We start from the raw sequence: 144,179 nt of genomic DNA, 5'->3' as shown, positions 1-144,179 counted from the left end.
GATATGGGTAAGTATCCATGCTGCTGCTGACCAGTTTGTTAATCAAGTACAAGTCCACTTCTCTGAACAAGGAATGCATGAAATTGTTGACAGGAGCTACTCTAGCATCCCCTCCTGGATTGGTGTTGTCCGTTTTGATCACTTTGACTTTCAAGTACAGGTAACTGCAATTCAGATCGATGTAATCTTCGGGCTGACCTTTGATATCAAACTCGATGAGAGCTGAATCCGTCAAAAAGGAGACGGGAAGAAATTCCACCCATTGGGATTCTTGCATCGTCATCATCGTGGGTGGCATGGCAAACAGATCCAGTTCCGACTTGGAACAGGCGCAAGACTCTCGGTGCATCATTTTTTTCTCTTTCTCAATACTTTAATAATCGAAAACGTCTGAGTCTCAAACAGTTCTTCTTTTATTTGTCTTTCCGGCTTTAGAAGTGTGAAGTCTGGTAAAAGGGTGTTTTCTTTTTCGTCTCTTTCTGCCTTGTCCTTGCTGTGTCGTCAGGGAAGTTGGAATGCCTGACTCAGTAGGGTTCAGGGCATTTATAGGAGTTTCTCGTCGACCCAAAAAGGTCTTTGCCCGTTTGCAGCAAGACATTTTTGCCTGCTCTCAAGAAAGCTTCTTTTGAGTTTTGTTTGTCGATGATGATATTTTGGAGAAATTCTTTACCGTGTGTCAATGCCGCATGCTTCAAGGCGTGCAATCCTCGTGTCGCCATCAGTTTCAACACCGGAGTCACCGAACGAAAGGCCGATTTTAACATATCTCCTAAACCGTGTCCTCTCTGTCGAGCAACCCCTTGGTACTCTGGATACATGACTTACAACTCGTTAGAGAACCGTTTTCGAAAATGGAGTTTCACAGTGACGTTTCCTTCGGTAAATGGAATATTTTGTCCCAGATCTCCTTTTATAACAATGTTGATCGTGTCCAAATACTACCTGCTGACAGGCAAATAGTGAGGATGCACAAATTCGCGGTGTACGTGATAAGTGTTTCCACCTTCCTCGTCAGTGACCGTGGCAGAATCCACTTTGAAAGGAATGACACGCAGTAACGGTGAGCAGGTGTGTCCCACCAGGTTATACTCCACCACATCGGATTACACAAAGATCAAACTCAGTCCTTGGTTCAGTACTACCGGGGAATGAAATAACTTGGTAAAAGAATCGTTGTCGGAAATGACCGGTAATTCGTTTTTCTTCATCATGGTCATTCTCATTTCTATGTCCCTGCCCAACATGTCAAACAATTCATGACAAAATAAAATAGATATGATTTTACCCCCGTCAAATTTAATCAGGAAGCGACGAGCCGCTTTGTGGTACTCCAGGGTGACACTTTTTCTGACACTTTCCAAAGCTTTAAGAAACACGACATTAAATCAGGAGGCAATGGTGCTCACTAAATATTCACCACTAAAATAATAGCCTGAGGGAACGAACAAGTGATAGGACCACTTTTGAGTTTCTGAGTTATATATTTTGTTATCATATTTGACATGTGCATTCAAGTACTTTTGCAATTGTTCGTCATGAACTTCCACTGAAAAATAATTTTGATTGTGAAGGACATTGATGACTTGGGTCGGGTGAATAATTTCTACCAAAGCCACTTCCCAATGGGCTTCGTGATCTAATTGGATGGTCTGAGGTAATTTGACCGTCTAACAGCACAAAGTGTTATTGGGAAACACCTCCATGGAACTGTCACTGTGTAAGGTTAAGTAAAATCGGTTGTTAATGTTTCTCATAATTCCAGAGTTCTGTGGGTGTTCGAGGGGTTACTGGAAGTCAGAGGAGTGTCTCCGTTCAAAATGGGATTCTTGTTGTTGGAGTGGTGACTGACACAGGCACTGGACACAAGGTTCCCGTTGTTCCCGTTCGAGGTGAATTTCAGGGAGGGATTGGGAAGCAGGTAACCAATGCAACTGCTCAATAAAATGGTACACAATTGTTTGTCTCCTTGTTGCAATCTCAAACTGGCAATGGCTGCACCGATGACACAATACACCACGAAGATTTGGCAGATAAAGACGATTTGCGTTTTAGTAACACGTTCTCCATACCACACCCACAACTGTTGTTTTTGTAAATCTTGCAGAGAAGAACTGGGTGAAGGAGTGGTCGCAGTAGCTGAGTCTGTGTGAAAGGGCATGATGGTCACTTCTTTTTATAGTCGATGACTTGCGAAGCGTCGATCCAAGAATCAAAACTGGGTGGATATCCTTTCAAACGTACTTTGACTTCTTTGACACGTCGTTTGCCCACTTTACGGGTTCTGCGTTCGAGAATGCTTTCGATGTCGTACACGTCATCTTCTTTTCTGGTGACACGTTGTAACTCGGGCAAATAAAACGTGCCTTTTAACACTTCTCCGTTCATGTCTTCCAATTTATAGACGGCAGGATGACGGCCATGCACTCGTTCAGTGACACGAAACAATTTGGTAGCCAGTTAGGTAAGTAACCTTTGTCGAAAGTGCGTTTGGTTTTGCCAATGCGCACCCAATCTCCTACAGCCAACACTCCCCTTTTCTTGGGGACAGTCCTCGTCGGGGACGTACCAAACAGACGATCAGACACCAGCACTTCGTTGTCGGGAGTCACCTCTTGGAAGGCACGTCCTATGCTTCGATGGTAAGATTGGTAGTATGCTTGCACCAGCTGCGCTAAGGTGTCGATGTACTTCAGAGTGTGGTGATGCGTGAAATATTTCCACATGCGTTCTTTCAAAGTGCGTTGAAAACGTTCCACGATGCTGGCTTTGGTGTCAGGATTCTCGGTGGTAAAAAAATGAATGTCACGTTTCTTTAATTCTTTTTGGAAAGCTTGGTTCAGAAATTCGGTACCTTTGTCCGTTTGCCATCGAAGAGGTGACGACCGCTTTGTTTCAACACCTGTTGCAGGGCTCGCACTAACTCATTGCTCGATTTGGAAGTCAATGGTACGACCCAGGCAAATTTGGAAAAGACGTCGATGACACAAAACAAATATTTGTAGCCGCGATTGTAGCTGGCCAAATGAGAGACATCAGCTAAATCGGCTTGCCATTGATGATCGATGCCTTCCACTTGGGTGCGACTTCTGGAAAAGTTGCGTCGAATGGGTTCGTGTAAAGTGTAGGTAGCTTGTTCTTGTAACGATCTTTGCACTTGAGGTAAACGGAAACTTTTCAGTCGCGTTTTGGCAGCAGGATACAATTTTTAAACTCCTCCGTAACCTGCAGGATGGGATGGATCGTAGTAAATGCTGGCTAACTCTTTTTCCATTTTTTGTTAATAAGTGACCCACTCTTCGCTGATGCTACTTTGAATCGGGCGAAAGGGTGGTTTGGAAACGGATTTACGTGTCCGATGGGCTACGGGAATAGAAATCGAAGGTAGTGGTGGAGGTGGTAGGTAATGGAATGGCTTTTGTCTTCTTTTCTTTTTTCACTTCTGGTTTCCCTTCTTTCTTTTTCACTTCTGTCGAAGGAGGAGTGGACATCATCTTTTTAACCCAAGCTTTCATGTCTTCTCGTTGGGTTGTGGGGAAGGGGTCAACAATGATGCTGCAATCTTACTAGAAATGGGAGCTGCTGACGGTGTTTGAAAAACTTCTCGCATCTCTTCTTCCTAAGGTCTTAGTGGGGTAGCTTCTCTGATTACCCCTGGGGATAGTAATAGTGGTGGTGGTGGCAGTGTGGGGATGGACTTTTCATCAAGGTCTTAAAATCTTTCAGAGTGGGAAGAGCTGTTTCGTCTAAATCATTTTGGTGAAAGAGTTGCAATCATTGCAAGAGTTGACCGTACTTTTGCGATTTTTCTGTTTCGGACAAATTTTGGCGCGATCCATCAAGGGCTGCAATTCGTGTTGTAACTGGGACATCTCGCTCAAATTGGGATTGGGAGGTAAATGCGGGGTGCGTTGTTCTTGCCAACGATGGTATTCCATCCATCGTTTGTGAGGCACTAAGGCAAGTTTTCGTCCTTCCATTGAATGTCATGGGGTTACGTATGAGATCCTGGAACTTCAGAGGTCATTTTTATCTTGCTCCCACCAGTCCTCCCAACATGGTTCCCAGGACTCCTTTCAGTAATGGGCCTAACAAGAGGGATAAAATTCCTCCACGTTGGACCAATATCTTCTTCTTTTGACGAATGGGGATTTTCTTTTGAACCATTTGGCGAAGAACGTGACGATGTTTGCCTAAGCATTGTTTCTGGTGCTTGGACAAATGTATCGTGCCTTTCAAAACGTTCAAACAACATTCGCACACATCATCAATGACCTCTTTGGAGGCTGTTTGAATGAGCATTTTTCGTAGGGGTGGAGAAACTTTGGACAGGACAGATAACATGTCCCCATGTTTGACTAAACGAGGAGGCAGTCCTTTCCTTTTCTTTCCTTGGGATTTGGAAAAGGGATGCTTTCTGGAGGGTGACATCTTTTCTTGTGGGTTCCGTAACATTCACCAAAAATGCACTAACGGCGATGTCTAAGCACACGCGTTTTATCTGTTTTTTTGGGACTATCACTTTGTCATAAAGATAACAATGTGTTTTCCAAAATCGCCAAGGAAACATCCCCTTTGGTGACTCCTCTTTTTCTTTGAACGATTGTGTCTTTTTTTTAGGGTAACGTCGATGCTTCGCTAAACGCTTTGTCGGATGACGAGCCTGTCTTTGTCTCTTTCTTTTTTGACGATAGTGACGGTGTGCACTTCTTTGAGGTGACATCTTTTGGAGTTCTCTGATACCCCTACTTTTTTCGCAGCTTTTTTATACTGGAACGTGTCGCCACTGATTGTCTTTGCGTCGTATCAACTTGAGGACAGGCATGAGACGTCGTGCAGGGGTATATAACGCACTAAATCGAGCCAGATCTTGCTTGCACAAATCCAGTAAACTCTGTAACATGCCCGATCTCTATTTGGACTTTGATTTTGGGAGAAGGCACTTTGTAAGCAGCTGCCACTGCCGCTAAAGAGGAGGGTCCTACCACTGGAGAAGTTCTTGGTGTCATCAACGGAGAAGTTCTTGGTGTTATCAACGTCTCCAAGTACTTCTCAGTTCTTGGTGTCATCAACGGAGAAGTGGATGAACCTGAGACTACCGGAGACGCGGGTCGTGGTTTGCGAGTGTAAGGCTGTGTCCTGGCCTAAGTGCCTCTCTTGTCATTAGTTTTCTGTGGGCTTTTCTTTTTCGGAGGACTTCTCTGTTTTTTTTTCTGTGAGCTTTTCTTTTTCCGGGGTGGTGACCGGAAAGAGGAGGGTCTCACCACTGGAGAAGTTCTTGGAGACATGGGTCTCCTTGGGGACCTGGTCTTGACACCGTGGCTTTCTTTCTTCTTGGAGCTTCGTTTGGCATTTTTCTTGGGTAGAACTTTGGGAGCATTAGGATCCCACCTTAAGAGAGAGCGAATGATGATACCCCCTAGAGTACAGCTCCCTCCAGGTTTCAAAATGATTTATTTTTTGGCTTGAGTGTCGATGCGGGGATCGGCCAGTTGGGTCAAAGCGACTTTGTTTCGATCAAAAAAGCGTTTGGTTTGATGAGAAATCTGAATGATGCCTTGCAGTAATTGACTTGCTGTCACCGTGAACCTTCGTAAGACTTCTTTGAGACTGGCTTCTAAGACACGAGCACGTATTTGTGGATTTTTTTCGCGACTGATGCCATGTAAGGCACGAATCAATTTGACGCGAAGATGCGACTGAAGGGACGTCATGTTGAGACTGTGTGAAACAGACAAAAAGTGTCTAAGGTTTTTATATATTTTTTGGGGTTAAGTCAAGGACGGAGATGTGTACAGGACAGGCCCTCCGTCTTGGCACCAGTGGTGAAATAATTCGGTACGAAATCGCAAATCATCAGGGGTAGTGGGTTTGAAATCGACGAGTAAATAGGCATGTGGAGTTTGAGTGGCATCGTCGTACGCCTGAGTCAGCCAAGGCGTCCCTAACTGCTTGGCTAAGACTTGCACTTGCGATTTATCTCGAGGAGTTTTAAACAAGACCACGTAATAAGCATTGAGACTGACGGTGCGATGGGCTTTACTTTGTTGAAACAAATTTTGAGTGATGTAAACGACACTGGCATTACGATGTTGCCCTTTGATCGTAAACCAAAGTTTAATTTCTTCTTCGTCTTCGCCTAACATGTCGTCGAAAATGACCAGATGGGTTTGACGGGAGTCAGACACGATTCCATCGTCTTCTTTAGGAATGCCTTCCACAAACACGATGGAATCGCCTTGACTTTCTCGCAAGAGGCTGTACGCCGATTGCCACTATTTGTAACATCACACAATTCGTTGAGTGGACGATCGATCAAATGATGTTTATGTTCGATCAAACGTTTCACAAATTCGGTTTTGCCTGAACCGCTAGGTCCAGCAATGAACATGTTAAAGGGATGGCGAAGATACAAAGCCTCCCAACTGGCACGATCTAAGTGTTCGTCGATGACTTTGACAGTGGAGGAAGAGGGACCAGAGACAGCAGAGGTAGCCATAGTGTTAGGAATGTCACTTGTGACACGAATACAGACAAGAGAAGAGTCTTTATACTTTTTTCAGGACACGTTTATTGAGGTTTTAAAAATAAACACGGAAGACTAAAATACATAAAAGGCAAAGACTTAAGTACAACGATAAAAGGCACATGAAAATGATCAACGTGGAATAGAACAAGTTTCTGTACAACATGTTTTGGGTAATGTTCTGACCAGTGCTATAGGGGGGTAAGGTCACACAAGTGTCCTTCCGAAAGGGTCTTTCAGGAATGTCCACGACAGTCCTGTCCTCGGTGAAAGGTTCTTCTGGTACTGTCACCAACACAGGTTGAAAAGTGACTTTTTCTTTGGACGTTGAATGGAAGGATCACAACTCTCGAGCATACTGGGCCACTTCTTAGGTCCAAGCCTCAAAACCCCATTTTTTCCAGGCGCGTACATCTGTCCAGTGGTGGTGTAAGTCAGAAGCTACAACACATCGTCATACACGTCTTGGGTAGCTAAAAGTTGACGAATCTTTTTTTCCTGTAGAGGTCGAGAAGTATCCAGATGAAAACGCAAGGTTTTGAGCAAAATGAGTCTTTCGTGACCATTTAAAGGCATCACTTTCATGTTGAATTGGATGTTAAGTACTGTTCGTAAAGAGTCCACAAGGAATCGGCTGGTAAACGAAATCCCAGAAAACAAGTCACCAGGACACACTATGCGTCGACCCAAATTCAATGGATACTGTTCTTGTACTAAGTGTTGGTAATCTTCCACGGTTTGAATATGGTCATTGAGTTCCTTCCACGGAATCTTTTCAATCACATGTGATATAAACAGTGGCATGGCAGCCTGTTTTATATTCTCTTTTTTCGGATGCAATAAATGTACTTTCTAGCCAGAGATCTTCGTTCTCCAGTTGGAAATTTAAATGCTGCATAATGTAACCTGCAGTTCAGAGTTCGTTTAGAAGTTTCCTCTTCCACTAAGTAGATTCCACGTAAAATATGTTGGTAATCCTTCAACTCTTCTTCCTCAATTCGTTGCTCTAGGTGAATCTCGAAGTAACCAAAATTATGAACATGTCGATCATTGGCGACCTCAAAGCGTTGAACAAGGTCTGACCACGAAAACAATATCTGACGAATCAGTTCTCTTATAGCATTCAGGTACCAGTGGTTCAAACACCGGTGACGTAACGGATGCAATTGTTCTTTACGTTTGACTTGTATTTTGACCAGTTTTCGGCAAATGCGTTCTCTCAGCTCCACAGGCAAACCACGAATGTACTCTTGTAAAGTATCCATAAACAGGTCATACTAAAAAAAAAATTTTCTCGTAGACAATAAGTGTACTGCCTGGTCAGAGATCGTTTTACTCCAGTAACAAATCTAAATGGTTTAGTCACTAACTTGTACTTTACAGTTCGTTCAGAAGTTTCCTCTTTCACAAAGGTGACATTCTGTAAAAGATGTTGGTATTCCTTTAACTCGTCTTCCTCTGAAATTTGTTGCAGTAAGTCTACCTGGTACCAAATAGAATCATCAATAATAAACGAATTGTTTGAACCAAAAGGTAGTTGATCATGGTCTGTCCAATGAAACAATTTCAAATGAATCAGTCCTTTTATGGAATTCAGGTACCAGTGATTTAAAAATCGGTGACGTAACGGATGCAGTTGTTCTTTACGTTTCACTTGTATTTTGACCAGTTCTCGGTAAATGCGTTCTCTCAAATCCACAGGCAAACCACGAATGTTCGCTTGTAAAGTATCCATGAATAGGTCAGTCAGTACGATTGAATTTACAACCTTCTCCTAGAGCAAAAGTAATCCACATAGTAAGTAATTTCTGACCACTGCTATTCAGGGTAAGGTCCAAGAATGTCACTGAAATCTTGTGATGTAAACGGTCTAAAGTGGTATAATAGGATGAACTCACCCTTGATGAAGAGAAATCTAACACATCGGTTGACTTTTTTCACGTTCCTCTTGTGAATTTCTCGGCACAAAAGCTCTACAGTTACCCATTGAGATTTCACACTGGCAAGTCCATGCCAATCTTCCTTGTAGATATTCTCTTGCAGTTATTTAGGTAATGATTCAATATCATTTTTGAAATGAAGTTTAAATACTGGTCTCGATGATGTCCAACATTTGACTCCTAGCCAATCTGGTTTCTTCAACGACATGGTAAATTACTTCAATGTCTCGGTCCCACTAAGGGTAAGTAATGACAATTCGGTGACCATCAAGCATGTTCCAGGTAGCCCGAATCTTGTGGTTCCCAGTGGTGAAGTGACACACCGCAACTGAAGCGCTTGACTTTATTCCCTTCACCCAAGTAGAAAAATCCGGCTCTGGCTAATTCTTCGGGGGGTGGTCCTCCCAGATACTTAGGCCATTTTCCTTTGAATGATTTAAGACGATTTTCAAAGTCGCAGCATTCAGACAAACGCACAGGAAACGAATATTCGTCTTTCACATGATCTCGATGAGGTGACACGGACAGGAGATTGCTCAGGGCTGGATGACATGCGTAGGGTGGTAGACGTGAAGGCTGACATCTACATTTAAAATGAAACCCAGTAAAGTGTCCAAGAGGACGAGTGGCATCGCTTTCGCATCCATCAGTTTTGACACGCACAGCATCACTTTCCATGATAGGAGTAGTGAGAACAAAGTTCCCATGATGATTTACGACATCGCTAAGGTCACAACGTACAGTATCGCTCACATCGCAAGACTCACAATCGCACTCGTCTCCAAATTCCGTTATGCAATTACAATGGCAACCACATGGACACTTGCACTTTCCTTCCGGACATTTTTCCGTCGCAATGCATGGGTCTTATCCATCCAATATTAGTCACACTAGGGGAAGGGAAAACTTTTTTACAATCCCCAAAGTGGAACGATGTCTCTTTCAAAGGATTCATCTAGTTCGCTTGGTCTTGGTAGTTACAATGAACTATGGATCTTGCCTATGGTTCCTTTTTATACTAGTCGCAATGAAGTCTCAAGCTTGTACATCGTTCCTTTTTTATGTCTTGTTTTGGAAGGTACCATCTCTAAGGTGCCGTCATAACTGTACCGTAGTGTAATGGGTGGAAGGCCATAGAAAGATAAGGACAGTGCGGAGACCATCGAGTATGTTCCAAAATAGCTCAATCTTTATAGATACATAGATCCATTCGTAACTTCAGGCCACAACTGAAACACTGTACTTCGTATCCCAATCCAGTCTCTGGTCCCAAGTAGACAAATCCTGTTCTAGCTAAAACATTCGAAGTACATAATCCTTCCCTATCAGTGGCCCATTTTTGAAACGTTTCCAATCGACGGGCACAATCACAATAGTCAGGAAAGAAGACCGGAAAATGGTAGGGTTTGAACTTGGAGTTCTCACTGGGTTTCTCACTCGATTCTTGCTGTGGCGAAGTCATTCTTCTGGTGAGTGGCTATCCTCTTACAACCAATGTTTTATACCAACATGTCCATAAGGCAAGTAAAGTGATTGGGAAGGCGCACTCGCTTCTGGTACACGATTTGTTAGACTTGTTCCAAGGTTCGACTGACGATGTGGTGAGTGGGTAAACGTACAATCTTGTTTGGCTGGTAGATAGTCACCTTAAAGTTGTCATCTTCTCTAGACTGCAAGGCTTCTTTCAATACATCAAAGTTCACCAATCGACTGGTGCGATAATTCAGAGTCAATCCTTTCACTTTACACTCCATGTGCACTTCTCCTTGTTTGTCCCGGTATTCGTAGCCGTAATTTATAGGACCACCACTCGCGAAACTTAAAATTTTCTCGTCGGGGTGCTCGTCTGTCCAGGCTCCTAAACGGTCTCCTTCGATGTCAGGGTGATGTTGACCCGTGCGCTCGATGTAGATGCAACTATCCGTGTCAAAGAACAGGACACGTTCCCCTAACAGTTCTAAAGCTTCGTGCAGTTTTAAACGAGCATGAGCTGTCACGTAAGCCGCAATGATGACATTTCCAAATTCGTCGCCTTCTACAAAGTCCAGATCTTCTTCGCAATTAACTAAGATCAAATCCTCGCGAACGACGTCCACGTGTTTCATGTATTTGATTTTGTCGTGAATCATCTGAAAGTAGCGGGAAGGTTCTGTCAAATATTCCGTCTTGGGTAAACACGGGCGTTGTGCCATTTTACCCTACAAGCAATTTAACATCACTTTGGCAAACGATCGCCTGCCTTCGTTTTTCTCGATGTGATCTAAAGGGATGACTTCTTGTGCCCAGTATTTCTCTTTGAATGTCTTTTGGTCTTCGGGAGTGTGACACCAGGAAGGATAGCCACTGGCTTCTTGTTTCAGTTTCAAAAAGCATCCACGTAGTCGGCGAAAATGCCTTTCTGAGTTTGGTCACCCTTGTGGTATTGTTGAGTCTTGGGAAAGTGAAAAATTTCGTACACTTGTAACAGATGGTATCCCATGTCCAGAGTTTTGAACAATTTCACACTCACTTTGCACTTTGCACTTGTTCAAACCTTCGTATTGTCGAATGTGATCCAAGTCAATGTGTTCCGTCAACAATTGCGAGTGCCCTGCAGGAAAGCGACACTATTTGCACACGTAGGGATACAGCGAACACAAGTCCAAGTATTTGATTTCTTCTCCTTTCTCTTCGTCGGCTTGATACAGCAAACAGGTGGCATTAGTTTGTCCTCCGAACAAATTATCCCTCGGATTCAGGGGGTCTATGGATTGGTAACTTTCCACGATGCGTTTAAACTCATGATCGATTTTCAAACGGAGATCGTACTCGTGTTCCCACATTTCCTCCACTTGGTATCCTTGCTGTTCTAACTTTAGGCGTCGCTGACAAGTGGCCTGGTACAAGTCTTCCATGGTTCGATGTAAAATCTGATTTTTAGTGCCACGGTCAGGGCAACAGACGGGACATCCGTGAAATAAGCAACCGTTAAACTCGTACACGATCTTGGGGTTTTCTAAGTCCCAGCCATCGACCGAATGCGTTCCGATGGTCTTTTTGCCTCCTTCGTTGCGGACATGCTGAATCCATTTGTCTTCCTTGTCGCACAAGTAATGTAACCAGCGTAGGGCTTTGACCGAGTATTGACGTTTGACATAGTTGGTCGTTTGAGGACTGATGACAGCCACGGTGTTTTCAGGCATGAATCGTTGGCGGTACACTAAGGAACACGCTTTGGCAATGGTGCAAGCTTCTTTCAAAGGATCGACCCCTCCGTGTTCCATGAACAGTTCTCGAAATTTTCCACAGCAACGCCGTAAAATGGCCACGTCGGAACGACAATACTTTAGCATTTCTTCCTGAAAATCAAAAGGGTCTCAGGTGTAAGTCTGTAACCAAGCGTAGAAAGCTTCTCGTTGTTCGGTACGCATGTTGTCGGAGTAGTTATAGTGAGCCTCAAGCAAATGGGGTAGAGCGGCATGTTGATTGGCTTCGGTATTGAAAAAGTGTGGAAAGTACCCTTTAGCCATTTCTGTCATTCCAAACGTTTTAGGCATTCGACTCAAAGGCATGGCCAAATAACTCATCGAATCTTTAAACTGTACTTGTCCCACTTGCATGAAAATGATTTTGGCTCCGTTCAAAGTGACTTTAGGACTTTCGGTGCCATGTTCCGTATAGTATCTCAGAAGAAACTGTCCATCGTATCGGGAGAAATTGTGAGCAATCACCGTGGCATGACGATGACAATCTCCGTAACGTTCGATGTCCTCTTGGCTCCATGTCTTGTCGATGGGGTCTAAGACCCATCGGGTAAAATCGGGTAGCGTGTTTGGTCCTCGAAAGATTTGTTCACGCCCTTCAGGAATCTTACTGCAGTGAGGGCAATGACTAAAGATAGGTTCTTGAATGCACTTCTCACACGCTCGATCAGCCACACAGAAATTAGGAATGTGAATGCCAGTCTCTTTCTGCATTCGAAATCGAAAAAGATGAAATGGACTTTATTCTTCTTGTGACCATCATCTTTCTCTTGTTGGGGTTAGTATTCTTGCATGTAGCATTGGTGTTCCAAGTCCACGATTTGGTGACAAATGTGACATTTTTTCTTTCCTCGACATACGTGTGTTTTGGTACTATTGGTACGTATGCCTTGTCCACACGTAGGGCACAATCTCAGGAGCTGACAAGTACATTTCTGCTGTGAACCGTGTGTCTTCAGATGTTGTTGGTAACAGGTAGGGCTGACAATCGTGCGCAGACAAGTAGGACAATACACTCGTTCTTGTCCTTCGTCCTGACAGGGTTGAGAGGTCAAACATCCTGAGCATTTCGATCCACAATGTTTGTGTTGCTCTCGATTGTTGTAACCATAGTCACATTTCTCACAGTAATAACCGTATCCCAGAAATGAAGTGATACTGGTAATGGTATCAAAATGGTCATCGTGATGATAGAGATGAATGTATTTTACGTCCTTAAAGTCTTGACCACGAAACAACAGAGGTCCGCGCATTTCTTGAGGGTGTACTTTCAAAGTGTAGCGTGGAACTAGGGCATCTTGTAATTTTCGCATCCCAGGAATGCCGCAGGGTGTGTCTTTGGGCAGACCGCTTGTTGTAACAGGAGTTCTGCTTCATTTCGTTGTTTGGCTCGGTCGGATCGTTGAATAGTTTTCCAGGATCTTTTCCATTCTGCCGTGTCGTTCTTGTTGGCATAGATTCCTCCCACCACCATAGCCCTGGCTAAACATATCTGGTCTTGAAGATTGTGAAATTTGAACGCGGCTACGCTTAAGGCTGCGAAGGATGTTCACCAATAACAGCTTTTTGCGGCCAGTCCCTTGAGGAGGAGATACGTGGGTCATGGACAGTGTCGCTTTTCCATCGGTGATGTCAAACTGGTCATTGGATTGTTGCACATGTTGAATCTTGTCCATGACTTTGGAAGGGGTCAATTCTGCAGGACTGCTAAACTCCATACAAACAGGGGATTTCCAACCGTCGTGTTCTATGGAAAGTCTCAAGCGACCGTATTCTTTGGGTTGACATTGTCGCTTCAGTGTGGTGAGCAAAGAATCCCACATCTCGGTGATGAATCCTTCTGCTTTCTCCAACGGTACTCGGCCTTGAAATCTTTAAGCTTCACCCTGTAAGTGTAAGCCGTGATTCTAAATTTTCTAGAGGAGCGCTTTTCCGTCTCTAGAATGTGATAGTACTTTTCAGGGTTGGCTGGTGAACTTGGGCTAGGTGCAGACTCTCTGGGTTTGGATTCTGGTTCACTCATGTCCTCTTGTGCCAAGACTTCAGATATGGTACGAGGTGATAGATCACGTTTCTGCCTCTTACTTTCTTCTTCTTTCTTCACGAATGAATTGGATCGTTTCATCTTGACTGCAAAAAGTCAAATGACTAAAGTTTAAACACCATAGGTCACTTTATAGCTACGACAGACCAGCGTATATAAAGGGTGTGTGTTTTGTCCTTCCACTATTCATTTCAATCTCAAACCGAGCAGAAAGATGGACGAGACTACACAGATCGAACTTTCATCAGAGCTTTGCGAGGGGTCATCCGAAAATTTTCTTCAGACCAGCCGACGGACTACTCACTCTCCTTTCGAGATAAAAGTCAAGATACTTGCTATATCTGTCAGAAGAAAGGACATTGATCTTCAGAGTGTCCAGACCGTCAAAAAAAACAGTGGTTAGAAGAGACAAAAGTCAAGATACCTGTTATCATTGTCAAGAAAAAGGACATTGGTCTCCAGATTGCCCTAAGAAACAACAGGAGCTAGAAGAAGAAGAACGGAGTCATGGAGAGGAAGAAAAGGAAGAAAGCAGACAGGTGAAGAAACAGAAACAGGAGAAAAAAGGAAGAAGGGAAGAAAGTGAGGATGAAGAGGAGGAAAAAGCTGTGAAAGTGAAGACATTTTAAAAAAAGAGAGAGTGAAGACAGAAAAGGAAGAAGCCTATGAACTTTTTAAAGTGCCATGTGGTGTTGTGAATTGAATTGTAAAATTTGTACCAGAACAGACAGTCTATAAAACGTAAGTGTCTCTTGGTTTTGATTTTTAGAATAAGAATCTACACTCACGCACTCAATCATTCACACGTACTATAGGGGTAAAAAAAGGGGATTTTTTTGAGTTTTAATTGATGTTGACAATTGAAATATTATCTCTTTTCGAGAAACATGGGTGGCCCTAAAAAGGACCATTGAGTATTTGTTGGTTTTAAATAACAAACTTAGGAAGCAATCAACTTTGCTGGGAAATTGAACATGGTGGGACTGTATAGCGTCAAGGGAAATTTAACATGGGAGATGAATATAACACAAACAATAGACAATAGATGTTTTTAAAAAAAAGAAATGTAGGCATGAAAATCAATGTCTATTCGAGGCATTGGAGTGGCCCTGTAAAGGGCCTTTGGGTTTATGTTAACATACCATACCGTTAACACAGAAGGCACCGCTTAGGGTTCCTTCTTTTCCTTAAACTCTGTCTTACTTCTGGTCCGTAGATCATCACTCTCTTTAAATAACCTTGTCTTTCTACGTATATTATTCTTTTCCACACATAGGTATCCGTCAACTTGACAACGACCCACGAGGATCTGACGTACATGGGTAAGTCCGTTCTAAACAGCATTGAAGAGACGAGAGTAGAGGATTCTACGTCGGTCCACATCTTGGTGACGAGAACAGGTGAAGTAATGCAGCAAACTGCGATTATTTATAGGGAGAGGGAGGATTGAAACGGATTGAGTTGATTGACCAATCCAAACACGCGTTACAAAATTCAGTCACCATTCGTCCAATCGAAAAAGAGCAGTCCGTGACGTCACATTCCCTATATAGAGACACTAAAAGAAAAAGACCTTCCCGAGCTAAACAACCCAACCCTGTGACAACACCTACCATGCCACCCTTAATAATTTCTACCAAATCATCATCATCGACAGTACGCAGTCCAGAAGTAGGCCTCGGTCGTGGCAAAGGCTTAAGGCAGTTAAAGTTGATTGCTTAAACTTACCCCCACACCAAAAACCAAAGGCCCTTTTCAGGGCCACCCACGTCTCTCGAAAAGAGATAGACTTTCAATTGCCAATAACTCAAAAATAAAAAAGCCATTTTACTCCTATAGTACGTGTTTGTGTATGATTGTATGAGTCTACGTTCTTATTTTAAAATCAAAACCCAAAGACACTTACCTTTATATCTAATTGATTCTTTTATCAATATTTACAATCCCAATCCAATTCACAATTCACAACAAATCACTTAAAAAGTTCATATACTTCTTCTGTCTCTTTGTTCGCTCTCTCTGTTTTTTTGAATTTCTTCACCGTCACAGTCTTTTCCTCCTCTTCCTCCTCACTTTCTTCCCTTCTTCTTTTCTTCTCCTGTTTCTTTTTCTTTGCCTCTTGTTAATAGAATTGTCTTCTTTCTTCCACTTCTTTCTCTGAAGAATCCCTCTCTTCTTCCTCTGAAGAATCCCTCTCTTCTTCTGACTCCTTTTGTTTATTTTTTGGGCAATCTGGAGACCAATGTCCTTTTTCTTGACAATAATAACAGGTATCTTGACTTTTGTCTTTTCTAGCCCCTTTTCTTCTTTTTTGACGGTCTGGACACTCTGAAGACCAATGCCCTTTCTTCTGACAGATATAGCAAGTATCTTGACTTTTATCTCGCAAGGAAGGAGAGTAGTCAGTCGGCTTTTCTGAAGAGAATTTTTTAATGACCCCTCGCAAAGCTCTGATGAAATGTTCGATTTGGGTAGTCTCTTCCATCGTTGTGTTTGGTTTGAGAGTGAAATGAATAGTGAAAGGACAAGACACACACCCTTTTATATACGCTGGTCTGCCAGGACTATAAATTAGTCTATGGTGTTTAAACTTTAGACATTTGACGTTTTTCTATCAAGATGAAACGATCCAATTCATTTGAGATGAAAGAAGAAGAAAGCAAAAGGCAGAAACGTGATCTATCGCCTCGTACCAGGGATGAAGTCTTGGCACATATTCATGCCAGTGATTTTAAAGAGGACATGAGTGAACCAGAATTCAAGCCCAGAGAGTCTTCCTCTAAACAAAGTTCACCACCCTTAGTCAACCCTGAAACGTACTATGACATTCGAGAGACAGAAAAGCGCTCCACTAGAAAATTTCGAACCACGGCTTACACGTACAGGGTGAAGTTTAAAAATGTCAAGTCCGACGTACCGTTAGAGAAAGCAGAAGGGTTCATCACCGAGATGTGGGATTCTTTACTTACCACACTCAAACGACAATGTCAACCCAAAGAAGACGATCGCTTGAGACTTTCCATACAACACGACGGTTTGAAATCCCCTGTTTGGATCGAGTTTAGCACCCCTGCAGAATTGATTGCTTCCAAAGTCATGGACAAGATTCAACACGTACAACAATCCAATGACCAGTTTGACATCACCGATGGAAAAGCCACACTGGACATGACCCACGTCTCTCTTCCTCAAGGGACTGGACGCAAAATGATATTATTGGTGGACGAGCTTCGCAGCACCATAAAGAGTCTCGTCCGAATTAACAACCCTCAAGACCAGATATGTTTAGCCAGGGCTATGGTGGTGGGACGATTGTATCCCAACAAAAACGACACGGTAGAATGGAAAAGATCCTGGAAAACTATTCAACGATCCGACCGAGCCAAACAACGAAATGAAGCAGAACTCCTGTTGCAACAAACCGACTTACCCAAAGACACACCTTGCGGCATTCCTGAGATGCAAAAATTGCAAGATATCCTAGCTCCACGCTACACCTTGAAAGTGCACCCTCAAGAAGTGTGCGGACCTCTGCTGTTTCGAGGCCAAGATTTTAAGGATGGAAAATACATTCACCTTTATCATCACGATGAACATTTCGATACCATTAACAGTATCACTGGATTCCTGGGATATGTTTATTATTGTGAGAAATGTGACTGGTTATAACAATCGAGAACAACACAAGCATTGTAGATTGAAATGCTCAGGATGTTTGGCCTCTCCACCCTGTCTGAGCGAAGGACAAGAACCAGTGCATTGTTCAACTTGTCTGCGTACGTTTGTCAGCCCTGCCTGTTACCAACAACATTTGAAGACGCAAGGTTCACAGCAGAAATGTGCATGTCAACTCCTGAGATTGTGCCCGACGTGTGGTCAAGGCATACGTACCAACAGTACCAAAGCACATATATGTTCAGGAAAGAAAAAATGTCACATTTGTCACCAAATCGTGCACTTGGAACACCAATGCTACGTGCAAAAATACGAATCTCCACCAGAGAAAGAAGACGGTCACAAGAAGAAAGGAAATTTCGTCTTTTTCGATTTCGAATGTATGCCAGAGACCGGCATTCACATTCCTAATTTCTGCGTGGCTCATCGAGCGTGTGAAAAGTGCATTCAAGAACCTATCTTCAGTCATTGCCCTCACTGCAGTAAGATTCCTGGAGGGCGTGAACAAATCTTTCGAGGACCGAAAACGCTACCCGATTTTGCCCAATGGGTCTTAGACGTGGAGCCAAGAGGACATCGAACGTTACGGAGATTGTCATCGTCATGCCACGGTGATGGCTCACAATTTCTCCGGATATTTATGGACAGTTTCTTTTCAGGTACTATATGGAACATGGCACAGAGCGTCCTAAAGTGACTTTGAACGGAGCCAAAATCATTTTCATGCAAGTGGCACAAGTGCAGTTTAAAGATTCGATGAGTTACTTAGCCATGCCTTTGAATCCAATGCCTAAAACGTTTGGAATGACAGAAATGGCTAAAGGGTACTTTCCACACTTTTTCAATACGGAAGCCAATCAACATGCCGTTCTACCCCATTTGCCTGAGGCTCACTATTACGACCCCGACAACATATGTACCGAACAACGAGAAGGTTTCTACGCTTGGTACCAGGCTCTCGCCTCCGACCCTTTCGACTTTCAGGAAGAAATATAAAAGTATTGTCGTTCCGACGTGGCCATTTTACGGCGTTGCTGTGGAAAATTTCGAGAACTGTTCATGAAACACGGAGGGGTCGATCCTTTGAAAGAAGCTTGCACCATTGCCAAAGCGTGTTCCTTAGTGTACTGCCAACGATTCATGCCTGAAAACACCGTGGCTGTCATCAGTCCTCAAACGACCAACTATGTCAAACGTCAATACTCGGTCAAAGCCATACGCTGGTTACATTACTTGTGCGACAAGGAAGACAAATGGATTCAGCATGCCCGCAACGAAGGAGGCAAAAAGACTATCGGAACGCATTCGGTTGATGGCTGGGACTTAGAAAACCCCAAGATCGTGTACGGGTTTAACGGTTGCTTATTTCACGGATGTCCCGTCTGTTACCCTGATCGTGGCACTAAAAATCAGTTTTTACAACGAACCATGGAAGACCTGTACCAGGACACTTGTCAGCGACGCCTAAAGTTAGAACAGGAAGTGTACCAACTGGTGGAAATGTGGGAACACGAATGCGATCACCGTTTGAAAACCGATCCCGAGTTTAAGCGCCTCGTGGAAAGTTACCAGTTCATGGACTCCCTGAACCCGAGGGATAGTTTGTACGGAGGAAGGACCAATGCCACCTGTTTGCTGTACCAAGACGACGAAGAGAAAGGAGAAGAAATCAAATACTTGGATGTGTGTTCGCTGTATCCTTACGTGTGCAAATATTGTCGCTTTCCTGCAGGGCACCCGCAATTTTTCACCGAACACATCGACCTGAAAAACATTCGACAATATGAAGGTCTGATCAAGTGCAAAGTCTTACCTCCCACAGACTTGTACCATCCCGTGTTACCTCACCATTGTCAAGGCAAACTGATGTTTCCTTTGTGCCGTACTTGTGTCGAAACGTGCAACCAAGATCAACCTTGTCATCACACCCAGGAAGAACGTGCCTTGACAGGGGCGTGGGTCAGCGTAGAATTGTTCAAAGCTCTGGACGTGGGATACCATCTGTTAATAGCGTACGAAATTTGTCACTTTCCCAAGACACAACAATACCATAAGGGTGACCCCACGCAGAAAGGCATTTTCTCAGACTACATGGATGCTTTTTTGAAACTGAAGCAAGAAGCCAGTGGCTATCCGTCCTGGTGTCACACTCCCGAAGACCAAAAGACATTCAAAGAGAAATACTGGGCACAAGAAAGCATCACTTTAGACCACATCGAGAAAAACGAAGGCAGGCGATCGTTTGCCAAAGTGATGTTAAATTGCTTGTGGGGTAAAATGGCACAACGCCCGTGTTTACCCAAGACGAAATATTTGACAGAACCTTCCCGCTACTTCCAGATGATTCACGACAAACCCAAATTCATGAAACACGTGGACGTCGTTCGCGAGAATTTGATCCTAGTGAATTACGAAGAAGATCTGGACTTTGTACAAGACGACCCTTTTGGAAATGTCATCATTGCGGCTTACGTGACAGCTCATGCTCGCTTAAAATTGTACGAAGCTTTAGAACTGTTAGGGGAACGGGTCCACTACTTTGACACGGACAGTTGCATTTACATCGATCACCCGAGTCAACAGCACCCTGACATCGAAGGTGATCGTTTTGGAGCCTGAACAGACGAGCACCCCGACGACAAGATTCTAAGTTTCGCCAGTGGCGGTCCAAAAAATTACGGCTACGAATACCGGGACAAACAAGCAGAAGTGCACACGAAGTGTAAAGTGAAAGGATTGACTCTGAATTATCGTACCAGTCGAGTGGTGAACTTTGGCGTATTGAAAGAAGCTTTGCAGTCTAGAGAAGATGAACACTTTAAAGTGACCACCTATCAACCCAACAAGATTGTACGTTTACCCACTCACCACATCGTCAGTCGACCCTTGGAAAAAGTCTATCAAATCGTGTACCAGAAGCGGGTGCGACTGCCCAACCACTTTACTTTGCCGTATGGACATGTTGGTATAAAACATTCGTTGTAAGAGGATAGCCACCCACCTCAAGGATGACTTCGCCACAGCAAGATTCGAGTGAGAAACCCGATGAGAACTCCAAGTTCAAACCCTACCATTTTCCGGTTTTCTTTCCTGACTATTGTGATTATGCCCGTCGATTGGACACATTTCAAGCATGACCTACGGATAGGAAAGGATTACCTTCTTCGCATGTTTTAGCTAGAACATGATTTGTCTACTTGGGACCTGAGTCAAGATTGGGATACTAAGTACAGTGTTTCGCTTGCGGACTGAAGTTACGAATGGATCTATGTATATATAAAGATTCAGCTATTCTGGAACCTACTCGATGGTCTCCGCACTGCCCTTACCTTTCGATAGCCTTTCCACCCATGACATTACGGTACAATGATGACGGTACCTTAGAAAAGGTACCTTCCAAAACAAGATATAAAAAAGTTACGATGTACAAGCTTGAGACTGCATTGCGACTAGTATAAAAAGGGGCTATGGTCAAGATCGATAGTTCATTGTGACTAGCAAGACCAAGCGAACAAGATGAATACTTTCAGAGAAACACAAAACAAGTTCAGACAGGTACACTTCAAGTGTGGGACTTCTGAAGTGGAATGCGATTGTTAGCCTTGCGATGGGAACGATGCTGTACGCTGTGACCTTGGCGATGCCGTAAAGCATCATGGGAACTTTGTTCTCACTACCCCTATCATGGAAAGTGATGGTGTGCGTGCCAAACCTGAGGGATGCGAAAGCGATGGGGCTCGTCCTCTTAGACACTTTACTGGATTTCATTTTAAAGGTGGGTGTTCACCTCCACGTCTAACCCCCTACGGATGTCATCCAGCCCTGAGCAAACTCCTGTCCATGTTACCCAACCCTCATCGAAACGAACCTGTGAAAGACGAATATTCGTTTCCTGTGCGTTTGTCTGAATACTGCGACTTTGAAAATCGTCTTCAATCGTTCAAAGGAAAATGGCCTAAGTATCTGGGAGGACCAACCCCCGAAGAATTAGCCAGAGCCGGATTGTTCTACTTGGGCGAAGGGGATAAAGTCAAGTGCTTCAGTTGCGGTGTGTCACTTCACCACTGGGAACCACAAGATTCGGCCTACGTAGAACATGCTCGATGGTCACCGAATTGTCATTACTTACCCTTAGTGGGACTGAGACATTGAAGTAACTTACAATAACCTGTTTATGGATACTTTACAAGAGAACATTCGTGCTTTGCCTGTGGAATTAAGAGAAAGGATTTACCGAGAGCTGGTCAAAATACAAGTCAAACGTAAAGAACAGCTGCATCCGTTACGTCACCACATCTTTAACCACTGGTACCTGAATGGTATAAGAGAACTGATTCGTCAGAAATTGTTTCAGTGGTCAGACCTTGTTCAATACTTCCAGGCCCCCGATGATCCACGTGTTGATCATTTTGGTTACTTCGAGATTCACCTAGTGCAAAGCATTGAGGAAGACAAGTTAAAGGATTACCAACATATTTTACGTGGAATCTACTTAGCGGAAGAGGAAACTTCTAAACAAACTCTGACGTTTAGGTTACAGTATGCAACATTTAGATTCCCACTGAAGAACGAAGATATCTGGCTAGAAAGTATGTGTATTGTTTCCGAAACAAAGAGACTATAAAAACAGGCTGCCATGCCACGACTTTTATCACATGTAATTGAACAGATTCCGTGGCAGGAACTCAATGACCATATTCAAACCGTGGATCATTACCATCAATTATTACAAGAACTGTATCCAATCAATTCAACGCATAGTGTGTGTCTTAGTGACTTGTTTTCTGGGATTTCGTTTACCAGCCGATTCTTTGTGGACTCTTGTCGAACAGTATTTACCATCCCATTCAACATGAAAGTGGTGCCTTTAAATGTTCACGAGAGACTCCTTTTGCTCAAAGCCTTGCGTTTTCATCTGGATACTTCTCGACCTCTACGGGAAAAAAGATTCGTCAACTTTTAGCTACTCAAGACGTGTATGACGATGTGTGTGTAGCTTGTGACTTACACCCCCACTGGACAGATGTCCGTGCCTGGAAAAAATGGGATTTTGAGGCTTGGACCTAAGAAGTGGCCCAGTATTCTCGAGAGTTGTGATCCTTCCTTTCAACGTCCAAAGAAAAAAGTCACTGTTCAACCTGTGTTAATGACTGTGCCAGAGGAATCCGTTACCTAGGACAGGACTGTCGTGGACATGCCTGAAAGACCCTTTCGGGAGGACACTTGTGTGACCTTACCCCTTATAGAACTGGTCAGAACATTACCCAAAACATGTTGTACACACACTTGTGTTTATTCCACGTTGATGGTTATCATGTGCCTTTTATCGTTCTGCTTAAGCCTTTGGCTTTTATGTATTTTTGTCTTTCGTATTCATGTTTTAAACATTCAATAAACGTGTCCTGAAAAAAGTATATAAACTCTTGTCTGGTCTGTTTTCGTGTCACAAGTGACATTCCTCACACTATGGCTACCTCTGCTGTCTCTGGTCCCTCTTCCTCTACTGTCAAAGTCATCGACGAACACTTAGATCGTGCCAGCTGGGAGGCTTTGTATCTTCGCCATCCCTTTAACATGCTCATTGCTGGACCTAGTGGTTCAGGCAAAACCGAATTCGTCAAACGTTTGATCGAACATAAACATCATTTGATCGATCGGCCACCTCAACGCATCGTGTGGTGTTACAAAGAGTGGCAATCGGCGTACAGCCTCTTGCGAGAAAGTCAAGGCGATTCCATCGTGTTTGTGGAAGGCATTCCTAAAGAAGATGACGGCATCGTCTCTGACTCCCGTCAAACCCATTTGGTCATTTTCGACGACATGTTAGGAGAAGACGAAGAAGAAATTAAACTGTGGTTCACGCGTAAAGGGCATCATCGTAATGCCAGTGTCGTTTACATCATCCAAAATTTGTTTCAACAAAGTAAAGCCCATCGCACCATCAGTCTCAATGCGCATTACGATGTCTTCTTTAAAAGTCCTCGAGATAAATCGCAAATGCAAGTCTTAGCCAAACAGATAGGGACGCCTTGGCTGACTCAGGAGTACGACGATGCCACTCAAACTCCACACGCCTATTTACTCGTGATTTGAAAACTACGAACCCCGAGGATTTGCGATTTCGTACAGAATTATTTCACCACTGGTGCCAAGGGCCTCTCCTGTAAACGTCTCCGCCCTCGACTAAATTTCACTCCACAAAAAAATCTATAAAAACCTCAGATACTTTTCGTCTGTTTCACACAGTTTGAACATGACGTCCCTTCAGTCGCATCTTCCCGTCAAATTGATTCGTGCCTTACATGGCATCAGTCGAGAAAAAATTCCACAAACACGAGCTCGTGTCTTAGAAGCTAGTCTCAAAGAAGTCTTACGATGGTTCACGGTGACAGCACGTCAATTGCTACAAGGGATCATTCAGATTCCTCATCAAACCAAACGCTTTTTTGATCGAAACAAAGTCGCTTTGACCCAACTGGCCGATCCCCGCATCGACACTCAAACCAAAAAACAAATCCTTTTGAAACCTGGAGGGAGCGGTACTCTAAGAGGGGTCATCATTCGCTCTCTCTTAAGATGGGATCCTAATGCCCCCAAGTTCTCCCCAAGAAGAAAGTCAAACGAAGTTCCAAGAAGAAGAAGAAAAAGACCAGGTCCCCAAGGAGAACTTCTCCAGTGGCGGGACCCTCCTCTTACCAGACACCACCCCGGAAAAAGAAATGAAGCCCCCAGAAAAAGAAACAGAGAAAAAGTCCCCAGAAAAAGAAAAGTCCACAGAAGAAAACTAGTCGCAAGAGAGGCACTTCGGCCAGGACGCAACCTTACAGTCGCAAACCACGACCTGCCACGGCGGTGACTGCGTCTCCGGCAGCCTCAAGTTCATCCACTTCTCCGTTGATGACACCAAGAATTGAAGAGTACTTGGAGACGTTGATCACACTAAGAACTTCTCCGTTGATGACCCCAAGAACTTCTCCAGTGGCAGGACCCTCCAATTTAGTGGCAGTGGCTGCTGCTCACAAAGTACCTTCTCCCAAAATCAAAGTCCAAGAAAGATCGGGCATGTTACAAAGTTTACTGGATTTGCCCAAGCAAGAACTGGCTCGATTTAGTCCGTTGCGTACCCCTGCACGACGTGTCATGCCTGTCCTGAAGTTGATACGACGTAAAAACAATCAGTGGCGACGCGTTCCAGTATAAAAAGGTGTGTGACTAAGTAGGGGTATCAGTGTTTTTGGTGCTGAAGACTCAAAGATGTCACCCTCCAGAAAACATCCCTCTTCTAAACAACCCCAAGGAAAGAAAAGGAAAGGACTGCCTCCTCGTTTAGTCAAACATGGGGACATGTTATCTGTCCTGTCCAAAGCTTCTCCACCCCTACGAAAAAAACTCATTCAATCAGCTTCCAAAGAGGTCATCGATACCGTGTACGAATGTTGTTTGAAAGTCTTAAAAGGCATGATCCCTTTGTCCAAACACCAGAAACAATGCTTAGGCAAACATCGTCACGTTCTTCGCCAAATGGTTCAAAAGAAAATTGACATTCGTCAAAAGAAGAAGATGTTGGTCCAACGTGGAGGCATTTTACCCCTCTTGTTAGGTCCATTGCTGAAAGGAGTCTTGGGAACCATGTTGGGAGGACTGGTGGGAGCAAGATTAAAAGGCCCTCTGAAGTCCCAAGATCTCAGAATCGACCCCTGACAACCCCATGGAAGGACGAAAACTAGCTTTAGTGCCTTACAAACAATGGATGGAATACCATCGTTGGCAAGAACAACGCACCCCGCATTTACCTCTCAATCCCAATTTGAGCGAGATGTCCCAGTTACAACACAAATTGCAGTCCTTGATGGATCGCCAAGATTTGTCCGAAACAAAAAAATCGCAAAAGTACGGTCAACTCTTGCAACAACTGCAACTCTTTCACCAGAAAGCTTTAGACGAAACAGCTCTACCCACTCTGAAAGATTTTAAGACCTTGATGAAAATTCCAAAACCATCACCAGTACCACCACCACTACTACCATCCCCAGAGGTCACCAGAGATGCTACCCCACGAAGACCTGAGGAAGAAGAGATGCGAGAAGTGTTTCAAACACCGTCAGCAGCTCCCATTTCAAGTAAGATTTCAGCATCCTTGTTGACCACGTCCCCCACACCCCAACGAGAAGAAATGAAAGCTTGGGTTAAAAAGATGATGTCCACTCCTCCTTCGACAGAAGTGAAAAAGAAAGAAGGGAAACCAGAAGTGAAAAAAGAAAAGAAGAGCAAAACCATTCCATTACCACCTCCACCACTACCATCGACTTCTACTCCCGTAGCCCATCGGACACGTAAATCCGTTTCTAAACCACCCTTGCGTCCCACTCAAAGTAGCATCACCGAGGAGTGGGTGACTTATTAGCACAAAAAATGGAGAAGGTGTTAGCCAGCATTTACTACTATCACCCCCCCCCCCATTCTGCAGGTAACGCAGGAGTTCAAAAATTGTATTGTGCTGCCAAAATTCGACTGAAAAGTCTCCGTTTACCTCAAGTGCAACGATGGTTACAAGAACAAGCTACCTACACTTTGCACAAACCCATTCGACGCAAGTTTTCCAGAAGTCGCACCCAAGTGGAAGGCATCGATCATCAATGGCAAGCCGACTTAGCCGTTGTCTCTCATTTGGCCAGCTACAATCACGGCTACAAATATTTGTTTTGTGTCATCGACGTCTTTTCCAAATTTGCCTGGGTCGTAACCTTGACTTCCAAATCGAGCGGCGAGTTAGTGCGAGCCCTGCAACGGGTGTTGAAACAAACCGGTCGTCACCCTCTTCGATGGCAAACGGACAAAGGTACCGAATTTCTGAACCAAGCTTTCCAAAACGAATTAAAGAAACGTGACATTCATTTTTTTACCACCGAGAATCCCGAAACCAAAGCCAGCATCGTGGAACGTTTTCAACGCACTTTGAAAGAACGCATGTGGAAATATTTCACGCATCACCACACTTTGAAGTACATCGACATCTTACCGCACCTGGTGCAAGCGTACAACCAATCTTACCATCGAAGCATTGGACGTGCCCCGCAAGAAGTGACTCCCGACAACGAAGTGCTTTTGTTTGAGCGCCTGTTTGGTACGTCCCCGACGAGGGCTGTCCCCAAGAAAAGTGGAGAGTTGGCCGTAGGAGATTGGGTGCGCATTGGCAAAACCAAACGCACTTTCGGCAAAGGTTACTTACCTAACTGGACGACCGAATTGTTTCGTGTCACTGGACAAGTGCATGGTCGTCATCCTTCCGTCTATAAATTGGAAGACATGAACGGAGAAGTGCTCAAAGGAACGTTTTATTTGCCCGAGTTACAACGTGTCACCAAAAAAGAAGACGACGTGTATGACAGCGACAGTCAAAGAAGTCAAAGTACGTTGGAAAGGATATCCACCCAGTTTTGATTCTTGGATCGACGCTTCGCAAGTCATCGACCATAAAAAGAAGTGACCATCATGCCCTTTCACACAGGCGCAGCTACGTCGACCACTCCTTCACCCAGTTCTTCTCTGCAAGATTTAGAAAAACAACCCTTGTGGGTGTGGTGTGGAGAACGTGTGCCTAAAACGCAAATCGTCTTTTTCTACCAAATCTTCGTGGTGTATTGTGTCATCGGGGCAGCCATTGCCAATTTGAGTTTGCAACAAGGAGACAAACAATTGTGGACCATTTTATTGAGCAGTTGCATCGGTTACCTGCTTCCCAATCCCTCCCTGAAATTCTCTTCCAACGGGAACAACGGGAACCTTGTGTCCAGTGCCAGTGTCAGTCACCACTCCAATAACGACAACAACAACCCTATTTTGAGCGGAGACACGCCTCTGACGTCCAGTAACCCATCAGACAGCCACAGAACTCTGGAATTATGAGTCACCAAAACCAATTTTACTTAACCTTACCCACTGACAATTCCATAGAGGTGTTTCCCCACAACACGTTGTGCTGTTACGCGGCCAAATTACCTCAGGCCATCCAATTAGATCATGAAGCCCATTGGGAAGTGGCTTTGGTGGAAATGATTCACCCAACACAAATCAAAAACATCACTGAAACTCAAAACACTTTTGAGGTCGAAATCATGAAACAACAATTCCATGAAGCCATGATTGACATCGGGTTTTCAGGGGACACAAGACCATCCAACAATCCACCCTTCAATATCTACACCTTGAAAATTCCGTCAGGGTTTTATTTTAGTGGCCAACATTTGGTGGATACCATTGCTTCCAGGTTCGAGTTAGCCTTTGGCAAAGCCCTGAACAGAATCAAAAAAGTGTCACCCTGGAGTACCATAAAGTGGCTCGTCGCTTCCTGATGAAATTTCAGGATACCCAAACGTTGTCCATCAGTTTTAACCGTGACTTGTTTGATATTTTAGGTGGAGACACAAAAATGGCTCCAAATTTTAAACCGAAGATAAACAGCAATACGGAATTTTACAAGTTTTTTCGATTCCCTGTAGAACTGGACCAAGGACTGAATTTGATGTTTGTGTATTCCGATGTGGTGGAGTATAACGTGGTGGGACACACCTCCGTGCCGTTACTGCGTGTCATTCCTTTCAAAGTGGATAGTACCACAACCAGTGACCAGGAAGGTAGAAACACCTATCACGTCCACCGCGAATTTGTACATCCTCACTATTTGCCTGTCAGTAAGTCGTATTTGGACAGTGTCAGCATTGCTATAAAAGGAGATCTGGGACAAAATATTCCATTCACCGAAGGGAAAGTCACGGTGAAACTCTATTTTAGGAAACGGTTCTCTCACGATTTATAAGTCATGTATCCAGTATACCGAGGGGTTGCTCGACAGCGAGGACACGGTTTAGGAGATATGCTAAAATCGGCCTTTCGTTCGGTGGCCGCAGTCTTGAAACCGATGGTGACACGCGGATTGCACGCCTTGAAAGATGCCGCACTGACGCAAGGCAAAAAATTTCTCCAAAATGTCATCATCGACAAACAAAATCCCAAAGAAGCCTTCATGAGGGCAGGCAAGAATGTCTTGCTGCAAACGGGCAAAGAACTTTTGGGCCGACGAGAAACACCTATAAATGGCCTGCACGCTACAGAGTCAGGCATTCAGCAAGGACAAGGCAGAGAGACGACGAAGAAAACACCCTTTCACCAGACTTCACACGTCTAAAGTTAGAAAGACAAAGAAAAGAAGAACCGTTCGAGACTTAGACGTTTTCGATTTTTGAGAAAGAGAAAGAGAAACAAATGATGCACCGAGAGTTTTGCGCCTGTTCCAAGTCGAAACTGGATCTGTTTGCCATGCCACCCACCATGATGACGATGCAAGAATCCCAGTGGGTGGAATTTCATCCCGTCTCCTCGTTGACCGATTCCTATCGAGTTTGAAATCAAAGGACAGCCCGAAGATTACATCGATCTGAATACCAGTTACTTGTACCTGAAAGTCAAAGTTCTAGATAAGACAGGAGGTGATATAGACACTGAAGCAGTAGCTCCCGTCAACAATTTCATGCATTCCTTGTTTAGTGGAGTGGACTTGTACTTGAATAACAAACTAGTCAGTAGCAGCATGGATATTTACCCTTATCGTGCGTACCTGGAAAATCTCTTGACGTACGGAACAGACGCCAGGAACACTCATCTCAATGACTGTGTGGTATGGGAAGCTGACGAAGCTAATGAGTTTGAAACATTCGAAACTGATACAAAGGATAAGAATAAATCAACAAATGAGGGATTTCTAGAACGAAGAAACATAATCATGGGAGTCGACACAAGTTTAGAACTGATGGATCGTTTGCATTTGGACATGTGGTTGCAAGAAAAGTATTTGCTGAACGGGGTGGATGTCCGCCTGAGACTGAATCGTAGCAGTGCCACTTTCCATTTAATCGCTGGTACTGACAATTACAAAACCAAAATCCAAGAAGCCAGACTCTGCGTACGCCGCGTGGAAGTGTTACCTAAAGTGGGAAACGACATCAGTCAGACGTTGAGCAGAACGACCGCCAAGTATCCGATACGACGCGTGGAAGTGAAAACCTTCACTATTCCCAAGGGGCAAAGATCCATGATCGAAGATCATCTGTTCCAAGGACAGTTACCCAAACGTTTGATCCTTGGTATCGTCGAGAATGAAGCCTTCAACGGAGCTATCGTTAAAAATCCTTTCTACTTTCGACACTTTGGCGTGTCCAAGATCGAAGTCAGTCGCGATGGCAAGACCTTGTGTACCCGACCTTTTGAACCTGACTTTGAGAAGAAGAATTACTTGAGGTCATACTTGTCCTTGTACGAAGCTACCGGACAGTTAGGAACCAACACCAGTCATGGCATATCGTACGAAGATTATGCAGGAGTCTATGCCTTGTGGGCTTTCGATTTCACTCCTGACCAAGGCAGCGACGAGGGACATTTCCAGCCTATAAAATCCGGCCAGATTCGTGTGGAAATTCAGTTTGCAAAACGAGACCCTGATGAAACGGTGAACGTCATCCTATATGCAGAATTTGATAATACGATAGAAATCAACAGTTTGATAGAAGTCATTCTAGATTATTAGAAACCATGGAAGACTGTTATCCCTCTTTACCTAGTGTAAAAACTTTGGACATGGAATGTGAGGAGACTGTGAAAGAAGAAGTTATCATAATGAAGTCAAGATGGCCAGAACAAGAAGCCCATTTAGTCTCCTGTTTTGCCAAACACTTGGTCGAAAAAATGACGGAATTGATCAAGAAAGATTGCTATGGATGTCAAAACGATCATCCCAGTCAAATTCAACACGATAAATGCCTTATGCTGAGTCAAGAAGAAAAATTGGACGAGTATCTGGATGAAGATTGGAGTCTCATCTCGGACGAAGTCGTGTTGCATCAGTGGTATAAAGACTTGCGTGAACACTCTTGTTCACCATTAACTACTCAAGAGATCCATCGTATCGAAGCTCTCCTGAATCAGAGTGGGGAGACGAAGCGAAGAAACGGTTATTTGTCAGACATTTTCAAGCAAAAGTCAGGATTGAATTGATGACTTATTATTACCTGTGAAGAAGAAAAAAACCACACAAAACATGGATACCTGGGAACTTTATTACCTTTTGAACCACAGTTCGTATACTGCTTCTTGGAATCCTGTCGTCTGTGCTAAAGTTGAACTCCCTCATTACAAACCTCAAGACCATCAAGCTTATGTGATTAACACGGACGACAGTCATCTCCCAGGAACCCACAGGGTAGCCGTCTACTTTCCTCAAGAAGGATGTGTGGAATATTTCGATTCCTATGGATTGCCTCCTTTGGAAGACGATATCATTGACTTTATGAGAAGAAATGCTCAGACCACCCGATTCAATAATGTGAAATTACAAGGCACAGATTCCTTGGTGTGTGGACAATATTGTGTGTATTTTCTGCATCATCGCAGCCTGGGCTATTCCTTGGAACATTTAGTGACTCATTTTGATCCTCGTTCTTCTTCTAGAAATGATGTGAAAGTAGATCAATGGTTTTGTGACCATTATGCTTATCTTTTGTCTCAAGTTAGGAAACGTAGTGTCCATCAATGGCCTAATGACTTCCAACAGTGGAAATCATAATTTCATTGACAATGTTGTCAGCCCTGTCCAAAATAAAGTGTTAGTTAAAAAATGTTTGTAATTTGAAAAAAATGTTTGATGTTATATTGTTGGATTATTGTAAAAAATGTTATAGTTGTTTGTTAGTGGTAAGTGATTTTGAATAAAAAAAATGTGTTTTGAAAAAAAATGCCTTTGTCTTTTGTTTGGCTATAGGAATCTTGATTCATGCTCTTTGACTTCTTACTATCCCTCTCATGACACTCATTGAACGTTGCGGCTCGAAAGCCGTGGAGGGATGTTTTCCTTCACGTCCGCGCTTTGACTTTAAAGCCGGGGGTAGCCTCCAGTCTAACCATCCATTGTCGACTCATCCTGCTACGAAGATGTGCTCCAAACTAGCTAAGCTAAACGAAGCCTACGTGAATTTGCTTAGGGTTAGACACAGTCTGATACCGAAGCCAGAAGAGATAGAGAATGTGAGAATGTTAAAAGTCACTGAAGACCTGATAGAAGAGCTCTTCAGAGAAGAAATGAACAGGGAGAAAGAAAATGGACAGAGAAGTACAGACTTCAGAAACAGCGGAGAGAGCAGCAACAGCAGCAGCAGCAGCAACCTGAACCTGACAGAGGCTTTGTCCATTGTCGTATCGACACCAAAGAATTGTTCTTCTCTTTCCGAAGAAGCAGACCTATTGCCAGAAAGTCTATCGTCAGAGTACATCGCATTCTTAGAAACTAAATGATTGCCATAGCAAACAAAAAAAACCCGCCCTTTTCAGGGCTACCCAATACTCTAGAAAAGAAATAACAATCCATTTGCCAATGTGTGTATGTAGAGTAGTGTGAATATAAACACTGACTCTTTTGTGGTGAGTGTATGTGTTTATGTATATGATTGTGTGTTTGTAAGCACTCACGTACGTTTCTGTTGATAGCAGATTATGATCATGTTTTTTTTTTTGCTGTTTAACGTGAGTGGAGAGTAGATTTGGGATTTGATTTGATTGCTTTGCGTATGTGGATAGTATATTGAAGTGATTAATGAAAATTTTTAAATTAGAAATGGGTAATATTAAAAAAAAGTGAGTGAGTGTTTCTTTTAGGTCCGCGCGTTTCTTTGGTCATGATCTAGGTAAGATCAATTTTGTTTTAGGGGGATGTTTTCCTTCACATCCGCGCTTTTAGTATAAATTGAAACTTGCTCGGCAGTCTAGCTACCCTTGTTGATTGATCAACACTTGAGAATGAGCAGAAGGCTAGCAAAACTGTTGGAACTTCATGTGCACCTGGAATATGCCAGGCACATACTAAATGAACTGGCCGCGGAAGCCATTGTAGAAGAGGGAAGGATGAAAGAGGAGGAGAGAAGAAACAAAGAAGAGGAGGAGAGAAGAAAAAAAGAAGAGGAGGAAAAGGAGAGAGGAATGGTTGTACCACAACCACAAGAAGAAAATTTCAGAATCCCCGAGACAGAAAATTGGGATTCTGAAGCCACTTATCCCGCCTCTGCTCTCCCCCAAAAAAGAGTGAAAAGAGACTGGAGAAGAAGATGTGTGTGTGGTGCCAGGCATGGAAGGTGCCATCATTAACCAGGTGCCATGGAGTTAAAAAAGCAGCCCTTTTCAGGGCTACCCAAACCTTTAGAAAAGAAATAGTAATCGATTTGCCAATGTGTGTAGGTAGAGTAGTGTGAATATAAACACTGACTCTTTTATCCTTGTGTGTGTGTGTGTGTGTGTGTGTGTGTGTGTGTGTGTGTTTGTAAGCGCTCACGTACGCTTGTGTGGATAGTAGATTTGGGGTTTCATTTTAATGCTTTGCGTGTGTGGATAGTAGATTTAGGGTTTGTTTATTGCTGCTTCACGTATGTGAATAGTAGATCATATGAAATGAGAAAAGTAGGGCATGTTTTCCTTCACGTCCGAGCGTTTTAAGTGATAATCGAGGTAATATCAATTTTATGTTTTAGGGGGATGTTTTCCATCACGTCCGCGCTTTCACTATAAGAACCCACAGCATTCGTCGTTCAAACCATTCTACAAAGAATAAAAAAGAAGATGGCTTCAAACCAACTTGATAAAATGAAAACATTGCAAGACGTCCTGGACAATTCGGGTATGATGGAGCAAATGTTAGTTAGGTTAAACGAGGATCACTATTCTTATAGTCCCCATCGAGTGAAGATGGAGATCAACAATTTAAGAAAAGTAAAGGAAATCATCAGTGATCTGATGAAAGAAATAAAGGAGAAGAAGGAGGATGAAGAGGAAATGATAAGGATGAGAGTATGGAACGAAAAAATTGAAAAGGAAGAAGAAAATGAGAAGAGGAAGAAAGAAGAGGAGGAGAAGAAGAAAGAAGAGAAAAAGAAGGAAGAAAAGAAAGAAAAGAAGAGAAAGAGTGTAGGACAGAAAATAAGAAGCTGGTGGAGAAATAGAAGAAATTAAAAGAAGAAGAAACCCAAAGGCCCTTTTAAGGGCCACTCCAATCTCTCGAAAAGAGATATAATTTCAATTGCCTGACCCATTTTTTTATTTTTTAATTTTTTAAAAAAAATAGAGACCCCTCCCTGTTTCAATTTTCATATGTTCCCTTTCCATAGACCCATCAGGTTGGGACCCTATTAAAATAGGGTCCCGACCCTGTTCCATTTCCCCTAGTCCCTAAACAGTCCCACGATCAATTCCCCATGTTTAATTTCCCTTGTCGCTAGAGTGACCCAACAATTTTCCCCATCTTAATTTCCCTTGTCGCTAAACAGACCCACGATTTATTCCCATGTTAATTTCCCTTGTCGCTAGAGTGACCCATGATTTTTCCCCATGTTAAATTTCCATTGTCGCTAGAGTGACCCAGGGGGGTCTGTAATGCTAATTCCCATTGTCGCTAGGGTGACCCCATTCACTACTCTAGCTTATTTTTAAGTTTGTCGATTTTGTTGATATAAGCCCATATTTAAAGTTGGATCAAGACTGAATCCAAAATGTGGTTTCCAGTGTGGTAACAAAATCAGCGAAAACGAGGAAAGATCAACACTTTCATATGTGTCAATCTTATTCATATTCAAAACTCATTTGAGATCTGAATATAAACCTACAGCTGAACATTTAATAAGTGGGTTATCGATGGGTTTTTTCGTTTACTGGTGATGGCGCGAGATACTTCATTATTGTACAAAGATATCATTTGACGCGTATACGACGTGTCCATTTCCTTATATGGATTGGCATTGCCTAATATGGAATTGAGAGTTGACTACTCCGGAAAAGACGGTCACTACCTCATCAAGCGGGTATAAAAGACAACCAAGTATCATGGTCTTGGCCACCGTACTCGGGCGTTTTACTGAACTTGACCAGATCTCACGCGGACATTGGTGAGATGTGTGAGTGACTTGTAAAGGTGACCTCCTTAGATCACTTGGCCACCCTTTGCCCCGTATGATATACTTAACATTTGTGCACTCAGTGCATAAATTCGACAGAAATATTATATACCCAGTGACAGGATCGGTTTTAGGCCGATTGAACCGGTTAAGTCCAATCGGGCCCATCGCTCACAGGGGCCCCGCCCTTTAGAAAGATTATTTAAAAGATTATTTCCAAATGCCGTGCTAATAGGGGGCCTCGCGTGCAAATCCTTTTAAAGCGATGGAAAAAAATTAAGTTCAATATCATATAAAACTTATTTAAAAGATTATTTCCAAATGCCGTGCTAATAGGGGGCCTCGCGTGCAAATCCTTTTAAAGCGATGGAAAAAAATTAAGTTCAATATCATATAAAACTTATTTAAAAGATTATTTCCAAATGCCGTGCTAATAGGGGGCCTCGCGTGCAAATCCAGGGGACCCTGCCAAAATGATCCAAATCGGGTCACACGTTTGCTAAGTCCGTTCCTGCCCATTGAACATCATGCGCGTTTAATGCATATAAAGACACATTTAATAAGGTGGCTATCTTTGAGTTATTTCCTCCACCGATGGTGGCGCGATATACCACATTTCAGTTCATAGGTATATCACTGGACGCGGATACAATGTATCAATTTCCTTATATGGATAGGGATTGCCTAATATGGAATCGAGTTTAGTACTACCGTCACAATCTAGTCAAACATCAAGTGTGCATACAAGATAGTTGATCATCACAGTCCCAACCACTCCAGACTAGGGCGTTCTACTGAATCGTGCGTTCCGAAAAGAACTAACAAAATCCACAATGGGTGACGGAGACGTAGCTGCTTTAGTTGTGGACAATGGGTCTGGTATGTGCAAGGCTGGTTTTGCTGGCGATGACGCTCCAAGAGCCGTATTCCCCTCCATTGTGGGAAGACCCAGGCATCAGGTAAGATTTTTTAAATGAATATATCTCTGTAGAGTTTCAAGAAAAGATCTCGATACAACTCTGCTTCTTAACCTTCCAAATAGTTTTTAACGACATAGATTAAGGAGAAAAAGAAAGAAATATCTGTGTTTAAACAGAAATAGCTGTCGTCTTATGCATAAAATCCGTCGAAAATGCGTGACAACACGAAATAACCTTATCTCATATATATATATATATATATATATATATATATATATATATATATATATTGCTGTGCTGGTTTTTTGCGACTTATCTTTAAAAAAAATTTGAAATCCATGCTAAACTTGACAGTTTAGAAACGCTTTTGTAGATCTGAAGAAAATTTAAAACCTGAGAGAGAGAGAGAGAGAGATTATCATCATTGTCGATAAAGAGTGAACAAATAATGATCAATAATGTGTAATGATCCAGCAAGAAGAAATTGACATTAATCGAAGCTTGTTAAAAGAAAACTTTTTAACCTCAATATATGAAGACTTTTGGCAGGCAAAGGGGGTGGTGCGTATCCCGGAAATGTTTTCTTCCGCATGTGTCACGTGGTCCACAGGGTCTCGCATCTACGTCATTCTGCTATTGAGGAATGACAGGGCTACTTAAACATCTTTATATTAAGTGTCAGTGTTGAGATGATAAAAGAAAATGGATGTTATTTTTCAATGAGTTGTTATTGATTTTGCTTCTTCGAACTGATTTGTTTACAAATATGTTGCTTTGCAAGAATATTTCCCCCGAAAAAGCCAGGGAATAACCACCGATACACGGAAAGCAACTGGCAAGCTTTCTCACATACGCACGTTGACCTAACAAGTAGCAAACCCACGCGAACAGCTGTGAGATGTTAGTGATCTGTTTAGGCGAGCACCTTAGACCACTCGGGCACCCAGGACCACTTTCTAATTGGACCATCTTTCTCAACATGTTACTTTATTCTTGTGTACAGAATACTATGACCGTTTTGAACCACGTACGCCCTTGTCCATACAGGATGGAGATAATATTATGTACATTCCGCTATTACTGTATAAACTCGATTACCATACTCAAATTCTTTATTAAAAGAATAAAACAAAGACCGCTTTCCGGAAATTATTGGCTTCGCATACGATTGTTTGCAAACAACCTGCTAGTCGTATCAGTTACTTCCTCTTAGTAAAAAATAAAGCATTGTTTATATAAAACCTAGGCTTCTTCTGGTTCATATTTTCCATGAATGAATAGATCAAACGGTAACTCATTTATTCATGTTTTGCCGTGGCGATGGATTATTGTCATTTTCATCGCAATGTAGACAGGCCCGGCCCTAGGGCAAGGTGAACGAAGCAACCGCCTTGGGTACCGCGCTTTCAGGAATCAGTTCCGAAATGCAATTGTTTTGTTTGGGGCCCAGTGCTAATCGCTTGCTGCCTTGGGCCCTGCATGCTGCCCTGGGTCCAACACATCATAGGGCCGGGCCTTAATATAGACTATACAAGGCGGCCACTCATTTATTTGGCGTTCGCCATTGTCGCCTCTCCCGCACCCTATGTGACCAGCATGCGTTCCCTCACTTCTTAGTTGCGTTCACTTACTTCTTTATTTAGCACTGCTGCACCATATATATATATATATATATATATATATATATATATATATATATATATATATATATATATATATATATATATATATTGTAACGGATTGGGGGGGGGGAGTATAGGCTAACTTGTGTACACGTAATAATAAATTGCAAGAATGCTCAGAGTCAGGACCTTTTTATTTTTTGACTATGAAATTGTGATAAAATGCTTAGTATAAGGAATATGATTAAAACATGAATGTATGTGTTTGATTACGTGTAACGTATGCAATACACAAATGCTATAATATGCTGGCCTTCATAACCTTAATATAATCATTCAGCGAGAAATGGACGACCCACGGAGTATTTTGAAAGTTAACTGAGGGTTAATATACAATTTAACTATCATCACTTGTCCGTTCACACTCTGTCATTAGCAAATATATAAACATTACGTATTTTTCGTGTCCGTCAAACGTCAACATACTTGAAATCGTAACCAAGACAGTTAAGCTTAGGTGAAGAGTACACAACTACCGATGAACGCTGATAACATTAAAAATATATTGACCAGCATAAAAACGAAGAATACACCATAAAATATTCAAAACATACTTATTCTAGTATAAAAGAAGGCCAGCATTTACAATCAACAAGTGAAATTTAATGAAAAATGTGCACTTGACAAATTTACTGTGTGGAACTGGTCATGTGATCTAGTGTCAGCCATCTTGCCTGCAGACGTATTTTCGTGATGTCAGCTGTTGGAGTCATAGAGCTTAGTGCTATTCAAATGATGAGTTGTCATGGGAATTTAAGGGTGATAAACATATTTCTTGGTGTGACAAATTGATATGAAATAAGATTCCAGAAGATTTTGTGAGTATTTAACGATGTGAGAGGTTGAATTTCATGACGCATGTTACCACATGACCGGCAATCACAGTTGACATAAACATGAACGGTTTAATACAGATATCAAGGTAAGTCGCGATTTATACACTTCAGATACATTACAATGTTTAAATTCATTCTTTCAGCAGTTTATATGTTCATTGACATGAACAACATGTTAAATTTATGACATAGAAAACCACCCTTCCCATCCATCCTATTACAGCTTTAGAGCCCCAGGTCTATTACAATATATATATATATATATATATATATATATATATATATATATATATATATATATATATATATATATATATATATATATATATAATAAGAGATATATATAGATGGCTGGGAAATAGAATTTCATTATAGAACAAAAGAAAAGCAAGTATATTTATGTTTTATTGTTTTAGGGTGTGATGGTAGGTATGGGGCAGAAGGACAGCTATGTTGGAGACGAAGCCCAGAGCAAGAGAGGTATCCTCACCCTCAAGTACCCCATTGAACACGGAATTGTCACCAACTGGGACGATATGGAGAAGATCTGGCATCACACCTTCTACAATGAACTCCGTGTGGCCCCAGAAGAGCACCCCGTACTGTTGACAGAAGCTCCCCTCAACCCAAAAGCCAACAGAGAAAAGATGACACAGATCATGTTTGAGACCTTCAACACACCAGCAATGTATGTTGCCATCCAGGCTGTATTATCTCTGTATGCATCTGGTCGTACCACAGGAATTGTGTTGGATTCAGGTGATGGTGTGACCCACACTGTCCCCATCTATGAAGGTTACGCCCTTCCCCACGCCATCATGCGTCTTGATTTGGCAGGAAGAGATCTGACAGACTATCTGATGAAAATCCTAACAGAACGTGGTTATTCTTTCACCACAACTGCCGAGAGAGAAATTGTCAGAGACATCAAGGAGAAACTGTGTTATGTAGCTCTAGACTTTGAACAGGAAATGGCTACTGCTGCTTCATCTAGTTCTCTGGAGAAGAGCTATGAACTTCCTGATGGACAGGTCATTACCATTGGTAACGAGAGGTTCCGCTGTCCAGAGGCTCTCTTCCAGCCATCTTTCCTAGGTATGGAGTCTGCTGGTATCCACGAGACAACCTACAACTGCATCATGAAGTGTGACGTAGACATACGTAAAGACCTTTATTGCAACACCGTATTATCTGGAGGTTCCACTATGTTCCCGGGCATTGCTGACCGTATGCAGAAAGAAATAATCGCCTTGGCGCCACAGACGATGAAGATCAAAGTCATCGCTCCACCAGAAAGGAAGTACTCCGTATGGATAGGTGGTTCCATTTTGGCTTCTCTCTCCACCTTCCAGCAGATGTGGATCAGCAAACAGGAATACGACGAATCAGGACCCAGCATTGTTCACAGAAAGTGCTTCTAACTTCTCTCCGGCAAATACCTTTTGGACATGTTTTTATGTTTTCATGCGCCTGTATTTTAACGATTGTTACACTTGTTTCGTTCATATTGCGTTCCTGAAACAGAAATTTGGATTTGTCTTCATCAAGATTAATTTTAGTGAACAAGAAGACGTGAAAAGACCCACGAATAAATTCAATCCTGACATTTTTTAAATACGTCATAGCATATCCACTTATGTAGTCAAATATCCAATTACTATATACGTGCAGTATTAACCGTTCTTTTATAGTTTTCTTACTTCTTATAATCGGGCTCAAACCATGGAACTCTTATGGTTGCTTGTTAAATGTTTGCAGTTTGTGTTGTAAAGATGAGACTTGAACTATTGTAAAAGTGTATAGCATTTTTATTTCTAGAAATAAAATATTAAACATCAAAGTTTCGTTTGCGCACACCATTTGCTTTCATAATCTTTTTCTCCCGTAAAATATTCTTAAAAGCAGCAGCAGTAGTTCTATGAGGCGATCGGGGTCAAATCTTAATTGAATAGGAGTCCATAGATGTTTCAATTGGGTCTCATATCGTATTATATAGGTTTAACATGGGAATGGTATAAGATCAAAAGTAATTTTGGGGTCAGAAGTGTGTATGGCATGAATCGGGAATGATAATGGTAAGGGCTTTGAGGTTTTAGCTTGTTCTTATTAACAACGACATAGACAACAAACAAACCCATACAGACAAAATAGACAAACACAAATAGCAAACGGTTAAAGATAATTCAATAAACTGACAACGAACAGTGCAAAACTAGTATCTAACTAGCATGAGCGCTTGCGACTCTGAATGAGCCTTTTTCAAAGGAAATACAAAACAGACAAGACAAACTGTTCGTTGTCAGTTTATTGCATATATATATATATATATATATATATATATATATATATATATATATATATATATATATATCAGATACAATTAAAATAACATGGCATTTAAAGTGTTGTTATAAAGCAAACAGATATAGCGATGCTATTGGTATTTCAAATTGCGATCTGCCAGTGCAGCAATAATACGATTATATAAACATTCTTTCAACTGCAGACCTATAGATCAATGATGAACTTTCGCTCATTAATCATTAATGACGTCTGAAAATAACTATGCAAAGTATTAATAGTCCCCTTTTATTTAATGACATTTACAAAGTACACAATTTCATTGCAATCCTATTAATCCTCTACCCTATTATGCATAAGGGCAACGTATGCAGAAACAATGAGTGAGAGAAAAAATCAATTGGAGTTGCATGAAAACCTAAAAGTAAACTAGCACCACAAGAATATGGTTCCTGATAACGGTATGTTTACACTTTCCTTGGGATTTATCTACAGTGTTCATAATATTAATGATACAAAGTTGCAATAGCATATTAAATTTGTCAGTTACGAGGCACACACACTGTAGCCCAATTAATGCTATATCGTTGTTGTTTCTTAAACCTATTATAATGTTCTAAAATTCGATTATTATTAATTAAATATGAAAATTTACAAACGGCAGCTCGCCCCTCTATCTCTCTGGAACATCGTAGCAACAAAAAAAAAAAGGGGGGGGGGAGAAAATCCATGAAAATACGAGCTTTGGGGAATTTCGCTTTTGTCATACGACGATATTTTTGGACCTATGAATGATGGTTAAATCAAACCGTCCAAAGGAAAAGGAGAGAGAGAGAGGTTTATAGTCAGCAGTAATGTTAATTAAAGCAGAATAATGACTTAGATCAAATGTAAATATATTAAAATATTTTAATTACGTCTTGCTGGTTCGTCGTTTCGCTTAGTTTCTATTCAACGCCAATTTCCATACGCAGTTAATTGAATGCAAAGCGTTCAGTGTGTACGAGAATCTAATGTGTTTGTAGGGCTCTACTTTCTTCATATAAACAATCTTTCATGTTTAAAACATATGTATGTCTTATGTTGATTTAATCAATGTGAATAAAAATAGAAACTTAAAAAGAAAACAACGAGCTTATCAATTTGCAAATGTGATTATGAACAACAAGAAAAGGCGTAGAACTACATTTTGTAGCGGACACACTCGTAGGGATGTGAGGAGTTCATTCACTCGGTCAATATACAGTTTCTCATAGCATATCTTAACTCCGTTCAAAGGGCAAATATGTGTATTTGTATGTGCTATAAATAAAATACATGTATAGTATGTACGCTGTCGTTTCCTTTTAATGAAAGATGTATTCATCTCGTGGTATATCATTGATACAGTCTACCTACTCTTCACACACACACACACACACACACACACATATATATATATATATATATATATATATATATATATATATATATATATATATATATATATATATATATATATATAAAATCTGACCGGATAGAATACGGATTGAAATATTCTTCCAATCCAAATTCACGTTACCTAATTCAGTTAGAGAGGAGAATCTCTCCTCCAATCAGCAATCAGAGGAAGCATACGCGTGACATCGCATTCTATATATAGACGTGTCAGCGTTTGTACGCACTTGATCAATTATTTATAGGTTAATGCATTTGTATGGGAAAATATCAACGAGTATTTTTGGATGGAATACTTCACGACCTTGGAAGTGAAGTATATCCATCCGACAAAACTAGTTCATATTTTCCCATACAAATACAGTAAGCTTTTTATTATATGCTGATTTTTAAAAAATTCTACCTAAGGTTTAATTATATAAACAAAATACACTACAAGAAACAACGTAAAGAATGCATGCCGTCTTCCAAACTAAATATACAAGCGCATATTCATCATTATACTATAACAACATTATCACAGCGCACATAACTCCGCCCGGATAAATATGAACTTAGTCGCGCGCTCGACATAACTTTCGAAAGAAAATGGCGCGTCTAGTTAAAATTGAAATTTGGAGTCATATTGTGAATCAATGCGCATTGCATCAACTTTGTCATTTGATCTGGAATGAATAGATTTTGGCATTTTTTTTTCGATTCTACGAAACTTCGTGATTATGGACTGGATTTATATGTGACAATTCCACATGAAATACATCGGTTTGAAGACGCGAGGGAGAAGCGTGATGACATCTGCAAATGTGTTTCTGTTTCTGGCATTGAATGTTTGATATCATAATGTGGGGAAAATATGAAATCTTTCAATTGCAGTTATCAAGAAGACGCTATAGAATTTAATGCTTATTTCATTTTGAGTGCAGTAAGGAGGAAGTAATTGCACTTATATTCGAATTTACAGTTCAATTTTGAAATGTGTAATCAAGACTGAGTACCTATGCCATAGCTAATGTAATTCGGATTTGCAGAACTAAGAAAGCACATTTTGAGGAAATTCAGGATGTAAAACTGTAAGTGTATTTTTTGCCATTCTTATCACCAGCTAAACAATACAGTTTATGTCTTTAAACTTTTATGTTATTTGTAAGGATCTTTTCTTGTGTCTATTGTATAGCTAGCCTAAATCCGAAATATTGTATCAAAAAGATAACGCGTAATGTGACAAAACAACTGGTACGTGGCAGTCCACGAAACAATTGCTTTACTTCATTCAGAAATAAATTTAAACAACCACAATGTAAAACGCCTACTACGCAAATGTGTACATGATCTGTTTACAAATCAAAAGTGCTGACATTTGTTTACAATAGAACGTAGTTCCTTTATGCACGTGAATGGAATATGAAGGTGTGCAATATCCTAAAATACTGAACGATTCTAACAATGTGAAGTTAACAGAGAAAAAAAATGTGCATATAATAATCTCTGAGTATGGCTGAAACCATAGGACCATGCATTGTGGTGCGCCTGCTGTTTATACGGGGAGTGATTCTATTACGGCTACGAATGCAACTGTAATGCTTTCGAAAAAGGATGACGTTAATTTGGAATTAGCTGATACGGGGACATCCATTTAGTACGTACGTAAAAATCTGGCAAAGCTTGACTCCTCCCCCTCAAGCGTAATTTTTTACACACACACACACGCACCCTGCGTACGTACGCTTGACGCACCCCCCCCCCCCCAGTTCAAAAGAACGGCCTATATTTAATCAAAGCAGAAACCATAAAGGATTAATAATATTAACGTGTTTAATAAAACAAACAGTCCACCGACGTTGAATGTCTGGCTGCATCAAAGAAATAAGCTGCGTAATTTTAAACAGTTTGTCCAGTGTCCGCAAAAATTCAAACACCGACTGAACCCAGTCGAACAGGTTACGTATTAGACAAATTATTATCGAGGTCTCACCCCCACCCACCCACCCCGTTTCCTATGCGTAAGTAATTATCAGTAGACCCCCATACGCAAGCGTATGCATTTGGGTTACCCACCTTCCTCCCCCTCCATGCGTACGTACTAAATGAACGGCCTCTACTCTGTCTACTTCGGAAGAACTTTCTCCATCATTTCCCTTGGTGGAGGTTTTAGAAAAAGACCGAAGGAAGATTTGGGGAGTTTCTATTCGACAACAGCAAGAAGAGGAATGAAAAATAAAACGAGAAGGAGTTAAGATAAATGTTTGATGTGTGAAGAAGGGCAAAATAAAGACAATGAAAACGAAATGCTATGCGTGCTACAAGGGATTTTGACAAAGTTAAGGTTTTAGACAAGTGTATCAGACTTCTTTAACTCAACCTAAGAGAAATAAACCTTCATGTGCCAAGCTTTCCAAGCCTCTCATCGCCACTGAGATGTCAGCAGAAGCAGCAGCAACAGTTACTATGTACCAACAAAGCAGTATGTATGACTTGGTCATGGAAAGAGCTTGAGACAGTTCAAGCTATTGATGAGTTCCAAGAGTTTGTAAAAAAACGAACACCCAACGGTCCTTTTTCTCTGCCATCCACTATTCTTCATGTTTTGGAATCACAATTAGAATTACACACCACATCACACAAATCCGTTTTCTTCTTTCTTTCTTTCACTGCCTTTCCTTTTATGGAACTTTTCACTGGCATGGGTTGTTCTTATGTTTCTTCTAGTGGTCTTGATTTCTCAGATTTCCAGAATGGGTTCTTCTGTATCTGAAAACCTCTCCTTCTCCCCATCTTGCTTCTTCTTTTGTTTTCCTTTTTGTTTTGAAACTGAAGAAAACTGTCCCTTTTCCTGTCAATGACAACTTGCATATTTGCCTTTGTCTCTCCTTTAATTTTAAGCTGTGGGCATTCTGGAATGCAATGCCCTTTTTCATGACAGATATAACAAGTAGTCCGTCGTCTTATCTAAATTATATCTTCGAATGATTGTATGCAAATATCTGACCAGAAGTGCGATCTGCTTTGACTGCTCCATTTTCATAGTTTGAAAACTGAATTAATATTTACTCTTAAGGAATGAAACTTGCCATTTATATAGGGACCCAGCGTGTGTAAAATTTAGTCAAACTAAAGTTTGAAATCAAGACAAAGCAGAGTATTCCAGTGAGAAACCAGACGACGATTAAACTAAGAAGCGATTACGACTTTCCCTCTCGCTAGCTGAAGTGTAAGCTCATGTACATGCATGTGATTTCGATGAGGACATCAGTGATCCCGATCCAACATCCTCAACGTCTACCACAACACTAAGAGAATCCAGATCCACCAAAAAAGGCGCTAGGTACCTCACGAAAATTATTATCACATTCGAAAGATGAAAAACAAGACCTCAGAAAATTTAGAACTCCGGCTAACATTGTAAAATTTTACGAGTTCAAGTCCGAAGTGTCACCTAGCAAAATAGGTTTCATTACAGATTTTTGGGATTCCTTGTTAGACACACATAAACTGCAATGCCAAGCTAAACATGACGATCGTTTAAGACTCTCCATTCATTATGACAGTTTGACAGTTTGAAGCGTTCAGTCTGGATCGAGTTTAGTACACCGGCAGAAATAATACCGTGTAAAGTCATCGAGAAAAATCAAGACGTCCAAACAAATCAATGACGAGTTTAGCATGACCGATGGAAAATCTACAATTCACATGAGCGACTTTTCACCTCCTAAAGGTAATGGAACATGCAGACAAATGTTATTGGTGGACGACATTCGCAGTACCAAACTCAGTCTCGTCCAAATTGACAACTCCCAAGACCAGATGTTCTTAGTCCGAAATTATGCCGAGAAGAACCAAATCGCTGAATGGAAAATAGCATGGGGAAGCAGTCGACAATCGGACAAAGCCAAATAACGAAGAGGAGCAGAACTCTTGTTACAACAGGCAAACATATATAAAGAGAGTGGATGGATATGCTACAGTGATGGCTCACGATTTATCGGGAATACGACGGACAATGTCTTCTGAAATATTATTCAGAAAAAAGCATTAAATGTCCCACGGTTACCACGATTGGAGCCAAACTCATATACATGAATAGGACAAGTACAGTTTAAATATTCCATGAGTTAATTGGTCATGTCTTTGTGAATAATTTTAATACGTTTGAAGAGACAGAAATAGCCAAAGGTTATTTTCTGCATTTTTTCAGTAACGAAGCTACTCAATTCGATGTGCTCCTGCATTTGGCTGGCGTTCACTATCACGACACGACGGCAAGCACACAAAATAACGAGAAACATTCTAGGCTTGGTACCAAACTCACTCTTCAAACCCGTTTGACTTTTAGGAAGAAATGTTAAAATAAAATTGCCTATCCGATGTGGACATTTTATGCCGTTGCTTTCGAAAACCTCAGATACTAGGTCAAAGACTTGCGTTGGTTGCATGACTTTTGTGAAAGTGATGTCAAATGTATCCAACATGCTAGAACGGGGAAGAAATGAAAACAGGAAGTTTTCTGCGGATGTCTCGGATTTAGAAAACCGGAAAATCTTCCACGAATTACAGGGATGCTTTTTTCACAGATTCCCACCGTGTTTACCTCAACGAAGCTTGAAAAGTATTTTATCACCATGGAAAAGTTGTACGATCAAACATACCAACGACACCTAAGGTTAGAAAAACAAGGATACCAAGTGGTAAAATTGTGGGAGCATGATTACGATCGACGTTGCAAAACCGATCTCGAACATATTGCCGAAAGTTATGAACCATTTAACCCACGCGACAGTTTTTTTTGGAGAACGAAGCAATGATACCCACTTACTGTGCGGCGTGGACGAATCTCGGGAGAAGAAACCAAATACATCGATGTGTGTGCATTGAATCCTAGGGTGTAAAAATGTGCTCGATTCCCTTAAGGATATCATGCGTTTCTAACAAAACACATCGACGTGGAACACATTCTTCAATACGAAGGAGTGATCAAATGCAAAGTCTTACTTCCAATTCACTGTACTACCAAGTCAAGCCATATCATTTTCAAGGAAAACCGATGCTTTTTTATGCCGTACCTGTGCTGTAACATGTAATCAAAACCAATTTTGTTGCCAGATAGAGGAAATACACGCTTTGACAGGAATGTGGGTGATCGTCGAGTTGCTTCGAGCTCTGGATCAAGAATACCGTTTGTTAGAAGTCTTCGAAAGTTGACACTTTCCTACCACAAAACAATACCAAAAGGACGACGACTCCAATTAAAGAATTTGCTCAAGCTACGGCAATGCATATCTCAAACTGAAGCCAGAAACCAGTGTTTATCCCTGTTGGTGTCAGACCCCAGAAGACAAAGAGAAATTCAAAGAACGGTAACGTTGCACAGAAGGAATCGCAATGGAACACGTGGAAAAGAACGAAGAAAGACGTTCGTTTGCCAAAGTCATATTAAATCATTTACGTGAAAACTTGGGGCAATGTCCAATATTACCCAAGTTGGAATGCATTTCAGATCCGAGCCGCGGCTTTCAATTTGTGAACGACAAAGGGAAACTCGTGAAACAAATGGAAATTATCCGTAGAGTTTAGGTTCTGCTCAATTATGAAGAAACCTCCCGACACGCTTGGAAATGTCATCATTACAGTAAGTGACAGCAAATGTCAGTTTAAAATTGTGCAAAGCATTAGAACTTTTAGGAGATCGAGTTTTTTTACTATGACACGGACAGTTGTATGTACATTCATCGCCCTCAGACCCATCACCCAACAATCCAAAGGGATCGTTTAGATGCTTGGACAGACGAGTACCCAGTAGACACTGTCATCAGCTTTGCTAGCGGCGGCCCACCAAATTTGGCGGGTACACACAAAATTCGATGCAACGAAATGCTGGAAAATGTTAAACACTTAGGGGAATACAAAATAAGTTTACAAGAAGTATCTCATCAAGATGACACTCCTTTGTGACGTATTGTGTAATGCGGTATGGACTGAAATGTTCCCTTCGATATCCTTTACCACTGGATTCCGTTTGGCAAGTGTGTGAATATTTTATCAGTACCAACACATTGCTAGTTTAGAACAATACATTCTCTGCATTTGAAGTTTCGGGAACCCTTTTACAGAAAGTTTCTCAAGATGCAAGTGAAACGCAAACCAAAATCATCTCTCTATTTTGATTTTTTTACCATCGTTATTTCTAAAGTATACGGAGACTGGTTCTTTGGAAAATGTATAACAAGGAACAAAATGCGACATAGATATCAAAGTTTACCATGATACAACTTTTGTCTTTGGTGGCGCTCACCAATTAATTTGAACTTTTGAGAGAGTGACGTAGGTAAGGTGAAGTTGTTTGCATTTGTAAGATGCACAATGGAGATAATGTTGGTATACCTCTATGTTACTTTTATGTAATGTGGCTGACATTTCTTTGGATACTGTACTTGTGGAAATTGTACATGATCTAAGCACACGGTAGAGCAAAAGGGATGCTCCCCTGTGCTTGACAAATTAACCTGAATTAATCAAAAGTACACTAACTTTAGCAATTATTAAAATAGGGAAAACGAATTTTGCTGAAGTAGACAATAGCATTTACTGAAAGTGCAATGAACCAAGTACAAAATATCTGAAAAGTAAAAAAAGTTATCGGCTCTTTTTTCTACAATTTACCTCTGAAATCCAGGAAGTGAAAATGACCATGCGGAGCTAGCAGCTTTTTTAAACGAGCACATCTTAAGTGAGCCCAAGCTGTATATTCTAGAACCCATAGTACACCCATCAATCATATATCAAAATAAAGGGAATTAAAAGTTCTTTTAACAGCACCTAAGATATACAAAGTCTTTATTATATAGCCTGTATAACCAGTGAAGAAATCATGGGAAATTCTTTTTCCTTAAAATTCTAACCATATGCAAAATACGAAACTGTAGAGCGCCACCTTTAGCATAAAACACTTCGTGGAAGGAAGTCAATGACAATGTCCATAACATAGAGCATTACCAAGACCTTTTGCAACAATCGTTTCCACCATGTCACTTAACTGTAGTGTGCTTGTTAGTGACTAATTTTCTCGAATTTCATTCCTTGCAGTTTCGTTGTGGACAATTTATAAACAGTACATGCAAAGACATTATGACCACTCAAAATTTATTTGTACACGAGACACTCATTCTGTTAAAGGTGTTGCGATTTATGATCCATACTTCTCTACCTCTGCGTCAAGAAATGATTTCTTGTGCTTCATCGACTCTTCATGCTTACCAATAAGAGTACGTAATTCATGTACACGAATAGATTCACGGTGATGAACATTAAAGACATGAAAGATGTACATTACTGGAAAAGGTTTGGCTTTGATGTTCTGACATAAGTTGCTGATGTAGGGTTTGACGCCATTTTTCAGCAAAAGATAGGCTATAAATGGCGGCTAGTATAAATGGTTGAGGAAGAACACGGGAAAACCCATGAAAGAACCACCAACCCACGAGAAACTATAAATTTGATCAAAGAAAACAGGAAGAGGGAGAAACAATGGACAGTTTTGTTACAGCTTTCTATCTATGTGTTAGCAGATAATTGTAATTTCGGGCCACTACATGATGAAATGATCAGAGATCGACTTGTAGTTCCACCGCAAGATTCAAAACTGTCAGAAAAATTACAGTTATATGCAAATCTAACTCTAGAGTCTGCCCTTAGTCAAGCTCGACAAAATGAGGCTGTGAAAAAGCAACAATCAACTATACGAGCAACGGGAGAACGAAAGACTGCAATGGATACATGTAAATCGTCTTCACTGAAATATGGGAAACAGAAACATAAAATCCCAAATGTTCAACAGAACAATGTCAGCAGAAAAGGATGCATGAGAAGTAGAAAGTTAATCATTTTCGAGACCAATATCCAGCAAAAGAAGCAGAATGTCACACGTGTAAGAAAAGAGGACACTATGCAAAATGCTGTCTGTCAAAAGCCGCAGTTCGAACAACAGAACCGAGAACAGAACCTGGATTTATATGGACTATTAGCACAAGGAAGGGTCAGCTGTGAATAACGCGTGTGCAATTGAACAACGCTCCATGTATATTCAAGATCGATACTGGAGCTGATGTGACGGTAATTCCTGAGAGGGATTTACGACAAATCGGAGACCAAACACTACCAAAGTCTGATCGAAAATTGTATGGACCTGGAAACTCTGAACTTAAAGTGCTGAGAAAATTTACATGTGGACTGGAATCAAACAATGCGTTCAGTGTACAAGACATATTTTTTGTAAAGGGACTGAATCAGGCACTCTTGGGAAGATTATTGACAGGTAAATATATCCTCAGTAAATGCCTCAGATAAAAATTCACAAAATACAAGCAATATTCACGATAAATCAAGAAATTTAGGTAGGGATTATCGCGAGAAATTCAACAAATTTGTTTAAAGGTCTAAGGAAAACAAAATGATTCTATAACATACCTCTCGACAAAAAATGCCAAACCTTATGCCTTATCTAAGAAAGGTTCCTATCCCTTTATTGAATCAAGTTCAAGAGGAGCTGGATAGAATGGAAAAGATTGGTGTTATTTCAAAAGTAGAAAAGCCTACCGAGTGTTGCGCGGCAATGGTTGTCGTTCCGAAACCAAACGGTACGACAAGCCTTTGCGTGGATCTAACTAATCTGAATGAATCAGTTAAAAGGGAGAACTACCCACTACCATCAGTTGAAGAATCCCTTTCAAAATAGCAGGTGCAAAGGTTTTCACTAAACTTCATGCAAACTCAGGCTTTTGGCAGATAAACTTGTCAGAAGAGTCAAGCTGTCTTACAACTTTCATTACTCCTTTTGGTAGGTTTTATTTTAATCGCCTTCCATTCGGAATCAGTTTCATGCCTGCATTTTTTCAGAAAAGAATGTCAGAAACTCTGGAACGACATGGAGAACACTGTCACATGGACGATGTTCTTGTTTTTGGGGAAACGCAGAAACAGCATGATGAAAGACTAGAAATGGTCATCAAATCAATTCAAAGGGGGGCTCACTTAGAACGCTGAAAATTGTGGATTTTCGAGACCAGCCATTAGGTTTCTTGTGCATGTTGTTGACGAAAATGGTTGCCGACCTGATCCGGAAAACGTCAAAGCTATAACTGAAATGGAAACTGAGATACGACGATTTCTCGGTATGGCAAATCAGCTTGGAAAATTAAGTCGAAATATGGCAGAAAAATCAAAACCATTTCGAAAGCTTTACGAAAGGTAAAAACTCGTGGACTTGATGTCCAGATCAAGAGCAAGCTTTTAGAGATATCAAGCAAGAAATGAAATATTCGCCAAGTTTTGCACATTATGATCCAAATAGAGAAATAGTTGTATCTGCAGATGCATCTTCATTTGGACTAGGTGATGTGCCACAGCAGGAACACGGCAGCACTCTGAGACAGGTGGCGTTCGCATCGTGAGGTATGTCAGAAACTGAGCAACTATATGCTCAAATAGAAAAAAGGCCGTTGCAATCATTTGGGCCTGTGAACGCTTCAGTAGCTATTTAATTGGGTCACAAGTCAAACTTTAAGCTGGCCATAAGCCATTAGTACCACTAATGAGCACAAAAATCTTGGGAGATTTACCCCCTAGAATTCAACGCTTTAGAATGCGTCTGATGAGATTCAACTTTTGTATAGTTCATGTTGCTGGCAAAAATCTTATAACTGCTGATGCTCTATCCAGAGCACCTTTAACTTATCACTGACTGTGACAGAGAATTTCAGGCTGAAACTAACGCCTATGTTGATTTCGTAGTTAGTAATTTGCCTGCATCAAATGAAATAAAGTCTGAATATCGAAATGATTCGATTTGCAAACATCTTGTACAATTCTGTGAAAAGGGGTGGTCAGAGAAATCTGCTATTGACGGAAAACTTCAATCGTACTGGGCATATAAAATTGAATTCACAATTCAAAATGGTCTTTTAATGAAAGGTACACGCTTGGTCGTTCCAGAATCATTTCAAAAAGAAATCCTTGAGAGAATTCACAATGGTCACCAAGGCATGGTTAAATGCCAAGAACGCGCCAAAACGTCAGTTTGGTGGAAAGGACGAAGTACTCAGCTAGAACACTTGGTAAAGTCTTGCCAAAATTGCATTGAAATCTCGAGAGATCAAGCTGAACCAATGATACCAAATGAATTTCCAAGTCGACCTTGGCAGAGAGTCGCCTCAGACTTGTTTGAACTGAATGGTCAAACATATCTCTACGTGATTGATTGTTTCTCACGATACATCGAAATAGCAAAATTGCAAGGCACAGGTTCAAAAGCAATTGTCAATCATCTCCAATCATTCTTTGCACGACAAGGTATACCAGAAGTATTAGTTTCAGATAATGGTCCGCAATACTCAAAGAATTTGAGACAAATTATGGATTCAGGCATATTACAAGTTGTTCAAAATATCCAGAGCAATGGTCTGGCCAAAACAGCTGTTCAAACAATTACAAGAATGCTTAAAAAAGCAAAATATACTTACAAAGCTCTTTTGATATATCGCGCAACACCATTACCAAATGGATACATCCCTTTTGAATTATTGATGGGAAGAAAATTATAAATACTTTGCCAATGGCACCATACAACTTAGAGCCGAAATGGCCTGATTTAATGAAACTGAAGAAATCGGAAAACTACCAAATGCAAACTCAACAGAGAAATTATGATCGTCGATATCGAGCTCGAAATATAAAAAAACTTCAGGTAGGGAATAAAGAATGGATTAAAGATCATTTTTCTTCAGGTATTATTAAATCTGAGGCATCTACACCTCGTTCATATATAGTAGTAACTGACGAGGTAGTGATACGGCTTAATAGGAGAAATTTAATTCCCATGCCTACTACATTATCGTAGTCTCTCAGACTGACTGCTTCAAACCCTGATACTTTGACTGACTCAGATGAAAGCAAAGCAGTGCCAACAAGTCAAAAAGGATATCTCACACGTTCAGAAAGATTGTCAAAACCGCATGAGATACTGAACTTGTAAAAATGAAGCTGATGTAGCTTGTTTAGAAATGCGGTCATCAGATCACATTTCGTTTTAATGTAAACTTTTCAGGAGGGGAGATGTACTGCAAGCCTTAATCTAATTAGCTTTGTAAAATCACTGGACAGTAAAACAATCAGATATTCCACACTGGATTAAAACTGACACACACCAACAGTTGGTTTATATTATACGTTCACTAAGGTTTATGTTCCATTGGAAAAATACTCAAGGCAGTCTTTACTCCCCTTCCTAGCTGTATTGATGTCTTGTATTTAATAAAAAGTACAGAACAACTTCTGCAGTTATCCTTCAATAACAAATAGCATTACAACTAAGACCAACTTTTGTAAACAAAAAACAATGAGCAGACTATCCTGGATGCATCTGCTTACTTTGTACAGGATGTACGTTAGAAGTACCAAGTATCATGGCTGGTTAGAAGTACCAAGTATCATGGCTGGTTAGAAGTACCATGTATCATGGCTGGTTAGAAGTACCATGTATCATGGTTGGTTAGAAGTACCATGTATCATGGCTGATTAGAAGTACCATGTATCATGGTTGGTTAGAAGTACCATGTATCATGGCTGGTTAGAAGTACCAAGTATCATGGCTTGTTAGAAGTACCAAGTATCATGGCTGGGTTTTACCACGTTGTGATTAAGTTGCATCAAAGTGATAAAATAGTACCATAAAATGCTAAGCAACAAATCAACAAAATGACATGTCAAAATTACACAATTATGGCAACAAGTCAATAAAAATAGTTTTTAGAAATCAACATTTTTGGCTTGTCTTTGATGTTAATATTTTGTTGTCTTCGCATTTTACTGCATCATCACATTTCCACTTATTCGTCACATTTTCACCTTTCTATTGACATGGACTAAGTATGTAATATAGCTGTCATGTGCATGCCTTAAGGCAAAACAGCAAATGAAACATGGTCAAGTAGATATTACCATTTCATTTAAGTCATTCATTTTTTTTTATTTATAACTTTTTGAGAAATTTAAAATGTTATTTATCACATCCAAATCTTAAAAATTAATGTATGGCAGCATTGGATAATAGCCAATGTGTATGTCAACAGGAAGGTTACAACAGACCAACGTGACAAAGCACCAACCTACCAAAGCCAACATACACTAAAGCAGTAAAATAATTCTCTAGCTTTATGGTCTAAATTTGCAGCTCTAGCATATTTGAGGCTATGTTACACTTTTTGGGCATTTTACCTTGTGAGGGCTTCATCTTTGAGGCTATGTTACACTTTTTGGGCATTTTGCCTTGTGTGGGCTTCATCTTTGAGGCTATGTTACACTTTTTGGGCATTTTGCCTTGTGTGGGCTTCATCTTTGAGCTATGTTACACTTTTTGGGCATTTTGCCTTGTGTGGGCTTCATCTTTGAGGCTATGTTACACCTTTGGAGCATTTTGCCTCATGAAGGCTTCGTCTTTGAAGCTATGTTACACTTTTTGGGCATTTTACCTTGTGAGGGCTTCATCTTTGAGGCTATGTTACGCCTTTGGAGCATTTTGCCTTGTGTGGGCTTCGTCTTTGAGGCTATGTTACACTTTTTGGGCATTTTGCCTTGTGTGGGCTTCATCTTTGAGGCTATGTTACACTTTTTGGGCATTTTACCTTGTGAGGGCTTTGTCTTTGAGGCTATGTTACACTTTTTGGGCATTTTGCCTTGTGTGGGCTTCATCTTTGAGGCTATGTTACACCTTTGGAGCATTTTGCCTCATGAAGGCTTCATCTTTGAGGCTGTTACACTTTTTGGGCATTTTGCCTTGTGTGGGCTTCATCTTTGAGGCTATGTTACACTTTTTGGGCATTTTACCTTGTGAGGGCTTCACCTTTGAGGCTATGTTACACTTTTTGGGCACTTTGCCTTGTGTGGGCTTCATCTTTGAGCTATGTTACACTTTTTGGGCATTTTGCCTTGTGTGGGCTTCATCTTTGAGGCTATGTTACACCTTTGGAGCATTTTGCCTCATGAAGGCTTCGTCTTTGAGGCTATGTTACACTTTTTGGGCATTTTGCCTTGTGTGGGCTTCGCCTTTGAGGCTATGTTACACCTTTGGAGCATTTTGCCTCATGAAGGCTTCGTCTTTGAGGTTATGTTACACTTTTTGGGCATTTTACCTTGTGAGGGTTTCATCTTTGAGGCTATGTTACACTTTTTGGGCATTTTGCCTTGTGTGGGCTTCATCTTTGAGGCTATGTTACACCTTTGGAGCATTTTGCCTCATGAAGGCTTCATCTTTGAGGCTATGTTACACTTTTGGGGCATTTTACCTTGTGAGGGTTTCATCTTTGAGGCTATGTTACACTTTTTGGGCATTTTGCCTTGTGTGGGCTTCATCTTTGAGGCTATGTTACACCTTTGGAGCATTTTGCCTCATGAAGGCTTCGTCTTTGAGGCTATGTTACACTTTTTGGGCATTTTACCTTGTGAGGGTTTCATCTTTGAGGCTATGTTACACTTTTTGGGCATTTTGCCTTGTGTGGGCTTCATCTTTGAGGCTATGTTACACCTTTGGAGCATTTTGCCTCGTGAAGGCTTCGTCTTTGAGGCTATGTTACACTTTTTGGGCATTTTGCCTTGTGTGGGCTTCATCTTTGAGCTATGTTACACTTTTTGGGCATTTTGCCTTGTGAGGGCTTCATCTTTGAGCTATGTTACACTTTTTGGGCACTTTGCCTTATGAGGGCTTCATCTGAGTGATAACACAGCATGGCATATGCCACATACCACTGGAGTCTAATTTAAAACATCTGACATTCTGCAGCAAAAATTTCTTCATTGTTTAGCAGTACAGCCTTCAAGATGATTCTAGTTCCCTGACTGATGATAAAGATGCAATAGCAGTCTTAACCAAGCAATAAGCTACTAGCAACCTTTGAAAAAGATCACACCTGTAAAAGAATTGTCTTTATTCATGTTGATATTATCTGACAGCTGTTGCTGCATTCCTTCATGACCGCTCCGGTGGCCTAGTGGTTAGAGCGTCCGCCTTGGAAGTGGAAGGTCATGGGTTTGATCCCTGGCCAAGTCATACCAATGTCTTACAAATATGGTACTAACAGCTGCCTTGCTTGGCACTCAGCATTAAGAGGTTAGTGTTAGGACTGGTTGGCCTGGTGTCAGGATAATGTGACTGGGTGGGACGTTATGCTACATATCTGCGGCATGATACCCCAGTGCTAGACATCTAAATAAGCTGTCACACTGCAGACATCATAGCAATATGACTGAAAAACTGTTAAAGCTACATTAAAAATCCAAATCACACACACGCATTCCATCACATACAATTTTGTACAAATAATATTACTTTATATATGTACACTATGATTAAGCAAGTCTCAAAAAGACTAGCAATCAAGTTCATTTTGTTGAGATAAAAACAAAGGAAAAAATACATGTACTCATATCTCAATTAAATTAGTTGGCCAAGACTTTGAAAGAAAGATATCAATTCAATAATACTATAATGATATTAATTTGTCATTGCTCCTTTTTAAAAAACTGATAAAATCTGTTAAAATATTTAAGTACATCTTCTTAAAGGGCTCAGACCACTTCATCAATTTCATTGACATCAATGTTGATCTCTGAGGGAAATAAAAGTATGTTGCACACTAGTTGGCACAGGATGCAACATATGTACTTTTTGACTGAAGTTCCTGCTAATGAGCAATGAAAATGGGGTGCTTGAGGGCACTTTTCTGAGTCAAATATCGCTAAATGTACCTGTAAAAAGCTATACTAATCAACATTCTATCACCAGATAGGATAATATTGGCCTGCCAGAAAAAAATTGAAATCGTATTATCACACAGACACAATCTATTTTCACGTTAGAAAAATGGAGAAAAATCTTGGAAAACTAAAAAAGAAAATTTCACAATGATATTTGAAATCCTGTTATCGCACAGACAGAATTTATATGTAACTTAGAAAAACTATAAATACGTTCACGTTGATACTACTGTGAATACCCTAATCTTGAAGTATTAAGTACAGTATCAAATTCCCCAACCCCCACCCTCTTTGAGACTGGCAACCTGCTCAATTAATAATCTGTGGTGAAAATCCCCTATACATCAATGCTCTTATAATAATTTACTTTAAGACAGTTAAGTACGCTTTCATTACTGAGGTCAGGATGGTCACATTTATAATAAATGTAAACACGGCCTGTAATTCATAAACACATATTTGATCTACAATCTTGTCGAAAGCAAATATGCTAAAAAGTATGGCTCACCACTACAAAATGAAAAACACCTTTGCCCCTCTTTTTGCCCAATAGCTTTTGAACAAAACGAAAAATACCTTTGCCCCTCTTTTTGCCCAATAGCTTTTGTACAAAACAAAAAATACCTTTGCCCCTCTTTTTGCCCAATAGCTTTTGTACAAAACGAAAAATACCTTTGCCCCTCTTTTTGCCCAATAGCTTTTGTACAAAACAGACAACAGTGCAAATAATGAATTTAAAACAAAAAAACCTGAATTTTATTCAAGTCATCTGGTAGAAACCACAGACAATGATTAGGATTGGCAGAAAGATGCTTTAATACTGGTGTATTCAACAAGAAAAATATTTTGTACTCCTTCAGAGTCCAAGCGATCAAACCAATGTATAGCTTTATGTACATTTTCTAATGCTACATAGCAAAAGATAAGTAGCGGTATCCTCTCAGCATAAAATAGCAGCTGAATAAGAGTTTACAAATATATAAAATCTGCATATTGAAAGCCTGCAAAGCTAATCTATGGCAGTTCGAAAATCAAAAATATTTCATGATGTTGAATACTTTACGTAGAGTTTATCAATTTGCTTACAGCATTGTTCTTGCAATTATTAAATTTGTAGAATAGGGTTTATTTTTTATTGTCCAAGACACAAATCACAAACATGACACCTTATATCCCATCTCTCCCAGAACTTAAAGTTTAATGCCAATTTCGGTAAACAATGATGAAGTAATGCCATGACCACATCATTGCTAGCTGTAAAGTAAGAGATTTTTCAAAGTAGACATCTTTAAATAAATGTAGTTGTGATAAAACTAATTATATGGTCAAGTGAGGTTCAGATAAAAGTGATTTAACTGTACCTGAACAATAATGAACAAGTTCATTCATTGGCTTTTTAAAATATAGTATACTGAGAAATGTTTGCTTGGTTTGATTTCCAAAATCTGGTCACAATGTCCAAAAGCCAAAACTAATGGCAGAATTGAGTAATATAATTGGAACAAGAGGTATGTGTATATATAACAATATGTACACCATTGACCAAATGGCATATGATGTCAATTTTACTAAACTGAATATAACTGGAGAAAAAATTATTTCCCAAGCTTAAAAGAAATAATTAACATGCCTATTTGTTTGCTCATAATCACTGCTAATCAGATGCAAGATCACCTCATCTCATTAACATGTGCCAATCTCACTTTCAGTATTATAGAAAGTTTCAAAAACAATGATATAATATTCTTTAACAACTTTGAGCAAAATCTCATTAAAATTCAGTCTCCAGAGCTTTAAAAGCTCTGCTATCAGATACAAGATTACTATATCAATATGTATAGACTGACTGCCTATAACTACATTCACCTAACATCTTGATAACATAAAACTACAGAAATGGCAACAGGTTCAGGCAATCAAATACAAGATCGTGTCAATTATATATACTGATCTCAATCATGATTATGCTTAAAAGAGATCCTAATAACTTAAGCCTGATGAAAATCCTATCAACTACAGTGGTAATAGGCTATGCCATGCTGGTCAAACACTTATATCAACTCATAAATATGCATAGGTTTTGCTCACAAGACACATAAGCAGCTTGATAATATTAGCCTGTTTACCTAAAGTCTAATTAAAATTTGTGGTCAGAAACACCATCTCTATAGTGGAATGAAGCCCAGCCAATGAGATGCAGGATCACCTGATTATAATAAACTGATCTTACCCATAACAGAACTCTCAGGATATCTTGATGATAGAAACCTGTCAAGGCTGATAAAAATCTTTTCAGAAATTGAGTTGCTTAATTGGTGACAAGCTCAACTAATCAGATGCAAGATCACCATATTAATACAGAGTGACTATCGTTAATAACTGCACACGTTTAAGAGAAGATAATGACCGTTTGGATGTGGAGGCGAACCTTCTGTCTGCTGGGGTATCATAGTCACCCTGTCCCTGACAGGTTTCATTACAATTGTAATTCATCAGAGAGAATAATAAGGGTTGATCTGTTTGTTCAACTGATCACTTTTTGTTATGTCAGTGTGAGGTTTATATACCCCTCTGTTGCCAGTGCAGCTAGTATTGCAACTTTTAAGGTCATGTGACTACTATTGTCGTGACTTACAGCTGTAGCATCTGGTATCTGAAATAAACCATTATCTCATAGCCAGGTCTTGGATACAAAGAGAAATATTATTTAAAGAGAGGTATAAATAAAGAAATGATTAGCAAACTCTTATGAAGTTTTATTTTGATTTACAGAAGCTTAGTTCTATAAAGTTCATTCTGTAATGCAAAATATACTGCATGCTGTTATATTAGATGAATAGCACTTCAAGTTATTGCTAGATTGATATTCTTTTCTTTTGAAGATTTTTTTGCAGTCACTGCAAGATATTCTTCTAATATAACAGCATAACCCAGCTACAAGATAATAGTTTATTTCAGAATCTGGATGCTACAACTGTAAGTCACACAACCTTACAAGTAGCTATACCAACTGCAATGGAGTTGTAACAAGCAAATGATGCTGGATGGGCGATGAATACAAGACCATATCATTAGTTCAAACAGCATTATGGTTATACGAGGTAAAAACTACAAAACTGCACAAGCATGAATTTCTTCTCTCAGAAATTCTCCATATGGGATTATCTTTTAAAAGTCTATAAATCAAAACAAGGTAACTAGAATTCCTCCATAACAAAATCTATAATTCAGTGTAAATTTGAACATGATTGGAATAAAAAGCATTTAATATCAAATACAAAATGATGTCCTTAAAAACAACTTGAAATAAATTTCATTCTGTAACTGTGGTTATTTAGTTCCATGACTCTTGTCTCCGTTGTTCTTCTTCAGTGAAAATTGAAAGTAAATTGGGAATAAAACTAAAATTAAACTCCAGAAAACAAAGAAATTATGTTCGTATTTTAACGTGGATAATTGTAGAGAACATCATAAAAAAAAAATACTTATTATGCCTTGAAAACAGGATAAGTGATCATAAATCTGCATCAGTTTTATAAAGTTGAAATACTTCCATTCCCATGTACTTTCTATCAAATTTTATAACTTTTGCTCAATGGTTTTGGACAAGTCCTTTAAAGTTGACCATATCTGATTTAAAATCATATTATACATTAAAACATTAGGCCTTCATGACAGAATGATGTCATATTTGGGAAAATTCTGTTTAATGGTTTTTAAGAAGTTGTTCAAATGTCTTTTCTCTTTTCATTAATGGTCGCATCTGATGGTAGACTGGCTTGATTTTAGTAATAGTGGTCATATTTGATGGTAGACTGGTTTGATTTTAGCAATGGTGGTCATATGTGATGGTAGATTGATATTTTAGTAATGGTCATCATATCTGATGTTAGTTTTATATGATTTTAGTAATGGTGGTCATATCTGATGGTAGATTTATATGATTTTAGTAATGGTCATCATATCTGATGTTAGATTGATATGATTTTAGTAATGGTGGTCATATCTGATGGTAGATTTATATGATTTTAGTAATGGTGGTCATCTGTGATGGTAGATTGATATGATTTTTGTAATAGTCATCTGTGATGGTTGATTGATATGACTTTTGTAATAGTGGTCATATGTGATGGTAGATTGACATGATTTTAGTAATGGTGGTCATATGTGATGGTAGATTGATATGAATAAACTTGAGAGGCCTTTATGCAAAGTTGCTCTTTGCAAAGTTGGGTTAAAATTGGTTCAGAGGTTTTTTGAGAAGCTAAAAATAGCAAAACTGTAGATGGATTAGGGCTGCCACAGACCAGACACAGGATCATATTGTAAGTTCACATGCCCTTATGGCTATCTAAACTACAAACAGTATGTTTACAGTAAAACTTATGTAATCAGGCCATTAATATAAGCAAGACTTGTGAATAGATTCAGCCTGAATCACACTGTTATCTAACAAGGTTCTCATTAGGCAGCTAGCTTAACAACATTCTATCACTGTAACCAAGGCAGCTAGCTTAACAACCTTCTATCACTGTAACCAGGGCAGCTAGCTTAACAACCTTCTATCACTGTAACCAAGGCAGCTAGCTTAACAACCTTCTAGCACTGTAACCATCTATTTTCAAATACTAGAATATATTTTGTTACAATTTTGCATTGACCAGGGTTTATGCTTTTGAATATGTGCCAGAAAACTGGATTTGCAACTTATTATTATTCAAAGTTACAATCAAATGCAAAGGATCTATATATATACTTTTATGTACAAGTTATTCTCAAAATATTTACATGAGTGTCACATGCAATAATATAATATATGCCAATTATATATTTATAATGATACAGATTTAAGGCTAGTAAATGATCTCTGAAATTAAATCAACACTTTGGTGTTTTCCATTATTTAATTTAATATCGGCAAATATTTTTTAAAGCAAATGGACAAATTCTGCAGGTGCAATTGAAAGATACCAGAATACTTAAGGGCCAAATAAGACACTTTACTCTGCACTGTCATTCTATCATTTTATTGGCTTCTTTGATCATATATGGCAAAAAATGAAACATTAAAATCTGTCAGTTCTTACAACAAATTTGTGTATCTTCTTCAACTTCACATTGAAAAAAAAAAGATCTTGACAGAGCATCCCAAACATGAGGGTAAAAAATACAGTACTCACCAACTTGAATGCTCTCCATGAACCATAGAATGTAATGCTTTATAATAAGACTGCCTTATAATTAAGTATGTGATAAAGACTTCCCTCATTATAATGCTATGGACAGCATAGCATTATGACAAGGGAATAGTGTATCATGTACTTAAGAGAGTATACTGCCTTATAGTGAGACTGCTTTATAATTAAGGATATGATACAACATTCCCTTATTATAAACCTGTCCAAAGAAGCCAGAGTATCCTGCCTTATAGTGAGATTGCCTTATAATGAAGTACATCATACAGTATTCCCTCATTATATTGCTGTCCATAGAAACCATATAGTATACTGCCTTAGTGAGATTGTCTTATCATGAAGTACATGATACAGTATTTCCTCATCATATTGCTGTCCACAAAAGCCATAGAGTATACTGCCTTATAGTGAGATTGCCTTATAATGAAGTATGTGATACAGTATTCCCTCATTAAAATGCTGCCCACAGAAGCCATAAGGTATACTGCCTTTTAGCAAGATTGCCTTATAAAGGAGTACATGATACATATAGTTTAACTACCACTTAAGAGGGCCCTAAGTGGCTGAGTGGTCTGAAGCGCTCACCATTACAGATCAATGCCATCTCACCTGTGTGGGTTCAAGTCTCAGGTTCGGCCTATGTGGGTATGTGAGAAAGCTTACCAGTAGCTTCTCTTGGGTTGGTGGTTCTTTCTAGGGTTTTCCTTGGTTCTTCCTCCACCATTATTACTGGCTGCCATGTATAGCCTATCCTGTGCTGAAAAATGGTGCTAAACCCTACAACAACAACTACCACTCAATCAAATGGGGACCCATGACCATTTTCACTTTATAACAGGATTCATATTACAATAAAGGGCCTTGTTAGAGGAACCATTTTATCATGAAGGGCTTTATATTGAGGGAGTGCTGCAAAATACTTTATTAACACAAGCAAAGGCTTTATACCCAGATCTAACAATGTATAATGTGGCAGCAGATCTGGGTCTATGATGTCTGGTCTAATTATGATTTGAAGCAGACAATATTGACCTAGATCTGTAATTTTAACAGACTGTGAGCAATCTGAAACAAAGACTGATCTTCAGTCAAAATCTGCATGTGATCTGTGTGTCAGATTTGGATTCTTAACCTAGCTTTAACAATTTTTCAGCCCTATGGCTACAGTGTCTGCAGTGTGGCAGTTTATAGTGATGTCTAGCACTGCAACATCATGCCGCAGACATGTAGCATCATATCCCACACAGTCACATTATCCTGACACCAAGCCAGCCAATCTTAACACTAACCTCTTACTGCAGAGCTCCTAGTGAGGAAGCTACCATTTTTATGTCTTTGGTATGACTCAGCCAGTGTTTGAACCCGCAACCTCCTGCATCATAGGTGGATGCTCTCACCACTAGGCCACTGGAGTGGTGTTTGTGATCTAATAGGTTAAATACTGTGACCTTCTGATATATTTGTGTATATATTTTACAGACATATATGAGGCATAGGGATCATAGTAGTTTCAAATATTTCAAGCAAACTGACTTCTCTCTCCTGTCCAATTAAAATAGTGAAAATATGAGAAAATAGGAAGCAGTGAGTTAGATGTGAAATTCTGTAAATGAAGTTGTCATCAACAGGTATTTTGCTGCTTTTGCAAGTCATATAGTATTAAACAGTTAAACAAACCCACTCATCCTATGTTATGAAAATATCTAAAACTTTCTTAACCCTGAACAAGTAAGCTGCATAATATAGTCAATAGTAACTATTTTGCCTTGTTTACCTGGCAGAATGATTTCTTGAGAGACAATATTATCCTGTCTGCTTCCTCAGAATGGATGCCAAGTTGATTCTTTGTGCAATAAATGGGAACACTTTGTTTTGCTTTGAACATCACTATGATGTATATTTCAAGTCTGCATAAACTTCATATAATTTGAAAGGTTTTGATAATTCAACAACCTGCTGCAATGTATCTCAGATTTTCTTATTCAGATGAGACCGTAAGAGTATTGTAAATGGTACATTATACACCTACCATGTGGTAAATAGTATTACAGTGTGACCCTGCTATAACACAATGGTTGGGATCCAGAACCTGACTGTGTTGTGTACCAAACCATGTTATAACCAACTAAGTCAGTTAGCTGAAGAAAATGCAGCATGCAACAACAACAAAAATCTGTGTGTGTGAATAATAAAAGTGGGTACAAATATATGTGGTATTGATTAAACGAAGACAACACTAATCTGAAATACACTTGTATATTGATAACGTACATTTGTGTAGCATTATCCATAAAACATTAAGTACTGTACATGTATATGAAAAATCCATGAATTCGAGTATATACCACGCTATAAAATTCATGTCTCAGTCACATCCCATTATAAGACATAAATAACACATATATAAAAGAGGAAGTCTTTGTTTGTTTTAATATCCCATTGTCAAAATAAATGTCATTAAACAATTCAATATCATATTCACTGTCGCTGGTAGCATGTGGCTTTAGTAGTTTACATGCTACATGCACATGCACTTAAATTGGCCTAGATTTTGGTCAGCCTGAGGCAGCTATCATCTTGCAGAGACTACCCTGGGAATAGGGAAATGAAAATGTGAATAAATTAAAAAGTTTAACTTTATGACCAGATATCTTTGGTTTCAAAATACTGGAAACTTAACTTGTGCTTTACGTCGCCACTGGTAGTGATTGTAAGCATAAACTGTTAACCTGCAAAATGGAAACTTTAACACCACAACAAATGTATTCAAGTCACTTTGGAAAATGCAACATTCTGTCAGATTCCATCGCTTTTATTTAAGTCTGGTGCTGACTTCCTTTGACAAAAGGTGCTTTGTTTTACTGAAGATTGCAGTCATCTTACTTTGATGAAGGAAACATGTGTTATTGAAGTCACCACTTAAGGCCAACTTTGAAGGACCCAAACAATGCCCAATTGTTATTGTGGCAGCAACATCAAATAATTGCAGAACACTGAGATTTTTCATTTGCTATTTACACAGAACAAATTTGCTGTCATTTGGTTGATTCTAGCTATTCTTGTTCCTGCCATCAGAGGGTGGTTGATTGTAGCTAGTCTGGCAGCATGACTATTCGAGTGTACCACTGTGTACAGTATTCAGGCCAGATGCCAGTATAAGTGGATGATGATATAACAATGCACTGCTAAGATGGTTTAAAAATATAAACAAATGATTTTTTTTATGTAACAATAGAAAGATTCCAGTGCATTTTATATCCAAGTCTGTGGCTTCCTTTCATGGTGTCTTTGAATTTCTTTGCTCCAAACCCCAGATTGTATACACAAATTTAAAGAGCCAACAATGATGTCACCCCAAGAAATGCCAAATGTGTACATTTTGTCACCAATAAGGAAAAAAAAATTCAGAATTTGAGACATTCACGAAGCCCAGCATATCCCTGAATAAACCTTTAACAAGTTATTTTTAATACTTTTAAGAATATTTTTTATATACAAGAAAAATACATGTACAGGAAATATCAGGAACCATGTCACATCATCTTGTATTCAAAATCAAGTGATCTCTTCCTGAAAATTATAATAAACATTTTACACAATTTTTTGAACATTTAAGAAAATAAAATTATTTTTCATGTACAAGAAAATTACATGGATTTGAAATTTCAGAGCCATGCCACCATTGTGTTAAATCTGAATTCATGTTATAGCAGAGCATGCTATATTATGCTTCTTAAAACCCTCTTTCATTGAATCTGAAATCGAAAGGTGATTTTCTTGTCTTAAATACAATCCATCCGCATCAACTAGTCTAGGTAAAACACAGAATTATTTTTATTTTCGGAAACCATTTTTCTTCTTCCATTTTCAGTGAACTTGACCTCAAAATTTTAATTTGCCTTTCATGTGTTATGAGCAAGCCATTTACAAAGTCTGATCATGGATTGTATCATAGGACTTAAGTTATTCTGTGCAAACATTCTTTCTTGTGAGTCCCTCTGACCTTGATTTTAACTACAAGCCATCTACAAAATTTAGCCAAGGCACATGGTAGTTTTGTGGAAATCACTTTTCCTAGCTTCTGTTCGTGTAATCTTGACTGGAGAATAGCCATCTTTCTTTCCTCAACTGCAATCCATTCACAAATTTATGCTTAATGTCAGTAATAGAGAACTCGAGAGATCACGAAGAAACAATTTTCCTGTCAGTCCCTGTGACCAAGACTTTTGGCCGTATGAGCCTGAATTCAATAAGTTTCTTCCCTGCCACAAATGCAACATACTTACAATATATGGTGGATAACTCAAATTACTATGTGAAAATTAGAGGAAATGGATGGATGGATGTGGATGGATGGATGGACATTACAAAATGACACACACTACCTTGTCAGGTGTATAAAAATGAGAGACCCAAGTGGTCATGAGATTATTCACCTCACAAACATCTGCATATTAGCCAAATGAAAGAATAATTGGCCAAGAAATCTGGGTCAGCATAAAGTGCTTCCCATGTTGTTGGTTGCATACATTATAAAAACAACTGTTCAAGATTTCATAAGCTTTCATATCTTCATCCATATTTGATGACACATCTTCATTTGCCTAATATAATGGAAAGTCTCTTTGCCAGAATGCTTTCTGTCAAAGTTTGTAAAATTCTGTTACACAGTTTTATTAAATAAAAATGTGTAAATGTTTTTCAATATTTTTAACAGCAGACATATGGGTTGGCAGATTATCATCATTTATATAAATGTGAAAGGCCTTCAAGCTAGGATACACCATATGAAATTTTGTCAAAATTCCAGTAGTGGCTTTTCAGAATATGTTGTTTTCAGTTTTTGCAGCCATATTTGATGACAGATTGCTATCAACTGTACAGACATAAAAGTCATTTATGCCACAATACTTTCTGTCAAATTTGGTCAAAATATATTCAGCAGTTTTCCTGAGTTGTCTTTTCAAGGTTTTTCTATTTCCAGTGGCAGATCAGTATTATCTGTATAAATCTGAAATATATGTCACAGGATGCTTTTCTTAAATTCTGCTAAACAGCTGATGAGAAGAAGTAATTTGAAGATTTATCTATTAAAAATAACAGCAGCTGTACTTGATGGTGACCATCATATTGTTTTACAAAATATAAAGCCATCAATGCCAGGATGCTTTTGTCAAACAAAGATAAAATTGTTTTTGAGAACAAATTGTTTAAAGTTGTTTTCATTTTAGTAACAACAGAAGCCATATTGGACAATATCTTGGTACCTATTTAAAAAATCTGAAGAGCCTTGTTATTAAAGTAAGCCCATAAAATTACGTCTAAAACTGGTCAAGAGTTTTTTTAAAAAAAGTAGTAAATAGTAATTGTGAAAAGATGATGCACGTCACATGAATAACATAAGCTGATCTGGACATATGGCTTGGTAAGCAAGTGAAAAGTTCTTTCAAAGTGACACGATCTCAGCTCTGTGCTCCATCTGTCTGATCATGATCCCCTCCTGCTTGTTGAATATAAACTTGTTGACCCCCACCTGCAGCTAACTGCTGAACTTGATACACTGCTGACTGGAATAGGACGAGGAAACAAAATTCCTTTAGAGACATAAATTACAAAAAGGGAAACAAAAGACAATGTCAAATAATAAATGGACATATTAATAGATATCACACCAATTTCTTTTTGATAGGACCATGTTCAAAGATAAGCTATCTCTGTCTCTGTCTCATTAAAAGATATCACACCATAGTTTCTTTTTTTATAGGACCATGTTCAAAGATAAGCTATCTCTGTGTCCCTCTCAATGGAGAATAACTTTTATTTGATCAACAGGTGCAAGAAATATTTTGATGGAATGTCTTTGTCATGGTTATCCATCTTCTAACTTTTAAATTCTAACATACATATATGTAATCAAATTTAAACAGTTATATTACAAACAACATACATTACTGGTACATGCAGCTTTAGTACAATCACATCTGATCTGTTAATTTTCAATACTGATGGTCATGTAATTGTCTAAAATACTCAATGTGGGATGCTATATTTTTTCATTAACGATCTCTTCCCCAAAATTAAATATTATTTACACATTATTTTTTGTACTTTTGGAAGAATTATTTTACATATGAAAAATATGATAAATAGATTCAGATGACATAATCCATATATAAGTCGATTCAGAGTTTAAGACAAAGTTAAGATTTTCAAAAAGTATTGTCTTATAGGCCGGCAAATATGGTACTTGTTCAGACAGGTATTTTGAGCAAATAAAATATCTTTACTTCTTAATTTCATTTTTAGATTCTTATTTATTAAACTTAACCCATACCATAGGGCTATATGGTTTTGTAGCTCAAGATCCAGCTGGGCTAAATTGTTATTAAAATATAAACAAAAATTGCACTCTACTTTTAAATTGTCTGTATTTTAATTTGGCCTTTTAGTTTACCTTTTTCTACATATCAAAATACCACTATTTTTGTCCATACAGTACGTATATCAGAATCACATTTTACATCATTTTCAGGTTCAAAATCACTCATTAGTATCTCCATTAACACTTTCCCAGCTCCAATAGTCTGATATACGTCCTAACTTTAAAAATGAATTGGCTTCATCACCATCATCATTCAGTATTTGGTTCATGAAATTGTCATTCAAAGACGAACCACACTGGATTCAGCCATTTTGGCTTTTCTTTGTAGCCTACATTATAAACGTGCATTTGTAAAACTTTCTAGATGCAAGGTTCAAACTACAACATAATGCATATTCTGGAATCCAATGTGCCAATCAAATATAGTTTCAGAACTATTCATGTCAAGCCAAAGAACCCAGATATGTAAAATGTTACAAGGAAAGACAAGTCACAACAAGTGCTACAATACCTCCACCGGTGTGACTTATGTCACAATAAGAACTTTAAGAGTGAATGGCTGAATAAAAATTGCTAACTCTATATAGTCCATTTTCATAAGCACAATTTTAAACTAATTTGTGGGAGTTCTTGCGCATCACTGGTCTCCAAGTGTGCAAATTCATACAAATTTTGCGAATTTTAAACAATTGCTGTCCATGGCAGCATCTCTTTATCCATGCTATCTAGTGACAGACAACAATGATGGTTGAGCTGCATAGTTACTTTGAAATCAAATGCTTTTCTAACCTGTGCAAATTGATTGGCTTGGTCTGCTTGCATTGACTGGGTTCCTGAGGTCTGGATAATGATTGGTTGATTTGTATGCTTTCCTTGTAACTGCATCTGAATGGCCTGCAGTTGTGCTTGGGTTAACTGGATCTAAAACAGGAATGAAATTAAACTTCACTATGGCAAGGTAACTATGCTGTAAACAGGTAAATCAAAAAAAGATGCATTACAAGTCTGATCACTGTTTACTCCAAGATAGTATGATGGCGCAATGGATGAATGGACAACAACTCAAACTTATACAACCAATCAATACTTAGTGTCTCTATTGCTCATGAACACACTTAAGAAACACAGTTTATTCATTTTTAAGATAAACTTTTATTTTAAAAAAAGAAAATTATCCAATTAAATCATCGTATCAATCATCATTATCTCCCCAAAGAAATACAACTTGGGGTAAAGATATAATATTTCTGCCAATCAAATTTATAGCAGGAAATTGTATCAGCTATTAATAGATGTAACATCAAATATGAATTGATCAACAATTTTGAGAAATAGTAGATGCATAAATTAATTAAACCAATTCCTTTTACGGTTGAGTAATCATTATAGTTTTAAAAATGCAACATTAAAAAAGAAAGCAACAAAGGAAACTAAACCTTTGGATCATAAATGACTCTTCTTCAGAAATAGTGAATATTGTAGACAAAATATGACTGGTTCTTGTTTCTCTTACAAATAAAGTGTCTGATCTGGTGTGTGCATGCATGAGCATGTGTACACACTCACATACACAGAGCAGAACCCATCTTGAAAGATCATCCATTATCCTGTCAAAACAAAATCATGGTTATTCAAGATGTGTTCTCTTACATGACAGATGATAACACTATATAATCAATAAATGTGTTCACTGACAATCTGGTCTCAAGTCAGGTAGTCTCTCATGGGTGTCTTTTTTCTGTATGTATAACAAGATTACAAGTGTGATTCAGTTTCACTGTGAATGAGTTACTGAGACTATCAACAAACAGTTCAATGAAAAATTCTAAAAGATACATACTGGTATATTTTGGACCTCTCCTGTGGCTGTAATGACCTGCTGGAAAACTTGTGTCTGCTGTGTCTGTTGCTGCTGAGGTTGAGTGGGTTGAGTTTGCTGCACATGCTGAATCTGCTGGACTGGTTGTTGAACTTGTGATGTGTGTTGCACCTGTGGGGCCTGGATTGTAATAACCTGTGGCTGCCCAGTCTAGAATTTTAAAAAAATGTTAGGAAATATGATGTATTGTCAACAGATGAGTTGTAAAGTATACTGACAAAGCTGTAACTGTATGTCATATGACTTGACAAAGCTGTAACTGTATGTCATATGACTTGACAAAGCTGTAACTGTAAGTCATATAACTTGGCAAAGCTGAAATTATATGGCTTGACAAAGCTGTAATGTTGTGACATATGACTTGGAAAGCTGTAACTGTGTCATGATTTGGCAAAGCTGTAATTGTATGTTATATGATTTGACAAAGCTGAAATATTATTGATATATGACTTGACAAAGCTTTAATATTGTCATATGACTCAGAAAGCTGTAACTGTATGTCATATGATTTGGCAAAGCTGAAACTGTTATAAGACTTGACAAAGCTGTAATGTCATGTCATATGACTTGGAAAGCTGTAACTGTATGTCATATGACTTGGCAAAGCTGTAACCACATGTTATATGACCTGACAAAGCTGTAACGTTATGTCATATTACTTCACAAAGTATTAAGGATGATCACCCTTTCATCATCCAAACTCATATAAAAATTATTGGCCATTGTAAATTTCCTGTGCTACTCTTATATCTATCCAAGAGTAAGGATTGTTACAGAGGAAATTAGGATTAAAAATATCTGAAAATTCCTCAATTTTTTAGTAAAGATAAAAAAGCACAGACCCCTTTTATATGATTTAAAAAATGTTTGTTGGTGTGTTAACTTTTTCACAGTGTGATACAGTTACTGAACTCATGTCTGTCAGCACAACAGAAAGCCTGTGTGACTAGTTTACAGCAGGTCAGAAACTGCATAAGATTTCCTGAGGTACCAAATATTCTTTGTTGACTTTAGTACTTTCTCTAATAAGACCATCACTGTGATTGTCAAAATTAAAATTGTGTCAGTCTTTTGTCTTTCTTACTATTTATTAAGAAATAGTCAAAACCACATCATTCTATGCTCTATCTCTTCCAGTATGTTCTATCTCTTCCAGTATGTTCTATCTCTGTCAGAGTTCATTCTGCTACAATACTTACTTAACAAGTGAAATCATAATGGAATGATCATGCCATTTTGAGATGTGCATTAAGCATTAATTTTACAAAAGCCTTAAAGAAAAAAATGGACAAAAATATTAGCAATGAATGTACTTTAGCAATGCTTATTCATGTCTGCTACAATATTAAAAATTTTACAAAATTATAGTGTGGTGGAAATAGAGCTGAATCTTGCATAATAGGACTGGAGGTAAGATTTGACCTGAGCAAGTTAGAATTTATAGAAAACAGTTTCTTAGATCTGGCATTATGTACATGCCATAATGAACATTGAAATGATCAAATATGTTTTTAACTACACACTGGCAATAAAATGAATAAACTGCACACCGACAATATAATGAATAAACTGCACACTGACAATAAGATGAATAAACTGCATACTGACAATCAGATGAATAAACTGCACACTGACAAAAAAGAGGAATAAACAGCACACTAACAATAAAATTAATAAACTGCACACTGACAATAAGATGAATAAACTGCACACTGACAAAAAGATGAATAAACTGCACACTGACAATAAAATTAATAAACTGCACACTGACAATAAAATTAATAAACTGGACACTGACAATAAGATGAATAAACTACACACAGACCAAAAGATGAATAAACTGCACACTGACAATAAGATGAATAAACTGCACACAAACAAAGAGATGAATAAACTACACACTGACAATAAGAGGAATAAACTGCACACTGACAATAAATTGAATAAACTACACACTGACAATAAAATTAATAAACTGCACACTGACCATAAGATGAATAAACTGCACACGGACAAAAAGATGAATAAACTGCACACAGACAAAAAGATGAATAAACTACACGCTGACAATAAGAGGAATAAACTGCACACTGACAATAAAATTAATAAACTGCACACTGACAATAAGATGAATAAACTGCACACTGACAACAAGAATAATAAACTGCACACAGGCAAAAAGATGAATAAATTGCACACTGACAATAAGATGAATAAACTGTACACAGACAAAAAGATGAATAAACTGCACACTGACAATAAGATGAATAAACTGCACACCGACAACAAGAAGAATAAACTGCACACAGAAATAAAGATCAATAAACTGAACACTGACAAAAAGATCAATAAACTGAAAACTGACAAAAAGACGAATAAACTGCACACTGACAAAAAGATGAATAAACTGCACACTGTCAAAAAGATGAATAAACTGCATACTGACAAAAAGATGAATACACTGCACACTGACAATATGATGAATAAACTCAACACAGACAAAAAGATGAATAAACTGCACACTGACAGAAAGATGAATAAACTGCACACAGACAAAAAGATGAATAAACTGCACACTGACAATCAGATGAATAAACTGCACACAGACAAAAAGATGAATTAACTGCACACTGACAAAAAGATGAATAAACTGCACACTGACAAAAAGATGAACAAACTGCACACTGACAAAAAGATGAATAAACTGCATACTGACAAGAAGATGAATAAACTGCACACTGACAACAAGACTAATAAACTGCACACTGACAATAAATGTAATAAACTGCACACTGACAATAAGATGAATAAACTGCACACAGACAACAAGACTAATAAACTGCACACAGAAAAAAAGATGAATAAACTGCACACTGACAATAAGATGAATAAACTGCCCACTGACAATAAGATGAATAAACTGAACACAACCAACAAGAATAATAAACTGCACACAGACAAAATGATGAATAAACTGCACACTGACAATAAGATGAATAAACTGCACACTGACAACAAGAAGAATAAACTGCACACAGACAATAAGAAGAATACACTGCACAAGGACAAAAAGATGAATAAACTGCACACAGACAAAAAGATCAATAAACTGCACACTGACAAAAAGATGAATAAAGTGCACACTAACAATAAGAGGAATAAAGTGCACACTGACAAAAAGATGAATAAACTCCACACTGACAAAAAGATGAATAAACTGCAAACTCACAATAAGATGAAAAAACTGCACACTGACAATAAGATGAATAAACTGCACACTGACAATAAAACAAATAAACTGCACACTGATAAAAAGATGAATAAACTGCACACTGACAATAAGATGAATAAACTGCACACAGACAAAAAGATGAATAAACTGCACACTGACAAAAAGATGAATAAAATGCACACAGACAAAAAGATGAATAAACTGCACACTGACAAAAAGATAAATAAACTGCACACTGACAAAAAGATGAATAAAGTGCACACTGACAATAAGAGGAATAAAGTGCACACTGTCAAAAAGATGAATAAACTGCACACTGACAAAAAGATGAATAAACAGCACACTGACAATAAGATGAATAAACTGGACGCTGACAAGAAGATGAATAAACTGCACACTGACAATAAGAGGAATAAACTGCACACTGACAATAAAAGTAATAAACTGCACACTTACAATAAGATGAATAAACTGCACACAGACAACAAGACTAATAAACTGCACACAGACAAAAAGATGAATAAACTGCACACTGACAATAAGATGAATAAACTGCACACTCACAATAAGATGAATAAACTGCACACAGACAATAAGACTAATAAATTGCACACAGACAAAAAAAATGAACAAACTGCACACAGACAAAAAGATGAATAAACTGCACACTGACAATAAGATGAATAAACTCTACACAGACAAAAAGATGAATAAACTGCACACTGACAATAAGATGAATAAACTGCACACTCACAAGAAGAAGAATAAAATGCACACAGACAATAAGATGAATAAACTCTACACAGACAAAAAGATGAAAAAAACTGCACAATGACAATAAGATGAATAAACTGCACACAGAGAATAAGATGAATAAACTGCACACTGACAATAAGATGAATAAACTGCACACTGACAAAAAGATGAATAAACTGCACACAGACAAAAAAAGATGAATAAACTGCACACTGAGAAGAAGACGAATAAACTGCACACTGACAATAAAATAAATAAACTGCTCACTGACAATAAGATAAATAAACTGCACACTGACAATAAATTGAATAAACTGCACACTGACAATAAGATAAAAATATTGTACACTGACAGCAAGAAGAATAAGCTGCACACAGAAAAAAGATGAATAACCTGCACACTGACAAAAAGAGGAATGAACTGCACACAGACAAAAAGATGAATAAACTGCACACTGACAATAAGATGAATAAACTGTACACAGACAAAAAGATGAATAAACTGCACAGTGACAAGACGATAAATAAATTGTACACAGACAAAAAGATGAATAAACTGCACACTGACAATAAGATGAATAAACTGCACACTGACAATAAGATGAATAAACTGCACACTGACAATAAGATAAATAAATTGTACACAGACAAAAAGATGAATAAACTGCACACTGACAATAAGATGAATAAACTGCACACTGACAATAAGGTGAATAAACTGCAGACTGATAATAAAATGAATAAACTGCACACTGACAAAAAGAGGAATAACCTGCACACTGAAAAGAAGATGAATAAACTGCACACTGACAAGACGAGGAATAAACTGCACAATGACAAAAAGATGAATAAACTGCACACTGACAAAAAGAGGAATAAACTGCACACTGACAATAAGAGGAATAAACTGCACACTGACCAAAAGAGGAATAAACTGCACACAGACAAAAACATGAATAAACTGCACACTGACAAGAAGATGAATAAACCGCACACTGACAAGAAGATGAAGAAAGTGCACACTGACAATAAGAGGAATAAACTGCACACTGACAAAGAAAGGAATAAAATGCACACTGACAAAAAGAGGAACAAGCTGCACCCTGACAAGAAGATGAATAAACTGTACACTGACAATAAGAGGAATAAACTACACACTGACAATCAGAGGAATAAACTGCACACTGACAATAAAATTAATAAACTGCACACTGACAATAAAATTAATAAACTGCACACTGACAAAAAGATCAATAAACTGCACACTGTCAATAAGATGAATAAACTGCACACTGACAATAAGATAAATAAATTGTACACAGACAAAAAGATGAATAAACTGCACACTGACAATAAGATAAATAAACTGCACACTGACAATAAAATGAATAAACTGCACACTGATAATAAGATAAATAAACTGTACACTGACAGCAAGAAGAATAAACTGCACACACACAAAAAGATGAATAACCTGCACAATGACAAAAAACAGGAATAAACTGTACACAGACAAAAAGATGAATAAATTGCACACTGACAAGAAGATGAATAAACTGCACACTGACAATAAGAGGAATAAACTACACACTGAGAATAAGAGGAATAAACTGCACACTGACAATAAGATGAATAAACTGCACACTGACAACAAGAATAATAAACTGCACACAGACAAAAAGATGAATAACATGCACACTGACAATAAGATGAATAAACTGTACACAGACAAAAAGATCAATAAACTGCACACAGACAAAAAGACAAATCAACTGCACACTGACAATAAGATGAATAAACTGCACACTGACAAGAAGATGAATAAACTGCACACTGACAATAAGATGAATAAACTGTACACAGACAAAAAGATGAATACACTGCACACTGACAATAAGATAAATAAACTGCACACTGATAATAAAATGAATAAACTGCACACTGACAATAAGATAAATAAACTGTACACTGACAGCAAGAAGAATAAACTGCACACAGACAAAAAGATGAATATCCTGCACACTGACAAAAAGAGGAATAAACTGCACACTCACAATAAAATGAATAAACTGGACACTGACAATAAGAGGAATAACCTGCACACTGACAAAAAGAGGAATAAACTGCACACTCACAATAAAATGAATAAACTGGACATTGACAATAAGAGGAATAACCTGCACACTGACAATAAGAGGAATAAACTGCACACTGACAAAAAGATGAATAAACTGCACACTGACAAAATGATGAAAAAACTGCACACTGACAATAAAATGAATAAACTGCACACTGACAATAAAATGAATAAACTGGACACTGATAACAAGATTAATAAACTGCACACTGACAACAAGAAGAATAAACTGCACACTGACAAAAAGATTAATAAACTGCACACTGACAAAAACATGGATAAACTGCACACTGACAAAAAGAGGAATAAACTGCACACTGACAATAAGAGGAATGAACTGCATACTGACAATAAAATGAATAAACTGCACACTGACAATAAGATGAATAAACTGCAAACTGACAATAAGAGGAATAAACTGCACACTGACAAAAAGATGAATAAACTGCACGCTGACAATAAGATGAATAAACTGCACACTGTCAAGAAGATGAATAAACTGTACACTGACAAAAAGATGAATACACTGCACACTGACAATAAGATGAATAAAATGCACACTGACAAAAAGATGAATAAACTGCACACAGACAAAAAGATGAATAAACTGCACACAGACAAAAAGATGAATAAACTGCACACAGATAAAAAGATGAATAAACTGCACACATACAAAAAGATGAATAAACTGCATATAAGTCACAGACAATAAGATGAATAAACTGCACACTGACAAAAAAGATGAATAAACTGCACAGACAAAAAGATGAACTGCACACAGACAAAAAGATGAATAAACTGCACACTGACAATAAGATGAATAAACTGCACACTGACAAAAAGATGAATAAACTGCACAGACAAAAAGATGAACTGCACACAAACAAAAAGATGAATAAATTGCACACTGACAAGAAGAGGAATAAACTGCACACATACAATAAAATGAATGAACTACACACTGAAAAAAAGATGAGAAAAATGCACACAGTCAAGATGAAGAAACTGCACACAGACAAGATGAATAAACTGCACACAGTCAAGATGAAAAAACTGCACACAGACAATATGATGAAAAAAATGCACACAGACAAGATGAATAAATTGCACACAGAGAATATGATGAAAAAAAATGCACACAGGCAGTAATGAATAAATGCACACAGATAAGATGAATAAACTGCACACTTACTGGCACATTGATTGTTGATCCAGCATTTGAAACTAATGACGTTACTACTCCTGGCTGACCAATAATCTGGAAGGGCTGGTTTATTTGCTGTCCTGTTGAAGAAAAAAAAAAACAGAAGATTAATTAATCAACCAAACATAGCTATTACAAATGTAAAATTGACACTATTTTGCAATTTCAATTGCATTGACCTCGAACTCGTATATTCACTGCAGAATCAAAAAGAGATGTCCTTCCTCTGGTGTAATGCAACTCTGTTGATAAAACTGGGTGTCTGGAAACTTGAGGAAAGTTGACTTACAATTTAGAACCCAGAGTGATACTCGGAGCTCCCGACAAAGCTTGGCAGACTTAAAAAATCAACAAATTCTATTACTTTTCCAAACCTTTTCCAGGGCCATTTCACAAAACTCAAGGACTACAATATTTTGCATTGTTGACTGTAATTGTGTTGTCATGCCTGTCATCTATTCAAAAGCCAAGTAGGGAGACTGAATTAAAAAAAAAGGGAGTTTGGGATCTAAAATCAGGAGGTTTTTCACGCCATTTTTAAGCCTCATTTTCACTAAATATTGACCGATCTTCTGTGTCCAATATGCGTGAAATTTTCAAAGGACCCACTGTTTCTCCCTGTAACATGCCTCATTTCCTCCCAGGATTGCCCTATTTTCGTATTCTGGTCAGCTGTGGCCAAACTGCACAATAGCATAAAGATTATTCTTAGGTTAGCAAGCAAGAAAGCTGGTGCAACTAATTAACAGTTAATCCTTATCAATGCAGCTATCTTGTAAAAACAACTGGCCCTCCAATATAATCCAAAGAAACCATGTTCCTCAATCACCACCAACTGATTGGCAAATAAAGGATGCCCTATTTTGTTGCAACTAAAGTTTCCTAAATAGACAGTCTCATGGTACCATATATGTGGCAACTAATTTCCACTTGTTGTTTATCTTACCTTATTTCCTTAATGTCAACTCATAAGGCATTTAACATTGTTTATTATAAAACAGATTTGTTCTGAATTAGTTTTTGATGACACACATGATGCATGGTATGTATTTTCATTCGTTCTTTCCATTTAATGATGGTAAATAATGTTTGTATATATGGTACAGTAGTAATGCCAGGTGTTTACTCATGTAAGTTTCTCTGGTGAGAATGGTGCTACAGCATAAGGAGCTACTGCATTCACAGTGATCATTCTTGTGCTTGAAATTAAATGCCGACAATTTTATTGTTGTGGTTTATTTTTTTGTTTTGGTTTATTTTCTGATTTTTGAATTGTTGTAGAGGTATAAAATAAGAATTCATGCACTTATGTGAATAATATTTAAACTAAACATTCTATTTAGTGAAGAATGAATTCTTTCTAGTGTGGTAATTATTTTGTCACAACAACATTCACAAGTGATAAAATAGAACATGGCTTTTGTGGACTGCAAACAATATATCTCTTTATGAAGGACTTTTTTAAAGCAGAAATGAAAATAGAGAGACATAATAAATAATAATTGGGAGTTCTCTGCAAAAATCAGGAGATATTATGAAATCAGGAGGTAGGCGTGGAATGACCGCCAAAATTGGGAGTTTTTTTCTCCCTGCATTAGAGTTCACAGGTATGTGTTATGTACAAAACAATTTATTTATATTGGTGCTCTGTGCTTTATGAAATTAGCAGTAATCATTTTTTTTTCCTTTACTGTCAGAAATTCCATGACTTTTCCAAAACTTTACAAGGTATTGAGAAATTCCATGACTTTTCAAAGCCCTGGAAATTTATTTTCTCTTAAATTTCAAAACTTATTTATTTAGTATTGAAGTCATTGGAGTAAAGCATCTTGCCCAAGGTGACGCCACAGTATCCAACCCAGGCTGATCCAATGTAGGATTTAAACCTTCAGCCTTTCAGTCATAAGCCTGGCACACATACAACTGAGTTATCAAGGCCCCTACCTCTAATAGTCACCCATTAAGACATGCAGGTGGATGCAACATTTTTTAAAAATTTATATACCCACTGAGGAAGAATCAATTACAAGGTACCTCTGCTTAAATGCAGACTATTTATTGAAAGGGTAATGAAAACAGGGTCAAAGAAATGTGACTCTGTGAATGGAAATTCCAAATTACAATGTCAGATATAGTGACTTTGACCTTTCACCTCCTGACTTCTTAGCATCATACAACCATTATTATGCCAAGGTGCCATTAGATGCTGACACTCTTGACCTATGAAGCTATCCCTACCTAAATGCATCCTACCTCTGAAGAAGTTACTATGAATCTGAGGAAAATTAGACCAGCAAATATTGACTTGCCATGCAGAAAGGAAAACCACATTTTAACTCAACTCTGTTCAAACCCCTTTTGATGTCTGCATCATTTTGTATACATTATATTTGGTATTTGTCAAGATTAATCCATGAAATTAAATATCTACAAATATGCAAACTTTGACATGCAAAACTGCAAATTCAAGTATCCATGATATGTCTGTTTACAAAATCACAAAATTTAAGGCCCATGAAAATAATTATACCACAATACTATAAAAATTTTCTGGGCACAAAAAGGCCACCATTTACGCAACAAACATTGACCATTGGGACTTTTCCTGCCCCATTGGAACTAGCCTGTTTCATAACTTAGAAACTGTTCACAGTCCTAGTATTAACATTAAATTCAAACCTGTAAATAGTTGGTTTCCCAAACTGGCCTTGGTTCACAATTTCACCTTTGAAAAACCTTTCTGAACCACTATCAAGCACTAAATACCATTATCATATGCTCATCTTTTTCTATGTAAACTTTACACTGTCAGAATCCAGCAGTATTCTTCCATACTACACAGCTTCATGCTGCAAGACAATTGTCTAAAGAGTACTGTGTATTAGGAACTACTTGTAAACAAACCATGTACACTCATCTAGTAGACATTTTTGATTTTGGTTGATTAGATTTGTTTGTGAATGAACTAAACAAGCTGCATTGTCCATTTGAAAGCAGAGATGATAAGTTAATAATGTGAATGAGTTCACTGAGTCACAAACAAAACATTCAAACAAGCAAATAAATATATGTGATATTCGCAATGTCAAACAAGAAACATGAGACATGCAGTAATTGAAAATACCATTCTGATCATTTAAACTGTTATTTAGGAGAAATATTCCTAACTTTTAGCAAACAGAATGGTTCAGACTATAACCAGTGCTCTCTAGGGTCTATAAAAATAGGATAGAAGAGCATACTGAGGACACGGGCAAATGCGTAACTATGAGAGATATACCATTTGACAAGTTAGTCAAAAGACTAAAATCGAGAAAGAAATGCAACTGAAAGTTTTGGTATGAAACCAAGTGTGTCGGAGATAGTAAGCCAAGATAATAATAAAGATATTGTTTCCACTGGCTAAATAGGCTGTCACAGAACAGCTGCTTTGCATTTTTCTCAGTAAAATGTTAGGCTAGCAACAGAATCCATACAGGTCATAACTTGGGTCCCTCCAACAGCAAGCATGCAAGTGACAGGGCATAATATGTCTTCTTTACCTGGTAATAAGAATGACAATAAATATACTTACATTTATACAACCTGAATTTCCTCAATATGTACATAGTTTTGCAAATCCAAATGACAGGACCTATGTCATTTGTTCCAAAACATAATACACGCCACAAAATTAAACTGCAATTTTGACAACATTTCCAACTGAAATCACATTCTCCTTACTGCATTCAAAACAAAATGAATGTGATATTCCACTGTATCTTTTTATAATTTAAATTAAACAAAATATTTCACACATTCAGATTCCAAAAACATCAATGACAGAACAGATACAGAGGTGTGGCTTATTCAGTGCCAGTCCACTGTTCAAATCACGTGTACATCATTCAGAATTGACTCGGCTATAAAAAAAATCCAGTCCATCACAAGCAGAAAAGGGGCCCCGAGTGGCCGAGTGGTCTAAAGTGTTTGCCGTTACGGATCACTGCCATCTCACCTCTGTCTGCGCCAGTTCGAGTCTCAGATTCAGCCAATGTAGATATGTGAGAAAGCATGCCAGTAGCTTCTCGTGGGTCGGTGGTTCTTTCCGGGGTTTTCCCGGGTTCTTCCTCCACCATTAATACTGGCTGCCATATATAGCCTATGGTGTGCTGAAAAATGGCGTTAAACCCCATAACAACAACAACAAGCAGAAAAAGAAAATTGAGTTGGATCAACAACAAAAACCAAAACCCATCCATTCCAGAGCAACTGGAAAAGTTGTTTCAATGCACATTTGTTTATAATGTGATTCTAAATTTCAGCAGTAAGTAAACCAGAAGAATAATTGTTTTCAACTTTGTCAAGTGCATGACGAAGTTCAAAGATCGCTGGGTGGAGCTATGCATGCATTAATATTGTTAATGTGTACTGATGAATCAATGGCTGTGTATTTATTTTGGAATACAGCATAAATTCAATCACTTTGTTTCTTTTAGTGTATTCTTTTTATTATTAAGCCTTGGGTAGAAAAACAAAATGAGTATATAATAAAAAGGCTACTGCATTTGTATGGGAAAATATCAACTGTTTTTTTTATACTAATACTGCACCCTTAAGGTTGTGCAGTATTACTCAAAAAAACTTGTTCACATTTTCCCATACAAATGCAGGAACCTATAATGCAAAACATTAATGCATATTTTCTACGACTCGGACCTTGAAAGCCAGTGTAGAGGGGCAAGAAAACATTTCACAGATTGAAATGTATTTGATTCTTAATGATACATTCTAGGGACAAAGTCGCATTGAATTGTCTTAGCTTTATAATGATACATGTAAGGAACAATGTGACTTTATGAAAGTATTTAGTAAATGCAAATTAAAATTTTTAGCTGAGACCTTAGCCGCTGCCACTTTTGTCCAAAATGTGACTGCTAGTCTAAAAACTTCTTAACTGAGCTCATTTCATAAAGGAATATCTAATAATGATTTGTGTAACATAGTCCTTAAAGTTTATGAGCATAAATTACTTGAAAATTAAGATTTGCTTAGTTCACATAAAGGTAATTCACATAGGAAGCAAGGCTTTTGTTTTATGGGTTTCAGCGGATAACTGGCCAGCATATTTGCTGGAGGAAGAAATGAAGAAAACCCCGGTATGAATCACCAACCCACGGGAAACTACTGGCAAGGCTTTTGATATACCCACATTGGCAAAGCCGAGACTCAGACTCATGTAGACAGAGGTGAGATGTCATTGATCTGTAAAGGTCAGAAATTAGACAACTGAGCCAACTAGGGCATCCAAATATTAGAAACATCATAACCAGACAGCAAAACATGACATAATGAGCACGCCAAAGAAAAAAATGACACAAATTTAATTTCATAAATTTTTTGTTATTATTTACATTATATTCATAAGTTCTGATCATTAACCTATTCATAATTCTTGCAAAATTTGATTAAATTGTATGACTTACAGTATGTTTTCATTCACTATTGCTAGATACCTACCTGGCTGTGATACTGTTACTGTGTGTTGTACTGGTGCAGCTTGGGGTTGTGCTGTAGAGGATGTGACAATAACCTGCTGTTGTTTCTGTTGCTGTTGTTGCTGCTGCTGTTGCTGTTGTTGCTGTGCCTGTTGCTGTGCCAACTGAAGGAAGTACTGGATCTGGTCAGGAAGCACAGAAGTTGTTCTCACCTCCTCCTGCAAAAAAAATATTTATACACTAAATATCAGAATAAGAACATGAATGCAATAGACAAAAACTGGATAGTTGTCAAGTCACAATACAATTGTGAAAAAATATAACTGCAAAAATAACATTCTAAAATTTTGTTAGATCATACCAGATATTCTTAACTATGTTACATAATGGTAAATATCACAAAACATATACACACATACACACACTTTACCAGAAATGAAATTCTGAGGGAAAAAATCTTGACAGCAAGACTTGTATAGTCGAGCCTTTGTACAACAAAACACTCAAGGGACCAGGAAAAAGTAGTATTTTATGATGTTTAGTTTCTATACACTCAGCTCATTAGTTGACTTTTATATAGTGGTGGAAATTCTGCGCAGGTGCAGTCACAATCAGTGCGGGGTGCATTTTGCATTTTTTTAAAATAAAAAAAACAAATGTCCCTAAAACAGACTACCAGTAAAAACCACATTAAACAGTCTTCCATGGTTTCATAATGACTGTCCAGAAAAAAATAATTCAAAATCATATAGGTGCAAAGAAGATCTATATAGTAAATTGAACGTTCTGATAAAAATCTCTGAAAATTCAATATAGAAAAGTCCTTTCTCATATTACTGTAAATGGCCTAGTTTTGAAGTATCAAGCACAGCTTCCAATAATGGATACTGTACTTGATACTTACAGTAATTTTACTGCAGCCTAAATTTTCCATAGTTGTCTAAATGTCTCATATTTCCAGATACATAACGTTAGCTGAGAATGACCACATAGTTTATTTGACTGGAATGGTCAATGAAAGCCAGACTAGTCACAAGTAAAGATGGCATTTTATTGTATGAAAAGGCAGTCTCACAACTGAAAAGATTATGCCATGAATGTCCAATGATTTTAGTGCAAACCATGGTATATACTTGTCATTAAAAATTGTTTATATCATTTTACAGCTGTTGCTTTATGATTATGACTGTTACAAGGGTAAGACCAGTTTGACAATTCACTTACAAATTCTTCATTTTAGTCACAACTGTGATCACTTAAGTCACAACGTGGAGTCCTATGGCAAATATAGCTATAGTCTACGTAAGCCTTCATCCAGATCATATACCTATGAAAAATCTAGTTAGACTTACTGTTCTTTTGGTTGGCTTTAGTTCTTCCCTTGGTACAATGTCAATCAAGAAGTCAAACTGATCAAACTTTGTGATGGCCATGGCTATGTCATTCCTCTGCAATTGAAAGATATATTCTCATTACCACTGACTGATTTCTTGACATTCATTGGCACATCAGCATAGCTGCCAACCTTTCAGGCTCACAATTAGTGAAAATAGGGATAAAAAGTAGTGAATCTGGACATGAATTAGTGAAAAATACCATGACTATACTTATTCCCTCCACTCTGACCGTAAATACTACACTATATCAAGATCACAATATAAAACTAAAACTACATATATGCAGAAATATATCTGCATTTCTATTTATTATGGTATTCATAAACTTGATTCTTGTGGTTATATATCAAGACATGATACTGTGGCAGACTTGAACTTCCTCAACTCCTTGATCATAAATTTGTTTTCTAAACAGTTCAGCCTTCTTGCCTGTTGGTTGATCTTGGTGACTAAAATTGCTTACAAATTTTCTGCAGTTAAGGAGGCCCTAAAGACTGTCTTATTTTTCTTCACTAGAGAAAATACTCTTTCGTTGTCACTGTTGCTGTAAGGAATGCACAGGAGCTGCAGCACATTTGGTTCTTCGACAGGAAAATTTTGAAGCAATTTTTTAGTCCAGGATCATTTGTCAGAACAAATATTTAGCATGGTCTCCAGTTGATAAAGGTAGATTGTGTTGAACAAGAAAACTCACAAATAATGCTTCAGCATTGGTAGCTTGCAGATCTTCTGCCGATGGCTTAAAATATTCCGGAGTTGAAATCTGTGACTTCTTAATTTTTGCAACTTCTACGTGTTATTTGCAACCAATGTGCTTCCTCACATCATCTCTGCCACCATGCCCAATACTAAAATTTGTGGCACACTGTGTGCAAAAAGCATGATGTATATAAATGTTTAATGGCAGAATGCACGGCCAATTTTTGATACATTCCAAATTAAACTTCACTTTTTGAGTAATACATTTCTTTTTCCTTGGTGGTGAAGGCATTTTCAAGATCTTACATACAATGCCAAATGGTAACTCAAATCAGTGTTGGTGACGCATGCACAGAACAAAATCCAGTTAGGCCCCAGTTTCTCTCAAAAGCATTTGTAAAACTACTCTTATACATATAGATTAAAATAGGCTAAAATGCTTGCTACCAGGCCAACTGTACTAATCGGCTGTAGTTCTACAAATATCGCGACCAGCAGTACCGGACCATTTCGGCAACTGTCAATATCACGACTAGCGCTTAACGGGAAATCTGTTATTTTATTAAAGATTTAAAATAATTGAGAATTGGAGAATGCATGAATTTTTGGCTTGTGGCGTGAATCTGAATCGCTGAAAAAGTCGTGAAATTCATGCCAAATTCATGAGGGTTGGCAGCTATGCATCAGCACAAGAAAGTCCTTACATCACAAGCAATTAGAGTAAAGAGTCAATACAGCATGAACCATCATGGCAGCAAAACTTAGCTTGTTTGACAAGATTCAAACATGCAATCAGACTGTGAGCCTACAATGGCTCCCAGTCTTATGATCTTTTGAGTGATTCTCTTAAAACAAGAGATTCTATTCTTGTCAAGCCCAACTTTTATTTAGCTAGGGTGTGGATTGGACATAAGGACACATACATGAATGCCAAGTGATCACTGTGTCACATATCCACCTAGATAAAGTATAGATGGAAATAAGGACACAGAGTGACATGAATGCCAAATTGATCACTGTGTCACACCTCCAACACAATAGGGTGTAGACAGACACATGGATACATATGAATGTCAAAGTGATCACAATGTCACACCTCCACGAAGATAGGGTGCAGGCAGGCACATGGACACAGATGAATGTCAGAATGATCACTGTGTCACACTGACACCATGACAGGGTGTAGACAGACATATGGATACTACGTGAATGCCAAAATGATCTCCATGTCACAATGACACCAAGACAGAGATAAGGACATGCACATGAATGCCAAAGTGTTTAACTCAGTATCGCATATTTTTATGACCTGTTTTAATTTTTGCAGTTGAAATCCCAATAACAAATGTCAAAAAGCCATAAAATGTGTACCCACAATATGAGATTGTCATCCCTCATATAGAACAAATCAAAGGTGAGGTGATATTGTGCTATTTGTGTATCAGACATGCATACCTGACTCATGCATTTTCTATGCCAGGTCAGTTGATCAATATTGGAATTCTTCTTATATAAATTAAAACAAGAATCACACCATTGCACTAATGCGTTACTGGATGCAAAGAACTTTTAAATTTCAAGACAAAACCATTTTTCATTTCTAATTGCTGAGTGCTCAAACCACCTCTGATATTTTTCAGCAAATTAGTCACTGTGTCTGCCATATTGGATACAACATCAACACCATTATTATATAGCTAAACTTCATATGAACTCTTTTAGTGAACAACCTCATGCAAATGCAACTGTCAATTCAGGAGATATAGCAATGAGATTTTCAAGATGGCTTCCATAGCGGCCATACTGGAGGTCAGATCAGAGCAATTTTCATTTAAAGGACCAACCAGATAATATAAGGTGAAAACCCCATGCTGATATGACCATCTACATTAATGCACATGATAAAAAATATATTCATTATTAGACATGTAGCTGCTATGCTCTACCAAAAGTTTTGCTTTCCACTATTCTGTTTTTCGATTTCTGAACTTTTTTTGGCTTTCCATTTCTTAGCTGTGCTATGGCAGATTTCCATTGTTCTCCTAGCTTCTGCCTCAAGGATTCTTTCCCATCCCATAAATGTACTTTGTAAGACTGGCAGGCGTTTGTATATTACCTATTCATGCCATGCCCACCTCCATTTTGAACACTTTTTCTCAACTTTTGCATCATTTCTCACTCATGAAAACTTCATAGCTATAAACTTAAGTTTTAAACTGCTTTACAATGAATGAACTTCATGACAACTGGTGTTGTTTGCTTGAATATTAAAACAAATAATACACATGTCATAACTATTCATTACTAAGTTTTGATGGCCACTCCTAAAAATCGAATATATCCAATTTTAAAATAGTTGGGAGCTAATTTAAATGTTCAGGATAACATCATTGGAATATGGTTTTCAAGACTGCATATGGAATTTAAGGTAATATTTGATGAAATAATGTCTAAATTAAAAAAATGTATATGTCCACAACCCAAAACTCTGATGCTTTATACAAATTGGGAAAATGACCGTTGGCAACTTTTCCGATGTAGAATTCTGTCTGTAAAATAAACCCAACTTTTGCCAATATACCTGTAATGTCCTCCTCTTATTTTCCTCAGTATGGATCCAGGCACGTAGGGACAGCTCACTGACAAACACTTCAGCAGCTTTGGCAAAAAGTACTGGAGCCTCAGCACTAATCATCTGCCACAAGTAAAAAATAGATGAAATAAATGTGCAAAATGTGAAATAAAATTCGAGATTTATAAAATAAATATGGGTATCAGTCAATGCAATATTAAAATCAATCAAATAATCACTCATGACAGACTAATCAATCATATAATAAATCATGCAACTTATCAATTTATAAATCATGCAACTTATCAATTTATGTAAAATTTAAAATTGCAATCACTAATACATACTGAACTGGCTTATATAACTAATTTCCTTTTTTGATACATATTTTTGCTTGCGAATGACACTACCCACCACCTCTGAACTTGAGAAGAACCAGAGGGTTTCATCCTCTAAAATAAACCTCTCTTGGAAACCGTGCATCATCTACCTAATATTTGGTAAAGAAATGTGAAATATGCAGCCCTGATCAGGTTTCTGTTGTCCAATCTGGATTATTTCTTTGTTGAAACAAGTTCTACCTAATGATGAATATGTGATTTGGGGCAAAAGATAAACATCAAGCATGTGTTTAATCTGCAAGATACATGTTGTTCATTTTCCATACCTTAACATCCTCATCCAATTTCATTATTTTTTTAATCCTGGCAAGTGGAAGCTCCTGTTGTTTAAGTGTCTCCTATAAAAGCAAACATTAGAGGTACAACATTATCCTAATACTTATTCATAAACATTAGAGGTACAACATTATCCTAATACTTATTCATAAACATTAGAGGTACAACATTATCCTAATACATATTCATAAACATTAGAGATACAACATTATCCTAATACTTATTCATAAACATTAGAGGTACAACATTATCCTAATACTTATTCATAAACATTAGAGGTACAACATTATCCTAATACTTATTCATAAACATTAGAGGTACAACATTATCCTAATAATTATTCATAAACATTAGAGGTACAACATTATCCTAATAATTATTCATACACATTAGAGGTACAACATTATCCTAATACTTATTCATAAACATTAGAGGTACAACATTATCCTAATACTTATTCATAAACATTAGAGGTACAACATTATCCTAATACTTATTCATAAACATTAGAGGTACAATATTATCCTAATACTTATTCATAAACATTACAGATACAACATTATCCTAATACTTATTCATAAACATTAGAGGTACAACATTATCCTAATACTTATTCATAAACATTAGAGGTACAACATTATCCTAATACTTATTCATAAACATTAGAGGTACAAGATTATCCTAATAATTATTCATACACATTAGAGGTACAATATTATCCTAATAATTATTCATAAACATTTGAGGTACAACATTATCCTAATAATTATTCATACACATTAGAGGTACAATATTATCCTAATAATTATTCATAAACATTTGAGGTACAACATTATCCTAATAATTATTCATACACATTAGAGGTACAACATTATCCTAATAATTATTCGTACACATAGGACACAATGTGCATGTTTAAAAGTATAAATGTCCATAAAGCTAACAACAGCTACCTTAAATAGCCTCATACTGGAAAACTTTGACCTGATAGAATGAGTATCAAAATCATGTCAGTGCAAATCTGTGTAATCTGATGAATGCACCAATGAAAACCTTTGTAAATTCAATAAGAAAAATTCTTTGATGATATTACAGCCCATGGCCCAATTTTGAAGAATCAAGTACAGTATCCAATGCTGTGCCACCCTGAGACTCGTACCCAGCTCAATTAATAATCAGTTTGAGGACTATACCAAATATGTAATTTTATAATAATCAGCCACATTAAGACTGTTTCATTAGGAAAAAATGTGCAAACACAATTGTTCTTCACAGTCACTATTTTCTGTAAATTCTGGAATTTGTGAATTATTTACCAAAATCAATGTCAACCAGTCTTAAAATCTACTTCCCAATTAACAAAGTGACAGTTTCTTTCCTCCATTGACAGGTAAGATTGAGTAAGCATATAATATCTATTGGAAACCTGTGATCTTACATTGACCAACTGACATGAAATATTTGAAATTTTGGTATCATTTATTTCATCAACATACTACTCTATCAGCAAAATTTAGTGTGCCACACAATACCTAGCTTACATAAGTGTTAGTTATATGCTTTGATACATAGCAGGTGGGTGGGTGGGGGTCACAAACGTCATATAATACTTACACGTAATTATTGCATTGCCTGCCCTTTTCAGGATGCCAATTCCCTAGACAAACCTAAATAATCAGTAAAACACGACTCCCTATCCCCATTGGGACTGGATGGCAAAAATGGGAAGGGGGTGGGGGTATTGACCAGATCCCAACCATTGACTAATAACCCAAGCCCTATGTCTTGCTGCTCAAAAGATGTGGTCTGGCTATTGGTATTCAGTAGTTGCTCTATTGTTGGGAAGGTGTGATTTGTTCTCAAGCATTTTTCCTCCCCTGGAAGAGACCAAGATGCTATATTTCACTGGCACTGATGGCATTAGACATGGCAACAGAGATCCATGGCCTTTTGGTGATCTCCAAATCACAGAGACGGCTCCATGAGTTATGAGTTGACTTCCCTAAACTGGGAAGGGATCCAACCTTACACCCCACCCTTGGGAATGGAAAGGATCAGCTTAATATAAGGAGGAGAAAGCAAGGCCTTTCACCATCCCTCTGTAGGTGTGGCAGCATTCTGCCATGTTCTGCACTTGTAATGATTTTGTTGTTGAAGGGTTTAACGCCATTTTTCAGCACACGATAGGCTATACATGGCGGCCAGTATTAATGGTGGAGGAAGAACCCAGGAAAACCCCGGAAAGAACCACCGACCCATGAGAAGCTACTGGCAAGCTTTCTCACATACCCACGTTGGCTGAATCTGAGACTCGAACCCACGCAGACAGAGGTGAGATGGCAGTGATCCGTAACGGACAGCGCTTTAGACCACTCGGGGCCCCTGCACTTGTAATGAGGACTGGCATTCTGGAAAAGGTCATTAATGCACTAGTAGCATATAATGTATTACTGCTATTAAAATGTACAATTTTGTTATTTTTGTTATGCAAATAAACATCATGGGCAGGGTTTGTTTTAAATTTTAGAAAAATCAATTTTTATATTGACCTCAAAACTCATTCTTGAGATTGCTTCTTTACTACAAGGCTGGAAAAAATTCCTAAAATCAAGACTTAAGTAAAATCACATTATTATATTTGGTCAAGTAACAAGGAGTTTTACTTGACCAGCAAATTTATCAAACTTGTCCTGGGCTTCTAGACGATGCATCGCTTCACCATTGTTTAGATGATCACTTACATCTTTGATGTTCCGCATATCATTCATAACATTTGTCCAGAAATTAGCTAGCATGGATGTTGCTTCGCTTGACACTCCTGCATTCTGGGCCTGCATCATAGAAAATGTGCCATCTCCCGAAGCCATCATCTGCAAAAATAACTAGAAGTATACAGTAATGAAACTTTCACTCAAACCATGCTCTAAATGATAAGATTCAGAGTAAAATTAAAATTTTTTTTGATATCAGACCATCTACCAATTCAAGTTACTCCCCACCTCAACCCTCCCATGCATGTTAAGGAATAATATATATACTTGCTTATTAACTGACAGCCCGTGTTCAAATCTGGTAAAATGGTAATTTCACTACATGCCTTCAAATTGTTTTTATTTTTAAATACCCATGGGCAACATATATTTGGTATTTTCACTTGCCTGTTTAAACTGCCACTTCCCATACCTAATCATATTATAGGTTTTGTTTTAATTCTTCTTTCCAATGTGTTTTCTGCATCTAAATATTGCCTGCCAATGCCAAAAATAACTTGTGCCAGGGAGTGGGAAATGGGAATTTTTGAGGCCTTCTCTATTCCTCCATCCATAATATGTCATGAATATTTTAGCTTTAGGACCTGTTGTAGTTCAGTTGCTAGAGCATCAGACTCCTAATCCATGGGACGTTGGTTCAATACCTAACAAGATGAGCTTTGGTTGGCTACCTCATTGTGTCCTTGAAAAGGCAATTTCCTCTGCATCATATAGTAACTAATGTTTCAAGAGTTGTTTAACCAAGCAAAAAAAAAAAATGTGATTTTACTAACATTACATGTACATTTCTATGTATCAATAACCATATCAATATTTCTTTGTAATACAATGCAGAATCAGTCCCATACATAATAAACAGCAAGATAAACTACTGGAACATTGCTGAAAGAATTCATTAAAAACTTTATGAAGCAATTTATAACCAAAAAGATATTGCATAATCTGAAAAAATGTAAAAATACACAATAAATTAATTATGGGACCCCAATGACCAACATGTAAATGTCCATTTTTCTTTCTCACTTTCAAATACAAGTATGCTCTTTTTTCTTTCCAAATGATTATTTTGAAGGCCACACATTTCCAAATGATTATTTTGAAGGCCACAAATTACCACTATGTTGAAGATTTACAATTTTGTTTTAAGTATTACTTTTCAAAAGACAACCAAATCTTGTGTCAAAAGTATTACTTTAACCTGACATTCCAATTCATGACTGGATCTAGTATACAGGTACCATATGTACTCGCGTGTAAGTCGAGTCAAACTGAAAACAAAGATGCTGATCTCCCATAGCTTAATATGCTTGCAGATTAAGGTCTGTGTTGTTTGTTCTATTGGTTACTCCTAATGAACTGCACAGACCAGGATTTGTCAGTGCATTATGCATCAGCAGATCTGGGTCTGTGCAGTTTGCAGATATAAACGGTATATATCCATTTCAACAATTTCATTTTGACTTGATCTAGTATACTTGAATACTGGAACATGTCAGTTTCAACAGTCACTGCTGCCTTGTGGATCTTTTCAAAAAAAAAGGAAAGAGAACTAAACAGATTTTTGAAAAATCTGAATATACTGATAGTACCCTTATATATTTTCTCAATTTACATTTTCAGCACAATGTTTCTTAGCATGCACTTCTAAATAAATTACAATATTAATGAACCACATTTCTTTATTGCAATTATTTGTTTCCACTTTAAAACAAAACTTTTAGTTCCAATAAATAGCCAGCATGGTGCTGATGTTTTCATAACATAGATACACACACACACATATATGCATGCATGCATGCATACATACATACATACATACATACATACATACATACATACATACATACATAGTGATAATGAAGTCAGTTCAACACCATTTTCAATCAGGACTAACTAGACACCACAAGAAGCTTTCTAAATTCTAGTGAAAGCCCTCTGTAGATCTAAACATCCATTCAGGTGGGGTAGTGATAACAAAATTTTCAAGATGATACCTATGGTGGCCATATTGGATGTCTGGGCAGGGCGGTCATAGGGGATGGGAAAGCCAGAGGTGGGAGGAATTATGCTGCATTTTTTTCTGATGATGGGAGTACCGAAGGCAAAGCTTGCCTCTGTCATTGTTTTGTCCTGCAACATTTTCAGTTTGCAATAACAGCACATCAAAAAATGTCTTTCAGGGAAAATGTTATGCCAATAGAACTTTCTATTAAGGAGCAGTGATAACAAGATTTTCATGATGGCTGAGGGCATCCATACTGGAAATCATTTGCACTTTTTTCATAAAGGCCCAACCTGATAATATAAGAAGTCTTTTAGCTAAAGTCCCATGTTTTATATAACCTTCCATTTAGTAGAATAACAAGATTTTCTAGTTGGCTGCTATGGTGACCTTATTGGATGTCTGACAAGGACCTATTTCATATTGGGCCATTCTCCAAGTAGTTTAGGAGGATTAGTGACAACAAACTTGAACTTTTAGTCTAACAGACACTTAGGCCATCCCATAAGATCATCTGGTTCATTACAAGTGCAGCTAAAAACAGATCTGCTCCTTCTTCAATATGATAAAAATCATAACTAAAACCGACAGTCAAGTACTGTAGTTGCATCTTACTTGAAAATCCTTGGCTTAGTGTATCAATTTTAATAAAACTGGTACAAACTATTTTTTTTAAAACTGACAGTAGAAAAAGGATTTCACTTGTTCATATTTTCTCTCCTCTTCAAGACATGCAAGTACTAAAATGTTACCCTCAATCCATATAAATAAATGCATTTGATCTAATGTAAATGATATAAGAATCTAACTAGAACAGCATCACTATTTTTAAATTATCTAAGCTAATGATACACAATTAGAATTTCCCAAAAACATGTAAGTGAAACATTGCTGTTATTTGCAAGTCTTTCTACAAGATCAAAGTGTTTCCACCAGGGCTGCACTACTATTGGTACCTTATACTGACAAGGGCAGAAAATGTTGTTACAAGACAAAATCTTACCGGTACAAATTCTAATCAACTAATCTCATCAATGCATGGTTTATCCCTTGCACAGTGGAGAAAATTATGCTGTAAACAATATATTTGAGTAATAAAATGAAATGGATGCATTTCTGTTCATTACAGGAGCTGGGTCCATAATGAACACTGTTACAAGTCAACACAATGACACCACAATTGGTTCCAAACAGTATTTTGAATTTTATCCTATCTGCAACCCAGCAAATTATCAGGTCAACATCATTAAATGTAGCTAGAAGTACCTAATTCGTTTCACACAAAGTAATTAAAATGAATTAGGTACATTTAGCTACATTTAATGACGTGGTCCTGAAAATTAACTGGCAAAAATAAGATAAATTTCACAATGTTGTGTGGAACAAACCATTTCAATATCATCACTGTCAGACAACTTACTCCATACACAAATGACAACAGTGGTTCAAAGTTCATTTAAAAATAAATAGTTAAAGTGTTTCCATGCACCAGATGAAATGTTTAGCTGCTTGGAGTGAAAGCTTTCAACTTCAGCATGGCTAGGTCACATGACCTAGAGCAATCTATAAAAAGAAACCGGCAAAATCCAAGCCAAGCCAATCCACAGCAAACGTGGTTATTAATTAATTTGAACAAGAATAAATAAAAGCATCAACGGTATACTGTACAAAACAATAAACTCTGTAACGCCCATTACTTTAAAAAAAAATAAACATATCATTTGTTGTGCAATGATTACAGATTCTTCAGCAAAAATAGAATGAAGCAAAAAGTGACTGCTTGAAATAATGTTTATGAAACAGAAAGAGGAGTATGTAAGATACATCTCCTTCCGGTGCTGTGTTGTTGCCGACAATCACTGATCAAAGTTGGCAGGGACTACAACTGGATGAATGGAATAAATAGGCTTCTTATAGACTTTGGTCTGGAGACAGTTAACTTCAAGACATAAAAAACATTGTAAAATTTGTTGGTACAAGAATAATGACAGCCTCGTCTTTCTCTGTTAGAGAGATAAATTTTACTGGTAAAAACTGGCATATACCAGTGGAACGGCACTGAGATTTAGTGATTTTCACCCCATGGCAAATCCAGTGATGCTATTATATATAAAATATTTACAAACAAATTAAGTTTTGGTTGAAGAATTACAAGTTCCAAAAATGATGCATTTCTTTCTATGTTTTATGAGAATATATGACACTGTTCAGTTTTCAGACTTGACAATTAATCCAATTTTCCTTATTTCTGGGGCAACAAGTCAAATTTGATCCATAGGATCACGGGAGGAAAGTGGATCTTAGAATTCACATTTTGTTTGTAATTTCCTTTCAAATTAAACTTCATGTTCCCAACAATGATTATTAGTCGTCCTGGTGCTAAGACCAGGAACTTTTCCCAGCCAATGTGGTTACGCTGTGATGCCATTCCCCATGAATCATAAATACCTTAATACTGACCTTTAACCTTTGTACCTCTGACATGTAACAGTCTTGGAATTTAAGGTTATGATAAAATAATAATGTTCTCTCTATGTCTAGTTGTTAAGGCTACACCAATTCATAAACTTTAAACAGACATCAAGCAGACACTTGCTCATGCATTGTACTCATTTATGTACCTATTTCAGACCACAGGGGATCGTTACAAAGAAAATTTTGGTGTATCCGTCTATGAATCAAGGGATGGGGTTTCTAACCTGTAACAATATAACACAACAATGTTATACTGTTACAGGTTAGAACCCCCATTCCTTGATTCGTGTTGTATTGTTACAGGTTCGAAACCCCATCCCTTGATTCATGGACGGATATTCCAAATTTTCTTTGTAACGATCCCCTGTGTTTAAGAACCGTTACGCTAATTTATAAAGAGTGAACAAGATCTTGTTCTGTCACTCTACTACGTACGTTCGGCAACCACAATCGACATGTTTCACGCCACTACGACCACGTCCGGCCATGAAACAAAAAACTGCGAGCAGCAAAGCAAATACTGAAGGCACATCCCATGATGGTATCTTTTATTTTTAAAACCAGTAAACGAATGACTCCTGTTTTCAAGATGTTGATACTACATTTGCTGTAGTGTTTACTATAGAATTTACCATTGACATATTTCGTGAATATCAGTGGATAGGAGTTTGCGATTCGGACCAATAAATTGGACAGAAATGTACACCCAATCAACTTGCTGACCGCCCACCAATGGGATTAAAGATGACAGAAACCAACCAGCAGGTGCGAAAGAACGTCCGCACGTGGATAATAAACTTATTTAAGTTGTTATTCGACGTTTTTACCACTTACCTGATTCAAAATTTTTACCTTAAACTCCAAAAACCTGTCGAAAACTGAACAGGAAATTTTATTCGGAAAAATGGCGGATTTACTTCGAAATACCGAGAGGACTATCACTGCGCACGCGTTAGAATGCCAAATTTAATTTACTTCCGGTTTTGTACTTTTCCGTGGAAAATCTGAAGCAATGCAGGTTGGTTACTATCTGGATTGCCAAAATCGTCAATGAAATTAAAATCAACGCTCTTTGGGGGTGGGGTCACTTTTAACAAAATATAAACATTTCAATTTCTATGCTGTAACCTACAATACAGACTCATTAATGTCATGTATAACTGTTATAAATGTAAGGGAGAGGAGTTGCAGTCCTGCATATTGTCATTAATCATAGATAATTGTCAAGATTTAAATGATAAGATTATTCCTTAGTCTTTGTAGATAATATTAATAAATTATTCACTGTTTTCGTCTTATTTAGATATTTATCATGTTCACACTTTTATCATTGTACCATGCATTTGTTCCTACGTCGGCCGAGTCATACCAAAGACTTAACAAAAATGGTACTAACAGCTACCTCGCTAGGCGCTCAACATCACGAGGCTAGTGTTAGGACTGGTTGGCCTGGTGTCAGGATAATGTGACTGGGTGGGACATCATGCTACATGCCTGCGGCATGATGCCCCAGTGCTGGACATCACTATAAACTGCCACACTGCAGACATCGTTAAAAATCCTAATCACACACACACACACACACACACATTTATAATTGTTGAGTGCTCTGCACCATAAATGTACTCAAGAAACTTACAGACAAAAATTATTGGTCAGTATTTGGATTTGGTCAGGTACTAAAGTGGGTCAAGAAAAGTGGACATCAAATCTATCATAACAAATAGCAGGGTAGTAAGAACTGTTTTCAGTTTACTCTGCTTCATTGTGGCATCACACACTACATTTAGTCTAGTTTGTACTGGATCACACCTTTCGGTTGATTTCATCCGAAAATGTCCACATACTTTAACAATGATTTTGCCATGTATATTTATTGGAGTATGTAAGTAATGGCCTCCCAAAAGGAATATGGACATATGAGGATCAGAATAATTGCCATTTAAAGGTATGTAAAATCAAATTATAACAAATTACACCCATTACTGAAATAGTTGGTACTTAACGCCTAAATGACCTGTATGACTTTTATTGTAATAGGTAAAATTATTTAATCAAGTGTCACAAACTATTTTTCATTAATTTATAAACAACACTGAAAAAGTTTACAATTCTTTACTGTTGGCATATTGTAGAACTGTTGCTAGTTCTTATGCAATATTTACTCACATAACAGCTTGAGGTTCATGCACATTATTTCTGCTTCCACACACTGGATTATGGCAATAGTCTGTATCAGAAACAATAGTACAGCATTATGTCATTAAGAACTGACATGTCAACTACATGTAAAATTAATTCATTAGCCAAAATTGATCTATTCATAAAATTTGGAAGCCATCTGGGTAAAATAATGACTGTTTTGGTAACCACTAATGGAAACACAGCAGTGGGCTAACTTAAATTTGCCTTCCCAGGGCTTTTATACAGTAAAACCTGTTTTGAAAGATCACTCTTATGTGAGACCACCTGTTTTGAGAGACCTTATTCTGAATGCACAGGTTTGTTGATTATATAGTATTATGACATGCTATGAGAGACCACCTGTCTTTAAAGACCATAATTTTCTGTTAGAAGGGGTGGTCTTTCAAGACAGGTTCTACTATACTTCATTTCTTCTTTGCAGTGAGTCATTAATAATAGCACAGCATTCCCTAAGTACAGGTAGTGCATTAATACCAGCCTCAATCTTCTGTCTCCATTAGCATGGCCTTCCATTAAAGTTGGAGGGGGAGTTGCCAAAGTAGGCAGGGGAGGACCTCCCCCAACGGGTTTAGTTTTTTTTAAGTTGCTGTGTGTAAAGTAAAAGTAGCCCGGTAAATCACGTTCTGGGGGTAAACATGCATGTGCTCAAATGGGTATGCGTTCTGCTGATTAGCCTCATTGAGGGAACGCTTTACAATACTTTAAAATCTTTCAGTTACCATATATATTTGCTTATAAGTCGAGTCAAACTGCAAATAACAATAATCCAGATCTGACATAGCATAATGTGCCAGCAGACCCAGGTTTATGTCTTACTCCTAACTGTACATACATAGATCTGCCAGAGCATTATGTGATGGCAGATCTGGTTCTCTGGAGTTTGCAAATGGACTCATCTTATAAGCGAGTATTTATGGTATATAAAATGGCCTGATTGGCTAATTTAACACTGGCCACCATTACAATGAAGCTTATTCTTTTCACATTGAAGAGTTTCCAAGGGCAGTAGATTGAAATGGTCTACATTACATTCAGAATCATAATGTCTGTTGCTAATGTAGAGCAGAATTTTGTGTATTTTGTGCAAAAGATTATATCTGCTATAAACTTGGGCCAAATCTGTTAATAATTTTTGTGTGTTTTTGATTTTCCTGAATGCATACCCATTTGAGCACATGCATGTTTATCCCCATTGAAATTTTATGTGATGGCAGATCTGGTTCTCTGGAGTTTGCAAATGGACTCATCTTATAAGCGAGTATTTATGGTATATAAAATGGCCTGATTGGCTAATTTAACACTGGCCACCATTACAATGAAGCTTATTCTTTTCACATTGAAGAGTTTCCAAGGGCAGTAGATTGAAATGGTCTACAGTACATTCAGAATCATAATGTCTGTTGCTAATGTAGAGCAGAATTTTGTGTATTTTGTGCAAAAGATTATATCTGCTATAAACTTGGGCCAAATCTGTTAATAATTTTTGTGTGTTTTTGATTTTCCTGAATGCATACCCATTTGAGCACATGCATGTTTATCCCCATTGAAATTTTATCTGTTGCAGTATTCATATATCTTCATGTAGATGATGTAGATTTGTGTTTTATGCTTTATGCAGTATTCATTTTGTACAGTGATTTCTTGGAAGCCATAGAACAAGTTAGGATATATAGTTGTCAGCTTGAATTCAGCACATGGTATCGCAGATCCAGCTTATATCATCCCCTGTATCCTGCTTCTTTTAGTTCCTTGGTTGTCAAGTTAAATAATTGAGATTTTTTTAATGAATTTCTCATTTTAAATAGTAAGAGATCTAGTCTTGGCTGAGCTCCAACAAAATATTTTTTTAAACTTTAGATTTTGTTTGTCCAGTCAAAACTTGAGCTACCTTCATGCATGATTTACAATGGCAGATCCCACAGTCTAGATATATCTTGATGTTTCAACATAACAACATCCCAGGCATTCATCCAGTGAAACATTGCTATCTGGCTCATTAGAGGAGGTAAATTTATCCTTGTCTTTGCTACTGAAGAAGATCCTTCTAACCTGTTATTTTTGTTTGAAAACTAAATATTTATAGCCAGTAACACGTTAGAATCAATTCCCAAGATTTTGCAAGATTCATTTTGGGAAATTATGTGGTGATGAAATTAGACACTTATAATGACCTGAGTAAACTAAATGTCTTGATGACTTTTGGCCCTTATATAAAAATGGTTAATTATGACCAAATGATGTATCATAAATCATAACCCACTATCTCAAGGTCATAGCAAAGGGGAAAAGACCATATTTTGGATGACAACTCATCATGAAGGACCAGATATTTCATACACTGGTCAGCTTTGTTTTACAGTGGTCTTGTAAAGCCCATGTCAGGATGACTACTCTCTGAAACTTAGAGTAGTTTTTGTTTTTCTTATAGTGAGACACTTCAGTAATTAGCTTTTCTATCTTTTGACCTTGAATGGACAGTCACAATATGTGACAGGACATAATTCAAGTTAACATCCTGAACGGAAATAATTAGTCAGGGAAGTTATCTCCTTTTACATCCACGAAAAGAAAACCATTGCCATTGTACATGACACTGTTATTCTAGTGGAAATTGTAGCAAATTGTGCAATAGTCTGAATGAAAAATGACTGATTTAAAGTACATAATGCAGGAAAAGTAAATTGGCATTGCAGAATTGATAAATCTATGATCCAAGTGCCTGTACTCATTATCAGGCTTATCTGTCAAAGTCCTTACTGGAACTGCTAATGCTGAAGTAACCATTTCTCTCTAGAATTAATTTAGACAACTCAGTCCACATATGCTTTTATGGAAATTAATGCTAAGGACTTTATCATCTCTGTATATTTTCTCTCCATGTCATGATGTGCCATGTGTTCTAGATTGGTGCTGGTGCTAATGAAAATTACGAAGACATTTCTGTCAGTCATCAAAATAGTCATATTCTTCTTTTCTTTGACAGTGAGCATACTCTATTCAGTAAGCTTGGGATGTGCTCAGTTTGCTCTTTCTAAAATCAACACTGTACCTGTATTCTAATTGTACTTTATGAGGGCCATGGGGGAATTTTTCATGTGCCAAAAATGAAAAATATGGGGTCACTGTGCAAAGACACAGACTAAACTGAATCCTGTATATGTCACCACAGGTATAGTTATGTACCAAACTTCAATATTTAATATTAATATTATGTATAATATACCTCTTTAAGTGGAGCCCCAGTTAGCCAAGTGCTTTAAGGCACTTGCCTTTTCAAATCACTGATATGTCAACTCTGTCCACTTGGGTTCGAGTCTTGGGCTCATCCAAAATGGGTATGTGAGAAAGCTTGCCTGTAGCTTTCTAAGGATCAGTAGTCCTTCCCAGGATTTTCTGAGTTTTTCCTCCACCTAATATACTGGCCCCCTTGTATAGTCTATAATGTACTGAAAACAACCTCAGTATTAGATGACCACCCCGTGTAGTGTTCCACGTTTTTGACTACCTTGAACAACATTACACAGTGGGAGTAGTGTACATTATTTACCAAGATATATGTATGCTACATTAGTGTGCAATGTATATCAGTTTATGACGTACTTCTGTGTGATAATTATTGTAAATGCAAAACCATATGTCTCTGATATTGTATCATTTTTATTATAGAAAGAAGAAAAGCAGCTGGAGCAGTCCTTAGAGGGATTGATTCAGAGAGTACAGGAACTAAAGAATGCCATTCAGTTGTTCCTGTTTAAGCTTGAACATGAATATGAGACATTGAACTGGTAAGAACATGAAAGTATTTAAGTTTATCCATCTATTTATCTATCTACCTCATCACTATAAAAAATACTACTAATAATAGTATTAGATGTGAAATAATTTTGATTCTAAAAAGTAGGCCACAAATGAATAACAATTAAAGTTTGAGCAATTAACCCAAGAAACAAACATGTTTAGAGGATTAACACAGAATGGACACATTTTTGGGGGACTGCTTATATCAGTTTCTTGGCCCAACAATTATTTGTAAAAATCTGGGTTACCGCTCCGGTGGCCTAGTGGTTAGAGCAGCCATCTCAGATGCAGAAGGTTGTGGGTTCGATCCCCGGCCAAGTCATATCAAAGACTTATACAAATGGTACTAACAGCTGCCTCACTTAGCGCTCAGCATTAAGAGGCTAGTGTTAGGACTGGATGGCCTGGTGTCAGGATAATGTGACTGGGTGGGACATCATCCTACATGAATGTGGCATGATGCCCCAGTGCTAAACATCACTATAAACTGCCACACTGCAGACATCATAGCGATATGACTAAAAAATTGTTAAAGCTATGTTAAAAATCCAAATCACACACATGCATACAAATCTGGGCCATTGAGTATTCAATTATTCACTCACTGTTGTGCCTTGGTTATTTCTTAACTAGCATGAAAACTGAAATTAATTAAGATTCATTAATGTTCTGTGAAAAACTGTCTGGTTTCCTTAGCAAAGATGCTTCATTTTCTTACATAATTTTAATATTCAATCACTTGGTAGCTTATTGTTCAAATTCTGCACTGACATAAATGTAAGCTTATTAAAGTTACAAGTCCATATTGCATATCTAATAAAGGAATCAGTAGTTTGTAGGAGTCATTCAGTGCATTTATATTATGCAGTGAAAACTCAAGAGACAAAATGTGATTCTAGTTACTAAAGGAGATTTCTCCCTTCAGTCACAAAATAGCAAAAAAAAAACAGAAAAAAAATTATGTCATCTGTCATTCAAGGGTTATGCATAGCTGCCAACCCTCACGCATTTGGTGTGAATTTCACGACTTTTTCAGCGATTCACGGATTCACGCCGTAAGCCAAAAATTCATGAATTTTCCAATCCAAAATTATTTTAAATCTTTAATAAAATAACCAATTTCCCGTTAAGCGCTAGTCGTGATATTCGCAGTTGCCAAAACGGTCCGGTACTGCTGGTCACGATATTAGTAGATCTACAGCCGATTAGTACAGTTCGCCCGGTAGCAAGCATTTTAGCCTATTTTAATCTATATATATAAGAGTAGTTTTACAAATGCCTTTGAAAGAAACTGGGGCCTAACAGGAAATTTGCTCTGCGCATGCATCAAAACACTGATTTGAGTTACTTTTCAGCATCACATGTAAGATCTTGAAAATGTCTTCACCACCAAGGAAAAAGAAATGTATTACTGAAAAAGTGATGTTTAATTTGGAATATATCAAAAACTGGCCGTGCATTCTGCCATTAAACATTGATATTCATTCATGCTTTTTGCACTCAGTGTGCCATCGCAGAGACGATGTGAGGTAGCTAGATGTGAGGAAGAATGTCAGTCGCAAAAACACGTGGAAGTTGGGAAAATTAAGAATTCACAGATTTCAGCTCTGGAATATTTTAAACCATTGGCAGAAGACCTGCAGGCTACCAACGCTGAAGCATTATTTGTGAGTTTTCTTGTCGAACACAATCTACCTTTTAACCTTTATCAGCTGTTCTGACAAATCATCAAATGTTCCTAGACTCGGAAATCGCTTCCAAATTTTCCTGTGGAAGAACCAAAAATGCTGCACCTCCTGTGCATTCCTCACAGCAACAGTGACAGCGAAAGAGTATTTTCTTTAGTGAGGAAAAATAAGACAGACTTTAGGGCCTCCCTAGCTGCAGAAAATTTTTCAGCAACTTTAGTTCCCAAGATCAACCAGCAGGCAAGAAATGGAACTGTTAGAAAACAAATTTACGATCAAGCAGTTGAGGAAGTTCAAGTCTGCCACAGTATCATGTCTTGATAAATAAATATTTCTGCATATATGTAGTGTTTTATTTTTATTTTTCGAACTTGATATAGTGTAGTATTGACGGTCGGTGTGGATGGTGTGGTCAGAGTGGATGGAGTTATTTTCATGGTATTTTTCACAAATTCATGTCCAAATTCACGACTTTTTATCCCTATTTTCACTAATTGTGAGCCTGGAAGGTTGGCAGCTATGGTTATGATGTAATTCATTGAAAATTTGTGTAATTCTTGTAAATGCCGTTGAAAAAAAATTTGCTTCACATGCATCATGTACCTTGAGGATAGATTCGCTTGCTTTACTACATATACAGTTTCTATATCTGCTATGACTTTGTTTAAATATGAACTTGGCAATTTAAAGTTTCTTTAAAAGAAATTGTATTTTTTATATTGCCGACAAAATGATGGAGCATATTATTTTGAGGTCATCCATCCATCTGTTATCATTTGGTTTCCACAAAATAGCCGTAGTCATTCACGATCTTAGTTATCAAAACCTCGAGCATGGCTTTCACAGACCTGCCAACTCTCACAATTCTGGCATGAATTTCATGCCACATGCAAAAAAAAATGAATTCCTGAATTCTCAGTTGGCTTAAATCAGGAATTAAATAACTTTTTATCTCATTAAGTGCTAGTCATGACTGCAGCAGTGATCACTGATGCCAGTAACAGCCCTGTATTGCTAGTTTTGATTTGGTAGAACTATATACAGTTGCAGTAGTTTGCCCTGTAGCAAGCATTATTAAGTATATGATCTGTATTTAGAAAAGAAGTTTTACAAATACTCCTGAAGAAAATTGGGGCCCAGTTGATTTTTATTTATAAATGGCACATGTTCCTACTCATTGCAACTGTAAATTTTTTTAAACAAACACTGAAGACAGCTTTTTCAAGTGTAGGAATTTCTGTGATATTGAAAGACAGCATATACATCGTAATTTGCTTGACTTGATATTTTTCCGCACATCCGCCAACACCACTGATCGTTAATCGTTCGATGTTTTACCTTCTGGATTAATACCATTTTGCAATCAAGCTATAATACACTTAAAATGTTTTCACCTCCAAGGAAAAAGATTTGTATTCCACAAAAAGTGAATCATAGATTGGAGTACACCGAAAATTGGCCTTGCAGTCAGTCATGAAACATCAATGTACATTATGCATTTTGCATAGTAGTTTGCAGCGAATTTTAGAATTGGGAATGTGCACAGGGGCTTGTACCATTGCTTACAATTTACCTGTCATACATGTAAGATAAGTAAATTGTAGGCAATCATATGAGTCCCTGTGGGCATGTGGCAGAATGATGTTAAAAAGCACACTGCTAACATAAAGCATATAGATATTGGGAAAATTAAGAGTGTCCACAGTAGATTTCAGCTCTGGAATACTTTAAGCTACCTACTCTAGTCCTGCAAGCTACCAGTGCTTAAACATTTTTTGTGAGTTTTTTTGTTCAATAGAACCAGCCTTTTTCAGTTGGAAATCAACAACAGTGACAGTGAAAGAGTATTTCTTATTGTGAGGAAAAACAAGACAAACTTTAGTGTCGCCTTAGGTGGTGAAAATTTGTATCAATTTTAGTCACCAAGATAACCAGCAGGCAAGAAGCCTGAACTGTTTTGAAAACAAATTTACCATAGCCCAGTTAAGGAAGTTCAAGACTGCCACAGCATCATATGACAACTAGCATGAAGTTTGTGTATATCACTCAGTAAATTTGGCTGCAGATAAATTTGTACATGTAATCAGTATAAATAATGTTTTATTTTTATTTTAGGATTTTCATTTAATGCAGCACTGACCATCAGAGTGGATGCAGCTAGTGTCATGGTATAATTTTCACTAATTGTGCTTAAAATTCACTAATTTTTATCTCACTTTTCACTAATTGCGAGTCTGGAGGGTTGGCAGCTCTGCTTTCACTTGGGTTAAGGAAGAAACCAATTGACTTTCGGCTCAGAATCTAAAGATCAAGGTTGCTGTGAAAGAAAGAAGACAGTTTCTGCACATTAACTCAAGTTCTTCCTACCTATGGTTACCAGAACTTGCAGGTTTCAGGCTAAAAATGTCAGCTTCACATATATGAGAGAAGAACAATGGTTTCTGTGCAATAACTGGAGTTCTCTATCATTCACAAGAGAATCCCTGGGTGGTTGAGTGGTTCACAATTGTTATTTATAGGTTCTTCTCAATTTTTGTTGATCCAAAACAAATTGCACATAATTTTACAGGAAGCACACTGGCATCAAGGTGTTTCAGGTTCAGTTTGCTCATAATTTTACAGGGAGCACTTTGACATCAAGGTATTTCAAGTTTGTTCAGTGAATGCTGATCCATTGTCCAACATGAATCTGTTATTAAAAAAGGTGGAATAACCTTTAAACAGCTGCTAAAAATTTCTAAACAGAAGTTGATCAGATTTGACAGAAAGAACATCCTAGCCCAGCTGGCTTTCAAGTTTATGCAAATGATACCAATCCAAACAGCTTTTGCTGAGATCTTGAATTTATCCTGATTGTAGGTCAAAGAATTTGAATATACAGTGTCTCTAGCTTATCAGACAATGTTTTAAAACTTTTGGGAAATTGTTGTCATTTATAGTGAATGTATACTGTTAGTAACTGTATGTTCAAAATTTTAAGAATTATTGAATATATCTTTTTCAGGCCATCAGTACTTGATAATTTTGCATTATTATCAGGGCAGCTGAACTCCCTAGGACGATTATTAAAAAATGACAAAGTGCCAGCCCTCAGGAACCATGTATTTTTACCACTTGTGCTTTCCCCAGACAGAGATGCTGAACTTGAGGTAAGAAAATAAAGGTCTGAAATACTCTGAGTCACTTTAAATTCATTAGCAACCAGTTTTAATCAGTAAGCTAGGCCATGAATTTCAAGTTGCAACAAAATATGTACCAAACTGGTATTAAATGTGCCCCCACCCACACAGTTCCCCTCCATCATATCTGACTGTAAAGCATCACTGATTGAAATATTAGTTGTTTTGGAAATAAAATATTTTCGCTGCATTTTTAATTTTAGTGATCACTCCTACTATTCACTATTTCATTGAGCAAAAAGAATACAAGTGCACATTTTTATTTTCTAAACACATTTCATGTAATTAACTGCTACTTTCTTAAAGCCTGTTTTTTATGCCCATCCTATGTGACATTCCTAATATAAGTAATGTCATTAAGGTAGTACATCCATGCAGTCTTAATACAGAAGTAATGGAATTAAGCTAATACATGCATGCTGTCTTAATACAAGTAATGGAATTAAGCTTGTACATGTATGCAGTCTCGATACAAGTAATGGAATTAAGCTAGTACATGCATGCAGTCTTAACACAAGTAGTGGAATTAAGCTAGTACATGCATGCAGTCTTAACACAAGTAGTGGGATTAAGCTAGTACATGCATGCAGTCTTAACACAAATAGTGGAATTAAGCTAGTACATTCATGCAGTCTTAACACAAGTAGTGGAATTAAGCTAGTACATGCATGCAGTCTTAACACAAGTAGTGGAATTAAGCTAGTACATGCATGCAGTCTTAACACAAATAGTGGAATTAAGCAAGTACATGCATGCAGTCTTGATACAAGTAGTGGAATTTAGACTATTGATACATCAGCACATTCAGGATTGTTTGTACATCAGCACATTCATGATTATTGGAATTTATTTGGAAATCTATTCTTTTTGATTTGTGATAAAACATTTAGGATTATTATTTAGGAATTAATTCACAATACTGTGTCTTTTGAATTACCCTTTTGTATTCTTGGGAAATAAATTATTTATTGATTTTACTAAACTTAATGCAAACATGCATATTTCTTGATTTCTCAATTATGCCAAAATCTCTGTAAAAATGCAAAAAAATCATTTCTCTGCATGAAAAATCTAAAATCAAAGTCATCAATGCACTTTTTTGGTGTGGCAAACTTCTCTTCATTTGGGTCAGTTTCTAAAAAGTGAGTGTCAATCGAACCATATGCAGACTGAATTGTATGTAAAGTGATTAAGTGAAGTGGAATAGACCAGGTCTTAGACACCTGTTAATTGACTGTCTGTCTTGAACTTGTTCTGATCAAAAGACTAATTATCATGCTCATGTGTTTTGACATGTCACTTTAATAAACATCACTCAAAACACTTTAGGTCATCATACTTTAAATCCTTCTGCAGTGTTTGGAACACTTGCATTTTATTGTATATCATAGGTAGAAAAGTAGTACCAAGATTTTGATCCTCAATCTCTTGTGGAGTTAAAATTTGTTTAAGGAAAAACAGAATGTAGTGTACTGTGCTGTGCAAAGGTTTGTACAAAAAAATTGAATGGAATATTGTCATTTGTTTCTTTGTGTCTTGGCAAATTTATTTATTTAAAATGGAATTATATAAGCTAATTAAATGAATTAATGTAGAAAAGAAACTTCAATCTCTTCCATGATTCATTCTAGCTACACAAATATTTAAGAACTCTAAACAGGGTTAGTATGGTCTTTGAGAGTTTGGGACAAATGAGGTAGCATTTTCAAGGCCTTGAAAGTTTGGGAAAATCAAGCAGATTACCCTGAGGTCTTTAAAAGTCTTTGAAAATTGAAATAAACCACAAAATTTTAATTTCACTCCATAATCACAAATAAAGTTGTCCAAGGTTGTTAGATGTGGATGTATAGTCCGACTAAACCAACCTGTTTGTTTGTACCCCCCCTACTGATTTCAATAATGGAAACCTTTAATGTGATATAAAGTGCAAGGAACTTAGTCAATTCATTCATTGATTTATAATTTCTAACCTGACTGAGTAGAGTGGCCTTAACACCGTCATCATCTGCGCGTTTATGCTTAACGGAGGGGCCCCGAGTGGCCGAGTGGTCTAAAGCGCTCACCGTTATGGATCACTGCCATCTCACCTCTGTCTGCGTGAGTTCGAGTCTCAGGCTCGGCTAACGTGGGTACGTGAGAAAGCCTGCCAGTAGCTTCTCATGGGTCGGTGGTTCTTCCCGGGATATTCCAGGGTTCTTCCTCCACCAATTATACTGGCCGCCATGTATAGCCTATCTTGTGCTGAAAAATGGCGTTAAACCCTACAACAACAACAACAACAACAACAATGCTTAACGGAAGTTTTCAATATAATAGACAGACATGCTCAAGGTCCATTTCCAGTTCCTGGACAAGTCCCTTTTCAGCAAAGGGGTGTGTGCATGACAATAGATGTACATACATATGTTGTCTGCTTCTGATATTTACAATATTGAATGAAGCAAAGGAAAAGAAGGACAACAACAAATTTGCCTTTCACATGGATTTATCAAGCGGTTTAATTTCTATGTTCATGTGTATAAAAGGGATATAATTCCAAACTCTTGACATTATGGTAATTTACAGAATTATCAGGCAGTTACCTAATAGGATAAATTACGTCATTATGTCTGATGGAAATAAAGTAGCCCATAGTGTACGCAATATGGTGCCATGTTAGTATGTGTAATGTCGCCCTCTTAGTAAGGGGGGGGAATTGGATTTGGCTGGCGTTATCTAGAGGGTGACTTCCCTCAATGTAATAAGCCTGGTGGAAGTGAAAAGAGAATAGAATTTCAGCAGAGAACTGAGAAAGAATATTGAGAAGAAAACAAGCAATACGAGCCCCCTTAGACAAGAAAAATAACAAATTTAATCAAAACAAATTAATAATTTCAATTCCAATTCAATCAAAATTATGTCAACAGAATTTAATAGCAGTGTCCAATTTGTATTTATTCCATCATAATAATGAGTGGTGAAAAGAGCTCACATATCCATGACTGATTTGCATCACCTTCCTCCCATGACCTTGAGTGTATCAACGTCTTTCTATTTCCTTGACTTCCTATTCTCTACGCTTTATCGCTTCCTGGACTTCCTAGTCCTTTATTCTGACCTCATCCTTTTTTTCTCTCGGATTTTCGTTTTCATACTGTCCTGTCTCTCTTCCAGAAAGCTGTTCCTTAATCAAGTTTATGGAAATTTCTTAGAAATTGTCAAAGAATAGCTCTTTTTGTAACTTATGTGCAATACTGATGCACAAATGATGAAATAAATAAGTAATATTCAGATTTGGTGATGTTATCAAAATTCTCCCATTAACTCATTTGGCCCCAGAGGTTTTTGTCCTTTTTGCCTGAAATGTAGGAAAGACATTTGGGGGGCTATTTCTGAATACATCGTAATACATCTGCTTTCAACCGATTTTCCATGAGACTAATGCCTTGTTGTATTAGAAACATCATTTTCCATTGGTTATTTTGCTTGCGCATGAGCAGAAGTTGGAGTTCTTTTGTTGTTGTTTTTTTTGTGCTTAATGGACCCATCATTTTCGTATGGAGACCGCAATTTATTCCAAATGCCCACCTTATCTTAGTTTTTGCAAAGAATCACCTGTCTGTGTGCAGTTAAGACCAGTATGCCTTAGATCTGAGGCCAAAATGTCTAAAATCCGGACACAAAATCGCATTCCGACCTTGGGCACATTTGGGGGTGGGGGGGGAAATGGTCCAAAAATGAGGTTTTTCCCTCTGTATTTTGTAGTGCAACTAGAACTTCCAGATTGTTTGCTATCATTTTAAAGCTAAATCTGTCTGCTTTTTTTTATATACCACTCATGTTGGTGTATCTTAAATGCCCTTGATGCTGCAGAGCTCGGAAGTAGGGTACAGCCTCATCACGCCTACAGACGGGATCAGGGCCGAATCGGTTAAAGGACTAAATTGCCCCTAAATCTCTGTATGTACCACTTTCTACACGGATATAAAATTCCCTCACTTCGTTATTGAGAAGCATACTAGCTATCCACACACTGCGTAAATTCTGACTTAGTACGGTAGAACATTACCCTCGCTTTACAGCAACAGGCCATAATTAACACATTTGTGGTAGCTAACATTACCATATCTTTTTACCTTCATTACCACATGCTCGGGTACTATTGCATAAAATTCACAAAATTTTAGCTCGCAGCAGTCCCTAACTTACAGGATTATCTAAACATTACAAAATCAAAGATAAATAGGTAGTTGTCGTTAACTCAATGATAATCAGTATCATCCTAACAGACAAAGAAAATTATTTCATATAACCCTATGAAATCCTACCCATATGAAAATGTTGGATCACATGCAATCAATTCTACCAGTGAGCTAATAACTGTAAAAATAAAAGGTAAATTTCATAACAACTCTAGCATCAACGCAATACATAACATGGAACCTAGTCATAGCAAACACATTTGCATAAAACAAACAATCAAAAACTAAAAAATTACGTGGCAAATTAAAATTGCATACCTTAATGCTGTTCTCTTTCAGAACTTGTGCATCCTAGTACTAAACCCTGTCTCTCATAAGACAGTCACATGGCCCCTTTCTTGTTTAACAAGGAAAGCACTGTTCTCTTTAGGCTTCCCCCAGAGTCAAAACTACTCCTCTCAGGATATTGAGACTGAAAAATTCCAACTAAGGTTGTCACTTTAAATTCACATTGCTTCTATAGTGTACACCTTAATTTATTCTGCCCAGTCTTAGGCAGTGGTTTTTAAATTTTCCCCAAGATAATAATTTCTTCCGTCATATTTAGACAGCATAAATCTGTGAACTATGGGGTATATCAATTAACCTTTGAAAATGATAATTTGACATGGGTTCTTATCAAGCGGTTATGGTTGGTAGCTCAAATTTTTACATTCTCAGGACAACATAGTAATGCCCTTGGTCAAATCTCACTCAGTCATAAATTCTAGCCTTTCAGGTTCTAACACTGACACGGGGGGAGAAAAGAAGAATGGTCAAAGTGACCGTTAACAAAGACTTTTCTGGCTTAAATGCGATAACATTTTAATGCTCAATGCATTCAACTTTAAGGTTCGATACAATTCAAAATCTGACACTTCCATTAAGCATGAAATGTGCAGGGGATGCCAGTATTAGTGCCATTCTGGTCACAGGTTATAAATTATAAATTAATGATTCAGTTGACTTAGTTCTGTGCACTTTTAACACATTAAATGTTTTCGTTATTGAAATCGGTAGGGGTTACAAACAAACAGGGATGTATAGTCAGACTATAGTTGAGTTTTCCTGGTTTCTTTCTTTTGAAGACCTGTTCAGTTTCATTGCCACCACAATAACAAATGAGCATTTGTTTGGACATCCGAAGTTGGCCTTGGCGGTGACTTCAGTAACACATGCACTCTTCATCAAAGCAAGCCACTTACACCCGTCATCAAAGGAAGTCAGCACCATAACTATTTTCAGCACATTTCTTGTTTTCATTTTGTTGTGTTTGTTTTTCGTAACCATATCATTACGTTTTGAGGTGTTATCTAATGTTGTAAAGTGCTTAGAGCTTCTAACGATTAGGCACTAGACAAAGTCATCATTATTATTATTATTATTATTATTATCACAAATAAAATTGCCTAAGGTCGTTAGATTCAGATGTAGTCAGTTTTCCTGGCTTTTTTCTTTTGATGAATCGTTCAGTTTGATTGGACGAGTCCATCAGCTTTGGCCAATCAAAATGTTCATTACACTAATTCACAATTTATTTTGACAAGACTGTTCAGCCAGTTGAAATTTAGTTACATTGAACAAGCGTTCACTCTATGTAGAAAGTGCACGAAAGTAACACACGCTCGAGGATTCAAAATTTGTTCAGTCGATTTATGTCTTCAGTTTTGTTTCACTTCAAGTTTAAAAATGCCAGGTCTTTTCTCTTTCAACAATATCTGGCTTGAACAAGAGAAGTACAAGGAATGGCTGAAAAAGTATAAAAAGTGTAAACGAAAGGTGTTTTGTACATTGTCAGATAAAGAAAAGGGAGAAGCAAAACTGCATAGGGTCCTCAGAATTATGTCTGAGGAAGGAAGAAAAGCAGAGTCCCAATGTGATTTAATATTGACTCGTTATGGAAAATTAGTTGATGAAGTTATCCAATTGGACAATCAACCCTTGAAATGCTTCAATAAAATAGATAACAGCCTTGTTGAAGTGTTTTATTCCATCCTTTCCAAAAGAAAGGAATATGTTGAACTTTAGAATGTTCTCCAGAAAATGTTGTGGTCACATCGGCAGGCAAGAGTGGAGAGAGGATTTCCTATCAACAAACAGATATCTGATGAGAACCTCAGCAGAGAAAGCATCAGAGCTCAAAGACTAATTATTGACACAGCCTACATGCCTCTGTTCAGAAGGCAGAAGAAGCAGAGGAAAAGATGACAGCGGTGGCTTCTCTTTCCAAATTGATTGAAGAGAAAATACAGCAACTATAATTATGCATTTAAAGCAGTGCTGATGTCTGTTAAGAGAACAATTTATTTTGTATTAAATCTGATGCATAAGTTACATATTTCTGAAATAACAATGAATGTTAACCTGTCTTCCAGATCATTATAAAGCAATTTTCGGAAATTCATTATAGTTTGAATTTCATCATTAAACAGTATTGTAGTATTTTGCATTTGTTGTTTTCTCATATAACCTGTATACAAAAATTTTGCGAAAATAGGTCATGGAAATCAATGTTTGGTCTTTGAAAGTTTGGGAAAAGTCTTTGAATTTATCATTCAGAGTTCCATATGAACCCTGCTAAAGCCATTGACTATTATTATCTGGTTATAATTGTTACATCACAATCACATTTATTACTATTGTCGGTTGCCTTAGATTTTAATTCTTTTATAATAATGCTAAATATTTAGCAATGATTGGACATTGGCAGTCTGATGCTGTTGTATGTAGCACAACAATATGCAAATAATACCTGCGCTATTTACAATGGAAGACAAAGGGTCTCATTCTTGGGACTGCATATTTAAGGCTTAGACTAAAGCTTTGCAGTAATTTGATTTGATGACTATTAAAGAATGCTATAAATAAATGTAAAATATAGGTAAAATATAGGGAGATTTTCTCTCTAATATAATCCATGCAAGAAAAAGAAAAAGATAGTTTTATTTTTTTATTGCAGAAATTAACAGAGAGAAGGGTGATGATGTTTAATCATGCTGTGGTACCTGATTACCTTCGAACTAAGCCAGAACCAGAAGTTGAGGAGAAAATATCTCAGTTGACCAGCAAGGCAGGGACAGTTGTGCAAGAAACTGCACAGGTATTATAAAGGGAGACAATACATGTTTTATTGGGTAAATTGAGATTATACATTCTGTTCAGGAACTTTCACAATAACTGCAGCTTGAAAGGTTTCTATGGTGGCTTAGTTGGTAGAGTGTTGAACTCATGATTCAGGGGCTGCTGGTTAGATACCCACTCAGGCCAGCTGGGTAAGCAACGATGATGTGTTCTTTGGGAAAGGCACTTTGCTCTCATTTCCTCTGCATGAAATAGCAAGTAATGTATTAAATTTACCATTAAAATAAATGGAAAAAAAATTATTTTTTCAATCTTTGTATGTGAGGGTATTGCAGAATGAAATTGCCTTATATAATACAGCCATGATAATATATGATGAAGATTATATAACGGTTTAATATGTCATGTAAATTTTTAAGTGCAGTGTGGTTTATTACAGTGGATTTAGTTAAAGGCAGTACTCATTTCCTATAACTCCAGAACCAGGGGTCATGTTACCAGGCGAAGTGGGCGACTAAGTCACCTAAAAAATGTGAATTTCACCTTCTTCTGTTAGGAAAGTAAACGACTTTGCCCTGTGATTTTTTTTTAGGTACACTGACTATAGTTTTTTAGATGCCCCCCCCACCTTAGCTAGGTTCTAGTGTTGTGTTGTAGCGAAATGTATTCATCAGACCATCAGTAACTAGTGTTAATATAAAATATGCTGACAAACTCTTTCACATTCACAGACATATGTTTTCATAGCTGACTGTCCATTAACCCTTTTCTGAGTAAGTTAGCAACTATCCATGCCCGATTTCCACATGTCATCCTTTGATGATAAAAACAGACAAATTTGTTTTCAAAACTTTAACAATAAATAATAAATGTAAATAGCAATTTGTGTTTTAAGAACAGGATCAGTGACCTGGATATTTTAACTGTCTTGACAATATTTTATCATAAAATTAGTTTGAAACTGTAAGTGAACCACCAATGAGGAAATAATGGCAGACATCGCTGTGTCTGGAATGTACTGGTTTATTAGATTATGTTTTAGTAAATCATTGGGCAATATTCAGAAAAATATAAAATTCATAGAAAGCAAAGCCTTAACTTTAAAACGCAATTATATAGGTCAGAAACATGTGGGAAAATGCTGTGTTGTGGAATTCACGAGAAGTGCTGTAAGGTCAAAGTTGTTTTCCGACTTGACTCATATTTGAGACACTGTAGTATCATTTTTTTTTTAATTGGGCTCAATTTCCGTGGCTTTGTTTTTAAAAAAAAGCTTTTCTTGGGTACTTAAATTCCTGGTTTAAACTCTACAAGTACCCAAAATAAAGAATAAAACTATGCTGACGCTAACGGCTGTCACTTTAATGTTTAAAGCAATACTACCACCTGAATGAACACGAATCAAAGACCTGGCACACCATGTTTTTGACCAAATGAATAACATCAGTCAAAGCTAACACAGCCAGCAACACTAAAACAATACTTCCATCTCTCTGAGCACAAATGAAACACCTGTCAGGATTAATCACTTTCACTATGATTTTGTTTGAGTGCTCAAAGGAAGGCAACGGAGCCAACAACACTAGGCTAATCGGTTTCTAAAGCACATATTAATGATCTCTTACTTAAACCACTGTCCATCAGGTTGCACTATCAATATGCAAAGTTGCTAACTAAATTGAAAGACAGTGGAATCACTCCTTTGTTTGTGCCTGCCTCTTGTACAGACCGACTTCAACCACTAGACTTGACAGTAAATAAAGAGTACAAAGAAGAATTAAAGTCACACTTCCATGAATTATATGCTAAACAGGTTATAGATGACATTACAAAAAAAATGATGTTACTGGTGACGATCAGTGCAAAGTATTAGTAAACCTTGCAACCTCATTATCAAGCCAATTCACACTGAATGGATAATTGCAGCTCATGCAACAATCAGTGAAAGATCGGACCTAATTATCAGTGGCTTTGAGAAAGCAGTACTTGTTTAATTCAGCAATTGGGGATTATTTACCTGAGAAGCATTTGTGAGCACCATGAGACTTAATTGACACGATGTTGATACAGTGGCTTTGTCCAAAAATCTGTGAATTGTAAGTTTTAATGCTGCTGTAATTAGTGTATATACATAGTTTCATTAATAATAGTGTTTCAAGAAATAGTTATAGTATTTTACAGGATTGTTGTTCTTTTGGATTAAAAATGAATGGATAAAATGAAATGTACTTTCAGAAGGATTGAAATGTTTCCAAAACAGTTGTACTCGAATGAAGGATCGATTTGAATAAGTATTAAATTTAATTTTCATATACTGTTATTTTGTATTATTTTTTTCTTTCATTTTCACTATTACTATTGTTTGAATGCTTATGCTTTTTCTCTATTTTCTCTCTATTCTTACTTCCCTCACATATCGATTTAAGGCAGTGAATGTAAAATTACAGCTTTCAGATACCTTATTGAATGTGTGCATTGAAGCAAAATAAAATGATTTATAATTCTTGTTTCAAAAGGATAAAATAAAAAATAAAATAAAGACATGTAAAAGCTAATATTTAATTACCAGATTACAGTATTGACTTTGATTTGTCAAATACTAGTAGCTGTGTTAATCTCTAGGAATGAAACACTGTAAGAAAACGGGAAGGGGGTGGGGCATCATCCTACGTGGCTCATTTTTCATTATGGATTTAGATTCGTGGTTCAGATCAACAATGAAAACCATGAAAATTGATGATACTAAAGTATTAAGGAAAAAAAGCAGCTCAGCAAATACAATTTAACCAATACTTAAAATTACTACAAGTACATAGACAAATATTAAAATCATAAATTTGCAATCCTGTCAATGGACTGTTGTAATGAAGCTATTTAAAGTGAGCCATTACTTTACAAAAGCCCCTCCTTCTAAATACAGATGCACTCACATGTCTGTGTTGATTCGGTTGGAAAGGGTTTAGTTCATATGCTGACTATAAAGGAACCATGTCCGTAATTTTATGCATTTCAGTGTGTTATGTATGCATAGTTAGGATAATATTTTATCCGCAACAACAAAATTAGGACAAACATTATGATCTGAAGATGTGTGTTGATTTGCCCTCATGTACATGATACAGGGGTTGTTTCAGATCTGTCATGTGCCATTATTGTGAACATTTAGAAAGTAAGAAAAAATGATTATGGGTAGTTGATTAAGCATTTTTACTAATTTGCAATTTACAATTGTAATCTGGCTACTCATTTAAAATTCATTTCAATGTAGCTTCTGTTATTATCTTTGAAAGTCATATGGCCAAAATAATTAAGAAAATTTTCTACTTGAAAATAAAGCATTGCTTAAATCCAGTGTTAAATGCAAATGTGAATACTGGGAAATAGAGAGCATAATTCAAAAAAGAGAACACACATTATTATATATATATATATATATATATATATATATATATATATATATATATATATATATATATATAATGCATTTCTTGCTTTGCTTCCACTTCTCCCTGTTCTGTCCAAAAGGAGGTCACTTCTCCCTAGAATTCAAGTCTAGCTTGACCCCTGCAGAACATAATACCTGACTGATCATTACACATGATCAATAGGCACAATTGCCATATGCTGTCTTGATATGACATTACATCACATAATGTGAAATACTAAGTCTGTTATTGCCTTCTCTCTTGCAAATGGTTCTCCAAAGACTTTGCAACTGTACCCCACCAGACAACACAAGGGAACTGTTCTCCAAAGACATAAGCACTATACCTCAGCAGACAACATTAGGGAACTTCACCAAAGACATAAGCGCTATACCTCACCAGACAACATTAGGGAACTTCTCCAAAGACATAGGCACTATACCTCACTAGACAGCACTAGGAGAACAGTTCTCAAGCAAGAAGGCAATAGAAGAATAATAGATAACCCATACCAGTGTTTAAGCAAGGTCATACTCTTGTACCAATCCTACTATTTATTATCACACTGGGTTTTTTTCCCCACTGAAAAGGTGAGGACATGTTATCTTTTGATCAGTGTGTACATTTATTGTGTGTATGCATTGGTAAAACCCCTTAATTAAACCCCAAGATAGAGACTTGAGTGGGGTTGTTCTGTAGATGTACACAGCAGTTTTAGGATTTTGATCACACCCATAGGGGTCAGACTAGGGCATGATGAGTCGTAGAATTAATGATGGACGATCAATGACCTAAGTATCAATACGTTAGAATAAGAGCCCCGGGGTCGCAACTTTGAAACCACTGATATTGCCACTACGCAACTATGCATGTGAAATGACAAATTTAGATATGTTGCTGACTTTAGCCACAGGGTCTGTTTTTACCCCCAATTACATATTTCCAGGTAACAGAAACAATTTAAATTGAAACCGTACAACAGTATATAAATTTACTGGGCATAAAACAATAAATTTGTACCTGCAATTGACATTGGCCTTGGGTTCATCATTATACCCAGACATTTAACATCTTTGTTATAACTTTTGAAACTGTCAAGATCTCCATCCTGTAACCATATATGCAACATGGCATGGAAAGATCAATTTATTATGCCACTAAAATTTGACCAAGATTCTGTTATTCCCCTCATTTGGAATTTTTAACATGGTGGCACATCTTTTGGGGGTGACTGGAAAATCAGGGTACTGTAGGCATTTTCCTTAAACAAAACTAGACATAATTATGCATAATAAAATGTTTTTAGATTATGTATAAATCATTTTACTTCTTCAAATTGCAGTTGAGATTTTTAGCATTTTCCAAAGCTACAACATAGTAACCAGCTCTGTTCAGATGAACAGAACTTTGGTCCTTGTATAGATTAGCATATTTGCTGATATTTCACATCACATATTTAAATAATGCAGTTCTGCAAAACACTGGAAACCAGTCTCCTGTCATAGCCTGAAAACAATTGCAACCAGTCGCACGCTATAGCCTTCCTGAATATGCAGACTGTATATGTTAGAAGTTAGATGTGAAAATAGTACCAAGACCCAGCCATGTGTACTTGTCGTTAGTAATGTAAAAATATTAGTACTTTTGTTTCTAATTTTTTAAATGAATTATATTTTTTCCAATAAGCCTTCTACAGACCACCTAAGTAAACAAGAACTGTAAATTATCATTATGACATCTTTTACATAAATATCATTTTGCATTTCTTATGGTTGTAGGAGTAATTTTGACCCTCTTTCCCTACCAAACATGACAAGCTTATTTTCTACTCGTCTATAAATCTGAATTGGAATTCTTCTGTTTTTTGGTACTAAATTCATCACACAGAAAATTTTGTCAGTTCACAAGATAGTATGTTGTATGTATTTACCTCTTTGACAAATCCAGATGCAAACTGCAGACCCAGATCTGTATTTGCATAATGATGTGGCAGGTCTCGTTCTATGCTCTTTGTTAGGAGTAATCAGTAGAACAACCAAGTTACTCCCTGATCTGCCAATGCATTATATGCAACAGCAGATCAGTGTCTTTGTTGTTTACAGTTGGACTTGGCTTCTAATGAGTATATGCAGAAATTTACTTTTATTTTTCTGTATTAAAATCGTTTGTTAATCAGGTGATAAATTATCTTTACCACAATGTTCCTATCTATAGGCAATTATCGCCCCATGCTGGTCTGAACAGTGCCATACAAATATCTTTTTAATGCAGTTAGTATGAGGGGCCCCGAGTGGCCAAGTGGTTTAAAGCGCTCTCCGTTACGGATCACTGCCATCTCACCTCTGTCTGTGTGGATCCGAGTCTCAGATTCGGCTAATATGGGTATGTGAGAAAGCTTGCCAGTAGCTTCTCGTGGGTCAGTGGTTCTTTCCGGGCTTTTCCCGTGTTCTTCCTCCACCATTAATACTGGCCACCATGTATAGCCTATCGTGTGCTGAAAAATGGCGTTAAACCCTACAACAATAACAACAACAACAACAGTTAATATGAAAATAGTAATTTTTAATTTTTATGATTTTAACAAATCTTTCGCACTAATTCATACATGTTCTGCTTGAAACTTCTCTTTGTCTTTAGGTCAGTCTCTCTTGTCTGATAATTTGCATTCTAAAATTTTCATAGCGAATTTCATATTGTCTTAAGGTCAGTCTGTCCTGTCTGATAATTTGCATTCTAAAATTTTCATAGCAAATTTCATATTAAAGTAATTTATGTTTTGCTACTTTCAGAAACAGTTCAATAATCTCAACAAGATTACAAGTAATCTACTTGACATCATAAACTCGGCTAAAGAGGAATGGGAGAGTGAATCAAGTAAGTAGCTATACAGAAAAGACCCATTTATCTGGACTGTTCAAATGTACACACTCCCATCATGCTCTTCCAAACTTTAAATTGCAGTCAGATTCAAATCAAATATCCACATTATTTTAAAATCATTCTCTTCTGATATGCCTGGATAGTCAGTTTTATTGTATACATTGGTTCCTTGTGACTCTAAATTATAAAAAATTATTTTGAGACTTGTAGGTATCTTTTGCTTAATTCACACAAAAACTCAATCAGAACTTGAACACAGGGTCCAGCAAATTTCAGAATTAGATGATAGCTCCAGTAGGCTACCAGAAAAAAATACAGTAGCTCAACTTAAATAATGTAGCACACAGGAAGCGCTTTAATAAGAAACGGTTGGCACAAGGCTTTCTTTTGTCCTTGTTATGAATTTTTAAAGGTCTGCTGTGGTGAAAATCATCAAAATGTAAATTTGCGATTCTTATTGTGGAACAGAATGTCCAGATCAAATTTCTGCTTCTCTGGTAAAATTTGCTCCAATCAAATTCCCAAAATTGAACATTAAAATTACTGAAAAATTAGATTATCCAAAATTACTAATTGCATTAACTCAATTGACTAAGGCTTATTTGCATTTATGTGGGATGTTATTCTTGAACAAGCAGACCAGCCACTTGTGTTGAAGTTTGCTGACCACAGTCATTTCAGGTTTTGTGATGAATTTTGTGAATGTGATGAAAAACAAAAGAAAAAGGGATACTGTTTTCTGTATGTAAATTTTGAAACAAGGATGCAGAAATAAGGATCAAGTGATTATAAATATTATTGAGCTTTTTAAGTAGGCCTTACATGTGATCGGATCATCACAAATGCTTCTCAACGTTGTGTAAATGAACAGACAAATAATTAAGGCAATTATGTTGAGAAAATGAGAAATGGCAATCAAATGAGAAAAAAGATTAAAAAACTATTGAAATAAAATAATCATTAAACCTTTTACTATATAATACAGTGACTTGTATTTCGTAATTAATGTATTCTGGAATTAATACAGAGAATTTATAAGTCTGTCAATATAAGGACTTAATTTTGTGCATTTTTTTTATATGCTTGATGCTTTTCATTTTTAACATCAGTAGTCTGGTTCAAACAAATGGGGGGCGGGGGCCAAATGGCCGAGTGGTCTAACGTGCTCTCCGTTACGGATCACTGCCATCTCACCTCTGTCTATGTGGGTTCAAGTCTAGGATTCGGCCAATGTAGGTATGTGAGAAAGCTTGCCAGTAGCTTCTCGTTGGTCGGTGGTTCTTCCTGGGGCTTTCCATGGTTCTTCCGCCACCATTAATACTGGCCGCCATGCATAGCTTATCGTGTGCTGAAAAATAGCATTAATCCCCTAAACAACAACAAACAAATGGGATATGCAAATATTATAAATTCAAGATTAAGTTTTATATTGCAATGTGATTGAGTGGTTGTGTGTTATTGTTTCATAGCTCAAAATTTGCTTTTTTTTTTTTGTTACATGCAGTGAATTTTGTAAAAGGTAGGAAAGAACGGTCTTGGTCCTGTTCATCTAGTATGAACTTTTGGTTCCTTTTTATTGTTGTAAGTTTTCATTTTTGCCTGTTTTCTTTAATGAATCATTATCTGATTTTGCCCACAATTGCACCATGGGAAATGAACATCCCTAGAAATTGAAGTGAAGCTCAAGGTCACAAATACTTATTGTTTTAATTTTATATAGGTGGTCAGTGGTTAATGTTTTTATATCTGGCAGTACTATCATTGCCATGGATGAATTGGTATCAGACAAAAGCAAAGTTGTTTACCATGAGATATAAATATCTTTACTGGTGTGAAGGTCATACTTCTCAGTTTCTTATATTTTGGTGAGAAAAGTACTTTAACACATCGATGCACAGATGCAAGTGAGACACACCAGGCACTACAGAATGTCTTCATTGTGGGTTATCTCCCTTTACAGCTTGGATAACTAAGTGGCAATCAACTCAAAACTTGCAGGAAAGCTTTTTCGCAATCTAACCATTTCTTGGAAAGAATTTTGACAAAAGTATGTTTAAGTTGTCAGATCTAAAGCTGTCATAGTAAATTTATTGATCGTTGGATATAAAAATGTGACAAAAGTAAATGAAATAATATTTAAAAATGAGGCTGTCCCAAGGATCATACAGTTATATATGCACTGGCATTGTTTATGATGAAATTAGGGGTAGTTTCTTGATGGTCTAACATGCAGTTGTAACCAAAACCTGTATATTGTTACTTTATTGTGAGAACCACTCTAGTGGCCTAGTGGTTAGAGCATCCACCTCGGATGCAGGAAGTTGTGGGTGCCATCCCCAGCTGAGTCATACCAAAGACCTATACAAAGGGTACTAACAGCTGACTCACTTGGCACTAAGCATTAAGAGGTTACTGTTAGGACTAGTTGGCCTGGTGTCAGGATAATGTAACTGGGTGGGACATCATGCTACTTGTCTGTGGCATGATGCCCCAGTGCTGGACATCATTCTAAACTGCCACACTGCAGACATTGTAGCAATATGACTGAAATATTTTGAAAGCTACATTAAAAATCAAAATCGCACACACACTTTTTCGTGAGACTCCAACATTTTAAGAAACTGTTTTGCCAGTGGTGACACTACAATACACTGCATATCATTCTATAGATGTCCTAGTACTATGAGAGAATGACATGAGTGCTTTGAATTAATTTTTTTAAATGAATCAAATAATTTCTTTGTTTTGTGAGCTTTGGCAGCTGAAAGATTGAAATTATTTGATGTGTTTAATGAATTTCATTTGAAATTAGCACAAATGTAAGATTCTGTTTATCACATGACAAAATGACTGATTTTTATTTCATTTTATCAAACTGCAGAATATTGTAGTGAAAGTGCTTTGAAATACAGACACCTTTGTTATGCCTTGCTTTTGCATAAAGTTTTAATGTCATGTAATGTTGTTACATGTGTTACATTTATTTATAAATACGATATGGGACATATTTACTAATAAGTGTCATTGTTTTGTTATAGCTATAACGTTTACACAATGATCAGTTTTCTGAATAATTGATGATGCAAACAAATAAAACTATGATTTCACGGGACACAGAAGTAGTTTCCATGATCATGAGTTTAAAACAATGGCATCAGTTTAACCAGTAATAAAATATGCATGGTGTGATTGTCACATGTTCTATCATAACCCTTTCTGGTATTTTTGCATCTCACCTTTGAATGGTTGCTGCAGCCTCCACAATGTTAAGCTGCAATGTTAAAGTTTTTGTAAGTTATATATATATATATATATATATATATATATATATATATATATATATATATAAAATCTTATCTCAGTCGCAGTACTAAAACATAAGGAAAATATTATTCAGTTAATAGTCATTCATGTTGTATGAGTACACTACACCTCATTGTTGTTGTATGAGTACAGTACACCTAATATTGTTATTGTATAAGTACACCTCGTTGTTGTACGAGTACACCTCGTATTGATCAATATATAGTACAATTATCACACTTCCATAGCTGCCAACCCTCACGAATTTGGTGTGAATTTCACGACTTTTTCAGCGATTCACGGATTCACGCCGTAAGCCAAAAATTCACGAATTTTCCAATCCTCAATTGTTTTAAATCTTTAATAAAATAACTGATTTCCCGTTCAGTGCTAGTCGTGATATTCGCAGTTGCCGAAACGGTCCGGTACTGCTGGTCACGATAGTAGTAGATCTACAGCCGATTAGTACAGTTGGCCCAGTAACAAGCATTTTAGCCTCTTTTAATCTATATGTATAAGAGTAGTTTTACAAATGCTTTTGAGAGAAACTGGGGCTTAACCGGAAATTTGCTCCGCGCATGCGTCAAAACACTGATTTGAGTTACCGTTCAGCCTCGCATGTAAGATTTTGAAAATGTCTTCACCACCAAGGAAAAAGAAATGTATTACTCAAAAAGTGAAGTTTAATTTGGAATATATCAAAAATTGGCCGTGCATTCTGCCATTAATAATTGGTATTCATTCATTCTTCATGCGCTCAGTGTGTCATCGCAGAGACGATGTGAGGAAGAATGTCGGTTGCCAAAAAGACACGTAGAAGTTGGGAAAATTAAGAATTCGCAGATTTCATCTCTGGAATATTTTAAACCATTTGCGGCAGACCTGCAGGCTACCAACGCTGAAGCATTATTTGTGAGTTTTCTTGTCGAACGCAATCTACCTTTATCAGCTGGAGACCATGCTAAACATTTGTTCTGACTCGAAAATCGCTTTTTTTCCTGTGGAAGAACCGAAAATGCTGCAGTTCCAGTGCATTACTCATAGCAACAGAGACAGCGTAAGAATATTTTCTTTAGTGAGGAAAATTAAGACAGACTTTAGGGCCTGCTTAGCTGCAGAAAATTTGTCAGCAATTTTAGTCCCCAAGATCAACCTGCAGGCAATAAGTCAGAACTGTTTAGAAAACAAATTTACGATCAAGCAGTTGAGGAAGTTCAAGTCTGCCACAGTGTAATGTCTTGATAAATAAATATTTCTGCATATGTGTAGTGTTTTATATTTATTTTGCGAACTTGATATAGTGTAGTATTGACGGTCAGAGTGGATGGAGTTATTGTCATGGTTTTTTTCACGAATTCATGTCCAAATTCACGACTTTTTATCCCTATTTTCACTAATTGTGAGCCTGGAAGGTTGGCAGCTATGCACTTCATGTTCATCATAACAAAGTTCTCTAATTGTTTTATGACAAAGTTTGTCATTTTTCTTTGAAGAGAAAATATTTACTTTTGTATGGATTTGTTTATCTTCCATAAACTGTGTCAAAATAATGCCAAATTTGTTAGTATGAAACCATATTCAATGGACACTTGTTATTATACGTGTAATGCTACTATATTATGTTACGTGAGGTAAAATTGTTACATTTAAGGTGTATTTTGCTAGTCAGATCCTGCCATCAGATATCAATTAAGGTATATTAAACATCTCTGCATTTATTGTATGTGATGAAAATAATGCTTCTTTCCCCAAGATTTCATAAGTTTTGTTGAACAAAACATCTCCAAATATATGTTATGTGATAACAAGTATGCTTCATTGCTGCACATTTCATATGAAAGTTGAGCAACTTGTTGAATGATTTCAAGAATTTTAACTCTTACAGGCTTGCAAAACTGAGGAACAATTCAGTCTGTTTTTTATGATTTTATAGGAAAAGAGCATTCATGTAAGGTTAAGTAGTCATTTATAAAGTACCAAGTGTTAACATTATATGCAGTAAGTGCAGTGTTTGCCTTCTTTCCTCAGTAGTCATGGTTAAACTAAGAATGTAAAGACTTTGAATTGCTCTACAATTCTCACCATTTAAAAATTATTGCCTAACTTTTTGCCAGGATGCATTTAGTAATACTTGGTAAATTGAATTTGTTCTCCTTTTTCTGCAGATCAGAAATCCAGTCAGCCAGTAACATTTTCCTCTACTGACACCAACAATCTGGTCTCCACCATCTTGTTTGGAAAAAGCATTAAGGTCGCAAGAAAACCAGACTCCAGTAACACACAGCCACAAGGCATGCCAAATCAACAGCAGCAACAAAAAGTTCAAAGTAAGTCATCTTGACATGTCTGTACAAACTGGGTACCCTGATACCAGGGAGTCCAAACATCAGTGAAAGACAAAGTACAGATAAGTTAGCTGATAATTAGTAACATGTGTCAGACTTCATTTTAACTGTTAATCAGTTGGTTTGCTCCAGATAGTGGTGGGAATCTGTCCTCAAATTCTCTGTTGTATCTTTTCTATTCAGTTATTAAGTTTTCCCCCAGTTCGCAGTATATTCAGAACCATTCTGCTGTTTGAGCATTTTTTTTATAAATAAAACTTTAGAGTTTGGAAGGGATGTGAATTATTGTTCCATCATGATTGCATGAATGCAAAAACTAGAGTTTAGATTGATTTAAACGTTTTAGGCTTTTATGTTTCGTGTTCAGATTTCAGTTGTAATACAATAAGACTATGACTATGACCTTGTAAAGCCAGCCCTCCCAAGTTAAGTTTAAGCTATAAAAAAGTCAAATGTTGTTAGCCATCCAGGCAGACGTCAGACTAGAGTGATCTCCCTTTGGATATTGTTATGACTTAAGGTCTTACACTTTTAACAGAAACAAGCGAAACTAACAATTTGAGTTATATAAAACAAATACTTTATTTCCATTGAATACAAACTGAAAATTCAAAAAAGAGAGTATTGTATATTAAATTCAAATAATCATAAAAGTCCTATCACGAATCCTAAAGTATAGAAAATTAAATCAGATAGTCTTAAATGTGTTGATGTACCACTGATGCAATCTAGTTTGTTTTAAAATGAGTTCTCCGTAGTTCTAAATTAATGTTTTAGTGCAAAATGGTCATGAATACTTGTAATTCCAGTGAATAGTTTAAATAAAAGAATCCTCTCACAATATATCTGAACTGAAAATGATTCCAAAGACTAATCTTGCAACAGAAATGAGGACTTTGTATGGAAAACCTCTTTTATATTCAAACTGTCACCTGACCTATAACACAACAGAATATTCTGGAATTCCCTAAATGTGGATCATTTTCTAATGGAAATTTCTATTGTCAGTAAGTTTGCTTCTAAAACATTCTAAGCTCATAAATGAAGTTAGACCTTTAAGCTCAAATTTTTTTAAGTATCTTAAAAACATGGCAGAAATGAGGCTGGCACAACCCTCAGCATGACAAAAGTCAGGTAGACAATACATATTAAAATAACATAACAATTTAAGCTTTGGCACAAAATCCTGTCGATACTTTAGTTACTGCTTCCAATCATACTAGGAAGTACAGTCTTTTCAAAACCTGTATCAAATGGTTTGTTCCACACTAGCACCTATATTTCAAACTATTCCTAGCTTTTTTCTGTTTGAGACAAAGTTTTTCTAACTTCATTACAATAACTTTATTGTTTGAGAGACATGTTAGCAGCATTTTGTTTTAACCTGCCACGGTTGCTATTTTCAGTAATGTGTTTTGACCTATTATAATCCATTCAGTCACTGACTTGATAAAATTATAGATCAGACAAATTGTGCAGACAATTTCTTTTGTTTTTTTCATTAGTGTCAACATCACAGTTAATTTATGTGATGATTTTCAGTCACTAACTTGGTAATTACAAACTATAGCATCCACTTCTCGTTAAATTGGTGTTGTTTTGACAAATTTCACTGTATATGCAATGCATTAGCTTTCTGTATTAACACATGTCGGCAGTGTGCATGACAAATTTAACTCTGTGCAAGTAGTTTCAGAGTTGCTGCCATGCCATACTATTGTATGAATCATACAAAATTTGTACTAATTAGCGCATTTTGAGACCAGTGATGCACAAGAACTCCCACAAATTAGTTTAAAGCCACACATATGAAAATGTCCTCTGTGCAGTATACAATGTTTATTAAACCATTCACCATTAAAGTGATTGTGACAACATAAGTCAGGCAGGTAGAGGTATATTAGTGCTTGTGACAACATAAGTCAAGTAGAGGTATATTAGTGCTGGTCACCACATGTCTTTTTCCTTAAATCTTTACACATCTGGGTTTTTTGGCTTGACATGAATGGATGTTAAACTTAAGTTGATTTGCATATTAGGCCCTGGAACAAGCATTCTGTTGTAGTTTGAACCTTGCATCAAGTTAGTTATACAAATGCATGTTTATTATATGGGGCTACCTAGAAAACCCAAGATGGCTGATTCCCAGCATGGTTCATCTTTGGATGTCGATTTTATTGGTCAAATGTGGCTGATGGTGAAGGTAATTTATTTTTAAAGTCATGAAGTATATCAGATTATTCAAGTTGGGAAAATGTCAATGGAGAAAACCACTGAATGACTTTGAACCCAAAAATGTTGTTAAATAAGAGTCCTATGTACATGCTGGATGGACAAACACAGACGGCATGCCAGTCCAATCCCCCCAGTACCCCAACCCCTGCATTTTAGTGGTATTTTGTAATTATTTGTTAAAAAAGGCAGAAAAACAAGCCAAATTAAAACACAGCACAGACAGTTCAGTTTTTATTTATTTTCTCAAACAATTCAACCCTGCAAAGTCTTGTGCTACAAAATCATACGGACCTATAACAGTTAAGATAAATTTATTAAACAAGAATCTGGAAGTAAAGATATTTGTTTGATCAAAATAGCTATGTTTGAATAAACAGACTGGCATTAATGAACTTGAAACAACTTGATGGAAAATTCAGACCTAAGTAAACAGGTTTACATACATGACATTAGACATGTAGGCCATACTCCTATCCTCAGTTATGGATAAAGTCAATTACACAATACAAATTAAATATATATATAACATATAATCATTGTAACCAGGAATAAAAGCCAATGCACAATACAAATTATAATATATATAATTTATATATAAAATATCTGTATATCAGAGGTCTCGGAAATGCTTAATTATGCATATTTGGATGATTTTTTAAATCTGGGATGCAGAAAATCACTTGCTCAGGAGTCCTCTGTATGCATGAATTTGCTAGAAGGCAGATTCAAAGGCTTTCCTGTCCTGCTTCAACCACCTGCTGAGTGGGAAATTATGTTGATCATTTTAGTTGTGCTGATATTTACAATGAGAGATTTCAGTGGCTGAAAGACCCCAAGATGTATATGTTGTCATTGTAAGAGTACATCAGAAAACAATTATGCAATAGCTGTGCTGCAAGTTCAAAGACTTTGACTAGCTCCCGAGTGGTGGGGAAATGTGCTGATATTTACAATGACTGAATTCAGAGGCAGAAAGACCCAGTGATGTACATGTGGTCATAATAAGAGTACATCAAACGAACAACTTTAGCTTTCATTATTGTTTTCCTTTCCAAGTGTAGCCAAATAAATAGTGCATGTGACCTTGAAATCAAGATACAATGAGTCTTAGACAAAATGCCATTTGTAAATTTGGATGAGTATTTTGGAGTTAGACAGCAAATTGATGAAGATTGTAATGAGAGTCAGAAAAGTACTAAAGTTTCTTGAACTGATAGTTCATATGGAACAGTAGCCAGATGTAAGTAAGTGTGTGATGCCTGGCTTTGTGCATGGAATATGACCTTTCCTTGGCCTGACATAATTCAGTCTCATTCTAATGGACAAACAAGAGCTATATATCAGTGGTGTAAGGAATTTAGAGAATTAAACTCGATGGCAATCACTGTTTCATCTCAGCTAAAAATTTAACCACTTCATGTATGCCCAGTATGCTTCTGGGAAGGGACTGCAACTTTTGCTGGTGTGACTCTTATTTTTCCCCAAATAGGAGTCCTGGACTCCTAGCTTTAAAATCCTAGTTAGACCTCTGTAGATTATGATTTCTCCATGCCTTTACTTGTTGTCAAAAGGTTATGGCAAGAGACATATGATGTGCATGCATGTATTGTAATTAAAACAAAAATTATCCCTTCTTGGAGGGAAATGAGGAAATGGCTTGTGTCTCATGTGTTCTCATGTACGTAAGTTTGGTGAGACATAAGTGTCACTTTTCTACTGGTTATGACAATGCAACAATGGCATTGTCATCTGCAGTTTTCAAGTTTTATGTATTGGCAGGTCAAAAACATCGGGATTCATTGAAGCACAGATTTAGATTAGACACTCGGGTTTAGAAAACACTCATCTGTTTCCTTATAAAAATAAATGAAGTCAGAGTTGTTTAAATATTTTTTAATAGTTGTAATTTAAATTATTGTTTCAGGTGCACCAGTATCCAAGGCTCCAAGTGCTATCAAGACACAAATAAAGGCTGCATCATCTTCACATCCATACCAGAGACCTTAGCAAAGATATATTTTTTTTTAAATTTCTTGTTATTTATGTTGGTAATAAAATCTATGGTTCATTTCATATCTGCTTTCTTTAATCACTTATAATGAGTGACATTTGTTATTTTCAATACTCACCATTACATAGTACATGAGTAATTGTTACTTAGTTGTCTAGTGGTTCAGTGGATGTAGCTTGCAATATTATTTGGTTCAGACATGTCCCACTAATTTAGACACATTATTCAAGCCTCGCAGTTTTTCAACAGGTGTCATTTTCTCAGTTCTAAGTACCTGATGGGGTCAATATCTTAGACGCATTAGTTTATCATTAATTGTCTCAGGTTTATAGCTAGTTTAAATGCCAGTATATTTTACTATTATTTTGTGACCTGATTAAACTTGGATTGTATTCAATGCCAAACAGTGATTAGTTGGCATAAAATAAATTTCACCATAGATTTCATCTACTTCAGTTCAAATTCTCATAATTCATTTTTAATCTGTATCATTACCATCCAAATTCTACATCGTTATTTTTTTCTTTAGCTCCAGCTTTTGCTTGGCAAGACATGTTAGTAAAAGTGCCATCAAATTTTCCAATTAATTCATTCAGATCAGTGTTTCTTAATCCACTAGTCAATTATTATTTTTTTAATAGGCCCACCATATTCGTATCGAGACCACTCTATTCCAAATGCCCATCTTATACTTTTGGCAAAGGTTCATCTGTCTTAGATCTGAGGCCAAAAAGTCTAAAATACAGACACAAAATCAGAATCCAACCACATGCAAATTTTGAGTGGAAAAAAATCAGGTCCAGAAAATTAAGTTTTTCCCTCTGTATTTTATAACTAGAACCTCCAGATTATTTGGTATCATTGTAGAACTACATCTGTCTACCTTTCAATCATACCATCCACTTTAGTGTATCATTCATGACCTTGATGCTACAGAGCTCAGCAGTAGGCTACTACCTCCTGCCACGTAAACGCAGCACCAGGAGTTAATGAGTTAACAAGGATTTTGGAAACAAAATTTACAAATCGTCAATAAATGGCTAAATTTGAAATTTATGTGCAATGTTGGTGCACAAGTGACTAAATACAGAAGGAATATTCAAATTTGGTGATGTCATCAAAATGCACCCATTAATCAGGGTGAGACAAAATAATAAACATGGTACGACATGATCTATGTCTTGACTCGAACCTTCAGGTTTAGTGAAGTTTAGCCATCTATGAGAACAAAAGTTAGCTGATAATACATGAAGTATAAAAAAGATTAAAATTATTGGGTAATGGAGACTGAATATTATAAAGGTTTTTGAAAGAAAAAAATGGCATAGTTTAGAATTGGGTGGATGTGATGTGATTTTGATTTTTAACGTAGCTTTAACAATTTTTCAGTCATATCGCTACAATGTCTGCAGTGTGGCAGTTTATAGTGATGTCTAGCACTGGGGCATCATGCCGCAGACATGTAGCATGATGTTCCACCCAGTCACATTATCCTGACACCAGGCCGACCAGTCCTAACATTAACCTCTTAATGCAGAATGCCAAGCAAGGCAGCTGTTAGTACCATTTTTGTAAGTCTCTGGTATGACCCGGCTGGGGATCGAACCCACATGGAGTGTCTGTAACATGTGTACCGTTTGAAAAGAAAAACTTTAAATATAGAAATTTTGTTTTAAATATATAATTTCTCCGATCCAACTGTTTTGCATAAATGAACATACACGAAGTGTCTACTTCTTTAGATACCTTTATTGTTAAATAATTGAATGGCACAGATTATAATAAAATAAACCCACACCTTGAGAAAGAAAATTACACCAATTTATTTATAACATAAATGTTGAACTATCGTATTACAGAGAATTAATTTTGTTAATGGTACTCTATTGCAATATGTCAAATGAACTGAAAACCAATACCCTTTCATTTATCATTTACAGGAGTGTAAAGAGGACTTGTCAAACATCATGGTTATTACAAGATTTAGATGTATATGAAAAAAGTCCCAAGTGGGAATAAAAGTGATAGTGGCAATGATGTATGTGTTGTGCTGAATGTTTGACATTAACTCATGTTATTATCACTCCATCTAGCAACTGCACAGTATGTGTCACCAACTTGAAAGCAAAACTGGATTCAGTGACCAGCAAACAATACTATGGAATCGGGTACAGCTTGCAGGTTTTGTCAATCCAAAAATGTATACGATTTCACTGATTAGATCAACATGATCAAAAGATTACTGTAATGTTTTATATTCATATACAAAACTTTTCCAAATTAAAAAAAAGTCGTGCTTCTTTTCAAATAATTTTATAACCCATTACTAGCAATTACCATGGAATACAATTACCAGACTTGATTCACATTTGGGATGAAGAAAGAAAAGTTGTAGTAGAGAAATATTCAAGAGGTCCTAGTGAGTTCATACCTTTTATCACAGAGACTGAAATACCATAGATGATTTGGGACTGAAATACTATAGATGATTTGATTAGGACTAAAATACCATAGATGATTTGCCTAGGACTAAAATACCATAGATAATTTGACTGGGACTGAAATACTATAGTTAATTTGACTAGGACTAAAATACCAAAGATAATTTGACTAGGACTAAAATACCATAGATGATCTGACTAGGAGACTAAAATACAATAGATGATTAGACTGGGACTAAAGTACCATAGATGATTAGACTGGGACTAAAGTACCATAGCTGATTAGACTGGGACTAAAGTACCATAGCTGATTAGACTGGGACTAAAGTACCATAGCTGATTTGACTGGGACTAAAGTACCATAGCTGATTTGACTAGGACTAAAATACCATAGATGATTAGACTGGGACTAAAGTACCATAGCTGATTTGACTAGGACTAAAGTACCATAGCTGATTTGACTGGGACTAAAGTACCATAGCTGATTTGACTGGGACTAAAGTACCATAGCTGATTTGACTGGGACTAAAGTACCATAGCTGATTTGACTGGGACTAAAGTACCATAGCTGATTTGACTGGGACAAACAGTTGACATTGACTTGACCTCAACAGCAACTGTATTAAGAATTTGCAACTTTCTGTAAAATAATTTATAACTGATTTGTACCAATATGTGTTCATAAATAAATACATGTTACTGGCATACATAAATATAAAAAATATCAAAACAAGAAGTTGACAATAAATTATCAGCTATTGAACAGAGTGACATATAGATAATGATGTAGGATAACTAGATAACACTAATTTCAGGTTACGCTCATATTTTTCACAGCAACCTGTCATGACAAAATCAAAACCTTGCCCAGTTTGTGTCAACTCAAGTTTTAAAGATCTAATATTTGTTCCAGAGCAAAAATTGATTTCTACATTGGATTAGAAGTAAACAACCAATGTGATGCTTACTCATTAGTCCTGAGAGAAGAATCTAAACCTAATCTATACAGTGCAAAGGAAACATTATGTACTATCTACAAGAGCAGTTGTTATTACTCGAGTTAGATGCTGGAATTTACAGGGAGCAACTATTTGCCCACGTTATTTGATTCAGATGGAGGTGATGAAACAATAATTAGGTACAATGAAAAAATGAGAGTAACAGAGAAAAAAATGAATTCAATGAAAACTTACTCGAGCTACATGCCTTTGTGAATTAAAGATTGAGAAAACTGTTTGGTGACTCAGTACTCTAACAATCAAGACAATGCTTCTCATTTATGCGTCTGCTCAAAGTGCTAATGGTAGATATAATTTAAATGATCTTGATAGCAGACAAAACTTGGAAACTAAGGCAACTGATTCTGAATGGTCTGCACTGACCTTCTGACAGTGAAGTGAAATACGAGGACATATTCATTTCATTTGTGATGTGTGTTAATGTTTTTGTTGGTTAACAAGATGTAAAAAGAAAGAATATATTCAATGTCATATTTGCACAAAATAAATGTTACAAATTTTCTATGTGTGGTAAATGCCTAGCTCCCAACAAGCAGGAAAACATACCAAGACATCATTAGATTTATGTACATTTTTAATGGCATGAAAGAAGAATAAATGTTACGGATCGCAATGCCAAAGCTAAGCCTAAATATATTGATCATACCTGCAAGTTTCTTCATGTCATTTGATATGAAGGTGAACAAGAGATGTTAACAATACACTGGTGAAAAGCTGGAACTGATTAAACATAAACATCTACATTGTTTACACTACATGCAGATATATGTGGTCACTTGTTACGATTAGAGCAAACAGGATTAACACAACATTATGACTTAAAAATTGAGAATGTTTAAAGCTAGGTCCATTTAATGCACAAAATAATGGTTTTTAAGCTGTACAGTTTGTGGTGTATAGAATGAAGCTTACAATAGCATTACATTTCCATTTGTTAAGACTATTGTCACTCTGTCCTTGTCCTCTTGTTCAGGATTTCAAATGCAACATACTTTTGCTAAGAACCCTGAAGTGGTTGCAGGTAGAAACCATGACTATAAACTGAAGAACATTTGCTGCCTGTATGATATGATCACTTCCCAGTCTATTGCACAGGAAGTAAATATTGAAATGGATTTACTTTATGTCACGACTACATTAAAGGTGTAAGAAAGAGACTGTTTTATATGGCAGCCAGTACAGCTTTTACCAGTGTCACTCTTGATTCTCCAAGAATGTGGTTAAATGATTTGCTATAGTTTACACTTACACTGGAGTAAGTGATTCTACAAAGTTTTACTACTCGTCAGTAGAATAAATTTCAGTTATTAAAGAATATTTGAAAAAAATGTTCTTTTTTCTCAGGGTTTCCACTTGATACATCAGTTTATGGAAGCCATGGAGTATATATTCCGTAAGCATCACAATCAGACAGTAAAGTTATTGTTAACGATAATTCCACTAGGATTGATATGAAATGTTCACATGGTATTAAATTTATGATCTTAAATAGGCTAATGTCCAACAAGGTATTCATTTTTAAATCAGTAGAAAAGAAAATGTAGATACTTAATAAAATGCGTGTTTATTTGGTTACAAAGGGTCACTAACATTCAAAAAAATTAAATTGATATTGTTTAATGTTTGGTTCTGTTTTTTTTGTTTTCCATTATCTACATGCATTTAACAGTAGTAAGGTGGGCCACCCTAGCCTCAATGGGAATTATCATTACAGAGACCCCTGGGCCACTCTAGCCTCAATGGAAAATTAACATGGAGAAAAATCGTGGGCCACTCTAGCCTCAAGGGGAATTTAACATGGGAAATAGTCTTGGGCCACTCTAGCCTCAAGGGGAATTGAACATGGAGAAAAACCCTGGGCCACTCTAGCCTCAAGGGGAATTGAACATTACGGAAACCCCTGGGCCACTCTAGCCTCAAGGGGAGTTGAACATTACGGAAACCCCTGGGCCACTCTAGCCTCAAGGGGAATTGAACATGGGAAAATTGCTGGGTCACTCTAGGGACAAGGGGAATTGAACATATGGAAATTGAACATGGTGGGTCTGTATAGCGTCAAGGGGAATTGAACATGGTGGGATTGTCTAGGGACAATGATGGTAAAGGGTCAAACACAACAGAGACAGAGACATACATACAGTAGTACAAGCGTGAGATTTATATATAAAGCATTACCAAGACCTGAAATCTTGATGGGGTGTTCAAAAATTTGCATAATTGTAATGATGCTATAAAGAGCTATAATCAAGGAAATGCTCAACGACAAAATGGATGTGACTAAAAGTAACGCTAAAATGATGAAATTGTCCCAGAATTTAAAGGAAAATAAACATATCCCCGAAAATTAAGTTACAATGGTTTAGAATAAAATGGATAAAATTAGTAACTACTTACAAAATCAACTTGTGTGACGATCGTCGATAAACACCCATGTATCTATTTATAACTATAATCAGCTAAAATTCCTATGAAATTCCACTATCTATTTATAGCTCCAACTTGTGGGTTATTCCTTTGGAAAATCCCATTATCTTTTTATAGCCTCAGCTTGAGTGACGTTCCTATTTATGAACTCTAGTACATATGTATAGCTACAACCTGTGGAAATCCCCAAGTCCATATTTATAGTCTTAAAATTTTCAGCGTCAGTGACGTCACTGTACTGAACACTAGGGGATAAATGGCAACAGTGTTGCAAGTGGCTGACCTGAATACGCGCTACTGTAGGTAGGTAGGTAGAGTGTATCTGATAGGGATAAAGTGAGTTTTATAGGGACAAACAGAGACCAATAGACACACACACACACACACAACGTACGCGCGCAGACACACGCACACACACACACACACACACAGAGAGGGAAGAGGAAAAAACAAACCCCAAATATACTATCAACACAGAGGGGAGATAATACAAACCCCAAATAAACTATCCACACAAACGTACGCGAACGCATACTAACCCCAAATATACTATCCACACAAGGTCGCTAACGCATACAAACCCCAAATATACTATCCACACTCGGGAGGAAGAAAAAAACAACCAAATATACGATCTACACAACGTACGCTAACACACACACACACACGCACGCCACAGAGGGAAGAAGAAGAAAACCATTATACACTATCCACACGGAGTGAAGAAATAACCCTTTATATATACTATCAACAGAGAGTGAAGAAAATAACCCATTATATTCCATCAACACAGAGTGAAGAAGAAAAAGTTTTTTGAAAGCACCTAAGCCCTCACCTGCAATGACCAACTCTGCCAAACACCTACACCCCACCCCACCCCCACTCCCAACACTACAAAACCCATTTAACCCGTTATTTTATGGCATCAGTGTGTGATTTAGGAAACATCAAGACACAAAATGATGGATGAATAGACTGACTATTGTTTACGGACTTGCATGCCTAAAGAGCGTGCGTGAAGGAAAACATCCTTCCATTTCAATTCTAACTAAAACGTGATCCAGAGGGATAGAGAGAGGTGAAAGAGCACAATTTCATAAAGTGTGAGTAAAAACAAAACACGCCATCCTTATTATACAATGTCAAGACCAAGAGACACTTACGTTTTCTTTCTGGTCTATTCTCTTTTAGAAGGTAGTATGAAATTTCACATCAGGGCCAACGCATCGGCTCACATTGTCAATTTTTCCATTTCCATGTCTTTACTGGCAGAAGTTCTTCATCATCTTCAATTTCTTCTTCTTCTTCTGAATCCCTCTTCTCTGTTTCGTCTTGTTTCTGTTTCTTCTCTTTTCTCGTAGGGCACTCTGAATTCCAGTGTCCTTTCTCCTGACAACGATATTAGGTATCTTGACTTTTGTCTCTCTTTCTTAGACGAAGCAGGTATTCTGGAGACAAATACCCATTTACCTTTGCAGATATAGCAAACTTCATTAGCACACACTTTCGTATGACTCTCATCAAATCAACGACCAAAAGAGTAAGTTTTGTTGCCACTTTCGCCTGTGAATTATGCTTTCGTATGACTTTTAGCAAATATTTGACCAGCAGGTCGATCTGTGCTGACTCTTCCATCTTCTTGATCGTTTGAGAGTGGAATGAATACTCTGACGCTAAGACACTCTCCTTATATACAGGGACCTGCTGCGTATGAAACCTAGTCAAATGTAATTTTGCAACAAGATGAAACGATTTCATTGAGGAAGTAAAAGGCAATGATGTACCGTATCGCCTCACACAAAACCTGAAGTGTTAGCTCAGATCCGTGTCAGCGATTTCGAAGACGACATAACTGAGCTTTCATCAATGCTCTCCATTTATATCACAAAACCACGAGTCCTGATTCACGCCAAAAGAAATTTCGTTCGGTCCATAAAAAATAGTATCACATCTGAGAAACGCAAAAACGAACTTCCAGAAAACTGAGAACGACGGCTTACACCTACGACGTGAAATGTATGAGTTCAAGTAGTGCGTAAAACTTAGTCAAATTAAATTTTTTATAGTCAAGACGAAACGATCTCTTTTCGAAGAAGAAAGCAGACACCAAGCGACAATGGCGATCCGTGTCACACAACACTTTTCAAAATGTATATGATCAGAGGTTTGTTCTAGCGATCTGCACGGTTAAATTAAATGTTGATGTATTTTGCAATAAGACGGACACAATTTCCATGGGATCGCCCATGGAACCATTGTTCGTGCATTAGTTTAATTTTTTAAAATATTTTTATATAAATCGCCTATAGGATAGACCCAGTAAAGCATGGCCATTCTCGTCACTGTCTGAATAGCTACTCAAGTCAATTCGAAGTGAACGCGGTAAGAAAATAAGTATAGCCAATGAAATGGCTTACAACGGGTGATGCATTGTTTTGTTCTAGGACTGTGAGGCATAATAATCCCTATGTTCTTGCGTTGTTACCATTACAGTGCAGACAGACTGAAATGTGAACTTACAAGCCCTCTTTGTGTGTGTTGTACCATTTCTTCTTACCACATCAAAATACTGAGCGTCACAGTATTGGTTCGCATTTTCAAGCTGACCATTTTTTTTATATCTCACTTAAACATTTTAACATAAACACTCACACTCACATCGGTAGAGTCAGAACAGACGTGTTACAGTACTGAGGGGCATGTTATCTTTTTTTTTTTTTTAAAACTAATAAATTTGGGGTTTGTATGAAGTAAAGAACCGAAAGTACAGTGAAACTCAAGGATGATGACCCAATCTGTCTGTCTATTGATGCGTGTATTTACTTAAGAAGAAATATGACCTCTAAAACACAAAGAGATACGGCAAGCATGATTAGAATGAACATAACGATGTTTTCCTTCACGCCCGTGTAATTTAGAGTTTCAATCCTCTTTGAAAACAAACTTGGTCTCCTTTTGTAGGGCTTGAAAAAATAAAAAACCTGAAAAAATCTTAAGCACTTTGCTATAGATAATTTCATCAACAGACTAAACAACATAAATGCCGTTACAACACTAGAAAGCCTTAAATCTTCTATCAAAAAGAAATGCATCAAAAAATTAAAGATTAACGATAACTAACCAATGAAACCGAATTTAACAAAGGCAGTGACATGTGAAGAAATGTCTCTCACTTTGGAAAGGTAGGCGAATGTACTGTCATGCACCATCAACTTGAAAACAAATTATAAACAGAGAGAAACCTGAATTCAAAATTCAGTTGTTTTTTTCTTCAAAATTGTTTCGTTTCTTTTTTCTTTTTTTGGAACAAATCTAAGCACTAATATAGAGTGGAAAAGGAAAATGCACATACAAGCTTTGATATTTCTGAAAAAATGAGGGGATATTCCTAACGTTCATAACCACCTATGGACTTGGACTTGTCTGTGACTTATCCACAAAACAAGATGTACATATTTCTGGTCAAGCTGCAAGTGTGTGCGTGTTTTTGAAAATGGTAAAAATGGGATATACAATTTTCTCGTGATACTTATAAAGTGAAGAGTCTGTGCAAGTGTCAAAAGCCAAAGTCATATAAGTTTTGTATTTTGTACGGCTTGTAAAGATTTCCACTTTAGAAAATGTGAAGTATCACAAGTTATTATCACAAACAGAAGTGGAACATAGGGGCTTGCAAGAAAGAAAATAACCCAGACAGTTGGTGTCATCAAGAGTGCTAGAGACGGTGCCCGAACTTGCTTGCTTGCTTACTTGAATTAAAGTGATTTTCGCTCTAATGGAGCATATATCACTGGTTTAATAACGCACCGCGTGATTTTTAATTACTCCTAGGGAAGGAAAGAGAGCCTCATCTCCCAGGCTTTTATGTACTCACAGACTACTTTTAAATTTAGCCACTCAGGTGTAGGACTAACTAGTCCTTAACAACCTGACTGAAAGGCTTTAAACATGAGTGGGAATAGTCTCACCACACACTCATTTTTCTGTCCGAGCGTGGTAAAGGAGGAAAAAGGTGCTCAAAAAGACAGCCATGGGTGTTAAGTACTCAACAAAACGCTAGCCCGTACTTATTTTAAATCAAGTCGTGTCACCAAAAAAGACTACGTGCACGACATCAAAGGCATTGTCAAACGCAGAAACCGTAAAGTGGGCAAACGACGTGTCAAAGAAGTCAAAGTACGTTGGAAAGGATATCCACCCAGTTTTCATTCTTGCATCGATGCTTCGCACTACAAAAAGAAGTGACCATCATGCCCTTTCACACAGATTCAGCTACTGCGATCACTCCTTCACCCAATTCTTCTCTGCAAGATTTACAAACACAACCCTTGTGGGTGTGGTATGGAAAACGTGTGCCTAAAACGCAAATCGTCTTTTTCTGCCAAACCTTCGTGGTGTATTGTGTCATCGGTGCAGCCATTGCCAATTTGAGTTTGCAACAAGGAGACAAACACTTGTGGACCATTGTACTGAGCAGTTACATCGGTTACCTGCTTCCTAATCCCTCCCTGAAATTCTCCTCGAACGGGAACAACGGGAACCGTGTGTCCAGTGTCAGTGCCAGTCACCACTCCGACAACAACCCCATTTTGGGCGGAGACACTCCTCTAACTTCCAGTATCGCCTCGGAGAGCCACAAAACTCTGGAATTATGAGCAATAACAACCAATTTTACTTAACCTTACCCAGTGACAGTTCCATGGAGGTGTTTCCCAAGAACACGTTATGCTGTTACACGGTCAAATTACCTCAGACCATCCAGTTAGATCACGAAGCCCATTGGGAAGTGGCTTTAGTGGAAATCATTCACCCAACACAAATCAAAAACATCACCGAAAAGCAAAACACTTTCGAGGTGGAAATCCTGAATGCCCAATTGGAGGAAGAAATCAACAAAATCGGGTTTTTAGGGGACACAAGACCAGCCAGCAATCCAGCCTTCATTATCTACACCTTGAAAATTCCTTCAGGTTATTATTTTAGTGGTGAACATTTGGTGGACACTATTGCGGACAGGTTCACCTTAGCCTTTGGCAAAGCACTGAACAGAGCCCAAAAAAGTGTGAAGATTGAGTACAATAAAGTGGCTCATCGTCTCGTGATCAAATTTCAAGATACGGACACATTGTCCCTCAGGTTCAATGGTAGTTTGTTTGAAATTTTGGGTGGACATGCAGAAATGGTCGCAAACAATATGAGCCCCAAGATCAAAAGTAATATGGATTTTTACAGAGCTTTTGGAAACCCGGTAGAACTGAACCAAGGACTTAATTTGATCTTTGTGTATTCCGATGTGGTGGAGCACAACGTGGTGGGACACACCTCTGTTCCGTTACTGCGTGTCATTCCTTTCAAAGTGGATAGTATCACAAACAATGACCAGGAGGGTGCAAACACCTATCACGTACACCGTAAATTTGTACATCCTCACTATTTGCCCGTCAGTAAGTCGTATTTAGACACTGTCAACATTGCTATAAAAGGAGATCTGGGACAAAATATTCCATTCTCCAAAGGGAAAGTTACAGTGAAACTCCATTTTCGAAAACGGTTCTCTAACGAATTGTAAGTCAAGACAGCGAGGAGGGACATTTTCACCCTATAAAATCCGGCCAGATTCGTGTGGAATTTCAGTTTGCAGAAAATCTACGCGCAGATAATACGGTGAACGTCATCCTGTATGCTGAATTGGACAATACGATATAAACCAACAGTTTGAGAGAAGTCATTCTAGACTATTAGAAGTCATGGAAGATTTTAAGATTTTTATCAATGTTTGTATAGTAGGGATTCTTTGGACATGGAATGTGAAGATCCCTGAGGAAGGAGAATCCCAAGACAAAGACGAAGAAGTCATCATGATGAAGTCTAGATGGCCAGAACAAGAATCACATTTAGTTTCCTGTTATGCTATAGTCTTGACAGAAAAAAATTAAGGAATTGATCAAGAAAGATTGCTATGGATGTCATAACGATCATCCCAGTGAAATTCAACACGATAAATGCCTGATGCTGAGTCAAGAAGAAAAATTGGACGAATATCTGGACCAAGCTTGGAGTCTCATCTCGGAAGTAGACGTGTTACAACAGTGGTATAAAGGCTTGCTTGAACATTATTGTCCTCCATTAACAACTCAAGAGATCCATCGCATCGAAGCTCTGTTGGATCAGACTTGGGAGACAAGGCGAAGAAACGGTTACTTGTCAGACATTTTCAAGCAAAAAGTCAGGATCGAATTGACCACTTATCATTACCTGTGCAGAAGAAAAAAAAAACAAAAAATGGATACCTGAGAACTTTATTACCTTTTGAACCACAGTTTGTACACTGATTCTTGGAACCCTGTCGTCTGTGCTAAAGATGAACTCCCTCATTGCACACCTCAAAACCATCAAGCTTATGTGATCAACACGGACGACAGTCATCTCCCAGGAACCCACTGGGTAGCCGTCTACTTTCCTCAAGAAGGATGTGTGGAATATTTTGATTCCTATGGACTGCCCCCTTTGGAAGACGATATCGTTGACTTTATGAGAAGAAATGCTCAGACCACACGATTCAATAATGTGAAATAACAAGGCACATATTCCTTGGTGTGTGGACAGTACTGTGTGTATTTTCTGCATCATTGCAGCCTGGGCTATTCCTTAGAACATTTAGTGACTCATTTTGATGCTCGTCATTCTTCTAGAAACGATGTGAAAGTACATCGATGGTTTTGTGACCAGTATGCTTATCTTTTGTCTCTAACTAGGAAACGTAGTGTCCATCAATGGCCTAATGACTTCCGACAGTGGAAATCACAATTTCATTCACAACGTTGTCAGCCCTATTTAAAGTAGAGTGTGAATTGAAAAAAAATGTTTGGTATTTGAAAAAAAATGTTTGATGTTATAGTGTTGGATTATTGTTAAAAAAATGTTAGAGTTGCTTGTTAGTATGAATAAAAAAATGTTGTGTTTTGAAGAAAAAAATGCCTTTGTGGTTTATTTGGCTATAGGAATCTTGATTCATGCTCTTTGACTTCTCTCTATCCCTCCCATAACACTATTTGAACGAACGTTCCGGCTAGAAAACCGTGTAGTAATGTTTTCCTTCACGTCCGCGCTTTGACTTTAAGAACCGGGGAAGTTTCCAGTCTGCCCATCCATTGTTAACTCATCCTCCTACGAAAATGTGCTCCAAACTAGCTAAGCTAAACGAAGCCTACGTGAATTTGCATAGGGTCAGACACAGTCTGATACCGAAGCCAGAAGAGATAGAAAATGTGAGAATGCTAAAAGTCACTGAAGACCTGAAAGAAGAGCTCTTCAAGGAGGAATTCAAGAAGGAGAAAGAAGAATGGATGGAGAAGTACAGACTTCATAAACAGCAGAGAGAGCAGCAACAGCAGCAGCATGAACTTGACAGAGGCTTTGTCAACAGTTGTATCGACACCAAAGAGTTCTTCTTCTCTTTTCCGAAGAAGCAGACCTTATCCTGTGAGAAAGCCTGTCGTCAGAGGAGGCCGCCATCTTATAACCTAAGCGATCGCCATAGCTTCAAGTTCCAAAAAAAAAATTTCAGGGCTACCCCATACTCTCGAAAAGAAATAACATTCCATTGCCTATGATATGTTAGTCAGTTAGAATAGAAGAAAAAATACATAAGTGAGTCTATCAGCACATGATTTCTTTATCTTGGTTAGAAAGTGCGACCCTAAGTCCTTCGTTTCCGTCGCTTATCAAAATTTTAAAAATAGTAATGTTCTGTAAAAAAAAGTGAGTGAGTGTTTCTTTTAGGTTTGTGCGTTTTTTTTTTTTTTGTGTGTTCGTGATAATATGGATAATGTAAGTTCGGGTACAACGAAATTAAAAGAATTAGGCCCAGAACTCGGTGTGGAGGGAAGAAATATACGCAACAGTAGCGGGAGCAAGAAATGCAGACCTAGCCAGTTAGCACTCCACCCACCTCGAGAACACAAATAACATCTAGTCAACATCCGACAATACCTAACAAACAACCTGCCCCGGAAAGAGTGGTGGCAAAACAAAGGGCCAATTATGTTAGACAAACGGTATGGCAAACTCAAATGTAATTATCGGAGGCACTACGTTCTTTTCTGGGGCCCCGAGTGGCCGAGTGGTCTAAAGCGCTCTCCGTTACGGATCACTGTCATCTCACCTTTGTCTGCGTGGGTTCGAGTCTCGGATTCGGCTAATGTGGGTATGTGAGAAAGCTTGCCAGTAGCTTCTCGTGGGTCGGTGGTTCTTTCCGGGTTTTTCCCGGGTTCTTCCTCCACCATTAATACTGGCCGCCATGTATAGCCTATCGCGTGCTGAAAAATGGCGTTAAACCCTACAACAACAACGTTCTTTTCTCACTCCGATACTACAGGCAATCTCAGCTGAAAGAACAACCACAGCAACAATAACAGCGACAGACACCATAACAGCGGATTTGAAACTATCTACCTCAACTAAAGAATTAGTATCAGAACCAGAAGAGGAAATTGAGGCGGTTGAGGAGGAGGAGGAGGGGGACGCTGACACTCGTTGAGAAGTACACCGAAATGGGACTAGATCAAACATTGTATGACGTCAACAAAGCAGGGTAGTTTATTAGAGCCATACAATACGTTGCCTACAAATCTCTAGACACGTTTAAACCAAGACCTTCTCAATGGGGATTAGGGTCAGAGTTCTTTCCCAAT

At 37.5% G+C, this 144,179-nt stretch overlaps 3 protein-coding genes across 6 annotated transcripts; 2 read left to right on the top strand and 1 right to left on the bottom strand.

Annotated features, from left to right (window-relative positions):
- The first annotated feature begins 35,133 nt into the window (after nucleotides 1–35,133).
- Nucleotides 35,134–39,684, top strand: LOC149806724 (actin-2-like). The gene is made up of 2 exons (XM_089956931.1): nucleotides 35,134–35,365; nucleotides 38,261–39,684. Exons 1-2 carry the CDS (start codon nucleotides 35,240–35,242, stop codon nucleotides 39,263–39,265), a joined length of 1,131 nt encoding a protein of 376 aa, XP_089813057.1. The 5' UTR covers nucleotides 35,134–35,239; the 3' UTR covers nucleotides 39,266–39,684.
- A 21,705-nt stretch (nucleotides 39,685–61,389) lies between these two features.
- On the bottom strand, nucleotides 61,390–96,172 carry LOC149806723 (nuclear transcription factor Y subunit gamma-like). Of its 3 annotated transcripts, none has more exons than XM_089956926.1 (10): nucleotides 96,085–96,172; nucleotides 90,726–90,854; nucleotides 87,975–88,046; nucleotides 87,317–87,430; nucleotides 83,992–84,087; nucleotides 82,662–82,857; nucleotides 77,151–77,242; nucleotides 69,796–69,984; nucleotides 68,745–68,876; nucleotides 61,390–67,140 (listed from the first exon to the last, which is right to left on the bottom strand). In XM_089956926.1, the coding sequence occupies exons 2-10, from the start codon at nucleotides 90,852–90,854 to the stop codon at nucleotides 67,036–67,038; spliced, it is 1,125 nt and encodes a 374-aa protein (XP_089813052.1). In that variant the 5' UTR covers nucleotides 96,085–96,172; the 3' UTR covers nucleotides 61,390–67,035. The 3 variants fall into 3 exon arrangements, with proteins under 3 accessions (XP_089813052.1, XP_089813053.1, XP_089813054.1); XM_089956927.1 differs by having other exon boundaries at nucleotides 96,067–96,149; XM_089956928.1 differs by lacking the exon at nucleotides 96,085–96,172 and adding an exon at nucleotides 95,668–95,829.
- On the top strand, nucleotides 95,962–129,664 carry LOC149806722 (mediator of RNA polymerase II transcription subunit 8-like). 2 transcript variants are annotated; one of them, XM_089956929.1, is made up of 7 exons: nucleotides 95,962–95,997; nucleotides 101,104–101,222; nucleotides 105,928–106,072; nucleotides 113,282–113,422; nucleotides 119,618–119,702; nucleotides 125,177–125,338; nucleotides 129,516–129,664. In XM_089956929.1, exons 1-7 carry the CDS (start codon nucleotides 95,965–95,967, stop codon nucleotides 129,596–129,598), a joined length of 768 nt encoding a protein of 255 aa, XP_089813055.1. In that variant the 5' UTR covers nucleotides 95,962–95,964; the 3' UTR covers nucleotides 129,599–129,664. The 2 variants fall into 2 exon arrangements, with proteins under 2 accessions (XP_089813055.1, XP_089813056.1); XM_089956930.1 differs by lacking the exon at nucleotides 95,962–95,997 and adding an exon at nucleotides 96,113–96,250.
- Nucleotides 129,665–144,179: the final 14,515 nt, after the last annotated feature.

This window comes from Sinohyriopsis cumingii, chromosome 1, assembly GCF_028554795.1.
Source record: "Sinohyriopsis cumingii isolate HCF-2022 chromosome 1, ASM2855479v2, whole genome shotgun sequence".
In the NCBI taxonomy this organism is placed as follows: Eukaryota; Metazoa; Mollusca; class Bivalvia; order Unionida; family Unionidae; genus Sinohyriopsis; species Sinohyriopsis cumingii.
The sequence above is the reverse complement of the archived record's forward strand: the minus strand, read 5'-3'. Positions and strand labels throughout refer to the sequence as shown.

Excerpts from the sequence above, each read along its gene's own strand:
- LOC149806724 (XM_089956931.1), top strand. The coding sequence starts at position 35,240 with ATGGGTGACGGAGACGTAGCTGCTTTAGTTGTGGACAATGGGTCTGGT. Across the intron at positions 35,366-38,260 it reads TGGGAAGACCCAGGCATCAG|GGTGTGATGGTAGGTATGGG; the intron begins GTAAGATTTTTT and ends TTATTGTTTTAG.
- LOC149806723 (XM_089956926.1), bottom strand. The coding sequence starts at position 90,854 with ATGATGGCTTCGGGAGATGGCACATTTTCTATGATGCAGGCCCAGAAT. Across the intron at positions 84,088-87,316 it reads ATAAGAGGAGGACATTACAG|AGGAATGACATAGCCATGGC; the intron begins GTATATTGGCAA and ends TTTCAATTGCAG. Across the intron at positions 82,858-83,991 it reads TAAAGCCAACCAAAAGAACA|GAGGAGGTGAGAACAACTTC; the intron begins GTAAGTCTAACT and ends TTTTTTTTGCAG.
- LOC149806722 (XM_089956929.1), top strand. The coding sequence starts at position 95,965 with ATGGGATTAAAGATGACAGAAACCAACCAGCAG. Across the intron at positions 101,223-105,927 it reads GAATATGAGACATTGAACTG|GCCATCAGTACTTGATAATT; the intron begins GTAAGAACATGA and ends TATCTTTTTCAG. Across the intron at positions 113,423-119,617 it reads TTGTGCAAGAAACTGCACAG|AAACAGTTCAATAATCTCAA; the intron begins GTATTATAAAGG and ends TGCTACTTTCAG.